This window comes from Syngnathoides biaculeatus, chromosome 2 (genome assembly GCF_019802595.1).
Source record: "Syngnathoides biaculeatus isolate LvHL_M chromosome 2, ASM1980259v1, whole genome shotgun sequence".
NCBI classification, from domain to species: domain Eukaryota; kingdom Metazoa; phylum Chordata; class Actinopteri; order Syngnathiformes; family Syngnathidae; genus Syngnathoides; species Syngnathoides biaculeatus.
In genome coordinates this window covers 38,145,917-38,267,812 of record NC_084641.1, presented here as the reverse complement: position 1 = coordinate 38,267,812, position 121,896 = coordinate 38,145,917, and the positions used below count along the sequence as shown (strand labels likewise).

The following is a 121,896-nucleotide window of genomic DNA, read 5'->3' as shown; positions in this document are numbered from 1 at the left end:
CTCTATGTGCCCTGTGATTGGCTTGCAACCAGTTCAGGGTGTACCCTGCCTCCTGCCCATTGACAGCTGGGATAGGCTCCATCACTCCCCGTGACCCTTGTGAGGATAAGCGGCAAAGAAAATGAATGAATGGATGGATGGATGCTTTAAAAAGATTTAGACCAAGTCATCTATTTTTGATTTCACTTTGATTGAAGATGTCAACATAAGTCGTTCAAAACCACAATATCGAAAAGAGGAAAATAACACCAAAAGATGTCTTCATTCAGCAGACTTGACATGTTCAATTTATCTAGTCCTACCCCTTATTTTCTATCAATCTTGACTCATATCATGTTAATACTGAATAAATTGGTCAACAACAAATATATTGTCTCAGATTTTTTTTTCTGACTTTGGACAATTTTTATGTGCTGAATCCAAGTATCCTATTGGTTTTGCTTTTTTGTTTTTTTTTTTTTTGTTTCATTTACATGTACAGTTAGTTTTGATTTAAGGATTCAAATAAAAAGAGATTCATGGATTCAGGCCCTGGATAATGAGCAACAATGACGTAACATTCAATTTATAGGTACCTATATGAAACAATTTCTGTTATTCGGATTACACGGACCTGGGTGGCTCAACTTGTGAACCCAATTCACTGTCATTCATTATCCATCCATCTATTTTGTGAACCACTCATCCTCATAAGGGTTGCAAAAGAGGTAGAGCCTATCCCAGCTGTCATCGGGCAGGAGGCAGGGTACACCTTGCACTCGTTACCAGCCAATTGCAGGGCACATAGAGACAGGCAACAGTTGGATTCACAATCACACCTTGGGGCAATTTCGAGTCTCCAATCAATGCATGATTTTGGGATGTTGGAGAAACAAACAGTTTGATTAAATTAAAAAAAACTGAAACAAAAAAGAACGTATATAAATGTCCTTGGAAAAAAATCCCTACTGGGCTAGTAATAATGTTCCCTCGAGAAAGGTAATGTTCAATTTAAAAAGACAACTCAGTCCCTTTGAACAGCACAGCCAGAGATAATAAACACTTGAAAATAGCTGACGGCAAGCACAGCAAGTTATGGTGTCTCCTTGTCCACTCCTACATTGTATTCAATTATTATTCATTTCCACACCATCTTCATTTTTCATTTAGTCAGCAGAAGAACACACCACTGCTGAATCATTATTGCAATGGGCCCTACGCCACACACCTGAGGTTATTCTGCTGCCTGCATAGCCAGGCCTCCCTGAGTGCTTCATTTCAGCTGCTAGTTGGAAGCCATGGAATCATGTGCTCAGGCACCTCCAGAAGGGAGGAGGAGGAGGGGAGTAGCTGGCTGGCCCTGGCTGAATCGGTGTGTAAGGTAGACGGGGTAGAGGATACTTGGACATCTCAGAGTCGGAGGAGTATGGAGGTGGAGGGCCTGAGGGCAAAGAAAAAGTAAAGATAGCTTCAGATGAAATATTTTGTCAAACCATATTATTTATCACCTCAATAAGATGAATTTGCTTCTTCTTGTCGAGATGTAAAGATGCCATTCTGTTGCAATGTGCATTATTCAAAGGTCAAGTGTCATGAAACAGATGATTTTTAGTATGTTATTAATGAAAAACTGCAGCCGGTATGGACCCATCCGTTTTTTCACCACATAATATGATTTTGACGTATATGGCTTTTTGTAACTCCCACCATAAAAATCCTCTTGAATGATTTGTTTTGAGAAGAAGTAGGAAGTGACGTATGGAGCAGGAGCCCCCTCCACTGGACTCTGTTTGTTTCTATTAGTTTTACCTGCGGGAACGTAGCTCATTGTTCCTTCGTGTTTGCCAAAATGCTTGGTTGTTGCATTGCTGGATATTGCTTGAACACTCGGGAGGATGGATTTACCCTTCAAAAGATTCCAAGAGACCTGGTTCGTCGTGAAAAATGAATTGCACAGGTGCAAAGGACGAGAGCTTCATGGGTCCCAAACAATAGGTAGGTGTGGATACAGCGGACGACGGCGGCTATGAACAAAGCTGCGGGCAATGGTGCACTCAGCCGCGTGCGACGACAACACCATAAAGCGGCCCTGCTCGGCGCCGTGATAAGCCACCTTGGCGGCGAAAATGACCTTGGCCTTACCGACAAGGCTCGGGGTGGCTCGTCGCGCGCCGGGCCGCAATGGCTCATCTCTGCCACGGAAGTGGATCGGATGGGGAGGCAGTTTGGCTGTGATCGCATATCATCTGAATATGGCTTGAAACAATAGGGTAATATTGCTCCGGTAACTTCACTCGGTTGTATGATGTTCTCTTCTTCGAAAAGAGCTTCCGTGTCAGAATGGGTGTGTTCGTCTCCCATAGTAGGGTCCACAGTGTGTTTTCAATGGGGAATGTCCGGGGTGATGTCACGGACAGGAGATGCAGCCAATATGGGGACCACTTGGATGTCAAATGACACTTCTGCATGGATGACGCGCTCTCCGCTCATATTTATTTTTTCGTATAGACATTGAAGTGAATAATGTTATATGTATTTTTCATTAGAATATCTATTTTACAATGTTTATAGGGATGACACTTGACCTTTAAAGCTGAACTAAACTCATTGTCCTGTTTTGATTACAACTACATTGACCATGTTCGAACGCAAGTGCTGAAAACATGCAGACTGAGAACAATTTAATCCTGAATTGTTAGGAAATAGTTTAACATGGCATGGTGGAGCAACTAGTTTGAGGGTTGGCTTCACACTTCTGAAGCCCAGGGTTTGAATCCCTGCCTATCTGCTTGGAGTTTGCATGTTCTCCCCATGCCTGCATAGGTTTTCTCCAGGAACTCCGGTTTCCTCCCACATCCCAAAAACAAACAGACTACATCTGAACTGGTCACCCTTGGTCACAGGCCACATATAGACATGGACAGCCATTTGCACTCACACTCACACCGTCACTGAGTGGGAACTGAACTCACACTCCCTGTACCAAAGTCAGGCAAGTGTACCTATAAAGTCTGCTGTACACCAGTGGCTGGCCACTTTCTCACTCATTAATTTTTCTCATTATTATTATTATCCATCCATCCATCCATCCATCCATCCATCCATCCATCATCCATCCATCCATCCATCCATCCATCCATCCATCCATCCATCCATCCATCCATCCATCCTCTTTCCTCACAGAAGTTATCTATCTATCTATCTATCTATCTATCTATATCTATCTATCTATCTATCTATCTATCTATCTATCTATCTATCTATCTATCTATCTATCTATCTATCTCTATCTATCTATCTATCTATCTATCTATCTATCTATCTATCTATCTGTCTGTCTGTCTGTCTGTCTGTCTGTCTATCTATCTATCTACTATCTATCTATCTATCTATCTATATCTATCTATCTATCTATCTATCTATCTATCTATCTATCTATCTATCTATTCTATCTATCTATCTATCTATCTATCTATCTATCTATCTATCTATCTATCTATCTATCATTCAGCCATTAGTATTAGTAAAGAATGCAATTGGCCATCAAACTATGCATACAACTCAAAATAAAGATGCCTTTTCCCTTAAGTGTAATGTGTCTTGTATTATTTGTGCTACAGTGTCTTGCCATCTGACACCGCGCACGTTACGTTGTAAGGCATTGGAAAATGGGACGGAATCAGCGACCCTAAACCAAACGCCGGTCCAGCAGAACAGCATTAGGCGTGTCCCCCCCACGTCGCTGAATGAGGAGGAGGGGGGAAAGAAATCACCCAAAGGTATTGGTCCGCGCTGCAGTACTGTGGCCTCCTATGGCGGACACTTCAGTTGCCGCAAAAATGCACTGTCGTGGTGATTTAAAAGGAGGGAAAAAATGTTCCCAGTGGTGCGGCTGCTGGTCATTATGCCATACTATTTTCCACTACCCCCAGCTTTGGGGTAATAATATCCTGAGACGTCTCTGCAGGAGGCCTTTAAACTGCTCCCTTCTCAGCCTGAAATACACCTCGAAGGATTCTCATTCATATTCCCTTTTTTAGCTGCTGCATCACCTCTTCTCCTCCTTAAAATAAGCAATGTAGGGATTTGCGAGTTTGGACCCTGCGCGTGTTCGATAATCGAGAAAGATATGACCAATGATTAGAAAAAGTTAACAGCAAATGGATTTATTACAAAGGAATGTGCAATACAGACGTCCGGGTCTTAGTCCAAGGTATCTGCTGCACACGGGACGTGTATCTTCTGGCAGGTTAGCCAAAGAAGAAGACAAGAGCTGCCCAGTAACACAAGACTTTTATATGTATGGGTCCATGGTAGAAGTGGCTGCCCCCCCCCCCAGTCTGTTCCTGGTTGGATGGTAACTTTCCGCTCCTTATCTGGTGTCATTTGTCTCCACGGCAACGCCTGGGAGAGGAGGATGCCACCAGTCGGTTTTCTGCATACAAAGATCAAGGACAGCAACCGGCTCCACAACACATCCTTGTTTGTTTAGCAAATGGACAACACTTTATCTGTTGGTTAAATGTATAAGTTCAGATTTAAGCAAATAATGAAAGCGCAATAAAAGCAAAATAGTCTTCAGCAAGTACAGACGTTTTCGCGACAATGACAAATACATCTTGCCGAATCGGGTCCTGCAACAGATAAAATTAGGTACTGTATTCTAAAAACTGCATGCACGAAAAATATCGAGTGTTTTTAATGAATGTAATTTCATCAGATTCTTCATAAGGAAAAATGGCTGACATCGAGGAGTGCTATCTCACAGGTTTAGTAAAAGCTTGTGCTCACTCAGCTCACTATATTTTTCATGTCAATTATTCGGTCATAAAATTTTGAACTACTGTGGCCAATTCAACGAATTTGATGAGCCTTCTCTGTCCTCTAGTGGTGAAACGGGAGAGCCGCATATACGGTGCACATCATCCCAGGAGGGTTGCCGACTGTATATTTATCCACTGAAATATCAAAGTAACTGAGAAGAAAGAGAGGGAATATAAGTTTGACAGCTCCAGCTCCAATTTGATGGCTTGCATCAGCAATACCTCAGAGTCATTTGTCTTTTTTTATTTTATTTTTTAAATAGAAAAGTTACCTTGCCAATCATTACATCTTTAGGCCAGTCCCAAGTTAAATGCAGAGGGTTGCGTGAGGAAGGGCAGCCGGCGTAAAAACTGTGCTAAACAAATATGAGCGTTCATCTAAAGAATCCCATACCGGATCGGTCGTGGCCCGGGTTAACAACGCCTCCCCCGACACTGCTAACCTGCAGGGCATCGGTGGAAATTCAACTACTGTGGGTCGAAGACAAAGAAAAGGAGGAATCCGGATCCATCGTCGGAAGAAAAAGAGGAATGCACAGAGCCTCCAACTGAGTTTAGGGACTTTGAATGTTGGGACTATGACAGGAAAAGCTCAGGAGTTGGTTGACATGATGATTAGGAGAAAGGTTGATATTCTGTGCTTCCAAGAGAGCAGGTGGAAAGGTAGTAAGGCTAGATGTTTAGGAGCAGGGTTTAAATTATTCTACCAACGGAGTAGATGGGAAGAGAAATGGAGTAGGGGTCATTTTAAAGGAAGAGCTGGCTAAGAATGTCTTGGAGGTGAAAAGAGTATCAGATCGAGGGATGAGACTAAAATTTGAAATTGAGGGTGTTATGTATAATGTGATTAGCGGCTATGCCCCACAGGTAGGATGTGACCTAGAGATGAAAGATAAATTCTGGAAGGAACTTGATGAAGTAGTTCTGAGCATCCGAGACAGCGAAAGAGTTGTGATTGGTGCAGATAGTAATGGATATATTGGTAAAGGAAACAGGGGCGATGAAGAAGTGATGGGTAAGTACGGCATCCAGGAAAGGAACTTTGAAGGGCAGATGGTGGTGGACTTTGCAAAAAGGATGGAGATGGCTGTAGTGAACACTTATTTCCAAAAGAGGGAGGAACATATAGTGACCTACAAGAGCGGCGGTAGAACCACGCAGGTAGATTATATTTTGTGCAGACGATGTAATCTGAAGGAGGTTACTGACTGTAAAGTAGTGGTAGGGGAGAGTGTAGCTCGACAGCATAGGATGGTAGTATGTAGGATGATTCTGGTGGTGGGTAGGAAGATTAAGAAGACAAAGGTAGAGCAGAGAACCATGTGGTGGAAGCTGAGAAAGGAAGAATGTTGTGCGGATTTACGGAAAGAGGTGAGACAGGCTCTCGATGGACAGCACAAGCTCCCGGAAGACTGGACTACGACAGCCAAGTTAATCAGAGACAGGCAGAAGAGTACTTGGTGTGTCTTTTGGTAGGAAAGGGGAGAAGGAGACTTGGTGGTGGAACCCCAAAATACAGGGAGTCATACAAGGAAAGAGATTAGTGAAGAAGAAGTGGGATACTAAGAGGACTGAGGAGAGGCGAAAGGAGTACATCGAGATGCGACGTAGGGCAAAGGTGGAGGTGGCAAAGGCTAAACAAGAGGCATATGAAGACATGTTCACCAGGTTGGACACGAAAGTAGAAAAGGATCTCTACAGGTTGGCCAGACAGAGGGATAGAGATGGGAAGGATGTGCACCAGGTAAGGGTGATTAAGGATAGAGATGGAAATATGTTGACTGGTGCCAGTAGTGTGCTAAATTGATGGAAAGAATACTTTGAGAAGTTGATGAATGAAGAAAATGAGAGAGAAGGAAGAGTTGAAGAGGCAAGTGTGAAGGACCAGGAAGTGGCAATGATTAGTAAGTGGGAAGTCAGAAAGGCACTACAAAGGATGAAAAATGGAAAGGCAGTTCGTCCTGATGACGACCTAGCGGGACAAGCCGAAAGGAAAAGAAGTAGAAGACATTGCCAATTGAGTTCTGTGTTAAAATATCCAGGCACTAATCATTGACAATAACTTGACTTTTTGTTTCATCATCGCAGGAGAAAAATGTCCATATCTTTCCGATAAGAGAAATCATGATGAAAATTGAAGTGTTCGAGAGCTCAAATAATTCACTATTAAATAAAGACAATAAAAAGTAATTTAAAGAAAAACATCCATCCATCCATTTTCTTCACCACTTATCCTCACAAGGGTCACAGGAGTGGAGTACTGGAGCCTATCTCAGCAGTCAACGGCAGGAGGCGGGGTACACCCTGAACTGGTTGCCAGCCAATCGCAGGGCACAAAGAGACAGACAACAGTCGCACTCGCAATCACACCTCGGAGCAACCTTGAGTGTCCAACTAATGTTGCATGTTTTTGGGATTGGAGAAAACCCTGGGAGACTGGGAGAACATGCAAACTCCACATAAGCAGGTCCGGGATTGAACCCGGGACGTCAGAACTGTGAAGCCAACACTTATATAGTTATATATATAGACACACACACACACACACACACACACACACACACACACACACACACACACACACACACACATATATATATATATATATATATATATTTCTTCAGTGCCACCATCTCTAATATATATATATATATATATCTGCTGTGTGTGTGTGTGTGTGTATGTGTGTGTGTGGTGGCGAAGGCTAAACAAGAGGCACGTGACGACATGTACTCCAGGTTGGATATGAAAGAAGGAGAAAAGGATCTCTACAGGTTGGCCAGACAGAGGGATAGAGATGGGAAGGATGTGCAGCAAGTAAAGGTGATTAATGATAGCGATGGAAATATGTTGACTGGTGTCAGTAGTGTCCTAAATAGATGGAAAGAATACTTCGATAAGATGATGAATCAAGAAAATGAGAGAGAAGGAAGAGTAGAAGAGGCAAGTGTGAAGGACCAGGAAGTGGCAATAATTAAAAAGGCACTACATAGAATGAAAAATAGAAAGGCAGATGGTCCTGAGGAGGTATGGAAGCAATTTGGAGAGGTGGCTGTGGAGATTTTGACCAACTTATACAATAGAATACTAGCAGGAGAGAAGATGCCTGAAGAATGGAGGAAAAGTGTGCTAGTTCCGATTTTTAAGAACAAAGGTGATGTTCAGAGCTGTGGGAACTATAGAGGGGAAAAAAACTGATGAGCCACACAATGAAGTTATGGGAAAGAGTAGTGGAGGCAAAACTGAAATAAGTATCTGCGAGCAACAGTATGGTTTCATGTCTAGAAAGAGCACCACAGATGCAATAGTTGCCTTGAGGATGTTAGTGGAAAAGTACAGAGAAGGTCAGAAGGAGCTACATTGTGTCTTTGTGGATTTAGAGAAAGCCTATGACAGAGTACCAAGAGAGGAACTGTGGTTCTGCATGCGTAAGTCCAGTGTGGTAGAGAAATAGTACAGGACATGTATGAGGGAAGCAGACGTGTGCCGTAGGTATGACAGGGGAATTTAAGGTGGAGGTGGGACTACATCAGGGATTAGCTCAGAGCCCCTTCCTGTTTGCTGTGGTAATGGATAGGCTCACAGATGAGTTTAGAGTGGAATCCCCCTAGACCATGATGTTAGCAGATGGTATTGTGATCTGTCGTGAAAACAGGGAGGAGTTGTTTGAGGTTCTTTTCCTATGTTGCATTGTTGAACCATTTTGCAGCATAATTAAAAATATCATATGGTCATTTAGGTCCATTTGTTCAAGCAGACACTCTTCCACGGTAGGAAAAATAAAAACCTGTAATCATCAAAAAGTGCTGAGCAAACTCCACCCTGTGGCGTCCTAGCGAATACCAGCTGTAGCAACACCTCTGAACACTGAACAGCATTTAACACTACAAACGAAACTAGTGTCTACATTTAAAAGAAAAAATGAAGTAAGCCATGTCTGAGGTCAGGACTAGAATTTTACAATAAACCATTCCAGGTGGCACAGTGGGAAACTGGTTAGAGTGTCTGCCTCACAGTTCTGAGAACTGGGCTTCAAATCCTGGTGTCGCTTGTGTGGAGTTTGCATGCTCTCCCCCATTTTCTCCGGGCCCACCGGTTTCCACCCACATCCCAAAAAAAAAAAAAACTTGTGGTAGATTAAATGAAGACTCTAAATTAACCTTAGGTCTTAACATGAGTGTGAGTGGTTGTTTATTTCCATCTGCCCTGTGATAGGCTGGCAACCAGTTCAGGGTGTATGCCAGCTCCTGCATGAAGATAGGTGGGATAGACCTGGCCACTCTCACAACCCTTGTGAGAGTAAGCTCAGAAGATGACTGGCTGGATGGATAAATCATTCATTCGTTATTCCATAAGGCCAAATAACTAAACCCTTGTTTCCTTTCAAACAAACTAGTTCCTACTTGTCTCCATACTGCATTCCCTGGTGCAATTCATTCACTCAGGTCTAAAGCATATTATACTGTAATGAAGAGGATTTCATTCACATTTTAGCATGTGTCTGTTGGTCACATTTAGGAGAAACATTTCATTTGAGAGAGACTGATGTTAGAAAGTGTGGTTCTTTATGTCATTTTTGTGTGTGCATCCTGAAAAATCATTAATGTTTCACACCTTCTTAAACCTGATCCGTGTGACCACTGAGAGCAGGGGTGTCAAACTCAAATTCACAGTGGGCCAAAATTTTAAACTGAACAAAGCCCCGGGACAAGGTTGTACAAATGAACCTTTAAATATGGAACCAAACAAGTGCGTAATACTTGTAATCGCGGCGGGCCAGCTCTCATATTAATTTGAAATTGCCTCGCGGGCCAAATATAATTACACCATGGGCCAAATTTGGCCCATCGGCCAGAGTTTGACACCTATGACTGAAAGGAAGCATGGCGCCGCAGGGTATCCAGACTGCTGGAAAATACACTGAAGAAAGAGTTGTGATGGAAGAACGGGCTTGACTATTGGTAACAACATTGTGGTTGCAAATTTTCCGTTTGTTCTTTTTAAAGTCCTGAATGACAGTTAATCACTCTTAACATATCCACCACTACAGGATAACTGGTCAGTAAAATCTTTTGGAAATAAGAATCAATTATTAGTTGACTTTGATTGGAAAGATGAAACAAATGCTCAAATATGCATTATCGTTATCGACCACAGCACAACAAGGCAAGAAACGATCGGTTATTGTAACAACTCAAAGCCTTCTTTTCATGCATCTCGAAAGTTACTATATTGTGATGATACCATGCTTTGAGTGCAATATATCATAGTATCGCCTCAGCAAGTTGAATTAAATATACTGTTGTACCCTGTATAAGAACTTCAATAGTGAAGCATACAGTGGAACTGAGATCATATATATCATTTGTAATCTGATTGGGGACTCACGTGAGTAATCCTGTGGAACAGTGTTCGTGTATGATGTGCTGAACGATGTATGTATGTATGATGGCGCCCCTGGCGCCATGTCCATTTTTCACACACATGCACACACACAGCAACAAGGCTGCTCCTGTGAAATCAGAAACATTACACAGAAATGAGAGTGCCCATGGAACAAAGAAGCAGTCACATGTGAGAAACAGCACAAAGTATTCTCAAACCAATGATTTAAGAGTGTTTCCATGGTGACCAACTGCATTATCTGGTATTGATCAGTACCGTGACGTGGATGTGAACGAGTGTCAGCAGGGTGATTTTGTGCCTTTGAATAGCATCGTCATAGTCAAAATTAGTCCATATGTTATTGTGGAAAAGCATGGTGAGAGTGAGAGTAATGATAAATACAAGCGACATCACGTATGTTTAGCTCAGCCAAGTCTTTCTGGTAAATTGAAAGACAGTTGGTGAGTGACTTAGCGGCTTTCACACGAATCTTAAGGTCACTTTTGCCTGAAACAAACAGTTGGGTTCCACATAAAAGGCAGATGGCGGGTTATAATAACTCACGGAAGGACGTTGCCCATGTAGGCGTAATAGGAGCAGAAGAAAGGTGGTCAGCCTTTGCAGCAACACTCAAGATACTGGGCTTTGCTGCCACCTGCAACACACTGTGCACAGTTCATAAAGGAGTCATGCATTTTAACAACCGAGCAACAGTAAATTTAGCATAAGAAATGATTGGCTTTGAAATCATTATACTGTACAGTATTTGTTTGCCATCATCAGTTTGCAAGAAGACAAATTGTCATTATTACAGTGTATGTTTTGAATTCTGGTCCAGTGTTGAAAGACCCAGCCATAACCCATCTTCAGTGCTGTGACTGAGGGAAAGAGGTTGTTCCCCAAAATCTCCCAATACATGGCCGCGGTCATCCTCTCCTTAATACACTGCAGTCATGCTGTCTCATGTGCAGAGAAACACCCCCAAAGCATGATACTACCACCCCCATGCTTCACAGTAGGGATGGTGTTCTTGGGATGGAACTCATCATTCATCTTCTTCCAAACACGGTATGTGGAATTATGAATAAAAAGTTCCATTTTGGTCTCATCTGACCACAAAACTTTCATGACTCCTCTGTATCATCCAAAGGGTCATTGGCAACTTGGTCTTGACATGTGCTGGTTTAAGCAGCGGAACCTTCTGTGCCATGCATGATTTCAAACCATGACGTCTTAGTGTATTACCAACAGTCACCTTAGAAACGGTGATCCCAGCTCTTTTCAGGTCATTGGTCCAAGTCCTGTCGTGTAGTCCTGGGTTGATTCCTCACCTTTCTAAGAATCATTGAGACCCCATGAAGTGACAACTTGCATGGGGCTCCACTCCGATTGAGATTGACCATCGTGTTTAGCTTCTTCCATTTTATAATGACTGTTCCAACAGTGGACCTTTTTTCACCAAACTGCTTGGCAAGTTCTCCGTAGCTCTTTCCAGCCATGTGGACTTGCACAATTTTGTCTCTGGTGTCTTTGGATAGCTCTTTGGTCTTGGCCATGTTACAAGTTTGAGTCCAACTGATTGTATGGGGTGGACAGGTGTCATTATGTAGCTAACCATCTCACACAGGTCTATCTGATTCAGGATCATACATGGAGTGGAGGTGGACTTTTAAAGGCGGACTAACAGGTCTTTGAAGGTCAGAATTCTTGCTGATAGACAGGTGTTCAAATACTTATTTGCAACTGTATCACACAAATAAATCGGTAAAAAAAATCATACATTGTGATTTCTGGATTTTTCTTTTTGGATTATCTCTCACAGTGGACATGCACTGAAATTTTCAAACACCTCAATGATTTCTAAGTAGGAGAACTTGCAATATAGTAGGGTGTTCAAATACTTATTTTCTTCACTGTATACATTTTGGAGATTCACGGTTTCTTGCCTTGTATCCCTGGTTCCCAGCATTTGAGTCCGCCACGCCTTGCCATGCCACTCATTACTTCTGTTCAGCCGGCGCCCAGCCTGCTGCCATCTCCTGCTCCCTTCCCAGTGGTCTTCTATCAGTTGCTGCCACCTGGTCCTGTTGTCTGTTTCCTACTTTGCCATTGGCTTTGTCATCACAGATGTCTGCCTGAATAGCCCCATAAAGACATTGATGCTTAGGGTGCTGGCTGACCTCCGGAACTGCCCAGCAAAGCACCTCACTTTGAGTGGCCTGGAAGGTCCACCAGACTGACCCTGATGGGTGGCTCTGTGCCCTCCTGCGGTTTCTCTTGTTGGTGTCTGGTGACTTTTGGTTTTGGAACGTCTGGAATCTGTTCCTTGGGGGTGGGGTGATGGGGGTGAGGGTACTGTGTTCTTTTCTGTACTGTGTAGACGCTTTCTGTTTTGGATGGGTTGGTTTTGTTTGTTTTCTTTATTCCATGTCTCAAGTGGTCATTTTGTTAGTTGTGTCCACCTGTTCACGTTGACCATGGAGCTCCTTCCAGCCACTCATGTACTGTCCAATTGTTTATTGTTGTCTCGTGTATTTAACTTGTTTTCTTTCAGTTCTTGTCTTTCCATTCTCCTTTTCATGGATTGCTCAGTGTCCACTGCTTGTTAATCTGAAGTCTCATTGCTTTTTTCTAAGTCATGTCCACATCTTGTCAAGGTTTTAGTTTTGGTTTATTCATGATATACTTTGTTTCTTTGACTGTTTTGGTTGCTACTTTTAGTTGTATTTGATAAAACATTTTCGAGATTCCTCCCTTGCTTCCCGACATTATTTCTGACCATGACAGTATCATTATTTTTTAAAAGATAAACTAATGAAAATGATTGTATCTTTAACTTAGTATTGGTTGCACAACCTTTTGAGGCAGTCAGTGCGATCAAGCAACTTTTGTAACACTTAAAGAATTGGGCACAGTTGAAAACTCATAACATGAAATAGCTTAATGTCATTTAATGTCCTATAGCTGTGATCTATTGTTACCAAAACCTCTGTGTACATCTCACATCATGTCCACTTCCTCTTCTGTAATCATCAAAATAACCTAATATTTCCTTAGAGGAAAACGGTTAATCTGCACAGCATCTGTAATATTGTAGTTATCATTTTGATATTTTCAAACATGAAATTGGGCATGAGGAGATGTACACGTAGGTTGTGGTGATGTTTCATCTCATCGTTCAGACATTAAACCACTGAGATTTTCTTTTTTTTTTTTGTAATGTCAAAGCATTTACATTGTCCCAAGATTTTTTCCAACTGATGAGTCTGCTCCTCATGGGGGATCTACTCCAGCTGTCTTTGGTTTGAAGGGTGGCTTCTCTAGACAGCATGATTCCCTTACCAAGCTGCTTTCATGTACCACATTAGCCCATTTCCCACTTGGAAAATCAAACTACTTCAAATGAAGCATAAAAAACATACTTTTTGCATGTGTATTTCTCTCAGAAATTATATAAATGGTGTGAACCTGGGCCCACGTCTGTTCGTGGACTGCACATGTTTGCAGACGTTGGTCTTTAACACTTTTACACTGTTAGCATACATGCCAGCAAGATTTTTAGTGTTCATGTAAGATACCAAATGATGGTGCTCATTAGGGAATGAGGAAGAATGGACCATTCTGACCTGTCAATCACTCGTACAATAATAGCTGATCAAATCGCCGGTATGTCTAAACCCCTGGCTTGACCCGCCCGTCTCGCCATATTGTCTCACAAGCAATGCTGGTTGTCAGTAGTGTACGCTTGGAAAAGTTAATGTTATGAAGAAAATGGTCCTCAGATCCACTTGGGAATGTACAATTCTGAAGAAAGATATCCTGCTTCGTTACAAGGGGCCCTGTTGATTCATTTTCCAAAGCCTAAAACAGAGTTGACAAAGTGTCTACGATGGATTAAGGCTCGTGGAAGACTGCACGTACAACTAAATGTGAACAATATCAACAAACACAAGGCTGTATGTTCGAAGGTAACTCTGAACTGGTGTCCAGCCAATCGCAGAGAATTTGGACCATTTTAAGTTAATGATTAATCAAGTTTCAAAATAGTTACCTATTAATTTGGTAATCGTTTAGTTGTCACTTAAGTCTTGCACTCCATTCGTATCCCATGTTTTGATGAAAACCTTCTTTGTGTGACTTGTAGGCTACCTTCCTGTTCTCCCTGGTCTGCTGGTCTCCATTGAGTTTGGGGAAAGGCCTGATCGCTCCAGGTTGGGCGACAGCACTCGGGTGGCTCCTCACCCTGTCCTCTGTGTCTCTGCTTCCAATTTGGGCCATCTATGCACTTGCCATTACGCCTGGCACCCTCACACAGGTTCAGAGTTGTCCCTCAGCTGCTTGTGTTCCTTCCTAGAGCCCAAATATTTAACTTGTGTATGTTCTTGTCATCCCATAGCGCTTTCACCATCTGTGCAACCCCACCTTAAACTCACCACAAGCCTTTCAACGCTATCCTGACAACTCGACCACATACCGCCTTGCACTTCCCCTCAGCGAGAAGCCGAAGGAAGTAATCGGCAACAGTATTGGCGCTCCATGATGCACCGATGCCATGTTGAAGTCATTCAAGCGGGTGTAGTCAGTTTGGATCTGAGACTCAAAAATCTTTGCCCACCCAGCAAATACAAATCCAGTCAGTTTGTGGCAGCATAATCATTATTATTATTATTTCTTAATTTTACATTTTGGGGGAATTTTTATTATTTTTTTAAAGGGTACCAATATAACCAATACTTTACATTGCGGTGGTGGTATTAACAAGACATACTGCTGTTCATTGATTACTTGACAATCGTGACTGTGCAACAACAAAACATTGAGTCTTTTGTATTTCCTGATAAAGGGCATTATAGCATATGTTAGCATATATCACTGGACTCTATTTTTCTCCCCTCTAAGTTGATAGCCAATCAGATAGCCGCATTGTCTTAACCCCTGGCTTGACCTGCCCCTCTCGCCATATTGTCCCACAAGCAATCCTGGTTGTCAGTAGTGTGCGCTTGGCAAACGTAATGTTACGAAGAAAATGGTCCTCAGATGCACTCGGGGACGTGCAAATCTGATGAAAGATATCCTGCTAGATTACAAGGGGCCTGGTTGATTCATTTTCCAAAGCCTAAAACACAGTTGACGAAGTTTCTACGATGGATTAAGGTTCGTGGAAGACTGCACGTACAACTAAATGTGAACAATATCAACAAACACAAGGCTGTATGTTTGAAGGTAAGTGAGGGAGAAGTGTCTTCACTCAGTTTGATTTAACTCTTATCAGTGCTTTATACATTGCAGGAGAACAACTTTCACTTTGGTAATGCATCACTGACCTGCTGAATGAAGTGTGTAATGTTTGATGCCGAAGAGTCGGGTTAGTAATATATAAATGCGCGATGTAATGCTAGAGAAATGTCTATTTGGCCATTTGTATCACATCAGACTTTTAAGACAGAGCGCTGGGTTCACTTAGTCAAATGAATACACCCACTCACTTATAAAGACTACAATGATATTACTCGTGATCTTTCCAAGTAAATAGTAGTCACTATTTTATCCTGTTGGATTTCAATATGAAGTTTGTGAGGCGTCAAACATTTTTGCATCGATTGCCAACGTTTCACTGTAACTCTGACATTGCGTCCTGCTCCATCCAAAGTCTTAATTCCGTGTACATATCCGTGCGGGAAATAGTTGAGACCTCTCTGCAGAACCCTCTTGGACAAGTCTGGCGCATTTGGCAAAAAACATACCGCAATGTTAGCGGGAATACGCGACAGAGAATCCACTTCAAACCTATTCTGTTCAGTCAATTTCAAATCTATTAGTAGAAGAATCTTACATTGTCCCAGACACTGCCTGTGTAGTCAGGTTATTACTGACAATGTTGTACACCCAGTGCCACATCAAAATGAAAATGATCACACCAGAGCAAACTGTCACGACCAGAAAACAGGGTTGGACCCAAATGCACGACTTGAGAGATCCAGAGGCAGTTTGGGAAACGTATTTATTCAGTCCAGTGTCGGGGAACAAGCAGGCAGTCAGTGGGAGCAGCAGTAACAAGGATGTCAGGCGTAGGGGGCAGGCCAATGGGCAGGCAGGGGTCGGTACACGGGAGATCAGGAACAGGATTACGAGAGTGCGGGAAGAAGGCATGAAGCAATGATCTAGCAAAGGCCAGACCATACGTGTGATTCTATATAACTGGGACGTAATTACTAGAGATGAGGCCCAGGTGTGCGCCTCCGCTGATTACGGCAGGTGCCGCATCGGGGACCGGTACGGCCAGGACATGGATAGAGCACCGATTCCCAGCCACTTCTTCCAACTCTTCCAGAGGGATCCCGAGGCGTTCCCAAGGAAGCCGACAGACATAATCTCTCCAGGGTGTCCTGGGTTGTTCCCGGGGTATCTTTCCGGTGTGACATGCCCGGAACACCTCACAAGGAAGGCGTTCAGGAGACATCCGAATCAGATGTCCCAGCCACCTCATCTGGCTTCCCTCAATGTGGGAGAGCAGTGGCTCGACACTAAGCCCCTCCTGGATGACCAAGTTTCTCACCCTATCTATAAGGGAGAGCCCGGACACCAACTCATTTCGACCGCTTGTATCCGGGATCTTGTTCTTTCGGTCACGACCCACAGCTCGGACCCGTCTTTCAATCTCCCGCTCCATTCTTCCCTTACTCGTGAACAAGACCCCAAGATACTATAACACCTCCAATTGGGGCAGGATCCCATCCCCGACCTGGAGAGGGAATGCCACCCTTTTCCGACTGAGGACCATGGTGTCAGATTAGGAGGTGCTGATTCCCACAGGGACCAAACATCTCATATCAGGGGGTTTGGTACCCCATATTCCCATAGAACCCCCCACAGGCCTCCCCGAGGGGCACGGTCGAACTCCTTCTCCAAGTCCACAAAACACATGTAGACTAGTTAGGCGATCTCCCATGCACCCTCGAGGATTCTGCCGAGGGTGTAGAGCTGATCCACTGTTCCGCGGCCAGAACAAAAACTACATTGCTCCTCCTGAATGCGAGATTTGACTTCCCGACAGACCCTCTTCTCCATTACCCCTGAAAAGACCTTACCAGGAGGCTGAGGAGTGTGATCCCCGATAGTTGGAAAACACCCTCCGGTCACCCTTCTTAAAAAGTGGGACTACCACCCCTGTCTGCCAATACAGAGGCACTGTGCCCAATGTCCATGCGATGTTGCAGAGGCGTGTCAACTTGGACAGCCCACAACATCCAGAGCCTTTAGGAACTCCAGGCAAATCTCACATCTTTGGGTTAGTTTGCAGTCTTTTCCTTATTGTTGAGTCATGAAGAGTTAACTTAAGATGTAACTGAGCCAAGGAGGCCTACAGTTCTTTAGATGTTATCCTGTGTTCCTCCACAGTGGTGGTTTCTGATTTCGGCCACATGGGCAGCCGTCAAGGGTGGCATCCTGAGAAGTGTGGCACTCAACATTTAGGGAAGTGTGCGCGAGCACCCTCCTTCCCCCTTGAAAATTGGCTGAAATCTAACATCCTTCACACAGGGTTCGATTTGGTCTTGGATCACCTCTGTTCCTCTGTGATCTCCTGGATGAGTTCTTGGTATGTCCTTGCGGTAGTATTTGTAGCCCAGCCATTCCTGGGAAGGTTTGCCAGCGTTCCATTTTTTCTCCATCTGTAGATACTAGCTCTTAAAGTGGTTTGCTGAATTCCTTCACCTTTGAGAATGGCTTTCTAACCATTTCCAGACTAATAGCTGTCAGCTACTTACTGAGTTACTGACAGATGACGTTACACTGGATTCCCCTTGGACCATGTTGTTTGCAGATGGTATTGTGATCTACAATGAAAGCAGGGAGCAGATGCAGGAGCAATTAGAAAGATGGAGACGTGCACTGGAAAGGAGAGGAATGAAGATTAGCCTAAGTAAAACAGAGTGTATGTACGTGAATGAGAGGGGCAGTGGGGGAAGAGTGAAGCTCCAGGGAGAAGAGATAGCAAGTGTGGATGACTTCAAATATTTGGGGTCAACAATACAGAGCACTGGAGAGTGTGGTAAGGAAGTGAAGAAATGGGTCCAAGCGGGGTGGAACAGTTGGCGGAAGGTTTCTGGTGTTCTATGTGACAGAAGAGTCTCGCTGGGATGAAGGGCAAAGTCTATAAAACAGTGGCGAGGCCAACCATGATGTACGGATTAGAGATGGTAGGTCTGAAGAAACAACATGAAGCAGAACTGGAGGTAGCAGAAATGAAGATGCTGAGGTTCTCGCTTGGTGTGAACAGGCTGGATACGATTAGAAAAGAGCTCATTGGAGGGACAGCCAAAGTTGGATGTTTTGGAGACAAGGTTAGAGAGAGTAGACTTCAATGGCTGAGGATGGAGCTGCCAGGCAAAAGAACGAGAGGAAGACCAAAGAAAAGGTTGATGGATGTGGTGAGGGAGGACATGAAGACTGTGGGTGTTAATGAGGAAGATGCGCGAGATAGACTTAAATGGAAAAAGATGACACCCCGTGGCGACCCCTAAACGGGACAAGCCGAAAGGAAAAGAAGAAGAAGAACCTGTCAGTTCCTTTGTTTCTTATCTGGCACTTTGTTGTCCCTTTTTGAGATCTTTTGGATGGCTTCTTTTTACTGGACAGTTTCTGTTCCGGTCATTTCTTGATTGAACAGGTCTGGAGGTAATCAAGCTTGGGTGCAGTCAATGAAAATAAACTCGTATTTCCCAAAAAATGAGCTTATCCATAGTTAATTCATGATTGAACAAGGGAGGTAAGTTGTTTTTCAAATTAGCTACGAATAGTCGCTTCAAATAGTTTCCCCCACCTTATAAAGAGAATCACAATTTAAAAACTGAATTTTATGTCCACTTTACTTATTTTTGTCTGATATTTATATTTTTGGATGATCTTAAACAATAATGTGGAGAAACTAAAAAAGTAAGAATTTGAGAATAGGACACACTTTTTCATGGCACTGCCATACATACAAATATACACCCATTTATGCTGTACATACTATAAAAAAACCCATTTATTTTGTTTTGTGAGTGTAAAGCAAATTTGTAATTCGAAATTTAAGATTAACAGACTGGCAAACCATGAGAAATTACAGGGAGCCATGAATAGAGGATTTGCACCAAGGCAGAAAGCTTTGTTTGATTGGGGTAATTATTATTTTTCTGTGTCTTCAAAGTTTTCATCTAACACCGAGCATGAAAGTTGTGTAATACCTCTATGTAATTGCCAGCAGGAAGGGTTCTTACTAGCTCCTCTTGGGTGGCCTTTGGAGGTCCTTGCTCTACAAGAAGCAACTCCTTTAACCCCCCAACTCTCACTAAATATGAACGAACGCACACGCACAAACACAGTTAAAATCCAGACGATACTTTTGACTTTTTCCAACAGATTGGCACAATAGCAGTTACCACGATAACTCATCAGTTAACTAAATTAAATCCACTAAACAGATTTTATCAAAATGGAAAACTCACCAGTGGAAAAATAAAGCAGAAATGAATTTCCATCTCACAGCCCAGGTCCTCCTGCAGGGTTTATCCATTTGTTTCCTTTTGCTGTTTCTCTCCCAATGTGAAATGAACACAACCCAAAAAAAATCTCATTTGCAACCAGTCGCAGTGGTCACATGGTTGGATCATGTGGCAGTATCATGAAAGCTGGTCAAAACAGAAGAGGTCCGTTTTGCTTCCCCAGAAACTTGAAGCCCCATGTTTGTTGTCCCCACGTGTGAGTGTCTCTCCCACACCTCTGACCGAGTCCCAAGTTTTTATCCTTCTTCTATCCACAAAGAGCGAGAGAAAGACCTAAATATGAGTGAGAGAAGAGTAGGATTGTAGAGAGAAGAGTAGAGATTGTAGAGAGTATTTTATTTAGAGAGTATTATTTTGTTTCAAATTATTTTATGGTTGTATTATTATATATATTCCACTTTATTCATTATTAGTATTATATTTATTGGAACAGTGGGGCAGCTGTAAAGTGTAGGCCTTACAGTACTGAGGTCCAGGGTTCAATCCCGCCCCGCCTGTGTGGAGTTCGCATCTTCTTCCGTGCCTGTATAGGTTTTCTCCAGGCATTCTGGTTTCCTCCCACGTCCCAAAAACATACGTTAAATTGGAGACTCTAAATTGCCCCTAGGTGTGATTATGAGTGCGACTGTTGTTTGTCTCTATGTGCTCTGTGATTGCCTGGCAACCAGTTCAGGGTGTACCCCGTTTCCTGCCCAAAGACACCTGGAATAGGCTCCAGCACTCACCGCTACCCTCGTGAGGATAAGCGGCTAAGAAAATGGGTGGCTGTAAAAACGAGGCTTATACATCAGTGGCAAATCAATGTTTTTCTTTGACAGCATCAAAGTCAGAAAAAGGGCAAAAATTACAAATATTATTTTTCAGTTTTGGGCAACAGTGCAAGGCTCACTTTTTGTTGTCATTAGTGGTCCAGAAAGCATGTCAGCAGGCGTGTAGCTAAATCTAATTTCCAAATTATGAACAACAAGACTCCAGAGTCAATAATTTTATTCATGAACCATGACGCCTCCCCATATATATATATATATATATATATATATATATATATATATATATATATATATATATATATATATATACGTTGCATAAATAGTCTATATAGTCTACTTCCTTCTGTGATGTCAATAACAAATAAAAATAATATTAAACCGGACACATGATTATATTTAACAGGCTGTACAAAAATAAATAATGTTTAGATATTTTGTACAAAAGAGGAAAAACTGCACAAACACAATGCCTTCCCAGAAGGCAGGAGAGACTTACTTATGAAGTAGTAGCAGGAGACAAGTCCCTCTATAGGTCTTCTCATACAAACACACACACATCCATGCTCACACACAAATTCTTAGGTTTTCAAGATATGGCTATAAATAAAGGCTTTCATAGAGACAAAATTAGTGTAACAATGTGCGGATGGTTAAAATAAAAACAAAAGTGAAGTGCTACTGGTTTGTGATAAATAAATGTTGGGTGATAGTTCAGAATAAATCTAAATCTAAATTTCCATACCTGATGGGGTTACTAAGTAGAATATGAGCTATTTTTCACACACACACACATACACACACACACACACCACACACACACACACACACACACACACACCGACATGTCCATGCCACAATAATTTCCACAACCATTAAAGTCCGTCCAGCCCAGCTTAGACAAACGATATATATGTCTCAAATCTATGCATACTATCACACACAAACATACCATTGGAATTGTAAACAGCATGAACGTCTATATGCTCGTTGATGTCCCATTGCTGGACTCCAAAGATAGGTGGCAGACTTTGTTCCTCCAAGTTTGTGACACAGAAAATGTGTTTGTGGAATGTACGGATGCAGTCACTGACATGAGGAATTAATCAGTTTGGGAAATACAGGTCAGATTGTCCAAGAAATCCTTAGCAGGCAGCCCGATAGCACAGCTCCAAGAGCGGTCGTGGTCGGTCTTTGGAGTCACAGCTATCGTGGGTAAGCGTGTGGCCATCATAGCCAATGCAGCGGAGCTGGCGTTTTCGGAAACCTCTGCCACAGGTCTTTGAGCAGACAGACCATTCTCCAAGAAGCCAGGTGGGGCAAGGCTGAGAGGCACAGGAACGTGAGGCCAAAGGTCGCAGCTCCTCTGGGCAATCTTTGGATGGAAGGCCTTGGGCATCCAGACACACCACTTCTCTCTGTTGCACACCACCTCCACAGCTGTGAGAGCAGGGACCCCACTCCATCAGTGTCCACTCAGCGCCGCCCAACTCTCGAATGGCATTGATGGAATGCCGACGCCCTCCGTTAGTGTTAACAGAAGCAGCATTTTTTGGTCGGGGAGCAAAGTAGGTGTACTTCACTCTGGGCCTTGGGGCTTCCCCCACAGACAATACCTGAATAGTGAGAGACTCAGGGAGGGGGGAAAAGCTGCGGAGCCGTTCAAGACTGGCAGAAGAACCACTGTACCGCAGCAGTGCCCCTCGCAGAGTGATGTCAGACTCCATGGTCATTAGCTTATAATCACCATTCAACAGGTAAGTACCATCCTGTTGACGCACTGCCAAGTAACTGTTGTCATGGCGGCCATTGCCAGGGGTCCGCTGTTTTACGTCAAGATGGGTGGCACCTGCAGGGATTGTCACCACGTCTTGGTAGCCAGGCCTGGATCAAAAACAACAATCAGTCAATTCAGCCAAATGATGAAACTAATGTTTTCTGAGCAGAAGTTTTCTATTAGTCGTATTTTGATCGTGTGATTCCTCAATAGGGGTGTGGCTAAGAGGAGCCTATCCTAGCTGCCATTCACACTCACGTTTACCGTTTTGCTCAATTTAGAGTTTTCATGAATCTAGCATACATGAGAAAATCCACAAAAGGATGTGAGTACAATTTGCAAACTCTACATGAAGATATGTGGATCAGAGATCTGGACCCTGACACTATTTGTTATCTACCTGTCTTTATTAATAGTAATATAAAATATTAATAAGAGACTAATAATAATAATAAAGTGTCCTGGTAATTCACCTGGCACGCTCCAATGAGCCCGATACTTTCTTGCAGGTAGACCCATCCCCTCCACACACACCACATTTATCGTCGCGCTGGTTGGAACCAATAACTCGATCACATCCTGCTTTGACACACTGGCCTTGAACACAAACTGAGGTGGAATCAGGGCTGCAAGGTGTTCCATCCGCCACCTGGTGGCAGCAGACAAAAAGACTGAAGTTAAAGTCCAGCCTAGAAAAAGTTCTTTCAGAAAGGTATGACAAGAGGTAAAAAGTACATCAGTGGCCAACGGTAAACTAAGGGCCGGAAGACAACACCCGGTCATTGAGCTTGAATGTCAGCACAAAGATGATCAAGAGTTGTCAAAAGATTCAAATATATTCTGCCATTGTCTCTGTGCTATCCAATTCTTACCTTCGATTTGAGGACAAAGAAGTATCCTGTTCCCTTGGCCCTGCACACAAGCTTGCACCGGTCTTTAGGTGAAACTCCAGCATATTTGGGCACCCATTCAACACCCTCGCCTGATCCAAGAGACAGTTGGGCTGACATGTCATTGTGAGCCAGACACTGTTCCTCCCTGAATGACAAGCCTGAAGAATAAAGAGTAGACTCAGAGGTCGCATTTGTTTGCCATATCCCCCCATAACTGCACAGAGATGTTTTTAATAATTTTCACTTGAGTGACTATTTCTCTGAAACATCAATGCTGACTTACCGTTGGTGTCAGGGCAGGCCTCCGTATTACAAGAGCGATACTGGATCCTCTTGCCCTCACAGTACTTGCCTCCATTCTTCGGCAAAGGGTTATCACATGAACGGAAGGAGTATTGCACCCCTCCCCCACATGTCCGAGAGCAGTCACCCCAGGGACCCCACACTCCCCAGGCTCCATTGACAGGAATCTAGAAATGTTACATCAAGAGAGGTTGGGTTTCAACCTGATGAGGCATAAAACTACAATATGTTCCCGCTGAGTGGTTAGATGGAGTAAAGGTTCTACCTGATTTTTGGAAGCTTGGCTCTTTGTGAGACACTGGCCGGCCAGACAGTAGCGATCGTGCCCACAGGGGGTTCCATCGGCCCATGGAGAGTTCTTGGTCTGGCACACCAAGAAACCACTGGATGTTGTCACAGTACACCACAGAGCCGCACAAGTGGTGCTCAAATCAGGGCAATGTTGGGAGTTGTCGCCGAAAGTAAGGCGACACTGATGGTCTGCATCATAGACTGTCCCGGGAAGAGGCTGAGGGAGCGGTTGCGGCTTGGACGGCTTATCAAGCAGACACTGACCATGGCCATTGTCAAGAAAGGTGGTTACCATGAGCGCAGAACAAGGGGACCACGGCTGCTGCTGGTCAAGATTGGACAGGGTTGAGGCCATCATATGGGAGCCCCAGTGGGGGCCGTTCACCCCAGAGCACAGTTGGGCATCATCATGTGGCATGTTGAAGACGTGACCTGCAGAACAGTACAACAAAACAACAGTTTGTAGTGCACACAATCGATCATTCTCACACTCCAGAACACAGCCTTTTTCTACTCACCTAGTTCATGTGCCACAGTGAATGCAGCTTGCAGTCCATCATCTTCAATGATTGAGCAGCTTTTGTCTGGGTTACACACGGTACCTACATCAGCCATTCCAAGGGTGTCACACGAGTGGGCACCACACAGGTCCTAAATGACAAGATGAATGAGTTAAAACTCTACTCTACAATTCTTTTGTATTTTTTCTCATTTTCCCCTTCCAACCTACCGTCCTGGTGAAGAGCATAGCTGTGTCATAGTGCTCAGGGTGGCGGTCACTGGGGGGGTTGTGCTGCCGCTGCCACTGGCAGAAGTTGCGGAGGGTCATGGCAGCATTGGACGACACTTGAGGGCCTTTCTCTTCCTCGTAGACCACAAGCAGCTTTACCACAGCCAGGCTGATGGAGTTGTGGATGCTGGGGTGGTGATACAGGCGGGATGCTACGGCCATAATGGTGAGGAGGTAAGCCTTGAGGCCCGCACCGTGAAACTCAGCCATGGACTGGTCAGCCACCATCATAATCTCCAGGTAGCGAGGAGTGGAGACAAAACGCCTGGTCCTATGATGGGCTGGGGGAAAATCAAAAATATATTACAGCCCAACCATCCAGCCATCCATTTTCTGTACCACTTATCCTCACTCGGGTTGTGGGTGTACTGAAACCTATCAAACATATCTTTGGCCGAGAGGTGGGGTACAACTGCACGCACCAGCCAACTGTAGTATATTAGAGCTCGTGTCACTGATTCCTCTTGTAATTTTTAGTGAAGTTGTTCCTAATTACACTTTTTGTTGTGTGAAGAGATCAAATACAGTGTGCAACTGTGAAAAGTAGCAGCGGCAGCTAAATGTTTCAGGCAATAAAAAGGTAATTCTCTCTTTGCAAATTTTGATTTTATGGAACATATTCTGTTGTTAATCAGGACAGTGTGGTGGTCTCAGTTAGCATGCCTGCACCATCGTCAAAACATTGTTCCAATCAGAGCCAGGGTCTTCCTGTGTGGAGTTTGTATGTTCTCTCTGTGTGTGAGTTGTTTTTTTTCCCCCGGGGACAGCACTCCAACTACCTCCTACATTCCCAAAAGATGCAAGTTGGCTTAATTAGACTCAAAATTGTAGGGAAAAGCAACTGATAGGATATTGAGTTTCCAAGAAAGATGTCTACATATCTGCGTGTGTGTGTGTGTGTGTGTGTGTGTGTCTGTGTGTGTGTGGAAGAGGTAGGACGCCTTGACTCAGAGTCGTGGTCCCTCCTCCTCCTACTTTATTTTTTTTTCCAAATGAACTGTTCTGCTGGGAAATCTGAGATAGTTTGTAGGGGGAATTTTCTTAGACCAGACTGCCAGTTTCGCACCTTTCAGCCCCGCCTAGTCCCTCTTAAACCATTGGCTACTCTGCCTCCTATTTCACCTCTGAAATGTAGGTCCCCTGCCACCTCTCCGCCTCTCACCCACCCACAGCCCGCCGCCTCCTGGCACACGTTGGCAGGTAGATACACATATCTTCAATAAAACCGTTGTTGGATTGGAAGATGCTTTAAAACCTTAGTTTCATACATTACGAGTGTTGTTTTTTTTTGCACATAACCCTGTATTAACCCATTCAAAACACACTACAGTATCAACGATTTGTATCGACCTGGGGATGCAATGAAAGCGGCGTATAAATAAAGTTAACAGTTGAGTTTCTCGTAATAAATTTAAAAGCATTAGTATACACAGTACGTGTCACATTGCATTATATAGGTATACCATATACGTGTGTCTATGTACGAATGCATATATAAATATGTGGGTGTCTGTTTGTGTAAAAACCTTACCTTTAGAGTCTGAATTGGCGGCTTCACGTTGGGGCACATGGTCCAGATTCGCTGGCGCCCTCGCCTCGTCCTCATCGACCCCACACTTGGAGATCCCCTGAGCGACTGCTGTTCGAGCTCTCCGGCGGATGAGGTGGGCCTCATTCTCCTCATCCTTCACCTGATCGCCCACGTTGAGTGGTTTGATGAAGTACTCTTGGCCGAGAAAGTAAAATCCACCGGTCAGCCCGTGGCACAGGTTCAGCGCAGCAGCGGAGTGCTCTTCTCCGTTCACCGTGCCGGAGAAGTAACAAGCGGAATCGTCCGCGCTCTTGGGACCTTGGTTCAGTTCGGATTCGGGACTTCCCACAATGTGGAAGACGAACCCCGGGGACAAGAAGGTCTGATCGGACTCCAAGTGCAAGATGATCTCGTTACCAAAAACGTCCAGCCTGTACACCCTCGTCTCCGACAGCTTCTGCTTTTCTTCAGGGAAGAGAGTCCGCCCCGGTTCGGTGTCACTCGCCAGTCGGGCCGTTGAGTCTAGTCTGACAGGCACTACGGTGCTCTCTTCCCACGCGCTATGGGTCAAGCCGGTGCACAGACCGGCCATAAAACCAATAGAAACACAGACAAACCACATCATACAACTGGTTCCAACCAGCAGATGCAAACGATGCAAAAGTTGACGTGGGCGAAAATTAAGCCCTATCACTTCAGACTCAAAACGTCCGCAAAACTCTAAAAAGGACGAAAGTCCCAAAAGTCACACTGACAAAAAAGTTTATTTGACTCAACGTAAATAACCACTGGAACTCAGCAGTAAATCCAACAGGCTTTTGGCCCTTTCTGCGCCTCCAAAACCGAACAAATGTGAGCGCCCGCTTTTGTCTTTAAGGTGCAGCGTTGCTTTTTGGTCCAAGTGAGCCTCCAGACGGATTTGCTGCACATTGACTGGCACGCAGCAGTGTTGGACTTTATATAGGCCCCGGCCCGGGGGTTCCTCCCCTTTTGAGGGCACTTTGATCTGAGAGGGGGCAAGTCCCGTGCGCAAGCAAAACGCTTCACTTTGTCATCATTCAATCAATCATTGTAAAATAAACAAATCACTAAAAAAAACAACTGTGATTCGGGGGCTGTGGCTCGGATTTTTTCGTTTGTTTTTACCCCCTGTACAAATTGTGAAACTCCGAGCATTTGGAACTTTTTTAAATTAAGATGGGTGCTTTCCGAATCCTTATATGTCGAGAAGAGAAGCAGCAACAGGTCAGGAAAGCAAATGGTAACCATAGTCGATGTTGAGCTGCAGCCAGGCGGCGACCGAGCTCCGCTTGTCGGGGAGGGGGAGCAGAGAGGGGCCGCTGAGGTCTTAAGGTGGAACGCTTCTGAAGCGAGGGAGCTCTTGCTTCGGAACCTACACATGTTTAGCCCCCGTCCGTCGACTTCTTACCCCGCCCGCCCAGACTCTTCCTCCTCTCCACGGCGCACGAACAAAGTACTCTGGGGTTTCACTTAATCTCATTTCTTATTTCAACATTACTCGCTTCAATCAGCTCCCACAGAAACTACTATTTCGGATATAAAAAAACAACCGTTGTGACCACAAATATCACTAACGTAACTAAAAGCAGTGCACAGTTTTTTCCCTCCTTTATAGTCAATATAGTCGTCATTGGAAAACTACATGTGGCATGCCGAATCAGAGTAGTTTTTAAAAAGTCCACCTTAAAAATACCGCCCTAAAAATGTGATTGCAGTTCAGCAATGTCCACTAGATGTCACAAAGCAACTAAGAAAAACCCAAAGTTTGCATCCTGCAATCAGCAGTTTAGCCAAAAGATGACGTTGTTGTAGTACTTGACACAGAAAACAGAACGGCAAGAAGTAATAATTTTGTCTTCAGTCACTCCAAAATGGGCCTTTTGGAAACAAAGCTTTTTTTTTGCAGCTTTGTAATGTAACAAAGTGCAAATACTTCATTACTGTATTGAAGCAGAATTTTATCATACAATATATTGCAAAAGTATTGGCTCACCTGCCTTAATCTGAAGGCTTCAATATGACATCAATCGACCTTTTACAGCTAGAACAGGATTAATGTAATTGAAAAGGTTTTCCACAGGTGCGTGAAGGGAATTTTTTGAACACCCATCCACAACTGTATTTGAGAGGTCACACAGTGATGTTGGATGAGAAGCCCTGGCTCTCACTCTGCACTATTTCATCCCAAAGGTGTTCTATTGGGTTGAAGTCATAATTCTGTGCATGGCAGTCAAGTTCATCCACACCAAACACTCTCATCCATTCATATCTCTATGGACCATGCAACTTGTCATGTTGGAACTGGAAGAAGCCATCCCCAAACTGTTCCCACAAAATTGGGAGCAATGAATTGTCTTTAAGCTTTTCGTATGCGGAATCCTTTAGAGTTCACTGGAACTCAGGAGACGAAATATTCGGCAATTCAATGCTCCCATCTTTGTTCTTCCCTTTCTTTCCTTGTCCATGGCTTTGCACAAGTCCACAAAAACGACTCCCATAAAGATATGGATAAGAGAGTTTAGTGTGGATGAACTTGACTGGCTTGCTCAGAGTCCAGATGTCACTTAAGTTCATGTGGGTTGAGGCAGGTGAGTCATAACTTTCCACAGTACTTTATACGGTATCTTTATTGAGACTCTAAATTACCCCTTGGTATGATTGTGAGTGCGACTGTTGTCTGTCTCCATGTGCTTTCCAATTGGCTGGCAACCAGTTCAGAGTGAACCCCGCCTCCTGCTCGATTCCATTGGCTGTGGCACTCCGACGACTCTCGTGAGGATAAGCAGCTCAGAAAATATATGGATATACTTTGTTTATACTTTCGCTTCAAGACATTTCCATAATAAAGTGTGCCTGTATGCTTTCACTCTGACGCCGTGTGATTGAATGAGGACCATTTCAGGGTCATCATCCAATCACCACCTACTTGCAACCCTTGTGAACACAAGCAAGCCAGAACATGGATGAAAAAATTTTACTCTGATAAAATTCTGTTGTCTTGGCTACTTGTTAATACTCAATAAAATCTGGATAAATTGTTTGTTGACACAATGTAATACTTGAACCACTGACCACAAAGCGGAAGAATGTTACTACCTGGACTGATTTAGCAGGGATACCATAGAGCAGCGGTTTTCCACTGGTGGATCATCCTAGGCCCATTTTAGACAGGTTGCTGGCAGCAAGGAAAAAATACTTGTACTCATATCCTGATTCTTGTTCCAAAATAGTTCGGAATAACTTTCCCCACCAGCCAACTTGCAGATCTTTACCTATTTTACAACACTGAAGTAAACTAAATAAATTAAAATGTATAAACATTTTATAATCCAACCACTGATTAAAAAAATAACTACAAACACAACTACATTTAATATCACACAATGACTTTTGATACTTTTGATAAGTACAGCATTGAATGAACAACATTCAATAAAATGACTAACTCCCACCAAATTTACCTTCTGATACTTGGGTACTGCTTTCAGGTAGGAATAAATCAGACTGTTTTGTTCTATGAAGGGCAACAGGTGGCTAAACAAGTGAATTGTACCTTGTCCCATCTGACAGAAGAACATTTGCAAGTCACTATATGTAGCGTGCATAAACATAATAATAAATAAACCAAGGTATGTTTGCAGTTCTACAAGTTGTTTCACATTAACTCCAAATTGGATGATTTGCCATTGGCACTCCTGATAATGTCTCACGGCGCAATGTTTAGGGCACCATGTTGCCACAATTACCATCCATCCATCCATCCATCCATCCATCCATCCATCATCCATCCATCCATCTTCCAAGCTGCTTATCCTAACTAGGGTTTCAGGGGTGCTGGAGCCGATCCCATTTGTTATTGGCTCATATAACTCATATAGTTGTTCAGTTTTACTGCCAATCGCAGGACACAAAAAGACAGACAACAGTCACACTCACAATCAAACCTAGGGACAAGTTAGAGTGTCCAATTAACATTACATGTTTTTTTGGATGTGGGAGGAATCTGGAGTGCCTAGAGAAAACCCACGCAGACACGGGGAGAACATGCAAACTCCACACAAGTGGGGCCGGGATTTGAACCCCGGTCATGAGAACTGTGAGACCAATGCTCTACAGCTACTCAACTGTTCCACAAAAAATATACTCACATCAAAAACTGAAAAATTACAAATACAACATTGTTGTTTGTTGTGTGCCTGTATATTCATCTTTGCCATTTACTTTTCAAGTCCATTTCCCGTCCCTATGCAAAATTTCAGTACAGTACATGAAGGGGATACTTGGATGTAGAGTACATGGGAAAGGTAAATGATATTCTTTGGGTAAAAACTCTGAATTTTGTTATACAGTGTTTTGTGAAGTGTTTGCATTGCAAAACAACAACAAAAATGACATACAACAAGGCAATTAAATATAGATATTTTATGTACATGACACGACTAGAAAAGAAACACTAGAGTCTTACACTGAGGATTCTGCATAGTTCTATGTTAAATAGTAATCTGATACAAAATTACTGCAATAAATAAACCTCATCTCGTTGCTTTGTTATTCACACATAGTAGTTGTACAAACAATAAATTACAAGCTCAGTGCTGTTTTTGCTGTTCAGCGAAAGGGCTTTCCTCAAAGGAACACGGTGTGTTTCAGTGAGGTGTACAAATGTGTATATGGCTCTGCAATTTGCTTTGAATACTAACACATACATTGAAATCATCTATTGTCCAAGAAGCTTTACATTGAGTTGTTAAATTGCAAAGTGTAAAGCAGGATACACACATACTGACTTTGAAAATCTTTTTTTTTTTTTTTTTTTTTTACAATTTTAATAATGCCAGATGACGTGATGACATGATGACGAAAAAGAAAAGATCACCATGTGTCTCTAGCTGCCCTCCTTGTGTGTGGTGTAATTGAGAAAACCACCACAGCACACCACACATAGAACCATATCACTCTTCTTTCAGAGAAATCCAACAATCAGCCTTGCACTGATTTTTATTAGCAGTGGCTTCAAATGCTCATATTCAGCCTAATTATTGGCATGTGTGTACCCTGCTTGAAGGGAGTGCACACCAATGGAAATTTCCCAGTGTCTTGTCTTTGTTTGCATTTTTCTGTCACTTTCAATGCATGTAAGCAGACACACATACACATGCACACACATAGACACTTCAAAAATGAAGCAGAATAAGTGATCCGTCTCTAATGTCCATGAGAGTGAATCTTAAGGACAGTCATGGATGCTCCCCCCGCCCCTCCCCAACAGCTGACTTTGAAAGAACGCTGTTCTGTTCTTTAGAATCTGCAGGGGATTAGCGCAATCAACGCTCGTGTCGTAAGGAAGAAAATTCTTCTGAGTTACTGCAGAACAAATGAACTCAGAGAACCTGAGCAAGTCTCGACTTTAATAAACTTTTGTACTACAGTATATTACTGTGCATAACAGACCATAAAGCACCATTTAAACACCGAATGTCTGGGGTTCCCCATCCATTGTTGGTCAGCATCTGCCCCAATCCCTTGATAGCTGGACAATCAAAGCAATGACATAAACTGGAGGGCGAATGACGTATCTCTCCCTTATTTAGGAAGATATACAGTATGACTCAAAACACACACACAAACTGAAGACAAAAAGACGAGCAACATTTGGATGCTGAAACAAAGTTGAGTCAGTAACATGCAACACAAATCCTTGACTACAAAACAAACACGTTGTTGCTTAACTTGTGCTCTGCAAATCTGATTCTGAGACATTCTTCAAGCAGAGTCTCTGTGAGACTTGGTCCAACATTCACAGTCCTGATTAAGGTTTAAGGTCTTAAATTCATTGGTGACTAGTCCAACACGCAGCACTTGATCATTTTATTGGTCAACTTTTGTCGTCCTACAAAACCTATTCCCCCTCCTCCTGTCATTTCAACACTTTCTAACAAGACAGTGTTTAAAAGCAGAGGGACGAGAATTCAGCAAACATCCCTTGGACAGTTTGCCGCCATGGTCCTTACACTGGACTGTCCTGCTCTGCCAACCAGTGTCACAAGTCCTGGAGCAGATCATCCATGCTCCTGTCACCCATTGAGGCCCGTGGAGTGGTGTAGACAGACTGATAGCTGTTGTTGGCACAGGAACCAGGATAGTGGGAGTGGGGGAAGATGTAGTCAAGCTACTACTGGTGGTTCTCATTGTGACAGTTGTAGTGCCCTGCAAATGGGCCAAATTCAAATTGGGAACAAGCTGCTGCTGCTGGGTCGGCCGGCGGGGTGCGAAGAAGCTGTAACGAACATCCAGTGGCTTTTTAGCATCTGTGGCAAGGATCTGGACTACCAAAGCTTCTTGGAGGGCCCCAGGGCCCATGCTGTGGAGCCACTCATCCCTTTGACTCCAGCCACTGTAGTTAAGCAGAGAGCCGTTGAGCGGGATGAGGCTCTCGGAGGTGGAGATCATGAATTTGCCATTGAGGAGGTAGTCCCCATTGGGTCTCCGGAGAGCAAGGTAGGCGGTGAAACGGGTCTGGTCTTTTGCCTTGTGCTGACGAACCTTTATGTGCGTGGAGCCTACAGGGATCTTCACTACATCTGTGTAGCCCTTACTGTTGGTCGTGGTGAAAGTAAAGATTTGGTTAGCCAAGCAGGATGTGGAAATAACAATACTAACGATAGTCTTAGTGGTGATATAAACATAACCAACAGATAACTGTTGCTTTTTCATGCCTCTTTGGAAAATGTATATGAAACATTAGTGGTCAGCCGGCAGATATGCTTCTTCTGTTGACTTGAATGACTTTATACTGTACTGTAGTCACAAATCTGCTCTATAAAAACATGTACACGGACAGCACACTGTCCTTCCAGAGCACACGTAACATCACCCAGTCTGCATACTTTCACTTACAAAACATCAATCGGCTTCGTTCAACCCCCACCCCTCGCATTGCTGCTGTCCTTGCTCATAGCCTCGTCACTTCCCACTTGGATTACTGCAACTCTCGTCTGTTTGCTCTCCCCCACAAGTCACTACAAAAACTACAGCCTCTCCAGAACTCTCCAGGAGCAACCCCCTCCCCCCATCTCCACTCACCTCCTCACTCCAGCCCTGCAACATCTCCAATGGATCCCTGTCCAATACCGAATTCCAGTATAAAATACTGATCTGCACCTTCAAGACCATAAATGACCTCGCTCAGGTATACCCTGGTATATCTTGCTGATCTCCTTGCAGGATGCCATACCCACCCGCTGTCTCAGATTTTTGTCCTCCCTCCATCTCAATGTCATTTTTGCCCCCCACCCCCACACCCACAGACGCATACATCTTAGCAACTTAGCAACTCCTTACTATCTGACCTCTGAAACATAGACCCATTACCCGTCTTCAAATCCAAACCCAAGGCACACATATTTTGGACTGTATATTCACATTGATGTTTCCCATAACATTTGTCATTGTAATTGACGTTTTGTTATTTATATCGTTTATAGTTAGTCGTTTTAGTTAGTTTAGTTTGAATAGTTTGATTTCTTTTGAATTGTATGGTGATTTTGAGAGGCTCAAAATTTATGAATAAATAAAGCAGATCTTTTTTTGTCCTGAGTTTGGCAACAGAGTTTCCTTTGTTTTTACCTTTTCTTGGTGAAGTTGCCGACAACCCGTATGCATCCTGTGCTGTCACCTCCGCATATACCACACTTGTCAAACTGAAGCTTGGAGCCTATGATGCCATCACAGCCTGTTCGCACACACTTCCCCTTCACGCACACCGAGCTGCTGTAAGGACGACATTCGGTCCCGTCTATTACCTGAAAACAAAGAGTTTATTTAACCTAAAAATGCTGTTTCACTGAAATGTTTTTTTTTTTGCCAATAGCTCACCCTGTGCGAGAATACCACATAGTAGCCAGTTCCTTTCGCTCTGCAGGTGAGTTTGCACACGTCTTTAGGAAGAATCCCAGCATATTTGGGCACCCACTCAACAAATGTTTTTACGCCTTTAGGATCTGTCTGTGGGCCGTTTCGTAACGCACATTGCTCCTGTCGGAAACTCTTATCTAGAGGGAACGGTGGAAAGAAACATTTTGTAATGTATTGTTTTTACGTACATCCCATTCGAATGCATGATTCTGTACTCACTCAATGGTGGGCATGGGGCAACATTGCAAGACCGGAAGATGACTCTCTTCCCAGTGCAGTAACGCCCATTGTTCCGTGGTGGGGGGTTGTTGCATAGCCGCTGGGCGAATTCGACTCCACCACCACACGTTCGAGTGCAAGACCCCCAAGACCCCCAGGAGCTCCAGCTGCCATGGTTTGATGACTGGAGCACAGTGGAGAAAGGGAAGGGTCAGTCACATCAAGATTTTATGCTTCCCAAGAAAGCAGAAAGTTTGAAATGCGGTCTCTGCCTACCGAGTAATGTCTCTTACGGGTTTTGTCCACACACTTCCCCTGCAGGCAGATTCGCCCCTTTCCGCAGGGTGTTCCTTCCACAGCTGGCAACTTCTTGGTCAGACACACCATCTGTCCCTGGCGAATAACTGCACACCACAGCCGGGCGCACACGTCCATACCAGGGCATACGGTGTATTCTGGCCCAAAAGCCAGCCGGCACTGGCGTACGGCATCATAGCTCTGCCCCGGGAGCTCTTCGGGACCCAATAGAGGTTGACGGGGGGTGTCGAGAAGACACTCGGCTGCAACAGGGACAGTGGCAAGTATAAGATGATGTTGGCGGTTCATTACTTTACTTTTCTTTTCACAATATCTTCACACTATATTTTATAGCCATGGTGAAGAAGGTTACATACAGTATGATCTTTGACTGTGCCGCAAATACATTCTTTGCTCAGTGATAGATACTGTGGAAGTACATGAAAGAAAATGCTTAAAAAACCTCACCATTGCCATCGTCAAAGAAGTCTGTGATGGTGGCCGACGTACAGCGGCTCCAAGGTTTGGATGCATCAATTGAGGTGAGGATGGAGGACATCAACCTCTTGTCGCTGTTCACGCCAAAACGCTCTTCACAGAATTTGGAGTCGTCATGGGACAAACCGAGCAAATGGCCTGAGGCAGCCGAGGGAAGGAATTGAAATGTTACGTACGGTCAATGTAGGTGAGAAATGATGCCGCAGGTTTGCACATGCAACAAGAATGAGAAAAGAAAACACAGGTAATCAACAACCACAGATGTGCTGACAGATGAGCCAGCCCAAACTTGTCTGTATCTCTGTTTGTCTTAACGAGTGTATCCATGCTTACCGATCTCGTGCGCCACTGTGAATGCAGCGTGAAGCCCATCATCCTCAATGACAGCACAGCTTCTTTCAGGTGAGCAGATAGTGCCAACGTCTGCCATTCCCAGAGTGTCACAGGAGTGATGGCCGCAGAGGTCCTGCACAGATGTAATCCAGTGATTTGAAAGCAATTCAAGGACTTGATATTTATTGTCCCTTTAATGTATCTTTTATCATCATTTGCCAAACCCACAGTAATTACATGACATTGGTTCTCACAACCATGCAGACGAGGCCTCAGGCTGTCTTGCTACTGTTTGCCGAATGCAGTTATCAATTGATCAACTCTCCCATTATGTCAGAGAGCAGATGGCACGTGTGAACACAAACATCTCTGCATGTGAAGAAAAAAAAAAGTGGGTCTTCCCGTGAAAAAAACAAACCATCACGGGAAGTTGTTGTGACGGGCCTGCTAGGCTCTACGGGAAGGCTGTTTACCTGTTCCGGGTGGACCAGTTAGGAACAAATTGCCTTGTGTTATGCTCTCACACGCCCATGAATGGGTGGGACCACTGCGGGCGCACACACGCACACACACAGACATGCACACGCACGCACACGCACACGCACACGCGTTCATCACCCCTGCTCATGCGAATAAATACAGTACAGGTGCTTACATGAAACAAACAGGATAAACTTGCACATTTCAGCAAGAAAGTGTGTTTTCCAGTTAACTGCTGAATACACACATGTCCAATGAGGGGAAACTTATACCCACTGAGTGCTTTCTCCAGTCTTTCTGTGCAGACAAGGACAATGTTTGTTTTGAATTGAACAGTGGGAGTGTATAGAAAGTTTGCTACACTCTTTCACCCCATAACCTTTGTATATTTCTTCACTGAAACCATCCAAGACGATGCTGTGAAAGCTTGTGTTTTTACAGCAAAGCATGACTCAAAAGAAGAAAAATAGAAACGTTGCTTGTTTTTACTCCCAATGTTATTTTGCCTTTCAAAACAGATCAGGGAGGGGGAGGGAGAAATGATGGTCATAAAAGAGAAGCAAATCAAAGGAAATTGACCATTGGAATGAGGATGGAGCCACGCCAGAAATTAAAGAGGAGAACTGGGGCGGGGGATAAAGTCACGGAGCTTTTGGCACAAATAACAGGCGAACAGGTGGAAGCGTGGATTCTTAAAATCAAGCGACAATCTGGGGGTTGTGTGCCAACATATGATACCATGACTGGTCTTAACCATGATTTGAGTTAAACAAGCAGCCAATCAGACACACCTTTAGAGTCTGAGCAACCTACTTTAGCTTACACTAAAACACTCCACATCTGATCTAATGACTACATCAACCCTAGAAAAAAAATCAATAGAGTGGAGACCCTGGCTAAAGCTGAATTTAAATCTTTTAGGTCCGCACACCAAATTACTTCTTATTTAAATGTATTGGAATTCATTGTGGCGAAGTAGGTTTCCTTTGCCATCAGTAACCATTAACCACTTCACTGAACTATTTACTATATATTAACGTGGGTGAGATGGTGCATGAATGGTTAGCACGTCTGCCTCACCGTTCTGAGGACTGGGGTTCAAATCCCAGCCTTGCCTGTGTGAAGTTTGCATGTTCTCTCCGTGCCAGTCTGGGTTTCCTCCTACATCTCAAAAACATGCATGCAGGTGTGAATTTCAGAATGGCTGTTTGTTTCTATGTGACCTGTGATTGGCTGGCAACAAGTTCAGGTCGTATCCCGCCTCATGCCCAAAGATAGCTGGGATATGCCTCCAGTATGTCTGCAACCCTTGTGAGACTTAGCGTCTTAGATAATGGATGGATGGATATAAGGATGAGCTTGGTTATGGAGACTATATGATCTTTTGAAAGAATAGTAGTGGGAAAAAAATCACTGATGCATCACCGTGAGCTGAGGGGGAGTCCTATGTGGTGTACCTGCTGTCCAAGGTCGAGACTTTGGGCTCCAGGGACTGTGTGCAGGTTGTCAACAGATGCCAGAAGAAGGATAATGTGTGAAATATCAAGAACAGCTAAAACAAATACAGCGAGAGCTGGGAAATGTACACCGTGGTGTAGACAAAAACTTATGAAGGTAGTGGGGTGAGGGTATGACAACTGGACAGAAAAGGGAGGGTTTGCGGCCGCACGTGTAAATTCCATGAAAAAGGTTAAATTACATAACTATCCAGTCAAAGTCAGCAGATCCATTTACAGATCGGTATGCGCCCTGGGCATCCCATAACACAGCCATTTGGCATTCACTGGCACGCCACGGTTGATCCCAATTACTGCACGTCCTAAATTTAGTGGTCTTTGAAGTCAAGACATTTTCATTGTGGTTGGAGCGTTGGCAACTGGGGTCACATTGACCTCAGTTGAGGGGTGGCATCACACAGCAGTGGTCTGTTACAACTTCTCAGCCACAATGGCCACAGTTGTTCTGCTCAGCAGGGTTTGCACTCACTGATGTGATCGTCATCTATCCAGTTTCATTCTAATTAGCGAGGCCAGGCAGTTGAAGCCTTTCCCAGCTGACCCACAACTGGTCACTGGATAATCACAGCGTACAAATAAACAGCCAGTTGCAAACATATTCACACAATTTAGACTGCTCAATGAGCCTAACGTCCATGTTTTTAAAATGCAGAGAATGTGCAAATTATCCTCAGGTAGGGCGGAGCTCAGATTAAACAGAAATCTTTGAACTGCGAGGCTGATGTATCAATGCCTAATGCACTCTCCTGATTCCTGATATGATATTATTGTATTTGTTCCACATGTGAACTCAGCCTCTATTTTTGACAAAGTCATTGAAAAAACTCAATTGAAAATATATGCTTTCACACTGCTGCCAAAATTGAAAGGACAATGAAATGGCCAGAGAGGGATTATGGAGAAATAGTTCAAATACTGCTGTCTCAGACGCGGAATTTGTTTGATCTCTTTTTTCACTCCCGATGCAGCTGCGTACAAGACAGCTGACCCAAATACAGTTCATTCCTGGCAGTGCTCTTTCAAGGGAAATTGTAACCTTGTGCTTGCGCATTCCTCTTCCACTCACTGCTTTCCTGCAGCGTTTAGATCTGCAGGTTTGCCCATCATGTTGATTGACAGGTTCAACTGACAGCAATTTTCATCCTCAGTCACAGCCAAGAATCCTGACGATTGGGCTTTTAGAGCCAACGAGGTCAGGGGTCAGCATTAAAGCGAACTGGTGGCAGCTTTTATGGGCTTATTAAGAGCGTGACCCAAAAATGGGGTCATGAAAGAGGAGCCATTACACTAATTTGTCTGAAAGACATGCAGACGATAATAACATAACATAACAGTTTCCTGAGTTTCAGAGGAGGAAAGGGTTCATATGCTTCTTTGGGTTTAGTAATAAAGAATGTGAAAAGGTTCTAGTGAAGTGTGTACACTATTAAATGTTTGGAAACGATTTTACATCCATACATGGGCCAGACTGACCAATGAGGTAAATCCAATGTTTTGGCATTGTAATCTATTTCGGAAGGATAAAAGAGCAAATCCTCAAGGTGTATTAGCGTCACATTGAAAAGAAAAAGAACATAATCATCTTACAAAACACACCATTTTGGAAAAAAAGTTGCATATTTTCCAGATGAAAGTGTAGAGAAAAATATAGATAAGAGATGCACAATCTTTTGTCCTTACATCGTCATTGCAATGCACGTAACATCCGCAATAGAGTAATTTAAGACACAGAGATTCAACTGTAAAGTTAAAAGTGACCAGAAGAGGAACGTGTTTGGACATGGCCAAAAGATTCAAAGAAATTAGCAGATTGTACTTCTGATTATGCACCTTAGAATGAATCTACAGAAGAATTTGTAATCCATCCATTTTCTGAGCCGATCTTATTCTCACAACGGTGGCGAGAGTGCTGGAGCCTAACGCAGCGATCTTCGGGCTGGAGGCGAGGAACACCCTGAACTGGATGCCACCCAATCGCAGGACACGTAGAGACAGACAACAATCAATCTCACCTAAGGGGCATTTTAGACTGTCCAATTAATGTTCCATGTTTTGTGAGAGAAAACCGGAGTCTCGGGAGAAAACCCTCGCAGGCACGGGGAAAACATGCAAACTCCACACAGGAGGGGCTGGGATTCAAGCGTTGGCCCTGAGAACTGTACATAAATGGGATTACAAGGAAAATTATTATTTGCATCAGAAAGCTTTTTTTTAAAACAATGTGCTGTGATAATATGGAATTGATTTTGTTTTGCAATATAAGAACAGAGATATGACTTTGTTAATGTAGTCAACCAGTGCTTCAATGAATGCAAATGTCCTTTCACCATAGTTCCTTTTGTACTGTTTTGTGTGCTTTTTTTTTTTTTTGCACATTAAGGACAAATGCCCTGTTTTTGTTTTAATTCTTCATTTTAAAAAGCACTATTGAAGCAATAGGTTTTCCTCATATTTTTGATCTTGTAGGGTGAAAGCAATGGGAAAACGAAATGGCATTTTTCTGAAGGTAATATTTGGACCGGTGACCTTAGTTCAACAATTTGAATAATTAACTTTGAACTGAACTACTTCAGTTTTGGAATGATGAACTGGACTTTGTAGTAGTTTTAAGTAGATTGTGTTAAAAATAAACTTTCCCAACACTGATCCTGTATAATTCACTTTGTAAAATGTATTGCGAAGAGTCACTGATGCTGTCGTGCTACACACTCCTCACTTACAGTATATGCGGGCAGTGTCGCATCACTTCCTGCTCAGTGATGGGTCTTGATATGTGCCCGCTGAATGACTGGAACACCAGTTGAATGTGCAGTCTGGCTTTTGGCCGATGTTAGCTGTGATAGGCTCCGGCGCTCCCATGACCCATGTGAGGATAAGCGACTTGGACAATGGAAGGATAGATGAACAGGTATTGCAGGTTTAAGGAAAAAAAATCTCAATATTTTTTTCCAATACTATAAGAAAAAACACACACATATATATTTATACATATGTATACAGTGTATATATATATATATATATATATATATATATATATATACACACACACACACACACACACACACACACACACACACACACACACACATATACCGCTTATCCTCACAAGGGTTGCGGGAGTGCTGGAGCCTATCCTAGCTGTCAATGGGCAGCAAGCAGGGTACACCCTGGACTGGTTGCCAGCCAATCACAGGGCACATGGAGACAGACAACAGTCACACTCACAATCACACCTAGGGGCAATTTCTATTCTCCATTAATGCATGTTTTTTGGGATGTGGGAGGAAACTGGATTGACAGCAGTTGATGACAGAAACATTGTGAGAGCTGTGAAGAAACAGCCAAAGACTACAGTCAGTGACATTACTGGCAATCTCCACAGGGCAGGGGTGAAGGTATCACAATCTATGGTTCGAAAAAGACTTTGAGAGAAGTTTACAGGCTGTACCATAAGATACATACCACTCATGATAAAAAAAGAATCAGAAGACCAGATTGGATTTAGCAAAGAAGTACAGGGATGAGCCCCAAAAGTTTTGGAACAAAGTTTTCTGAACTCAGGAGACCAAGATTAACCTCAACCAAAGTGATGTACTCCAATGTATGGGGAAAGAAAGTTTAAAGTTTTTGTTTTGTTGTCATTGCATATAAAAACAACAAAATTGCACAGGACCTAAAGGATCTGCTTAAGGTTCTCCAGAAACACACAAAAGCTCATCCTTGTAGTAATGTTATGACTTGAGGTTGCATGGCTGTTTCTGGAATGGAATGGAATGGCTTGGCTTGATGCAGTTTTTGCAATTAAGGGTTATGCCATTGTTATTCACTTTCATTCCTTCATCTTCAATTCTGCAGATGTTTTTTGTAAATGTCCATGTCAACCTGCCAACCCACATATCCTCACGAGGATTGTGGGATTGCTGGAGGCTAGCCCATATAACTTTGAGCAAAAGACGGACTACACCCTGATCTGGTTGCTAGTTAGTCGCAGACCACAAATCAACGCCATCATTAAGTGGGAATTGATCCCACACTGCCCACACCAAAGCCAAGAAAGTGTACCACTACACTATCAGTGACTTCATCTTTAATAATGTCTTTTCCAAAATTTTTGACACCTTAAAAATAGGAAGCTTCAAGAAAAGGTGCACTGTCCCAAGTTGTGTCACACATCTAGACATAAATACCATGAAATAAAAACTGGAATATGAACCTTTTATCATATTTGTCTTTTTGTCTTTTGATCTGAAACCCAAATGCCTGCAGTATACAAAAAAGCAAATAAATGAACAAAAAAAAAGGTTTTCACCAATTATATATATATATATATATATATATATATATATATATATATACATCCATTTTCTTAGCCGCTTATCCTCATGAGGGTCGCAGGATTACTGGAGTCTATCCCAGCTGTCAACAGGCAGGAGGCAGGGTAAACCCTGAACTGGTTGCCAGCTAATCGCAGGGCACATCGAGTCAAACAGCTGCACTCGCAATCACACTGAATGGGCAATTTAGAGTGTCCAATTAATTTTGCATGTTTTTGGGATGTGGGAAGAAACCAGAGTGCCCGGAAAAAACTATCGCAGGCATGGGGAGAACATGTAAGCCCCATACAGGCGAGGCCGGGATTGTTTGTTTCCTGTGTAAGGATGAGCAATGTCGAGGGAGCTTCTGGACAAGTTCTACTTTCCTATTTTCACAGGAAACAGTGAGAATGTTGGACAAGGTTTTGGCTCCCAAGGCAGTGGAATTCTAATGAACATGCCGTCGCTGGCTGACTGGACAACATCAGGGGGCTTAATACTTTATGGCATTTGGACTTGTATGATAAAATGAAGTTGTACGTTATTGCTATTGCAATTCGAGGGAACATTGGCTGATGTAGTCACCTCCTGTTGGAAGTTGAAACCCAAATCTGTGTTGCTCTTTCTGCAGAAGAATCAGTTCCACACAGATCATGATAATAATCTAATGATGATCAGCGATTCATTTAATTCAGAAAATGATAGCTTTAATATAAAAAATAAAATAAAATCTCAAAAACTTACGTTTTTCTCGAAAAAATACAATTCTATTGTTGTTCATTCTCATGGTATATTTTCATTTATTTTCAGAGTTGCTCTAATAATACTTATACAAAGGCCATCATGTTTGTTTTGAATTCTCATCTGGCTTGATTCTTTGCTCTTAACCCCAGAAGTTGCCTTTGAGGCATAATTTCATTTTTTTTTCATGCCACCTGAAGGCACCAGTCTTCTCTGAGAGCTTGCCCAAACAGGTGGAGTCTCAACGTTTGTAGGTGGTTGGCACGCAGGGACTGGGGACTCTGTGGCAATGAATGACATCACCAACCCAAGACGTGTACCGTTTGGATATCCAAAGTAATACACACTCACAGCTCCGGATGCTTGCTTCAAAAGCAGAAAATTTTGGCTGTGGTTCAGGCAGCAGGGAAGGAGGAAGGTTGAAATAAAACAGGGAGAAGCTGGGTGAAAGAAAGGCTAAATTAGTGTGGTCTCCGTACAGCCTGTTTGTTTTTCTGACTGCCTCGGCTGACATGCTGAAAAGTAACCAGGAAAAAAAAAGCAGACTGGAGAGATGGGAGGATAAAACAAGTCAGGGAGAGACTACCTTATTAAGTTGCAATGGATTTTTTTCAATATTTTTTTTTTTTATTGCATCCTGCGACTAATTTCAAAATTCCTGGGAAGAAGTGGCCTGCAAAATGCGAGCAAAGGACTCAGGTCCCAGCCTCTGAGGCTTGAAGGCTGTCAGGGGCCTGCGAGGGTGAGCTGGAGACAGAAGAGACTGCCTAGAAAAACAGCAGCCAGGGAAATGCAGTTTTTACGACTGGTTTCCAGATGCTCCACGTGTTAAGCGCAACAAATAAATTGAATAAATAAATATCCGACATAGCCAACAGTACAACTCGCCTTGGTCTCCGTGTCTGTGGCACTTAAATGAACTGTATGTCATCCCATTGCTTGCCATCCAAATCAAAACAAGCGACGGCGTCACTCGGTTGCCTTGGCATCGCACCTGGGCGCTAAACTGCCATGCGGAGAAGGAGGACAAGCGGCCCGGCGCCGCGGGAAAGGAAGGAAGGAAGTTTGTTTACCTGCCGAGTGAAGAGGATGGCGGCGTCGTGGTGGTGGTGGTGGTGGTCGTCTAGCGGATTTTGCTGGTTCTGCCACTTGCAAAAGCTCTTGAGAGTGGCCGCCGCGTTCTTGGACACTTCGAGCCCTTTGTCTTTATCGGTGACCACGGTTACTTTGACCACAGACAGCCGGATGGGGTTCTCGATGCTGGCGTGCCCGTACAGTTTGGACGCAATAGTGGCAACCGTGAGGAGATAGTGGTTTAAGTCCTTGCCGTACTTCTTAGTCATAGTCTCGTCCGCGACCAAAAGCAGCTCGACGTGTCTCGCGCGGGAGACCGACCTCTTGCGCCGCATGTGGTAGTCCGCAGCTGCACTTCCAAGGAAGCGGCTCCACCATCCCCGCCCGTGCGCGCCCGGGCCATTCACGTACAGCCTCCGTCTGTCCGGCCTCGTTGCCCCCCCGCGCCTTTTGCGCCGACTCTTCCCAGCCGCGTGCCTGCGCCCTCTGCGTCCGTCGCGCGTCCCACAGCTCTTGTGACCGTCGCGCGCAGCTTCAAAAACGAAGTTCTCACGCATAAACACGTGGAGGGCGTCTTCGGCGTCCTTGTCCTGCAGAGCGCGCGCGTCGTGCTCGTGTCCCTTGGCGCGGACGATGGGCGTAACGGTGTACCGCACGCCGTGCACTGCGAAGAAGCCTTCCAGACCTCCGCCGCAGAGGTTCAAGACGGCCAAGGACTCCGGGTTGGTGTTGACCGTCCCGCGGTAAATGCAGTCCCTCTGCAAAGACTCGGAGCTGCTACCCATCATAGCGGAGACGTACTTTGGGCTGAAGTGATGCGAGAGAACTGACTCATCGCGTTCCATGTCTAGCTGAAAGCGACTCCCATCCAAGTAGACGAGGTATCCAGCCCTCCCGCCTCCGTTGTAAATCCGGTCAACGGTCCGAACGACCCCATCCGTCCTCCTGGCTGCTGCGACCTGCGAACCGTTCGCAGGTGGGAGATAGAAACCCTGGAAAATGGAGACAGCGGCGGCACCGGGCTCCAATTCCAGCAGCACACAGAACAACAGAATACGGAACCAAAGCACGCCACCGGCCGCAGCACCAAAGAGCTTCGCCATGGTTCATTCCACGCAGTCCAGCATTTACACGCTATACTCCGTCTGAATCCCAAACCAACGAAGCCCGGACGAGCTGCGGAGGCAGCTTATTTGTTGGACCAAAAAGCGCATCCTTCCATGTCCTGTTAAAGAGCGGCGACAAAAGCATTGAGAGGAGCAAGGATGGCAGGGAAAAGCCGAGTGCAGACAAACTGTGTGCAGGCTGGGCTGAACTTGGAGAACAAAATCACAAAGTTAGCGCTTAATAGGACCCGGCGCGGAAAAGTCCTGCCCCCTTTACGCTCCATCACCACTCCTCTACTCCACCCCCTTCGCTCTCTTTTCTTCAAAACAGGCAAGGAAAAAAAAAACTCGCTCTGGTCGACTCGAAGTCCACAGCAGCCAAACAGACATCCTCCACATTACATGACAAATTGCTAAGCGATGAATACATGTTTGCACCATCTGTTTTAGGGTGGTAATCGCATCGCTAAACACAGAGCAAAAGAGACGCCTCTCAACACTTGAACTCAACTCAACAAAAATGTCCCTGATATTTTTAGCCTTATGCGGTTGGACAATTTGAATAATTCAGCTTCTTCTAAGTGGATTATGTGGTGAGTTTCAGAAAACTAGACAGAGATAGATAATTTATGGTTGTTCCAGGAATTTAAAAAAAAAAAAAAAGTTGTTGTTCCCGCGCCAGATGTTAGTGGCGCATGCCCAGGTCAGAGAGGAAAGAGAGACCAAAGCAGTCGGTGGTGACTAAACAGGTGTGTCTTGGTGTGTGACGGTGGATGAGGGAAATGGATGTGTTGTGCTCAAACAGCATTGACCACATTCTTCATGCCTCACCAAAACGGAGAGTGGTCTTTCTTAGGCATCTTAAAGGAGAAAGAATTCACCCCCCCCCCCAATTTAATGCAGTCAAAAAGTGAATTTCACGTTAGACGTCTCCTTTCAAGGATCTGTGGCACTGCTCATTTGCTGAGTCACCAATGGAAGTTTGCACCCTAAAGAGGGAGGCCCCCCTGGGCGCATCACAGCCTGGAGTGGCCATATTAGGTTACCAGTGTGTTGTCAAGTGATGAGAGCCCACGCAGGTCAGGTTCTCATAAGAAGACCCCGTGTCTGACTGAAAGGTGAAATGCCAGGGGAGTGGGCGTATGATGGAAGAATGTGAAGGAGAGCCAAACATGGAAATCTACACATTGCCACTGCAAGTCTTGTTGACAGAGAACAAAACCCCAAAGGATGCATTCTCATCCTCGACAAAAGTATGCATATTGGGCAAAGTCCTTGCACCAGGGGCTGGTGAACTGTGGGGAAAAGGGCACAAATGTCACAGGGCCCCTGCACATGTTGGGGAGCCCTCTCTGGTCACCCTCTTCCCGGTCAACAAATCAATTTCAAATGGGAACCTTAGTCTATGTATTATCCAGAAAAAAAGGATTGAATTTTCACTTGCACATGATTTAAATGTGCTATAGTGACTTCACTAACTTCACCTTATTTTCATCAAAAATAAATCATACAGTATCTGTTAGTTGAACACTTAATCATGTGCAACTAGTGTGTTCAAACTATGTAAACTCAAATGACTTTTTTTTTCTTCCAGTTTACCATTATTTTTAGGTTTTGATCTTGTGGTGTTATAGAAACAAACTAACCAAATGCACATAGATGTGTCTTCATAAGAAATATTACTATTAGATCGCGGAACGTTTTCCAGTACCAAGGTGAACTTCACGTCCAATTCATTGAGCTATTATGCAATACACCCCCCCCCCCAAGTCTCGTGGACTGCTGGCTGCTTGAACATCACACCAAACTGTCAAGTGTATTAGCCGCAGTAAAAGTCATATGTAAAGCCAAAGCAAATAAGGAATTTGTGTGATGGAGGATGTTTGATCATGTTGTTCTGATGTCAGGCAGACGGGTCACGCACTTTGGCTCGAATCCCCACAAGGTTCTCCTCCCCTCTTTGAACATCACACACTCACCCATTGGATGAATTTTAATCCCCATCATCTGAGAGTGATAGATGCCAAAGCAACCATATGGACATAAACTGCCAACATTACACTCCAACACACACGTTTACCCGCAAGCTGAAAACAGAACATCAACAAAACAACGACCGAGGGCCTCCACGTGGCACACCACGTGTATGCTACCAGCCCACCGCCTGCCGTGACTGGGAAAGGAGAGGATCCATTACAGATCATTGACAAACCGATCCGTTTATGTAAGCGTTGAGCTGTGTCTCTAAGTGGTGGTGTCAGAATCCCATCACCCAATCCAACTACTGTGGAATAATCTCTATCTTTCTCACTTCACCTCGAGCTATTACTACGGGTGATGTATATCAAATCAGGAACATACACTTGAAAAAAAAAAAACATGGGACACATGCTTTAGTTCACAATGTATAGCGTATGTATTGACTTACTGTATACAAATAATGAAGAGCTGCCTAAAAGGTTACTTGTTCTCTCTCACACACGCTTGATTTCAGTGTTGTAGTACTAAAAGTTCAGAATGGTTCAGGTATTAATACCCATTTTAACAGATTTACAATATTCTTTCACATTTTGACAGAGTCTCAAGTACTGTGATGTCATGGCAATTGAAAGATTCTATTCAGAGTAATTGTAATTTCTCTGTGCATATCGACTATAACAAAATAAAATAAAAGTATCAGGAACCTTTCTTTGTAGTACAGTCGTGTAAAAATGCCGTCAGCAAATCCATCAGACACACACAAACTTTCCTGTCATTGGAGTGGTACGTTATTTTACGATAGTGTTGCAGCAAGCATGCTCATTGCAGGATTCACAGCTTCATAATTTCTGTTTGGTTTGAAGAAACTACCCATACAACTTGCACACTTGAGTTAAAGTGATTAAAAAAGGTAAGTCTTGTGTAAAGCACTTGATACTTTGGCAAATAACGAGTTTGGCTGATGTAAAACCTACAGCAGAACCTGTTGCCATGTAAACAATTTGAAGCTGGAACAAAGTCCAAATAAAGCAGGTTACAAAAAGTTCTTGGATGTCTCTACATCTAGAAGGATGTTCTCACAGAGCTACTTACTTGGTATATCATGGGAGTCAAAATTTGAGGGCTTCCCCTTTAACATGAACAATGATGCATTTTTACTTCAAAGATGGGGTCAATCATGGTAGTCAGGTGACAATTGATGTATAACATCAGGCATTTGTTTGCAGTATAATGTTCTACTTCATAACCAAATTTAGAGAATTTACCCCAATGACAAGCTCTGTTGGAAGCAAAGAAAAAACAAAACAAAGATACTTTGTTTTTATGTCCCCAAATAAGAGACCTGCTTCTCAAAGGCTGAGCTCTTAGATAGTATAGCAACGGACCTTTCCAATGGCAACCTTAAGCTCCGCCCCCTTAGTCATGTCCCACAAGATTTCAAAATGGCGATTGAACATAAAATGTTTGAAGTTGATCATCTATTGCATATTCCAGATAATATTGCGGTGTTTTTTGCCAAATGCATCAGACTTGTCTAAGGGAGTTCTGCAGAGGTCTCGAATATTTCATGCAAGGATATGTACATGGAATTAAGATTTTGGACGGAGCAGGACGCAATGTCAGAGTTACAGCGAAATGTTGGCGATCGATGCAAAATTTTGAAGCCTCACAAACTTCATATTGAAATCCAACAGGATAAAATAGTGGAATCATACTGCTCATGTAAAGCAGGGTGAGTACTTTTTACTTGGAAAGATCAGGAGTAATATCATTCTAGTCTTTATAAGTGAATGGGTGTATTCATTTGACGTGGGTCATAATTGAACCCAGTCCTCTGTCTTAAAAGTCCGATGTGATACAAATAGGCAAATAGACATTTATCTTGCATGACATCGTGCATTTAGTATCACTAACCCGACTCTTCGGCATAAAACATTACACACTTCATTCAGCAGGTCAGTGATGCATTACCAAAGTGAAAGTTGTTCTCCTGCAATGTATAAAGCACTGTTAAGAGTTAAATCAAACTGAGTGAAGACACTTCTCCCTCACTTACCTTCAAACATACAGCCTTGCGTTTGTTGATATTGTTCACATTTAGTTGTACGTGCAGTCTTCCACGAACCTTAATCCATCGTAGAAACTTCGTCAACTGTGTTTTAGGCTTTGGAAAATGAATCAACCAGGCCCCTTGTAATCTAGCAGGATATCTTTCATCAGATTTGCACGTCCCCGAGTGCATCTGAGGACCATTTTCTTCGTAACATTACGTTTGCCAAGCGCACACTACTGACAACCAGGATTGCTTGTGGGACAATATGGCGAGAGGGGCAGGTCAAGCCAGGGGTTAAGACAATGCGGCTATCTGATTGGCTATCAACTTAGAGGGGAGAAAAATAGAGTCCAGTGATATATGCTAACATATGCTATAATGCCCTTTATCAGGAAATACAAAAGACTCAATGTTTTGTTGTTGCACAGTCACGATTGTCAAGTAATCAATGAACAGCAGTATGTCTTGTTAATACCACCACCGCAATGTAAAGTATTGGTTATATTGGTACCCTTTAAAAAAATAATAAAAATTCCCCCAAAATGTAAAATTAAGAAATAATAATAATAATGATTCTGCTGCCACAAACTGACTGGATTTGTATTTGCTGGGTGGGCAAAGATTTTTGAGTCTCAGATCCAAACTGACTCCACCCGCTTGAATGACTTCAACATGGCATCGGTGCATCATGGAGGGCCAATACTGTTGCCGATTACTTCCTTCGGCTTCTCGCTGAGGGGAAGTGCAAGGCGGTATGTGGTCGAGTTGTCAGGATAGCGTTGAAAGGCTTGTGGTGAGTTTAAGGTGGGGTTGCACAGATGGTGAAAGCGCTATGGGATGACAAGAACATACAGAAGTTAAATATTTGGGCTCTAGGAAGGAACACAAGCAGCTGAGGGACAACTCTGAACCTGTGTGAGGGTGCCAGGCGTAATGGCAAGTGCATAGATGGCCCAAATTGGAAGCAGAGACACAGAGGACAGGGTGAGGAGCCACCCGAGTGCTGTCGCCCAACCTGGAGTGATCAGGCCTTTCCCCAAACTCAATGGAGACCAGCAGACCAGGGAGAACAGGAAGGTAGCCTACAAGTCACACAAAGAAGGTTTTCATCAAAACATGGGATACAAATGTAGTGCAGGACTTAAGTGACAACTAAACGATTACCAAATTAATAAGTAACTATTTTGAAACTTGATTAATCATTAACTTAAAATGGTCCAAATCCTCTGCGATTGGCTGGACACCAGTTCAGAGTGTATTCCCCCCCGACTGAAGATAGCTGGGACGCTTGTGTCCAATCCTTGGAATTTAAGTCAATGTTCTCAGATTTCTGTGGTCCACCGTGAAAGCGGATGAATTATGTTAGTGTTTCAACAAAATAAGACATTTCAAAACGTCTACTTTTACTTTGCACAATAATGAGCAATAATTTTTGCCATTTTTCTTAAGAGGTTATGAACTAAGCCGGGCCTTGAATTAAAATGAATTTAATTTTAGCATTTTCTCTTCTGCCAACTTGAAAAAAAAAATTCCTTTTTTAGAGTAAAAGGATGGATCATTTTTAAAAATGTAATTGATTAATAAAAAAATAATAATCAGCAGCTTACCTAATTATTGAAATCATAAGTTGCAGACCAAGATACACTTACAGTGCACACAGCTGGCGTCAGGTATTTCCAGCACAGCTGGAAAAGAAGCAGGGTGTTGTGGCCTGTCATGTCCTTGATGTTTGAACTAAAGCGCTCAGCACCTTTGGGCAATAAATAAATAAAATAGATTTTTTTTTTAAATTAAAAAAATAAAATATATTGCAATATGTTTTACTGCTATGACATGAGGACAAAGGACAAAGTACCGTATTTTAACGACTATAAAGCTCACTTAAAACTCTTACATTTTCTCAACAATGGACAGAGCACCTTATAATGTGGAGCGGCTTGTATGTGAACTGATGTCCAGAATTTTTAACTGACTGGGAGCATTTCCTGTTGGTTGTGTTGTTCTGTTAGCTGTGGTGTAATAATTTTGGTTTGGTGTCACACCGTGGATGAGGATGGAGTGTTGACTGGTGACTTGCTTGCACTGGTCGTAGTGGGGAAAAAAGTAGCAGCTTGTTCTTCTGGTTACAAAAATAAAGGTACAAATGTACCTCACTGTTTTGTGAGTGCCACTATGCCTTCACCAAATAATTCTGTGTGCCTTATATATGTGTTAAGTACTGAAATTGAACCCGCAACAGAGGCAGCACCTTTAAATATGATTGGCTGCAAGGTTGCGAAAATACGGTATATAAAATTCCAAACGAGAACACTGAACTTTGGGTAGTGAGCCAACATAGGCACTGAGTGACATAGCTTCACAACCTTGTCATTTTTGTCACAGAGCCCCAAGTTTATGCTCAACTGACATTTTGTTATTGTTGTGGCTGTCACAGCAATAGTCATAAAAATTAGGAGCAAAACGCTTCGTGGAGTTTAGATTTCTGTGGAATTCCCCTTCAAAGTTCTTCTTTTCTGAACCCCAGCACATTCATCTACTCCTGAGAGCCATAAAAAAGCTGCAGAGTACCTTACTAACATTTAATCTCAAGATGTAAAGATAGTTCTGTTTGTATAGCATTTTTTAAACCTTAATTGATATGCCAGGGCATGTTCTTGCACAGTTTGTGTCCAAATGGTTGATTCCACCATGTCAGAATTGTTTTTAAAAAATGCCCTCATCCCTGGGCAGGTCTGGCTTAAATAGTGGTTCCCTGCGGCCACTAGACTTTGAGGCGAGGAGGGGGCCCAGGGGCTGATTGAGGGTCCAGAGGAGACAGACAAGGGCCTGGCTTTGAGCCAGTCTCCTTACAACAGAGGGTAAGCTGCGGCCATGCTCGGTCTACCGACTCTTGAGTGGAATGTCCACGGAAGGCAGGAAGTGGAAAGCTAGACCGTGAAAGTAATTTAATAACAAAGACTGTTTTTGTGTCATTTTGCTCCTGCTCTCTATTAGCTCTTATGTTTAATTTTCAACGATCCGAATACATGCAAGCAAAAATATGCAACTTGAATGCTTGGATGTGCGACAGTGTATGATTCATACCATAGATCCAGCCAATTGCAATAGACTGGAAGATGGATAGGAGCAGCAAGCTGGCTCCACTGCAGGAGAAATGATCATATATCTGGAACACATACAGACCACCCTGGATCGCCGGCAGGGAGACAAAGCGCCCCCACAGTTGATTACTAAGCATCATGAAATCCAAACTGGCAGCTTAGTTGAAGATGTTCACTAAAAGCTCATGTTACCGGCGTCACCATGATCAGCCCGATCAAGAAGCATACAACACAGATAAACAGCAGTAACAGCTCTCTGCGGTAGCCACGTCTGATCAGATGGGGGTACAAGTCGGTCACAGATGTCATCAGCGCCTCCAGACTTACAAACTGTACCACAGGGAGATTTCAGACTTTTTTTTAAGCATAAGATGCTATACAAAATATCATTGACAAGGAAGATTGTTAGGTACAGTATATGACAGGGACACTGTGTGTGCAGGGTCTGACATGAAGCTTTGGTAATTGGTGGCCTGACAAGACACGTTGTGGTAGCTTGGTCAAAAATGGCACTGACACTGTATATTCATGATATATGAGGTTTTCGTAATTATTTTGTATTTAGTGCCATTATACTGTATTATTTAAGACCCTTTAAGAAACTATTCGTAAAAAAAAAAACATTCATGGCAATGTTCACTAATTTCATTAAAATTGTACAAATTTAGAATGCTGAAAAATAATCTATCAATAAATCACTAAAATACTGATTTAGCAGTGACATTCCAACAATGCTTAATCTTGTGCCTTGATGTGTAGACTGTCACTGTTAGGGAGATGTGCATGTGTTTAGATGTACAGTATTATGATTTTGATTTACTTAGAATCTTTTTTTTTTGTATATTGTTAATAATATGTATGTGTGGCGGCACGGTGGATGTCAACTGGCTGCCGCATCTGCCACACAGTTCGGCCGTCGGTCCCGGCCTCCCTTGTGTAGAGTTTGCATTTTCTCCACGTTCCTGCATGGGTTTTCTCTTGGTGCGCCGGTTGCAAACTATGGGGAAGTTCTCCCACCAAACCATGGGTTCTCTGGGTGCTCCAGTTTTCTCCCATATCCCAGAAACATGCACTTTAGTTCAATTGAAAACTCTAAATTGTTCCTAGGTATTAATGTGAGTACAAACGGTTGTTTGTTTATATGTACCCTGCAATTGGTTCGCAACCAGCTCAGGGTACACCCCATCTCCTGCCCGAAGATTGCTGGGGTAGGCTCCAGCACACTAGCATACCAAAATTTTAGTTATTTACACCATAGAGATAAAGAACATCATTATATATGATATCTAGGATTTACACATGCTGGCTATAACGGCTCTCTGAGGGAAACTAACTTCAATGTGGCACAAGATAAGAACAAGCTTGATACCCCTGGCTATCGTTCTGCTGACCTTCACAGCTCTATTCACCTTCCACTGTCCCTGAAAAACATTTTCAATATTGGAGAAGGGCGTATTTCAAATCCCCCCCCATTGCACAGCGAAACTGTTCCAGTGACTAGCAACTTTAGCTTTGGCTATCGACATGAGGCTAACTCTGATTCTGGTTTGTCCAGTCAAATTATGCGCCGGTAGTGGTTTTTCCCAAGAGAACCCACAACATTCTGTCTCGAGACAGAGACAGAGACAGAGACCGAGACAGAGACCGAGACAGAGACCGAGACCAACTTGTGTGTCCAGCCCCAACATGATGATCATGAGGAAGAAGCAGGTAGCCCAGAGTTGGGGAAGAGGCATCATGGCAACAGCTCTGGGGAAGGCGATGAAAGCCAGGCCAGGTCCTGTTACGACATTAACCACAAAAATATATCTTGCCTAAAAGTTACTCTCAAGCCACAAAGAGCCACAGTTAATTCTCACATAGTGGCTGAAATCAGGTCCACTGACGTATGCTAACGCAATCTGCAATATCGAGACGTGACATATGATAACAGCTCCAACTCTGAAAATTGTAACTTTGGAACAAGTAGGCCTTTGTTCTTCACACATGGCAACATCAAACAAAAGGTATCTTACTCTCCACTGGTGTGATACACCGGAAAGGTAAATAAAAAAAATATTTGGTTAACATGTATTGGAGATGTTTTCACCTGATTGAGCCACAGTGGCGATATCCACTCCTCGCTCCTCCGCCATGAATCCTAGCACTGAGAAGATTGCAAAACCTGCCAAGAAACTGGTGCTACTGTTCAAGAGGCACAGAAGGTATGAATCTCTGTAAGCAGTCACACACACACACACAACACACACACACACACACCACACACACACACACACACACACACACACACACACACACACACAAGAAATGAAATAGTGTGGAAAACAAAATTAAAACAAAACAGCAGATACTGCATTTGGCAACAGTACGTAGTGAGTTGATGGCCAAGCATTGTAGGTTAACGATGAAAATAACCCAAAAGTTAAGTGCTTAGCTGTTTTTGGGCATGACTCAGTGGAGTGTGGGAATTTGGGTGGATGAGGCTTTTCTTTCAGGTGTGGCTATGTCCAAATGTGTTTTCTCGGGCCATTCCATTCATTCTTTCTAGAAGCAATCTGACCAACAGCTTCTCCCATTTCACAGAGTAGAGTCTTGAAATGGATAATTAATTTGTGTGGGTTTGTGTGTATGACTGTATGACAAAGTGTCTTACTTGTAACAGTCATTGTTGAATTTGTTGTAACTGCCGAGGGCTGTGAGGCTCCCCAAACAGATCCCATAAGAGAAAAAGATCTGGGTACCCGCATCCATCCATACCTATAAAGAGAGGAGACAGTGAAGAAAAGGTACATGCTTGAAAGCCTTGTGACCAATCTTGTAATAAAATATTGATTCTGAATTCTGTTGGTTGATGTTCTCTATAATACAAGAATTTGGACTTTGATGGGTTGGACATGCCCTGGTCCGAGAGAGTGAGTATATTGTTAGAAGGGTGCTGAGGATGGAGCTGCCAGCCAAAAGAGGGAGAGGAAGAACTAAGAAAAGGTTGATGGATGTTGTGATTGACGACATGAGGACAGTGGGTGTTAGAGAGGAAGATGCAAGACATAGGCTTAGATGGAAAAAGATGACACCTAACGGGACAAGCTGAAAGGAAGAGAAGAAGTAGTATCTACATCCTAGAACACAATGCGATAAGAAACCTTAAGTTCATGTTTTACAGACAAGTATGTCCTTCTGCACCTGCGGGTCTGCCAGGCGAGTGTGGTTGGGTTTGAGGTAGTATAAGATTCCCTGCGCTGCTCCAGGCAGGGTGACACCTCGCACCAGCAGCACAAAAAGCATCACATATGGAAAAGTGGCTGTGACATATACCACCTAAAAAGTACAAATTGCAAAGGAAAAAATAAGGATAACAATTAAAAGCAATGGAAAACTACAAAATGAAGTGTATAATGTCAGACAGGTCCACGGGAATCCCTTCTGCTATTAAATACTTTTTGGTGAAAGTGAAGGCTTTATATGTTCACCTTTCCTGTGGATTTAATGCCCTTCCACACGCAGAAGTAGCAGACGAGCCAGACAATAGCAAGACACAGGGCCAACTTCCAGCTAATTGGGCCAAGCTTGTCCAAGCTATTCGACAGGTGGAGCACTTCTCGCCTGGAGCACACAGACACACACACAGACACACACACAGACACACACACAGACACACAGACACACCACACACACACACACACACACCACACACACACACAACACACACACACACACACACACACACACACACACACACACAGAGTTTTTTACAAGCAAAACATTGAATTCTGAATAATGAATCGTTAATATGGATACACTCACTCCCAAAATTCCATAACAGGGGAGGTGGCGTTTCCAGGTAGGTTGCTCACATTGAATGTCTGGTTGTGATGCTCAAACATGAAACAAGCATCTACCAGGAAGCATACAAATTTACATCAGACTTCACACTGCAGCTTTCCACGTGTGGACAGGTGCACAAATTTTTATTCAATTCATTTTTTATTTATTTGCACTTTTTCAGATTAGAGTTATGTGGCGACTGTGGATTCTGTCAATGTGTGCACTTGACAGCAGCTAGTGCGATAACTGACCAGTGTTCCATGAGTTGTTACAGTGCGACCAGGGAAGTTCTGCCTGTAAACTAGAAGACAGGTAGAACAGAGCCCAGGCCAGTATGACAATGTAGTACACACATCCATGCAGGATCATCATCTGGCTAGCATAGCCTAGACCTGCAGACAGACAAGAAAAAGCACATCTTGTAATCATAATGAACGGTTGTGGACCACAAGTAAATACAGTACACGGATAAATGGGCACAAATTTGATTGCTCACGCAAACAGATGTGGAAGCTGATTTATTATTATTATTTACTAATTACTAAGTTGTACATAATCCTTCATGCAAAAGATATCCTGGTAATACAACTACAAAGACAACGAGGCTGCTACAAAATGCCCAACTGTTTACAAGCTACAAATCATATTCACTGACATGAACAGGCAGTTATCGTAAGCCTTGATGCAACTGGTATTCATTCAACAGGTATTTTTATTTTATCAAAATATCAGAGCGAGACAAGGTAGTACTAAACATTTCTCTCATATGAGAGCAGAGTTCATATGTTATAATTAACAAAACACACTTTATGAATGGAAAGAAATATTTATCTATCAGTTTCAAACTTAATTTTGTGCTTGGAGTGCTCTTCTGAAGTTTTCCATGGTGAAAACAGCGGAACCTATAAATAAATATATAAACCCCTCTTAAAAACGGCATTATCCATGTTTAAATGCTCAGTATCTATTACAGTGAGTGAAAATACAATTCAGCGTCCTTGTTTTGGGATTTTAGTTAATCAGGCCAATAGAGTTTTGTATAAAACTTTCAGGGTTCCATTTGCGCTTTTGTTTTAGGAACACTAGCATAAGTATAGCACAGATCTCCTCCAAGGCCAAATAAAAGTGTGATGACATTTCTGGAGTCTCAAACTAGTTTTTGTTTTTGCATCTGCTTGTTAGTTAGTAGGGTACTTGTTTTATGACGGATAAAGAACATGCGGATGGTGTCATGAATCCAGGAGGTGGCTAATCTAATTTTTGCTATAGATTGTAACTCAGTATTATACTCTCAACTGTGCCAATTTAACTTGGGCAGAGAAGAAAGCAAGCGCAATAACAAATGCTGTTGTTTGCTGAACTTAGATGTTCTATTTGATAATTATTTGTCAGTCAATTTAATTTGTCCTGTAAATAATAGGTGCAGTAAACACATACCTCCAAATATTGGGCACACGGATCTCCAGGCACTGACCCCGCCCAGGCTTGTATACTGGCCCAGTGAAGTCTCCAGGAGGAAGAGGGGGATACCACATAGCACCAGGAACAAAAGGTATGGTACAAAGAACACACCTGGACACACACATAAAATTTACTTTTTTATTATTCATGCTGTGATGTAGAAAGAAAAAACGTTATCAATGCAATAAAAAGATTAGAAAGTAAATGAGATGATGCGGCAAAATCAGTTGATATTGTCACTCCTGCATTGTGTTCTTTTATTTAGTTACCTCCTCCGTTTTTGTAGCACAAGTATGGGAATCTCCATACGTTGCCCAAGCCAATGATCTGGCCCGCCACGGCCAGAAGGAACTCAGCCTTGCTGGCCCACTGGCCCCTGGCATTAAGGTCAGCATTGTTGATTTTCACCTGGTCAAGGAATCTTCCATTATGGACATTGTTCATCAATGGCTCGCCTGGCATTGGCTGGGATGTCATCATTGGTTAAGTCAAATGTGCACAAAACCCTTTGAAAGATACCAAATAACTGAATAAGTGAAATAGAAAATGTTGTTGATTTGAGTTTTGTCTTTTTTTCTCCCATTCCACTTAGCGCTTAATATTTGTTTCTGAAGTACAGCGCATAGCCTCGTTCAGATCATAAGTGAGCTGGGGCCCTTTACCCAGCTCACATCTAGGCATGGTACACCCTGAACTGGACGCCACTTGTCACCCTAATGAGGAAAAGAGACATAGAAAATGGATGGCGACAGAAACGTTTTGCTTGCCAATTAAAAAAAAGATGCAACCAAACAGATTGGGAGACCTTTCATTATGCAAGACGATAATGCCCTCCAGAACGTTGCGCCTAAATAGCAAAAGATTCCATTGGGGAAAGAAGGAAGTTTTACAATGGGCAAGCATATGCACTTTCACGTTCATATACAGTCAACGTGCCAGCAAAAGTCAACGTACTGTGAGCTTGATCACTGTCTCCTGAGTCACATACTGGTAATGCAGTATCAGGAGCAACTGGGGATTAGGTATCTTGCACTAGGACACTTTGACATAGTCACAAGTGATGAGGATCAAATCCGCAACCTTTTGGTGGGGGAAACGTATGGAAGTAAATATGTGCCACTAGGATTTGAATTAAAAATGCCACTGAAAATTTTACATTGTATTTTTGAATACATATTTTGACTACATTTTAAAATTCACATCGTTATTTCAAAGTGATCACATTTTCAATAGCTGTATCTCAATTTAACTTTTCGATGTTAACCATTCGGCATATGAAAAAAAAAAAATAATAAACCTTTCAAAATTGAAACAATATTTTTCAGTCTCCTGAGATTCCACTGGCTAAAATTCCCAGTCTGAAATTCAACATCTGAATTCAGTGTAAAACAGGCAGGGTTACTTCAGGTCACAGACATAAGCAAAAGATGTCAGAACCCAACAGCCAGCCAATCCAGTTACGCTTTTATGAAGGTAAATATGTGCCACCTAGATTTGAATTTGAAATGCCACAGAAAACAGGATTTGAATTTGAAATGTAAAGTGATCACATTTTCAATGGTTGTATTTCAGTGTAACTTTTCAATGTTAAAAATTCAACTGGCTACAATTTGCTGTCTAAAATTCCCCATCTGTGTCACCAGGCAGGGTTACTTCAGGTCAGAACGCCAGCCAATCCAGTTACGCTTTCTTAGTATGTGACGTCACGTGACTAAGAAAGCATAACTGCGACTCCACCAGGAGACTGAAAATATTGCGTTTGAATTTTGAAAGGTTGATTTTTTTAATATGCCGAATTTGTTAACATTGAAAAGTTAAACTAAAGTACAGATATTGAAAATGTGATCACTTTGAAATATCATTATGAATTTTAAAACGTAGTCAAAATATGTCTAAAAAAATACAACATAAAATTTTCAGTGGCCTTTTTAATTCAAATCCTACTGGCACATATTTACTTCCATAGAAATGAACACTTTACCACTGCTACCATGCAAGTCAATCTCCAGACTTAAACACTTTTGAACATTACAGTTACCTACGATAGAAACCCCTCCAAAAAGAAACAATAACTGAAAGAGGCTGCAATATAGAAATGGAAAATCATGACAAAAGAACAACACAAAATTGTAAATGTTTGGTGATTTCAAAGGAGAGATGCAGTTACTGAAGCAAAGGATTTCAAACTACAGTGCCTTTTGAAAGTGTTCGGCCCCTTGAACTTTTAAACCTTTTGCCACATTTCAGGCTTCAAACACAAAGATATGAAATTAATTTTTTTTGTCAAGAATCAACAACAGTGGGATACGATCATGAGATGGAACAAAACTTATTGGATATTTTATACTTTTTTAACAAAAAAAAAAACCTGAAAAGTGGGGCGTTTTCTCTCTACAGCACAACTAATAAATTCAAGGCCCATAGGCAAAATCTGACCCACAGAATCAAATCAAGTGTTCTAACTTTATGTTTCTTGGAAAAATAAAAATAAAATAAAAAGTGACTCATTTTCACCTTTGGCTGTGAATTGCAAGCATCGTTACCTGTCCCCCTTTTAAGAGTAAATGAACAATGGTTAGCTACCAATTTGTTTGTGTGCTTATAAAATATAATATTGGCTATATGGTTTCAAAGTTCAGACAGCCCTCAGAGGGAAATCACAACTACGATGTGGCCCACGCCAAAAATCCATTTGAGACTCCTGGTTTCCAGCAATGACAAATTTGATTCAGCATAGGTTGGTAACTAGTGGCCCGTGAGCCATAACAGGCTCACTGCCAATTCTAACACGGATTTTAGTTTCCACTCTTCTTTGAATTTCCTACATTTGAAATCATCCTTTCTTTTAATTGCTTTGACTGTGAATTTTTGGTAGGTTGCTAGCTAATGAGCTTGAGCTAAAATCTCACACGTTATCCCAACATAAAGAAACAACAGCATCAAATGTCACCCGAGAATAGGCAGCATTAGTAATGGATAGCCAAAACATTAAAGTAGGCCAAGAGGTTATTTTAAAGTCGAATATATAAATTTGGCTAAGAGAAGCATTTATTGTTTAAAATACTGTAACCAGTTACTGTAGTTACCCATCAAGTCTTAAAAGAGTCTTAATAATTAAAGACAGCGACCTCTTTATTGTCATATGTTTATTCGCATCTGTTTCACGACACTGCAGGGAACTACAGCAGTGACACAATAACAACGGCCTGTAAGAAATTCATTTCTTCTAAATGAATATAGTCATTAAATTACATCTTTATACACAATATCCATCCATTTTCTGTGCCGGTTATCCTCACAAGGCTTTATAGACAATACAATCATAAAAATGAGGGAAAAAAATTGGAAAAGTGGGGATTTCCTGATTAAAATGGAATTTCAGCCTGCGACTGAACTGTCAGCAAAATAAATAATAATCATAAATTGACCCCGGGCCAAACCAAGTTGCTAACCACTGCCATACAAGACAGTAAATAAATTTTTTTTTTCCAAACACAGAAGCACAAGGTCTCCTGCTAGTTTACCTGTCCACCCTCCTTCAGCTCTTAAAAGGGTACACTCAGAATTACAAACACCATCCACCCACACAGTCTGGACCACGTAGAGCAGAGACATGCTGCTTGCGCTTTCTCTCGATAATAATGCTAAAAGTTAAAAAAAAAAAAATTGCTGCTGCTTTAATTAATTTCAGGATGAAACTGGATGAGATTTTCTCTTTTTAGAGTAAAAAAGGTCTGGTCTGAAGCCAAAGTAGAAAGTACAGGATGAGATGGTGTATAATGTTAAAATTCCACCTTGGCACAGACTAATCAAGGATGAAAGCACAGACAATACAGTGGACAAAAAGCTAATTCTGTATTTTAAATATAGGAGGCAACATAACATTAACCTTAAAACTGTTTGGGAGCATCATTCAGCTTTCAACATGCATTCCTAAAGATATTCTGGGATATAACACCGGTAATGTTTCAGTATATAACTATAATAAATAACAGATTGTGATTTACTTTGACTTGATCTAAGTTCTAACATTAGACTAGTCTGTCCATATATCTAAATGTGAATGGTTCTCCTGGGGTACCGTGTTATCTTGAAGTGGAAAATGTTTCCTCTTTCAATGCTTTAGGAAGAGATAGATCCTCTACTGCTAGATCATGATGAAATAAAATGATTTGATTATATGAATATTTAGTTTTGAAATTGAATGTCGATTGACCTCTTTAAAAATATCTGTCTCAGTGTAATGTCAATAAATTATGATAATGGTATGGTAACAACTACATACACGGGTAAAACAACTCAGGAAGTTATTTTAAGGTCTTCAGATTCCATCCTTAATCAAGCCCGCAACTTTATCTGCTGCACGGTGGAGCAACTGCTTGGAGTGGTTTTCTCCGGGCACTCCAGTTTCCTCCCAAATGCAGCCCTATGGGGGCACAAACCAGTGCAATCTGTAGGCCGGTCCCAAGCCCGGATAAATGCAGAGGGTTGCGTCAGGAAGGGCATCCGGCGTAAAAACTGTGCCAAACAAATATGAGGTTCATCTAAAGAATCTCATACCGGATCGGTCGTGGCCCGGGTTAACAACGCCCGCCCCCGGCACTGCTAACCTGCAGGGTGTCGGTGGAAATTCAGCTACTGTGGGTCGAAGACAAAGAAGAGGAGGAAACTGGATCCAGCGTCAGAAGAAAAAGAGGAATGCACAGAGCCTACAACTGAGTGTAGGGACTTTGAATGTTGGGACTATGACAGGAAAAGCTCAGGAGTTGGTTGACATGATGATTAGGAAAAAGGTTGATATTCTGTGCATCCAAGAGAGCAGGTGGAAAGGTAGTAAGGCTAGAAGTTTGGGAGCAGGGTTTAAATTATTCTACCACGGAGTAGATGGGAAGAGAAATGGAGTAGGGGTTATTTTAAAGGAAGAGCTGGCTAAGAATGTCTTGGAGGTGAAAAGAGTATCAGATCGAGTGATGAGACTAAAATTTGAAATTGAGGGTGTTATGTATAATGTGGTTAGCGGCTATGCACCACAGGTAGGATGTGACCTAGAGTTGAAAGAGAAATTCTGGAAGGAACTAGATGAAGTAGTTCTGAGCATCCCAGACAGTGAGAGAGTTGTGATTGGTGCAGATTGTAATGGACATATTGGTAAAGGAAACAGGAGCGATGAAGAAGTGATGGGTAAGTACGGCATCCAGGAAAGGAACTTTGAAGGGCAGATGGTGGTGGACTTTGTAAAAAGGATGGAGATGGCTGTAGTGAACACTTATTTCCAGAAGAGGGAGGAACATATAGTGACCTACAAGAGCGGAGGTAGAACCACGCAGGTAGATTATATTTTGTGCAGACGATGTAATCTGAAGGAGGTTACTGACTGTAAAGTAGTGATAGGGGAAAGTGTAGCTCGACAGCATAGGATGGTAGTATGTAGGAAGACTAAGAAGACAAAGGTAGAGCAGAGAACCATGTGGTGGAAGCTGAGAAAGGAAGAATGTTGTGCGGCCTTCCGGAAAGAGGTGAGACAGGCTCTCGATGGACAACCGAAGCTCCCGGAAGACTGGACGACGACAGCCAAGGTGATCAGAGAGACAGGCAGGAGAGTACTTGGTGTGTCATCTGGTAGGAAAGGGGAGAAGGAGACTTGGTGGTGGAACCCCAAAATACAGGGAGTCATACAAGGAAAGAGATTAGTGAAGAAGAAGTGGGATACTAAGAGGACTGAGGAGAGGCGAAAGGAGTACATCGAGATGCGACGTAGGGCAAAGGTAGAGGTGGCAAAGGCTAAACAAGAGGCATATGAAGACATGTACACCAGGTTTGACACGAAAGAAGGAGAAAAGGATCACTACAGGTTGGCCAGACAGAGGGATAGAGATGGGAAGGATGTGCAGAAGGTTAGGGTGATTAAGGATAGAGATGGAAATGTGTTGACTGGTGCCGGTAGTGTGCTAAATAGATGGAAAGAATACTTTGAGAAGTTGATGAATGAAGAAAATGAGAGAGAAGGAAGAGTTGAAGAGGCAAGTGTGAAGGACCAGGGAGTGGAAATGATTACTAAGGGGGAAGTCAGAAAGGCACTACAAAGGATGAAAAATGGAAAGGCAGTTGGTCCTGATGACATACCGGTAGAGGTATGGAAGCAATTTGGAGAGATGGCTGTGGAGTTTTTGACCAACTTATTCAACAGAATACTAGCGGGCGAAAAGATGCCTGAAGAATGGAGGAAAAGTGTTGTAGTTCCCATTTTTAAGAACAAAGGGGATGTTCAGGGCTGTGGGAACTATAGAGGAATAAAGTTGATGAGCCACACAATGAAGTTATGGGAAAGAGTAGTGGAGGCTAGACTCAGGACAGAAGTAAGTATCTGCGAGCAACAGTATGGTTTCATGCCTCAAAAGAGTACCACAGATGCATTATTTGCCTTGAGGATGCTCGTGGAAAAGTACAGAGAAGGTCAGAAGGAGCTACATTGTGTCTTTGTGGATCTAGAGAAGGTCTATGACAGAGTACCAAGAGAGGAACTGTGGTACTGCATGCGTAAGTCTGGTGTGGCAGAGAAGTATGTTAAAATAGTACAGGACATGTATGATGGCAGCAGAACAATGGTGAGGTGTGCCTTAGGTGTGACAGAGGAATTTAAGGTGGAGGTGGGACTGCATCAGGGATCAGCTCTGAGCCCCTTCCTGTTTGCAGTGGTAATGGATAGGCTGACAGATGAGGTTAGACTGGAATCCCCTTGGACCATGATGTTCGCAGATGATATTGTGATATGCAGTGAAAGCAGGGAGCATGCAGAGGAACAATTAGAAAGATGGAGACATGCACTGGAAAGGAGAGGAATGAAGATTAGCCGAAGTAAAACAGAATATCTGTGCGTGAATGAGAAAAGTGGAGGGGGAAGAGTGAGGCTACAGGGAGAAGAGATAGCAAGGGTGGAGGACTTCAAATACTTGGGGTCAACAGTACAGAGCAATGGAGAGTGTGGTCAGGAAGTGAAGAAACGGGTCCAAGCTGGCGAAAGGTGTCTGGTGTGTTATGTGACAGAAGAGTGTCTGCTAGGATGAAGGGCAAAGTTTACAAAACAGTGGTGAGGGCGGCCATGATGTACGGATTAGAGACGGTGGCACTGAAGAAACAACAGGAAGCTGAACTGGAGGTGGCAGAAATGAAGATGTTGAGGTTCTCGCTTGGAGTGACCAGGTTGGATAGGATTAGAAATGAGCTCATTAGAGGGACAGCCAAAACTGAATGTTTTGGAGACAAGATTCGAGAGAGCAGACTTCGATGGTTTGGACATGTTCAGAGGCGAGAGAGTGAGTATATTGGTAGAAGGATGCTGAGGATGGAGCTCCCAGGCAAATGAGCGAGAGGAAGACCAAAGAGAAGGTTTATGGATGTGGTGAGGGAAGACATGAGGGCAGTTGGGGTTGGAGAGGAAGATGCAGGAGATAGGCTAAGATGGCAAAAGATGACACGCTGTGGCGACCCCTAACGGGACAAGCCGAAAGGAAAAGAAGAAGAAGAAGAAGACTCCAGTTTCCTCCCATATCCCAAAAATATGCATTAATTGGAGACTCTAAATTCCCCCAAGGTGTGATTGCGAGTGCAACTGATGTCTGTCATGCAATTGGCTGGCAACCACATCAAGGTGTACCCCCGCCTGCTGCCCGATGATAACTGGAATAGGCTCCGGCACTCCTGTGCAGTTTGTGAGCAGGAGCGGCACGAAAAATGGATGGATTGTAGCGTGCAGTGACTGTAGCACAGCAAGCTCACCACACACACAGAACTGCGGCTGCGCTTTGCTTTTAAAAAGTAACACATCGAGACTGTTGTACTCGCCACCATCCCAAAACTCCACTTCGATCTCTGCCTCATGGCTCATTTGGTACTAGGTCTGGTGTGTGACATTAACGCCATGATGACATGGCCAAGAAATCATTATTTTAAGTCCTCAAGTGTCACCACTAGTAAACACAACGCCATCCCCTTGTCTTAGCAGGTAACTATTAAATAGCAAATTAAAAGAACACAAACCCGTGGCACACAGATCTTCATGGCTATTGATGCTTTTATGAAACCGTCGCTTTACCTGTCTTATCGAAGACGTCCTCCCCCAAGGGCACACCCCATTGGGCGTGTGTGCTTTATCTACATTGTGCAGCTGACACAAATATTTTCCGCTAATATAGTAGTAGAGTTCGGTAATGTAATATACAGTACAGTTGCACGTCTCTTAGTCTTAGCATTTAAACAGATTCAGTACGTGGTACAAAGGTAATGTTTCAGTTCGACGGCAACAATTCTATTCCTATTTTAAAAGGACCGTCTCTCGCTACTCACTTCTACAGTCCCTAACGGAGTACAGAATAACCGAGCAGCCCCCGCACACATGACAGGTGCACCATAACCGTAAAAAACAAACTCAAATATAATGTCAAGACAAAGTTGAGTCATTTGAAGCTATGTTTGATTATGAGCTTTTAGAAAGCTGCGGATATATGGTCATGGCTTTCGCTTACCTGGCCTGCGTGTAATGTATCATAGTAGTTGACACAACAAGTTCCCATGAGTCCTCGCAAGTAAATGGTTAACTCCAGTGACGCGCGTACACTGCCAAAAGAGGGAGGGGGAGGAGGAGAAGGACGAGAAGAAGAAGAAGAAGAAGCACCAGCAAAAGAAGAAGGAGAAGAAGAAAAAGAAGAAAAGGAAGAAGAAATAGAGCGAAAATCCACGTCTGAATGCCTGAAACGGTCACTCACTTCCAGTAAATAACTTGCCAACTGGTGTTTTGGTCGGCAGAAACTGTGAAATCTAATTCAAAATAACAGGTTAAAGAATTCTTTTAGAATGCGTTGTTTGATTTTTTTTTTTCAAATGATAATATCCATCCATCCATTTTTTTAGCCACTTCTCCACAGGAGCGTCGCGGGGAGTTCTGGAGCCTATCCCACAGGGTTCACACGCAGACCTAAAAGTCCCTAAAAACCCCTAATTTTTCGAAGGTGGATTTAGGGTCTCCTAAAAGTCCTTAAAATCCGCGAAAACCGGTCAAGCCCCTAAAAAGGCCTTAAATAAAAAAAAAAAAATAATCAAAGGAAGGACCTCTACCGCCAAAATTCTCCCTAAAAAGTAAATTTTATTAAAAAAAAAAAATAGCGATTCATCTGGCGTCCAAATCAGCCGGAAATTGTCAACGGAAGTCACCTTGTCGATATTCCATTGTTTGTTTCCGTGAGTAGGCATTTCACTTCGTCTTCGTTACGACGTAGCGTAGTTCTTTCATCGATCAAACTTGTATCACGGGGAAGTGCATCATTCAAGAAGCTTGGGTTGAAAGTAAGGAGTTTGGGAGCTGGGTTCGTCGAGATCCAAAACATCGGCACATTTTTTACTGCCATCTGTGCAAGCAGAGTTACCAGCTTGAAAAGATGGGCGTCAAAGTGCTGGAGTCGCACCGGAAAAACAGGAGACACGCTGATTTGGCGAAGACTCTCATCTTCCGTTGGTATGAATCTGTTTCTAAAATAAGATAGTGAAGCATCAACTTCAGGGAGTGGTACTAGCAGTGCATGCGTACTTGGGATCGCAAAAAAACGCTTATTTTCATAGCCGGTTTTAACCGAACAGCTGTAGCAAAAAAAACCGTACCATAATGGTGTTTACATAACTCACCCACGGGACCTCGAGTCGGGGTGCGGGGTTTTTGTTGTTGCTCTTCCGGAGTGACGAGTTCACTGAGTCCCCCCCGTTATGTGAGTAGTGTTTTGATGTCTGGCAATAAAACAAGTTTACTCCCATACTTTGGAGTGTTTCCTCGATGCCATGTTTGATGTTTCTTTGATTTAAGTGAATGTTCTTTTGAGTCTAACTTTACTCTAACAGCGAAACTTGAAAAAAGTGGAAATGATGTTGAAAAAATAGCGCAAATTGGAGTACCGGAACCGGAAGAAATGATTGGAAATTTTAACCGATTTCGAAAGTCCGATTACGGTTTCGGTTTTAAAAAACGAAAACCGGTTATAACCGGTTATTTGTAACCGGTTGCGATCCCTAATGCGCACCTACAGTTGTCCAGCCATCAACTTCAACCAGCCAGAGGTCAGGCTTTATGAACGTAGTTCAATACACGAAGACGGACTCGTTAAAGGCAGGGATCGTGTGGACTTTAAAAGTGATCTGCAGCCATTACAGTTGCAAATCTTGTGAAAATAATTTGAAAGTGTTTGCAGTCATGTTCCCAGACAGTGACATTGTTAAAAACTACCACTGGGGGAAAGGAAGACTTCGTACCTGGATACATTTGGCATCGCTGCCCACTTTTCATCTCTACTGCCTCAAAGCCAAAAAAGCCAGAATAGAGACTGACATATCAACGCTTATTGAGAAGGCTGACAGGCTGTGTGAGGAGGAAGAAGAAAAGAGGAATCTGAGGTTTATCACCGAGGCCAATGCATTCAGAGGCAGAGCAAGGGACAAGAGAGCCACTTTGGCACCTCTGCAGCAACAAATAGAGGAGGCACTGGGTATGCTCAAGGAGCTAGAGTAGGGGTGCTGAAACAGACATCAGTAGAAGACATTTGTGTATATAGTTGCAATTGTAGTTAGAATCTGCTTTCCTGTATACTGTTATGTGAAGACGTTGACAATGGTCATATCAATGAGAACTACCACAAGGGGCGACAGGTGATCACTGTTGCAGGTACTGAGATACTGGAACATTTGATGAACCAAGAACGGTTGATGACACCATTGGGTGAGTCTTTTTTTCCTTATTCTTGATTTCCCACGATGGCCCTAAATTTTTCGTGTCGGCCCTAAATTTTTTCCGTGTCAGCCCTAAATGTTTCGTGTCAGCCCCTAAGAATGCCCCTAAAAAGCCCTTACCTTTTTTTGGTCAAACTGAGTATGAACCCTGTCCCAGCATCCAACGGGCAGGAGGTGGGGTACACCCTGAACTGGTTGCCAGCCAATCACAGGTCACATCGAGACAAACAGCCTCACTCACAATCACACCGAGGGGACGTTTAGAGTGCCCAATTAACATTGCATGATTTTGGGATATGGGAGGAAACCGGAGTGCCTAGCGAAAACCTACGCAGCCACAGGGAGAAAATGCAAACCCCACACATGCGGGTCCGCGATTGAACCCAAGACCTCAGAACTGTGAGGCAAACGCTTTAAAGCTGTGGCACTGTGCCACCATTATTATTATTCTAAAATACAAATGCTTTAATAATTGCATTATAGACAGTGTCACGAATGAGACTCGAGGGCGGACCCAAATGCACGACTCGGGTAACAGGCAAGCAGTAAGGAGAGAGTCTTTATATGTTCCAGAGTCGGTAACCGGGGAGTCAGTCCACACAAGCAGCAGGATCAGTAGCGACAGGCTTACAGGGTAGGTCGGGAGACAGGCGTTGGTCAGTAAACGGGAGGCTGCAGTCAGGAATTCGGAAGTGCGGGAACAAGGCATGCGAGGCGACGATCTGGCGAAGACCAGTCGTCCCCTTGGTCCTTTAAAGTGTGGGTGACATCCCTATAAACATTCTGAAATAGATATTGTAATGAAAAATACATATAACAGTTTTCTCTTCAATGTCTATACGAAAAAAAAGTGAGCAGAGAGCGCGTCATCCATGCACAAAGTTGTGCAATTGAGTGTCTGTCGACATCCAAGTGGTCGCCATATTAATTATCTGTCCTTGACGTCATCATCACTTCGTCCGTTGAAAATGCCCAGTGCCTGCTACTATGGAAGCCGAACAACAGAGATATTCGGATTTTTACAACGCCCCTTCTGACACGGAAGCTCTTTTCGAAAAGGACAACACCACACAACCGAGTGAAGTTACTGGAGCAATATTACACTATTGTTTCGAGCCCACAGAGCAATATTACACTATTGTTTCGAGCCATATTCAGAGAATATGCCATCACGGCCAAACCGCATCCCGTCCGATCCACTTCCGCGGCGATGAGCCATCGCAGCCGGCCGGTGTGCCTTATGACAGAGCCGATCGGTGCTGCTTTAGTCACAGTCGAGCCGGCTGAGTAACGCATTCTTGGCTGGGTTCTTCAGAGCTGCCCCTGTCGCAAAGCCCAATGCGCAGCCTTCGCGGAAGATGTGACCGCTGAACGCGGCGCCTCAGCCGGTGTTGCTGAGTTTCGGCCGCTGTACTGTATAAGGAGGGGGTGGAGCCGAGCTATGTTGCAGGCTGAGTGAGACATTTTTGGCTGGGCGACGCGCACATCGACACATTTCATACGCGGATCTTTTGTTCCGTTATGAGAGAGACCGATTACATGGTCCGCCCCAAACTATTATTTTTTTTAGTAGCTGTATGCGCACATAAACACATTTCATACGCGGATATTTTGGTATATTATGAGAGAGACCGATTACGTGGTCCACCCCAAACAACTTTTTTTTTAGTAGCTGTATACACACCTACCTGTTATTTGGAACCCACGAAGCTCTCGTGCTTTGCACCCGTGCAATCCATTTTTCACAACGAACAGGGTCTCTTCCAAACTTATGAAGGGAAATTTCATTCTCCCGAGTGTTCAAGCAATGTCCAGCAATGCAATGAGCTGGAATTTTGGCTAATATGAAGGAACAACGAGCTACCTTCGCGGAGGTAAAACTAATGGAAACAAACGAGTCCACGAGGGGGTGCCACTGTCCTTTACGTCACTTCCTGCTTCTTCTCGACAACAAATTCCTGAGAGGATTTTCATGGCGGAGTTACAAAAAACTGTATACGTCAAAATCATGTTTTGTGGTGAAAAAACACATGGGACCATATTGGCTGTGGGTTTTTCATTAATAATATCCCAAAAATCATCCGTTTGACGACACTTGAGCTTTAAGTACCAGGGTTAATCAGCGGAGATGAGGCGCAGGTGTGCGCCTCCGAATCATCGTCGGTCTGCTGGGACACGGAAAGGCACGGAGGCTTGGTGGAACTCGCACTTCTCCATATCCACGTACAGCTGATGCTGCAGCAGCTGCTGAAGCACCTCTCTGACGTGTTGATGTGGGTGGTCAAGTCTGAGGAGAAAATCAAGATGTCGTCGAGGTATGCAAAAACGTTTCTATTCAGTTTTTCCCGGAGCACATCATTAATAAAGCTCTGGAAAACAGCAGGTGGGTTCGTCAACCCAAACGGCATCACCAAGTATTTGTAATGACCCGTGGGGGTATTGAATGCCGTATTCTATTCATCCCCCTCCCGGATCCGTACCAGATGGTACGCACTTCGTAGGTCCAGCTTGTTGAAGATCCGGGCCCCTTGAAGGAGTTCGAACGCCGTCACTATCGGGGGAAGAGGGTACCTATTTTTTACGGTGTTGTCGTTCAGTCCTCTGTAGTCGATGCAGTGCCGTCGCGAAGTGTCCTTCTTTTTCACGAAGAAGAACCCTGCACCGGCTGGTGAGGAAAACGGGCGAATGAGCCCTGCCGCCAGCGACTCTTCAATGTATTTCTTCATGGCCTGGTGCTTCGGTCCTGTCAAAGAAAACAACCTTCCCCGATGGGGTGAGGTGCCGGGCAGGAGCTCAATGGCGCAATCATACTGGCGGTGCGGCGGCAGGGATCTAGTTTTTGTTTCCGAAAACACCTCCTTGAGGTTCAGATAACAGGGGGGGCACCGTGGTTAACGCCGGTGCGGTACCCGGCTCTTCAATTTCTACAGGCGCAACTTAAATCCTCTCCTCCTCATGAGCAACGAAACACCCCTTGCAACAATCTTCGCCCAACGCCCTGATTTGGCCCGTGGTCCAGTCGAAATGCGGGTTGTGCTCCTTGGGCCACGGAATACCCAGGATGATATCGCTGCTCTGAGAGTTGAAGACGTAGAAGCTAATTTGTTCCGTGTGGCCGTCCGGAAATCCCATACCTCAGGTTTGCGTGCAGAGCGTCACCTGACAGGGGAATTTCCCATTCGCTGCGTAAGCGTTGCGGAACTGCTGGGTCAGATAGGTAACCGTGCCCAACGCCTCGACCCCGCGGGGGTTGATCAAATTTGCATCGGAGCCTGAGTCGATGAACGCTGTTACGGTACACGAACGGCCTGTCGTGCATAGGGTGAATTGGAGAAGCACCCGACTCGACTCCGCCACGGTATATCGCACACTCACCAGGGTAGTGATCCTGAGGCCGGGACGCTTAGGTTTGACTGGGCAATGGGCTATTAAGTGGCCCAAGCGGCCGCAGTAAAAGCAGTGTACTTCCCGTCGACGCCGCAGGCGCTCCTCTGCCGGTCCGTCGAGACCCTCCACCTGCATAGGCTCCGTCGCGGGAGCGAGTGTCAGTGGCAGGGAAGCGGGCGGTCGGACGCCCCCGTCTCTCCTCCGACCAGCGCGTCCATTTGTCCTTGGATGGCAAGTCTTTGGTCGACTTTGAGCGCCAGCGCGATGAGTGCATCCAACGAGGTAGGAAGATAAACGGTGACGAGGAGACTGCGGATCTGCGGGGAGAGCCCCTGGAAGAAGGCGTTGAGGAGGGCGTCCTTGTTCTATCGGCTCTCAGCTGCGTTCCGGCGCAGCGTACTAGAAGACCTGCATCATGGCGCAGACGAAGGCCGTCCAAGAGCGACACGGCTCCGAGTTGCGACTCCACTCCGCCGAGGCCCACGCCTCCGCTCTTCCCATCATGTGGAAGATGACGAAGGCGATCGGGAGCGGTCCGTCGGGAAGGCGGACGACTCTAGCTCGAGGTGGAGGTCACACTGAGCGAGGAAGGATCTGATGTTCCCTGAGTTGCCAGAGAAATGTTCGGGTCGGGAGAGAGGTGTTATGCCAGTACGCAGAATCTCCGCAGTGGGCGGGGCGGACAGAGTGAGCTGGACCGGTGTAGCAGCTGGGACGGCTGCCGTCGGCGTAGTAGCAGCGGTAGCCTGAGAGGCTAGCCACGGCTCCAGCCGGGCATAGATCTCAAGGAGGCTCTGATTAGTCACCTGGAGGGCAGCCTCCTGCTCAGCCAGGTGTCTGCCCTGGACTTGTAACGAGTGGCGGATGGCTTTGGAGTCGGCTGGGTCCATGTTATGGCCAGATCGTTCTGTCACGAATGAGACTCGAGGGCGAACCCAAATGCACGACTCGGGTGACAGGCAAGCAGTAAGGAGAAAGTCTTTACGTAGTCCAGAGTCAGTAACTGGGGAGTCAGTCCACACAAGCAGCAGGATCAGTAGCGACAGGCTTACAGGGTAGGTCGCAAAACAGGCGTTGGTCGGTACACGGGATGCTGGAGTCAGGAATTCGGAAGTGCGTGAACGAGGCATGCCTGGCGACGATCTGGTGAAGACCAGTCGTCCCCTGGTTCCTATAAGTACCAGGGTTAATCAGCGGAGATGAGACGCAGGTGTGCGCCTCCTAATCATCGCTGGTCTGCTGGGACACGCCCAGCCGGGGCTGGAACGGCAGGACCATGACAGACACAGAGGGAATGATATATATGTGTACATAAATATATTTATTACATTTATTTTAAATATGTGCTTGTTTTCATGTGTTTGACTGACTCAAATTTAACTGTGAGGTGGAGGAACGGCTGTTAGTGAAAGTTATCCCTGCAAGAACGTCAGGACTTGCTGTTAAAATCACTCATGTATACACTGTGTAGTACGCTGTCCCTCTGGAAAACAATTCCCTCATTCTCCTAATGCTAATAATCGTGCCTTAGGGGAACACAAATGAACAAATCACTCTAGCTTCTCAGTACACCTGTTCAGTGGACGAATCACTCAGTTCACTGAAGCCCCTCCCCTGAACAAATCACTATTGAATGAAAAAATTAATTAATTAATAATGCCATTTATTGTCATCCTATGTAACTGCACATTGAAATTCCTGTGTCAGTACATACATAAAAGCAAAAGAATTAAAAACAAGTATAAACATAAATAAAAATCCATGTGTAAAATGGAGTGGATAAAAGTATTGCTCAGCTCAGAAATCAGCATCCCTATTACAAGCGCAAGTAGAGGAAAGATGAAAGTTGAGGGTATTGATAGCTTTTGGAAAAAGAAGAAAAAATGTTCTTTCGTCTGTTGGTCTTTATTTTTGTGCATCAGTACCACCTACCAGATGGGAGGAGTTCAGTTGATAAAGGGGGAGGGGGGTGGGTGTGTCCTTACTAATTTTCTGAGGTCTGGCGAGGCACTGAGAGGAATAAATGTCTGTCACTAAGGGTTAGAGGGCAGCCAACAATCTTCTGTGTTGCTTTGATTGTCCTCTCTAACCTTGCTCTGTATGCCTCATTGGAGCTCCCGTAGCAAATGGAGACAGTACGTCAACAGGCTCTCCATAGATGAGCAGTTGAAGGCTAGCTGCAACTTTGTGTTCAGGTTGTCCTGAGGACTCATAGGAAGTGGAGACGCTGTTGAACCTTCTTGATGACTGCTGAGATGTTGTGTATGTCCAGGAGAGGTCCTCAGAAATCAGGACTCCCAGGAACCTGAATGTGTGGACTCTCGTCCACACTGATCTCCTTTGTTTTTATAGTGTTCTGTGCCAGATTGTTGTCCGTGCACTAGGTTGTGAGCTTCTGGACCTCCACTCTGTAGGGTGCTTCGTCTCCTGAGATCAGACTGACCACCTTTATAGTGAAGTGGTGCATAGGCACAAACAACAGTCTGGACTCATCCCACTACCCAAAGGTGGAGGATGGCCACCCTCTCATCCACCGGGGTGTACCCCAATGTACTGAGGCACCCAGCTGTGGGGCAATAAGTACACCCACACCTGCTCGGTGCCTCTCACCGTGGGAAACTCCAGAGTGGAACAGAGTCAAACCTGCCTCCACCACAGCGCAAGTGGTGTGAAGAGGCGAGTCTGAATATATCTAATCGGAACTTTTCAACCTCACACACCAGCTCAGGCTCCTTCCCTGCCAGAGAGGTGACGTTCCATGTCCTTAGAGCCAGTTTCTGTAGCTGGGGATCGGATCACATTGCCCCCGACCCCTATGGCGCCTCTCACATGTGGTGAGCCCATGGGAAGGGAAACCATGTTACCCTTTTGGGCAGTTTCCGGCCGAACCCCATGGGTACAGACCCGGCCACCAAGTGCTCGTCTACGAGCCCTGCTTCCAGGCCTGGCTCCAGAGGGGGCCCCGGTGACCTGCGTCCGGACAAGGGATACCTGATTCCATTTGTGTATATCATCATGGGGGTCTTTTGGCCATGCTTTGTCTCATTCCATACCTAGAACCTGTTTGCCATGGGTGACCCGACAGGCACGTGAAGCCCTAGACATTTTACTTCCTAAGGATCATCGTTACACACAAACAAAAATTGCTCATTTATTGTTGTTTAATTTTCAACTAAATTTGTATTTATTATTACTTTTGGGCGGTACAGTTGAGCAACTGGTTAGAGCGTTGGCCTCACAGTTCTGAGGACCGGTGTTCAAATCTCAGCCCCGCCTGTGTGGAGTTTACATGTTCTCCCCGTCCCTTCGTGGGTTTTTTTCGTACACTCCACTTTCCTCCCACAGCCCCAATAACACAGGCATTAATTTAAGACTCTAAATTGTCCGTTGGTGTAGTTGTGAGTGGGACTGTTGCCTGTCTCCATGTGCCCTGCGATTGACTTCAGAGTGTACCCCACCTCCTGCCTGATGAAAGCTGGGATAGGCTGCAGCACTCCCATGACCCTTGTGAGGATAAGCAGCTAAGAAAATGGATGGATGGATCTTACTCTTATCAGATTCAAGTTATTTCTGTAACCTCTGTGGGGATCGCTTTCCTTAACAAAGGGCTCCCAACAATTTAGTCCATCTTTGTATATACAAAAATACATAGTGTCTATCAGTATTTTGGTCTTTACCCTACCCTAAAATCTTAAATAAGAACGTTGGGCTATCATTTTGTGACCTCAAATTGTAGCCCACTTCGGTTCTGCATCAAGGGCACAATCCAAAAATCCAACAATTGCTGAATTGCTGAAAAATAAGAAATCCTGTGCCATGACCTTATAAAGGCCCCTCATGCTCGAAAAACCTTCCATTCATCCTTCTTTTGAACCTCTTATCATCACTAAGTTTGAAGGTGTGTTGGCATCTATCTCAGCTGACTCTGGGTACAGGAAGAAGTACAGGTGGGGTACAGCCTGACCTGGTCGCCAGCCATTTGGAGAGCACACAGAAAAAGAACGATTTGCACTCACGTCCACACTTGCGGACTAAAAAGCATCTTCAATTAACTGACAATGACTGTGGGGAAAAAATGGGACGACGAGGACAAATTTGAACCTCGGGGCATCAGAACTGTGAGACAGGTGTGCTCACCAAAACCTTTAATTTTTGCTGGATTGAAACAATTCTGCAAGGAAGAGAGGACCAAGACATTGCAACAGAGATGTGAGACACATTGTCAGATATAGAAAAATTGACTTCACTTGTTGCTGCTGACCAGTTTTATAAGGATTAGGGGGGCATTACTTTTTTTGACACAGGGCAAGGTAGCTTTGAGTAATATTTTCCTTCAATATAATTACAGTTTAAAAAGTATTTCATGTTTACTTCCATTAAAACATTTCATGCACCCAGATTTTTGGGCATTCACAATGGGCATTGGTATTTTAGTTCCTGAATAAAATTTGCTTTTATTCATAAACTTTTTTACTCAACCAGTTCAGGGTCTAGCCAGGCTCCTGCCTGATGACAGCTAGGATTGGATCCCGCACTCCTCCTCCCCTTGTGAGGATAAGTATTTCAGAAAATGGATGGATGGATGCATTTTTACTTGTGTTCTCTTTAAAGATATTAAAATGGTCTTGATGGCCTGAAATGTTTGCGTGACATATATGCAATCTAAAACAAAAATCACAAAGGTGGCAACTAGCATAACACTGTATTTAGTATCTATAAAATTACAATTACTGTATATTAAAAATTAGTATGTACTGCAGCTTGTACATCATGAAATGGATACAACACACTAAAACCCAACTTCATAATCTTTCCACTAAAGTATATACAAACACAGTTATGATACACATGAAAAGTGTTTCTTTTACTTTTTAAATATTATCTTTATCAGTGATGACCAGTTATCTCATCTGCCTCACAGTTCTGATGACGCGTGGGTTTTCTGCAGGAGCTTTGGTTTCCACATAATAAAAGCATGCATGATGGGTTAATTGCCGACTCTAAATTGTCTGTGGATATGAATGTGATTATGAATGGTTGTTGGATTATATGTGCACTGAAATTGGCTGGCAACCAGTTTAGAGTGCACCCCCCTCTCGCCTGACAATGACCAGGATAGGGTCCCACACATCTGCAACCATGGCGAGGATAAGTAGTTTGGGTTCCATCTTTGTTTGACAAATAAAACTAAAGATATTTGCACATTAATTTTTACGTACACTAAAAACGTCACACATTGGAGTAAATCACACCTCATTCAGTGTCTCCTGGGGAACTAGCACGAGGCATAATGGGGCGAGCATGTAGTTGGGTACTGGCACATCTGTGTCGTTTTCTGGTCTCGTCGCCACCTCCAACCCCTCTCTACCCCACCGGTTCACCAGTTTTCATGCATCATATGCCCATCTTTATTTGTGTGTGTGTGTTTTGGGGTCAGTGTCAGGGTGCGGAGGACACTTGGCCATGTGGTGCATCACTGCTCTCTGGCCCACCATAACTTTTCCCTGCAGATTTTAATGCTCTACATACATTCACACATCTTTTGGGGAGTTGGTTGGCCTAGGTAGGGGTGATCATTGACCATCTTGCCTCACCTCTACCAGTCTCCCCAATTTTAATGCATTACATCCCATGACCCTTAATCACAGAATATGGAAAATAGTTGCCAGGGTGGATGATGGGTATTCAGATTTCTCTTGGCTTGAATCCTAGGGCCTGTTCCTCAACAACCTTTGCCTGGCGGGCTGCAGTGATGGCCACAAATTGTTACTATTATTTGTGCTTGAAATTCTGAATCGTGAATTAAAATTTAAAAATACCTGTAATGTCATTTACTACAATAAATTAAAACACAAATATTTTATGTAGGTGTTATGAACTGAGTCTGAAGTTTGCTGCCAACAAGTCATGTAGCCCTTCATACGATCGGTGCTCACGAAGTAGCCCTCAGCCTCAAAAAAGTTGTTGAGCCCTGCTCTATGCACTTATACTATCAACTTGCAGGTTTTTGGAACCTAAAAATAGTCTCACTGCGCCACTCATCAGTAAGCAAAGCAAAGCAAATGTATTTGTATAGTCCATTTCATACACAATGTGCTTTGCATCAAGGATTTGAATACAAAGGGATAAAACATTTCCAATGGGGGAAAAAAAACAATAAAAATTACAAAAAAAGTACTACATTAAAATAAAAAAGAACAATTAAAACCAGCGTTCAGTGCAATAAATATCATTAAAATTGGAAATACTCTAAAAAGCATGCGAAAAAATAAAACTTTTCAACCTGGATTTAAAAACATTCACACTTTGGGCTGATGTCACCTTTCATCATCATCTTCTTCTTCTTCTTCTTCTTTTATTATCAGCATGTCACGTTAGGGGTCAACACAGCGTGTCATCTTTTTTCATCTAAGCCTATTTCGTACATCGTCTCTCTCTAATACCCACTGTCGTCATGTCCTCCCTCACAACATCCATCAACATTTTCTTTGTTATTTCTCTCGCTCTTTTGGCTGGCAGCCCCATCCTCAGCACCCTTCTACCAATATATTCACTCTCTCACCTCTGGACATGTCCAAACCATCTTTGTCTGTTCTCTCAAACCTTGTCTCCAAAACATCTACCTTTGGCTGTCCTTGTAATGAGCTCATTTCTAATCCTATCCAACTTGCTCACTCTTAGAGAGAACCTTAACATCTTCATTTCTGCTACCTCAAGTTCTGCTTCCTATTGCCTCTTCGGTGCTACCATCTCTAATCCATACATAATGGCTGGCTTCACCACTGTTTTATAAACTTTGAAGGGCAGACACTAGACTAGAGACTTCTGCCACACATAACACACCAGACACCTTCCCTCAACTGTTCCAACCTGGTTGGACCTGTTTCTTCAGTTCCTTACCACACTCACCATTGCTCAGAATTGTTGATCCCAAATATTTGAAGTCATGCACCCCCGCTAGCTCCTCTCCCTGGAACCACACTCTTCCTCTTCCACCCCTGTCATTCATTCACATTTTTTCTGTTTTACTTCAGCTAATCTAAGATTTATTTAGTGTTTCTGTCTATAAAACTACTACTACTACTACTTCGCGCTTCACATATTGCGGCTTCAATGCATTGCAGTTTTTTTTTCACCCCGACCCACCAAGATAAATAAATAAATAAAGATAAATAAATAAATAATGCCCGCTCGACATACAGTATTGTATGACAGGAAGACACATTGATACAAGGCGAGTGATTGGGCCCCAGCGCGACATCGACCAATGACAGCATGTGTGGATTTAGCTCATAACTGATTGGCTGCGCCTCATCAAAGCCCCACTCAACAACTTCCATTCCACCCTCTCCCTTTTCCTTCCAAGCCACCATTTTCTATGCCATTGACTGTGTGTATGATAATCTCTCCATTTCACAATGCTGCCAAAGGCCTGTGCTGATGTTAAAGCTTCCTCCAATGCATCCAAGCAGAAGAGGAAGATGATGCGTAAAACTTTTAGTTATGACCAAAGATGCCAGAACTGTTGCTCTTATGGCGTGAATGAATCAGCGGGGGGTGCGCTTCATAAAGAAAGATGTGGTAAACATCCATAAAACCGCTTCAATAACTTTTAATGAGCAAGCAAAATGTGTGGTGGCTCCGCGAAAGGAGAGGATTGTTTGAAATGAGCGCTGCGTTTGCTTTGTGGACAGTGGATTGCAGAAAAACTGCCCGGTGATGATGATGAAGAGGAAGAGGAAGATGATGACGATCAGCACAAAAATTGCCCCTCGGTATGATTGTGAGTGCGACTGTTGTCTGTCTCTACCTGCCCTGTGATTGGCTGGCAACAAGTTCACGGTGTACCCTGCCTCCTGCCCATTGATTTCTGGGATAGGCTCCAGCACTCCCTCAACCCTTGTGAGGATAAGTGGCTCACAAAATGGATGGATGGATGGACGGACGGACCCCAGCTGGTAGGTACCCATTGCGGCTCCCAGGCAGCTATGCCAGGCTCCCGTTTTGGCTCCCCCTGCAGCTGCGCCCTTCTCCGGCAGCGCTTGACCAGCGGTTTTTACTTCATGGATCCATGTCATCTTCCTGGGGAAGTCGTATTATACCCCATCAACGTGGCTTCCCGCTACAGTATTGTACTAATGTATGCAGGGTTTTTTTTCTTTTTTTTTTTGGTTCATTGGTCCATGTCATCGCACCGGGATGGCGCATTAGTACACAGCAATCCGGAAATCCACGATGCACTGAATCCGCAATAGGTGATACTCGAAGTAGAGAAGGATTACTGTATAAAGACTTTAGAAATTGAGTTATCTGCTCTGACCTCTTTGTTCTGGTCAGAACCCAAGCTCCAGCATTCTGAATGAGCTGTCGCTGTTTAATGCTCTTTTTGGGGAGTCCAGTCAGAAGACCATGACAACAATCAGGTCTACTTGAGATAAATACCTAGATGACCTTCTCCTGGTCTGCTTGACACATCCAACCCTTCAATCCGGATGTGTTCTTTAGATGGCAAAAGGCAGTTACAGTAAATTATTTTATATGACTGTTGAAAATCAGGTCGGAATCTATCAGAACACCAAGGTTTCTGACTTGGTCTTTGTTTTTTAAATATACCGAGTTCACATATTTACTAACAGCAATTCCCTTCCTTCATTGCCAAATACAGTTATATCAGTTTTGTTGTGGTTTGTCCATCCATTCATTTTCTTAGCTGCTTGACCTCACAAGCGTTGCGGGGACTGATGCACCCTATCCCAGCTGTCAACGGCCAGGATGCAGAGTACACTCTGAATTGGTTGCCAGCCAATCGTAGGGCACATGGAGACAGACAACAGTCGCACTCACAATTACACCGGGGCAATTTAGAGTGTCCAATTAATGTTGCATGTTTTTGTGATGTGGGAGGAAACCCGAGTGCCCAGAGAAAACCCACACAGGCACGGGGTGAACATGCAAACTCCACACAAGGAGGGCTGGGATTCGAACACCGTCCTTAGAACTGCGAGGCCAACGCTCTAACCAGTTGCTCCCCTGGAGAAACCCACGCATCCACAGGGAGAACATGCAAACTCCACACAGGTGGGTCCGGGATTGAACCCGGGTCCTCAAAACTATGAGGCCAACGCTTTCCAGCTGAGTCACTGTGCCGCCCTGTTGTGGTTTAGTTGAGGAAAAATTTTGCTTTTTCAGTTTTTTTTTCTCCTCTTGACAGTGGCACAAAACCATAATTGAAATGTCGACATCTGCAGAAACTGCTAAATTTACAGTCATGAGTCCCATGTGACTAACCAGATTAATCCATATTTTCGCTATATTCTTTACTGCTACTTGGCAAACAAGTTACCAGAAGGTGCAGTAGCTTCTGAGAAAACCAAAAAGACCCAAAATTCATGATAGACACGCTCTTAAGACTGTGCAATTGAGCAATTTGTCGAAAGGGTTATGTTAAAAAAAATGGTATTTTGCCGGTGAGTTTGCAAACTTAAAACTATTTTGTACAAGATTGTTTTTATTTTCTAGGATTTACAAATCATTTGAATCAGTAAACTAATATTTAATTGTTTTTTTTTTAATATAACTTCTTCACATCAGTGGGGCATGGAATCAACCAACTTGTGGCACCTTTCAGCTGTTATTCCACTCAAAGATTCCATTTACTGTATATTTCTTGGCATTGCTTCAGAAAATTTTGACCCAAGGGTAGCATAGGAGTCCAAGAACTGATCCTTCAAGGACCCCATAGGTCTTTCCATTTGTTGGGATTGAGCCCTTCCAATGATTATAAAATACATTCTTTCATCCAGGTAGGACTTGAACCAGAATACTATGATACTATGATCCACCATATGAAAAGCTCCACTGAGATCCAACAAGAACATAACTGACAGCTGTCCTGAGTCAGTATTCAACCTTATTTCTGATTGTATCACTTTGATACAATCAGATTCTTTACTCTGATGAGTTCACGAATTTCCATTGCGAGATGAGCCCACCTGCTTAGATGATCTTATTACACTAACAATAAAGATTGACAACTGTCTGAGACAGAGGGAAAGACAAAGAGAGAACTGATCTCGCAATATAGCACTCTCTGCCGGTATAATCCCTCCAACAAGCCTGCGGAAGCCCCTATAAACAACCCGTCTCCCTGTGCTGGACTGAAGGAGGCTCTGCAACTTTGTAAGTCCCATCTTGATCTTCTTGAGTGTCAGCGCTGTTTTAGTCACCGGGTTGAGATATACTGTGGAGATCCAAGACATTTCATTGCCCCCTGTCACCAGACGACAAAAGACCGGACATCCCATGAAACAAGAGTGCCGTGGTGAGCCAGGCCAGTTCTACCCCCAGCTCTCCCTCTCTCATCACCATTCTTTCCTATATCCTTGGACCTAACCACAACATGCCGAATACCGGCTCCCCAACTCCAGCGCTGACGACTGTGCTATTCATGAAGGCTTGGCAAGTCAACTCTTGCTATTTCTCGAACCCCTCCATCTTCCCAAGAAGTTTTGGATGGGTGCCTCATATCCTCGGTGACTCACCAGATAATCACCAAATACTCCGATCACCCTCCTCATCTCTGGGAGCCACTGTAAAACTCTCCATTCATCACGCCCCTTCCCAGGCCCCATTAGTCCTGGGACCGCCCTGGTTAAAAAAGCACAAGCCCATGATTGATGGGACCCACCTGTCAGTAAGTGATTAGAGCCATTTTTAATCTCTCACTGTCTTTGCTCAGCAGTCCTAACCTCCAGTGAGCCTCAACCACCAAAATCACAACACAGTGTCTCCCTGATGCTAGAAGATTACCACTTTCACTCCTCCCTGGTCTCTTTCCCTTTACAGCTCTTATGACTGCTCCATTGACCTCCTCCCTGTAGCCCCTCTCAAGTTGTACGACTTTTTGAAAAATACTTCTGGTGTTTTTGCACTTCTGTCACTACTTTTGCCTGCGTTTATCTTCCCATCAATAGCAAGGGACATCAAATTGGCAGATTCCACATACAACCCCTCCTTCCTCCTTTCCAGAAGAAGGTGGGCTTCCTGGAAAGATGGGAACCCGACATACATTGATGCGATTGGCGTTCCCCGTGGCGTACCAGATGAGTATGAGCTGGTGGACCAAATTGCTGCGGAGTGGGAATCTATCTTTGTGTGGTTACACCTAATAAAAATGTAGATCAAATCAACTACATCCACTATAATGTGCAGAAAATGGGAAATTATACTCAATCAGGCTTTGTTCCCATAAAAAAAACAATTGGCTACTAGGTCACTCATGGTGTTCCAGAACCACATTGCGGTCGACATGCTCCTGGCCGAGAAGGGTGGCGTCTGGACAATGTTAGGTGACCTGTGCTCTTCGTTCGTTCTGAACAATACAGCCCCTGATGGTCACTCACAAGGGCCATTGAAAGCCTGCGGACTTTGAATCTCAAGATGAGGGAGCATTTCGGAGTAAAGACCTCTGCCTGGTCTGAGTGGTGAGACTTAACATTTGGTAAATATAAGGACTAGGTTTTTTCTTTCTTTCTTTCTTTCTTTCTTTCTTTCTTTCTTTCTTTCTTTCTTTCTTTCTTTCTTTCTTTCTTTCTTTCTTCTTTCTTTCTTTCTTTCTTTCTTTTCTTGCTTTTCTATAGCTGTATTTGGAGCTATTCTTACATTATGTGCATTTAGATACAAAGAAATAAAACAATGAAAACAGAGAAAAAAAAACAACATTGAAAAAAACAAAGTAAAAGTACAATTAAAACAGTGTATAGTGCAGGAAGTATAATTGAAAAGCGGAAATACTTTTAAAAGAATGAGAAAAAAATAGTATTTCACCTGGATTTAAAAACATCCCACTTGGGGCTGACAGCACATCTGTTGGCAATTTATTCCATTTGTGTGTAGCATCATAGCTAAATGCTACTTCACCATGTTTACTTTGGGCTCTGCGCTCCACTATTTGACATGAGTTTGTCGATCTCAGAGCCCTACTGGGTTTTCATTAGCATTTCTTTCATGTATTGAGGACATAAACTGTTTAGTGATTTATCGACCGGTCGCAGACCTTTAAAATCTATTCTGAAATTGACTGCAAGCCAGTCTAAAGACTTTAGAATTGGAGTTATATGATCTGACCACTTTGTTTTGGTCACAACCCGCACTCAGCATTCTGAACAAACTGCAGGTGTTTAATGCTCTTTTTCAGGAGTCCAGTCAGAAGACCATTACAATAGTCAAGTCTACCTGAGATAAAAGCATGGATGAGCTTCTCATCTCATCATGGTGTGTTTGACATATGCTAGCCTTCCCCTGTTGATGATACATGTGGACATATATAAATGTATGAGGCGGCACGGTGGCTCAGCTGGAACTATGTGTGATTGTGAGAGTGCCTGTTTGTCTCGATGTGCCCTGCGATTGGTTGGCAACCAGTTCAGGGTGTACCATGCCTCCTGCTCCTTGACAGCTGGGATAGGCTTCAGCACTCCCCTTGACCCTTGTGAGGCTAAGTGGCTAAGAAAATGGATGGATAAATGTATGAAGAGTGGGGTCAACTCAATTTGCAGTGTATATGCATTGTCATTGCTTCTGTTGTGAATCCGTACTGTATGAATTTAATTAGCGTGATTCGACTCTGCTCTTTAATAAAAAGATATACAGTACAGTCTTAGTGATATTCAATTACATGACTAAGCTACAAAACATGATGAGTTGAATAAATTTTTGCTGTCTTGTGGATTCCAACAGCAGCTAAAATAAATATTTCATAGACGAACGTTTTTCTCACTCAATATATTTCTAAACGTGCTATTGCTCTGAAAATTTCACCAGATATTCAGAACAACACAAGTAATCCATAGATAAAATGAAAGTACAACAAATAAGATCAGAAATGACGTTGTGCAAGACTGCAAAATGACACATGGGGAAAAGAATACACTACAACTGTTATTTATTTAATACTTTGCACAAAAGCCATTGTTTACATTGACAGGTAGAAGACATTTCCTGTGTGACAAAAGTAGTTGCATGCATTTCTTTGGTAGGATTTTGACTCAATCCTCCACACACGTAGTCTTCCAATCTTGAAGATTCCATGAGCTTCTTTCATGCACTTTGAGTTTCAGTTTTTTTGATAGAATTTCAATTGGATTTAAGTCAAGTGAGTAGCTAATTTTTATTATTATTATTTGTTTTTGGGATGTGGGAGGAAACCGGAGTGCTCGGAGAAAACCCACGCAGGCACGGCAAGAACATGCCAACTCCACAGAGGCGGGGCCGGGATTGAACCTGAGTAATCAGAACAGTGAGGCCAACGCTTTACAGCTGCACCATCGTGCTGCCTTGAGAGTTCATTATACGTAAAATATTCTCGTTTAAATTTTTACATTATATGACATTATTTTCAAAATATCATTCATCTAAGCAAGTCACATTCAACTTCTACATGTAGGACTGAAACATATGATATACATTTGCACTGACAAGGGGCTGGATTTCTGTTTGATTATTGATGGGTTCTAGGTGTTGTCTTGGCTTTCCATGCATTTTGCATCTCTGTTTCATTTTTTACACACATTGTAGTTTCTTTCTTTGGATGCATGTGGTGTTCCCAAAATCTAGCAAGATTTGCAGGTCAATAGTACCTGTGGAAGTATATTTAGTGAGAAAAATGGTGACAAGTTTAATATTTAATCCAGTCGCTGTATACTTGATATCTGTCAGATAAAGCAGTGTGAACCAACCTTCTTCGCACCGTGAACCATTTTGTAGTAGGCATTTTTCTCACAGACTGGATATATATATTTACAGGGTGTCCCAAAAAATGTATACACATTGACATTTTTAGCCAGCTCTTCCTTTAAAATAACATCTACTCCATTTCTCTTCCCATCTACTCCATGGTAAAATAATTTGAACCCTGACCCTGAACTTCTAGCCTTACTACCTTTTCACCTCCTCTCTTGGATGCACAATATATCAACCTTTCTTCTAATCAACATGTCAACCAACTCCTGAGCTTTTCCAGTCCTAGTCCCAACATTCAAAGTCCCAACACTCAGTTGTAGGCTCTGTGCATTCTTCTTCTTCTTCTGTCGACAAATCCTCTTTCCTCCTCTTCTTTGTCTTTGACCCAAAGTACCTAAATTTCTACCAACTCTTTGCAGGTTAATGTTGCCAGGGGGCGGGCGTAGTTAACCTGGGCCACGACTGATGCGGTATGGGGTCTTTAGATGACCGCTCATACAGTATTTGTTTTGCAAAGTTTCAAGACAGATGCCCTTACTGAGGCAACCCTCTGCATTTATTCGGGCTTGGTACCGGCCTCCAGATTGGCTTTTGCTCCTAAAGGGGTGTATTTGAATGAATCCAAGAATACACTGACACAAACTAGATCTATAGACCCTCACTTTTTTTTTTAATTTTATCTGGATATGCTTTCTGAATTGTAATAATATACAAAAGATTTGGTTAGGGCTTTGACACCATCATTATACCAAGAAACTTTGTCAAGGTGGCACATCATGACTGAGGGACAACCGTAGAAGGTGTAAATTTCAAATGAGCCATTGAGACAATGAGATTTGCACTTCGGGTCAATTTTATTTTGCATGTTTAAGATATTTAATTCCAAGAATATTGTGGTAACACGAGTTTGAAAATGATACAGGCATTAAAACCCTTTGTGAGGGGGTGTCAGTTTTGTTAAGAGATTTTGGTCACTATACCCCACGATAAATACACTGTGGCAGGACTCTATGAAACAGGTGTGTATCGTTACTCAAGTTTGCGTTTGTAGCTATGCTACAAAGAAAAGATTTGATTGACAAGAACACTAAAAAAAAAAGTCAGAGCAAACTACGACAGAAACTGTTAGTGGGCAGTGGCCATAAAAATAAACTACAGTAGTAAATTAATTTGCAGTGACATGATCAACTATAAGACCAATTCCATTTCAGTTTATAACTGATGCACAACTTCATGTATAATGATCAGAAAGTCACATAACTTTTCATTTGATGATTACCTCCTTTGGGGGTAAAAATATAAGGATGGACAAAATCATTGGGCAGTGTCTGTGGATTAGAAGAAGAGTGCAGGCTTTTCGACCTTGTAAAAATGTATGATAGTTATATTAACTAGAACAGCAGTACACAGAGTTCCACAGTTTGCATTAACTCGCTTTCTTACAGTGTTCTTTATTTGCTGATACTGACAGCCCCAATCGTTTTGTAGTTTTAGCATCATCCTGGCGGATTGAATGTGAACAAAGGCAATTTGAGAGTGAATCTCGATTGCAGTGGCCTCATATATTTTATAATTCCATGATAGTTTTCAGTGTTGATGACATAATGTTTGGCGTGTTTGATTGAAACTTTCCTTGTCATTTACTCAGAGCTTTGATGGGATATTTCAGGAACCTTAAAAGAGATTTTGTACATGTCTATGGCTTCTGTCACAAGGATGTTTCAGGGGTAAAGTAATTAAAAGAAAGACAACACTGGTACTGAAAAGAATGAAGAATCATAATAATAAAACTCTAAGTGAGAAACATCATGAACAAAGAAATATCAGAGACATACACGGCACCACGGACAATGAGACACAACCTTGATAGGAGAAAGATTGAACAGAAACCAAGAACTGGTGTAAATACAAGTACGTAGATGGACAAAATGACAAAGTATACCCTAACAAGAACTAGATAGAGAAAGCTGATAAATTGATATAAGGAGAGCAGAACTGGAGAGGTTTTGGAGAGAAGCATGTGGACAAGTAATTAATTAATAGAAAACAAAACAATAGACAAAATGGGGTAATGGCCTTGTGCATGAGAATTTTGAAGCAGAAGAAAAGACAAAGATAAAAACCTCAGTTATACCATCAGAAGACTCTACGAGTGGGTAATGTTAATTACAGTGAAGAAAATAAGTATTTGAACACCCCACTATATTGCATGTTCTCTCACTGAGAAATCATGGAGGGGTCTGAAATTTTCATTGTAGATGCATGTCCATTGTGAGAGAGATAATCTAAAAAGAAGAATCCAGAAATCACAATGTATGATTTTTTTTAACGATTTATTTGTGTGATATAGCTGCAAATAAGTATTTGAACACCTGTCTATCAGCTAGAATTCTGACCCTCAAAGACCTGCTAGTCCACCTTTAAAAGTCTACCTCGACTCCATGTGTTATCCTGAATCAGATGCACCTGTGTGAGGTCCTTAGCTGCATCAGGACACCTGTCGACCCCATACAATCAGTAAGACTCAAACTTGTCACTTGGCCAAGACCAAAGAGCTGTCCAAAGACACCAAAGACAAAATTGTACAACTCCACACGGCTGGAAAGGGGTACAGAGAAATTGCCAAGCTGCTCGGTGAAAAAAAGTCCACTGCCCCATGCAAGATATTACCTAGTGGGGTCTGTACTGTTGACATATTTTAAACATTTTTGTACCCCCCCCTCTCCCCAAAAACACATCTCATCTTAAAAGGTAAAAAACTATGTACACCGCCAGCTAGCTAACACAAAATAGGCATTCAAGAACAGAGTAGTAGTCACCAATGTTGAATGAGTGTTCCCAAACAAGCAAATGTTCTTTCTCATCCTTATATAGGTAATTCTTGAAACATTTCAGACTTCCGTGTCACAAAAGTCACAAAGAGTTCCCATCACACTGAACCAAAAGCATTAGAGGAAACCATGTCACATCATAAGGACTTAAAGGAAACAGTGTCACAAAGACTCGCATATTAACAACTAAAAAGCATAAAAGGAAAATAAAGAGAACACAGAAGAAAAATAAACACACACATAACAGGGAGAAGAGATAGCGAGGGTGAATGACTTCAAATACTTGGGATCAACAATCCAGAGCAATGGTGAGTGTGGTAAGGAAGTGAAGAAATAGATTGAAGCAGCAAACACATCTTCACAAGGCAGACTGTTTTTCTTGAAAGACAAGGGGTTAAGTTATTGGCTGAAAACATTTTTTTCTGTGTATGTCTTTCACCGGCCACTAAAGAAAATTTAAAAACTTTTACACACCTCAAAGATGAAAACAAACAAACAAACCAAACAATTGTACGAACAAGACGAGGTGCAAACAGACTCATTTGGGTCATTCAAACAATCGCCAGCACATTCAATCTCTCACACCTCTCCCTGCCACATTGGAGTCAAGCCCAACAAAAAATTACTCTCTACTAACCTAAATGCAATGTTAGGACTCACTGATGAGGTGAAGACGTTGGATTAGACATGTTGGATTCAAGCCCACACCATGCCAAGATCTTCCTCTCATCCCATCCCTATCATTATAAATGCAGTCTTTTTCAGAATGACTTAGATCCTTATAGAGAAGGAGGATTTTTTAACCCTGCAATTACAAAGGACAGGAACCTCATCAAAGAAATATGGCACACACAAAAAAAGAACTACTCCTAGTGATGTTAAAATGTGAATCTATCAAACCACTGTCTCCAGTTATCTCTGTTAGACTAATTCTTTTTAATATCACATCATTACAACCCATGAGCTGAACTTTTTGTTATTAAATGAAAGATGCTTAACAGAAAGGAGCTGTTATAGCATTTTAAATACAGCAACAGGAGCAAATTCTAACTTTATGAACAGGGTCCTTACAGGGCTACTCAGACGGACGTCCGTGAGGAAGGTTCCAATAGCCAAGCAGGATTCAGGCTACATCAACAGATGGCAGGTGCGGGTCAGGCACCACAGAAGCAGGAGCAAGAGCCGGCTGCGGGTCAGGCACCGTCGAGACAGGAACGAGAGGCGGCTGCTGCGAGCACTGCAGGGCCAAGCATACCAGAAGAAGCTTGGTTGCTTGCTGCTGCCCGAGTGCATCGCCACGAGTTTGATGCCACGACCCGGGTGTTGCTGCTGAAGTAAGAGTGAGGGTCTGGCTTCTGGTTGGGAGCCAATGAAATTAGAGTGAAAGGCATCGGCTGTAAGTCCCATACCGCTGCTGGAGGTAATGGCGGCGCCCGCGGTTCGAGCGTCCCCAAAGCATGAGTAGGAGACAGCCCCTGTTTGAACGCCACCGCTGGAGAGCATGAGAGAAGATTGGTTGCCATGGACGGGCCAGGCACTGACAAAACAACAGTGCGATGGGCCAGGCATCGCTGGAAGAAAAACAAGAGGCGGACGCCGCGGGCCCTGCGCCAACAAGATAGGAGCACGGAGTGGTGGCTGCGCATTGGCCAATCTCCTCTTCAGTGCCAGATCGAAACACTCCTGAATCCGTCTACAAAAGTGTCGTTCTTTGACAGAAGGTGGCAAAAGGAGTCAGCAAGAAACTCTTGGACGGCCTTATTCTACAGGCAAAAGTCCGCTGGGTCCAAGTCTGGCTACTTCGTTCTGTCACGAGCAAGCGGCATGGGGTAGGACCCAAATGCATGACTCTGAGGCAAGGACATGGTTTTCGATGGTGGTGTAATTCCATGCAGAGGCCATACAAAGGTAAGCAGCCCAAAAAGGAGGATGCACAAAAACACGTAGCAGAAGACAAGATCCAAAAACATAAAAACGAGGTCGGATCACTCCAAGGCAAAAACAAGACTTGACTAAGCTTGGCTGTGGTGGCAGAGGAACGCTGGGAAATTCTAAAGAGGCTAATCATTCACAAGAAGCTCAGAAACTAACACTAGACTCACACAACAAATTGGCAACCAGTGACACCACACACAAAGTTTAAATACATGACACAATTGGTACCAATTAGGCACAGGTGAGGAGCTGCTGCCAGAAGGTTGGTGTCAGTGGCTGGCGACTTTCCTAAAGCACTTAAAGAGGCTGCTGTTAACCCTCTTCTAAAAAAACAGAGCACTGGACGCTTCCATGTTAGGAAGCCATAGACCCTTTTGAATTTCCCTTTCATAGCCAAGATTGTTGAGAGTTATTTTTAAACAACTCAGCAATTTCTTGAATTTAAATTTGAATTTGAATTTAAAATGTCAGTTTTCCGAACTCATCACAGTACAGGATATAATATAATAAATGGACCAAAATAAATGGACCGAGAAACCAAACAATCACGAAAGAATTAAAGAAGGTGCCCTGGAGGGGCATTTAACAGAGTTAAATGAGTTTCATAAGGGTCACAAGAGAAGATTTGGAATAGAAATCGTTGGAGTTGAACCATGAAGAAAGAGTGAAGGGATGATAGCGAAGGTTTCACATTTTGAGTTGGCTGTTGATAGGGTGGCAGTGGGGGGACTCTACTGGCTTGGTGATTCAGGTGCTATTCCACAAATGTACAAGAATTTAAAAATTGATGTGTTCATGCAGCAACACTCTTTGTACAGGCAGTCCTCTGTTACGAACAAGGTTATGAATGGCCCACAATGAATTAGTTTGCGCATCTGTGTTATGATACATTATCATAGGGCACAGGGCAGCACTCTCAACTTCTGCCTTAAATTTTCCATTTCATTCTCCTTTTTCCTTTAATTGTATTTTATTTATGCCATAAATGTGTTTTTTAAATACAAATATTTACTTTAATTATGGCTTGACCAAACCACAGAGAATGTAGATTAGGATAGACAAACTTGTCTTATTCTGAGTTAGATACAAATTTGGGTAACTTAAAAACTCCTGGGTTATGAAATACGTAGCGTACAGGACAATTTTGATAGGAGGAGAGTGTGGTGTAAGACTCAAGTGGAGCACACTGAACTACGAAAAAACATGGAAACGACTTTGCTAATTATTTTGAAGTCAAAGGCCAAATAGAGAACAGTCAACATTATAAAAAGCACAGTGATCTATGGAATGGGCTATTTGAAATGTAAGTATAGTTCAGTTTATAGAGTCAGATAGAGAGAGGCAATAGAAGATAAGAGTCAAAAATATATACGCAGTATCCCAGAATGGTGCATTAACACCTGCAGTGTAAATCCACTCTTAGAGTCTCGTTGGGTGTTCTGTCCGTTGCTTCCTGACTCCATTCCCATGAACAAAAAGTTGAGTGTTTTTTTTTTCACCTCCTGGGCGAGACCTTTCAGTCCAAGACAGTCTCCATCTGCACGGCATGTATCCAGCTGCATGCATCACCTAACAAGCCAAGTGAACACTCTATGGTTAACACTACTAGTGGATGCCTTCAGTCCTCATGCATGAACGGATCACTCATCAACCTTGTTAAGAAATGACGAGAAGCTCAGTTTTGTTTAAAACCAGTGAGGGATTTGCTCTCTTTGGCCAGCCCGTGTTGTTGTTACAGATGAAAAATATGTGTGTGTATGTGTGCGGGAATGCGTGCACACATGTGTGCACCTGTGTGTGCTTGACCTTAGTGTGTGTTTGTGCTCACAAAATAGCATACTGTGGGGCTATGTGCCTGATAGGGGTAGGTTTTGTTTGGTACAAATGTACTTCAAAATATGGGTAAAAACATATGCTTTTAGTAGTGTAAGGACAAGTAAAGTGGGGTACACACTACACGCATATCTATTTTTTACATCTTAACTGATTTTTAAATATTTGCAACCTGTATTTGCTTTTACTACTTCTTAAATCATGTGGGGTAATAGCTAACTCAATTTATGCAATAACTAAATAGAAGTTCCAAACTCTCGTCCTTGTCATTTTATTGTGTGAATAACTTGGGGGACTCATGATACACACTCCTCTATTTGTGTTCAGCAACAGCACCAGACTCAGATCAGTTCCTACGATGGCTAATTGGTTTCATGTCACTCGAGTGGGCAGATTGGCCGACCCCAGTGTTGACTATAAAGATAAGGATTCACCATCATAAATATTGAAGATGTTTTACCTTGTCTCTGAGATCTCAAGCCCAGAAAATCATGGAGGGTTAGAGTCATTGGTGTCAGGATGGCCTTCCATCCATAAAACATATTCCAAAATTTATATGGCAAATCTTGGAAATGTAGATTGAAACTATGATGTTGCCTTTAAGGAACCCACAGACATATCTCCCTCACTCTGTGGAGCAGCAAGGGCTACACCATCATGATAAGGTGTGGCCAAAGAAGATTAAAATGTGATTTTGAACAGTGAGCACACAGGCCATGACTGGGAGAAGTGGTAGTACACATAGAAGGGCAAGGAACTGAGTGATGGATATGAACTATCTACAGTTAGACAAGCAGAGAAGGATGAAAAAGAGCAGAAATAACGCTATCAAAGCAAATGCAGCCCTATGGTTGCCACGAGCCAGTGCAGACTGTCAGGGGGTTCCTAGCCCGAGAGAAAGATGGTTGCCTCAGCAAAGTCATTTGGCTTAAAACTTTGCCAGATAAATATGAGCCTTCATCCAAAGAATTTAATAGCGGATAGGGCAAAGACCAGGTTAACAATGTCTGCCACTGCACTTAAGGGTGTCTGTGGAAATTCGGCTACTGTAGGTCGAAGATGAAGGACAGGTGGAAAGTGGGTACTGTGGCAGAAAGAGAAGAGCACAGGACTGAGAAATGAATTTTGGAATGGGATCTTGTGACTATTATTGGAAAAGCTCAGGAGTTGGTTGACATGATGATTAGGAGTAAGGTTGATTTATTGTGTGTCCAGGGAAGCCCATGCAAATAGGGTTAGCCTAGAGATTTAGAAGCAGGGATAAATTGTTTTACCGTGGTGTAGATGGGAAGGGAAATGGAGTAGGGGTTTATTTTAAAAGAAGAGCTAAGGATGTCTTAGAAGTGAAAAGAGCATCAGATCGAGTGATCAGGCTGAAACTTGAAATTGAGTGAGTTCTGGATATTGTAATTACCACCTATGCCTGACAGGTAGGATGTGACCTAGAGGTGAAAGAGAAATTCTGGAAGGAAGTGGAAGAAGTTATTCTGAGCATACCAGACAGTGAGAGAGTATTGTTTGGTGCAGATTGTAAACAACATCTTGGTAAAGGAACTGGGGTGATGAAGAAAATTTGGAGGGACAGATGGTCTTCGACTTTGTAAAAAGGATGTACATGGCTGTAGTGAACATATTTTTTCCAGATGAGACAAGAACATACAGTGACCTACAAGAGGATAGGTAGAAGCACACAGATGGCGTACATTTTGTGATTTAATTTGAAGGCGTTTAGTGACTATAAATGAAGTGGAGAGTGTGGCTTCACACCAAAGGATGGTGGTGTGTAAAAGGACTCTGATGGTGGGGAGGGAGATTAAGAAGACAGAGGAGATAATCATGTGGTGGAAGGGGAGAAAAGTGAGCGTTAGTGGTGTACGGCTTTGCAGAAAGAAGTGAGACGCTCTCGGTGGACTGGAGGAGCTTCTAGAAGTCTGGACCACCAATTTCTGGCACAAAAGGGGAGAAGGAGAATTGCTGGTGGAGTCTCAAAATACAGTAAATCATACAAGAAAATAGGTTAGCTAAGCAGAAATGTGACACTGAGAGGGCCAAGGAAAGGCGAAAAGAATACATGGAGATGCGAGGTAGGGAAAACATAGAGGTGGCGAAGGCTGAACAAGATGTATAAGATGACATGTAAGTGTGGTCAGACACTAAAGAAGGAGAAAAAGATTTATACAGACAGGAATAGAGATGGGAAGGATGCACAGCAGATTAAGGTAATTAAGGATGAAGATGGAAATGTGTTGACTGGTGCCAGTAGTGTGCTGGATTGATGGAAAGAATACTTTGAGCAGTTGAAAATGAGAGAGAAGGAATAGTAGAAGATGCGAATGGGAGAAGGGGGGGGGGGGCTAGAATTGACAATGATGGGAATCTAGAAAGGCAGTTTGTCCTGATGACATTTCTGTGGAGGTATTGAAGGATATAGTTTTACCAGCTTGTTGAAAAGATTTCTAGCAGGTAAGAATATGCCTGAGAAATGTAGGAAAAGGGTGCATGTGCCTGTTTTTTTCAAGAACAAAGGGTGAGATATGGGACATATAATGGAATAAAGCTGATGAGCCACACAATGACGATATGGGGCTTGTGAGCAACAATATGGGTTCATGCCTAGAAAGTAGACAACACAAGCACAATTTGCCTTGAGGATGTTGATGGAAATGTACAGAGAAAGTCAAAAGGATCTACAATGTGTCTTTGTGCATCGAGAGAAAACCCATGACAGAGTAATGAGAGATGAATTTTGGTACTGCAAGTAGAAGTCTGGATTGGCCGAAAAGTGTGTTAGAATAATACACGACATGTATAAGGGCAGGTGTGACAGAGGAGTTTTAGGTGTAGGTATGACTGGATTACAAATCATCCAAGAGCCCCTTCCTGTTTGTAGTGGTGATGGATAGGCTGACAGATGAGGTTAGACTGGAATCTCCTTGTACCATGATGTTCACAGATGACATCTGATCTGCAGTGAAAGTAGAGACCAGGTGGAGGAACAAACAGAAAGATGGAGGCATGCACTGGAAAGGAGCTGAATGAAGATTAGCCAAAGTAAAACTTAATATATGTGAGTGAATGAGAGAAGTCAAGGGAAGAGTGTTGCTCCAGGGAGAAGAGATAGCAAGGGTGGACGACTTGAAGTATTTTTGGCCATCGGTCCAGACCAATGGTGAGTGTGTAACAAAGTAAAGAAACGAGTCCAAGCAGGTTGGAATGGGTACAGGAAGGTGTCAAGTGTATTGTGTGATAGAGGAGGATATATATATATATATATATATATATATATATATATATATATATATATATATATATATTTAAAGCCCAAGTGTCATCCCTATAAGCATTCTAAAATAGATATTGTCATGAAAAATACATATAACATTATTCACTTCAATGTCCATATGAAAAAATAAATGTGAGTGGAGAGCTACAGAAGTGTCATTCTACGATATCCAAGTGGTCACCATATTGGCAGCATTCTCTGTAAGTGACGTCACCCGGACTTTCGCCAATGAAAACACGCGGTGCACCCTAAATAACTAACTTCTGACACGGAAGCGCTTTTCGAAAAGGACAACACCACACAACCGAGTGAAGTTACCGGGGCAATGTTACACCGTATAACACTATTGTTTCGAGCACTCAGGGCAATATTAGACTATTGTTTGAGCCATATTCAGATGATATGCGATCATGGCCAAACCGCATTCCCGTCCGATCCACTTCCGCGGCGGAGGTGAGCCATCGAGAGTCATTGCAGCGGGCCGGTGTGGCTTATGATGGAGCCAAGCTGTACTGCTTTAGGGGGGTGTTCATAGACGCCACAGTACTATGAACAACACAGTCAGCCGGGTAAATTGTGCACATTTGTCATTAGGTCAATGTGGTATCATGTTTTCCATGTTGTATTCACCGCCCCAGACACACAGAATTACACACACACACATATGCATACACATACCCAATTCATTCTTTTTTTGTAAAAAAAAATAACATTTGAAGCTTGATAATGAAAGGGCAATGGGTAAATAAATGTGCACACTAAGATACAAAGGCAAGGATCATTTCCTTGCTCTTTTCCTGCCAGTTGGCACCAGTGGGAGTTGACACACCCTCATGGCCGCAGAAGTAAAAACACTGGCTACTGATACATGCAGTGAGTGCAATGCTTGCTTTGGCCAGGCTGTCTGAGAGGAAGACCCATTGTGGAGGAACACAGGGGAACAATCACGGAAGTCCGAAAGGGTGTGGAGCAAAAGAAACAACGTTTAAAAGAGGTTCACCTTTATGCTACGGTCGAGCAAGTCCCTCAATGCTCACAGATGCAAAGACAATTAACATACACTCAGTGTACACCAAGAGTAGTTTCCTTCTCCAACATATTCACACATACACATACAAAAATATTTTTGGGCAAAAATGCTTCTCGAGTTTCATATTCATATTCATGTTTTCCCGCTGCAATTTTGTTAGTTGTTGGAAAAAAATAATAGTTTGGGGCAGACCATGTAATCCGTCTCTCATAACGTAACAAAAGATCTGTGTACATATGACAGGGGTGCTAAATATGTCGATGTGCGCGTCGGACACCTGCCGTGTTGGCTCGCTGGCGAAGGCTACTCTGTTGGGCTCACGGATGGCGGCGGCTATGAACAACGCTGCCAGCAATGGCGCACTCAGCCACACGCTACGACAATGCATGGATGACGCGCTCTCCGCTCATATTTATTTTTTCGTGTAGACATTGAAATGAATAACGTTACATGAATTTTTCATTTCACTTTTCATCTATTTTAGAATGTTTATAGGAATGACACTTGACCTTTAAGATGTTGTTGGAGGACGCTTTTTTCCTCCGCGTGTTTGTTTAATTTCGGACAGTGAGAATGTTGGTTATCCAAATAAAGGCTGGAGATGATGAACAGTATCTTTGAAGAATTTATTTACAGAATATTCTGGGCACTTATGAGATACAGACAATGGCTGTAGAGAACAGATCAGAAGTGTGAAGATACAGCGAAAGTACACATCCTTTATCTTGTCAGAAGGGTGGACTATGGGTGGTATCAAACATGTGGCGTGAGATCGGGGCTTTCCACTTAGACAAAGGGTTTCTGACTCAACCGGTTCTAGCTGGCAATGGATTATTACAAAGTGTCCAGTATGCAGTTCATCAAGGTTAGCCCATGTGCAGAGATGTGATCAAGAACACATCTGGCTACAGCTGAGGACGTGAGGAAATTATGTAGTCATGACTAAATATGGGCATAAGACATACTTCAATGTGTTCTCTATTTTGGACAAAATTTCAGACTTTCAAAGTGCACCTTATTGTGGCAAAAATATGGTAAGATATCTTTCATGGGTATTTTAATACCGCATCCATTATTCGCGGGCTTTTGCTATTCACGAGGGTGGGGGTGTTAAGGAAGGTAACCCCCACGAATAATGAGGCAACACTGTATTGGTGTCAGAAGTGGGATTGCAGGATGGCAACCACAGTTGAGGACATTGAATGATTCATCTCACGCTTACAGATGGAGGAAGGCAATTCTACAGATCAAGCAGAAGGAAAGAGGCTAGCCCTCCCTGATGGGGCGAGTGAACTCCGTCCTCAAAAATGACAAGCAGAGGCAAACAACCACTAGGGGCACATTGAAGCAACATCCCGCCCCAAGAGTACAGCATGGCGAGCAGCATACAGGCTCCAACTGAATCCATGGAGAGGCTGAGTCTGAGAGGGATGGCCAAGCTGCCATGCTACAATGGGGAAGGACCATCAGAGGTTCATGCCCCAAAGGCAACAAGGAGGGATGCAGATGGCCTACCTAGGGATGTTTTCATTGTGAAGAATCTGGGGAGGTTGCACGCCACTGCACAGTCCCGTCGTCAATGAGTCCAGGCTCCAAGCCATTAAGACTAGAGAGGGGTGCCACAGAGAAAGAACTGCCACCCATCTACTCCTCCCACGCAGATTCAGATGGACTATACTTTCAATGTAATGTCAATGGAAGACCTTGGTGGACATGGGGTCCATGATCTACCTCATCTGCCCTAGAACCCTGCCGGGCATCATGGGCTCATGAACTCGATGATTGAGACGCAGCAAGCTTCGCATTACAACCGTCACCAGAACAAGAGCCAAAATGAAAAGCACAAAGACTGTCACTGTGATCATGGCTGAGAAGCAGGTGGACCACAAGCTCTGGTAGGCTCAAATCCAGGAACCCTGCATCAAAAGGCTCTATTTGCTATCAAAATAGGACTCAGTGGTGGACGTATCTGAAGCCACGCTGGAACTGGGATCTGTGGTGGTTCCCCTGCTCACAGCTGGTGAAAAAAAATTGCAACCCACACCTATGCCTCAGTCGCCGGAAGGGTGTGCTGCCTCAATGATGATGCCAGATCCACAGCCACCAGACAAGCCATTGTGGAGCTGTACCAATGGAGCTGTGAAGAATTGGACCAGGAGCAAAGTCTCCAGTTGCAAGAATTGCTACACTGCTTAGCTTACGACCTCACCATGAAAGGCAAAGATTGTATGCACACCAGTCTAGTTTAGCATTAGATTGACATTGGAAATGTGGCCCCCATTGCCTCTGCCCTCTGTGTCTTCCCTTTTTCAAGTGTGCCAATTCAGAGAACCAAATCCAAGAGATGCTGGAAGCAGGAGTAATCAAACCATGATCCAGTCCTTGGGTAGTGCCAGTGGTCCTAGTCAAGAAAAATGATACCACATAGCAGTTCTGTGTTCTCAGTGGCTCAATGAGGTCAAATGCAAGGACTCTTATCCTTCACTCCACTTATCGATGATGTCCTCAAACTACATTGACAGGTCTCTTTGGTTCAGTTCCCCAGTCTCCGGATTAAGTATTGGCTGGTTGAGCTGGCCCCTGAGGCGCGACCAAAGACTCCCTGGGTCATGGATTACGGCGGTTCAGAATGATGCAGTTTGGGCTATAAAATGCCCCAACCACCTTTGAACACTTTATCAAGTCCTCATTTGCATTGCACGCAGCGGATGTGTTGTCTACCTGGATGATATCTTGGTCCATGCGGCAAAATTCTCAATTACGCAGGACCACCTGCAGGATGTTTTCAGCACCATACAACATGCTGGGCTTTGTCTTCACACCAAGAAGTGGCCCTTGTTCAGGCGAGAGACTGTATTCTTGGGGCATGAGATCAAGACAGCAGGGGTGGCCACCATCCCAAGCAAAAACAGCAGCCATGAAAGACTGGCTTGTGCCAGACAACACCAGTGAGCTGTACAGCATCTTGGGCCTGGCTCCTACGACTGTCAATTCATCAGGGACTCTGCCACTGAAGTATGTCTTATGCCCATATTTAGTCATGACTACATAATTTCCTCATGTTCTCTGTAACACTACTAGGTGGGTGCACCCATGGAGCAAATGGCCATTGACATCCTGGGCCCCTTTCCAATCAAAGATCTGAGGAACCACTATGTCCTGGTGGCAATGGACTATTTCACTAAGTGGCCTAAAGCTTGTGGTATGCCTAACATCACAGCTGAGCACTTGGTGAATGAGATGTTCTGCCAGTTGGTTGCTCCAGAAGAATTGCGCAGTGACCAAAGTGAGGCCAAAGTCTTTGGAGAGGTCTGCAAGAGACTCGGGATCAGGAAGACTTCGGACTTCGGTAAGTGCAAGACAGTGCCTAACAGACCGTCAGTTAAGCCGTCTGACATCACAACAGTACGACATGTGCTTCAGAGGGTATGTCTTTGAAGTGGATGCACAACTTTGGATCAACAGCCTAGAGCGGCGGAAGGGCTTGCCTCCCAAGCTCATGAGCCACTTAATGGGACCATGCACCATCCTAGAGAAACTGTATGATGTGATGTATTGAGTGTGGGTGTTAAAACTGAACCAGGCGATTGTCCTCCACCAAGACCGGCTTGCAGCGTAGAGAGCACGGGCATCACCAGAGAGGGAGGTCTTGCTAGAGGAAGAGACAGAGGGACATTAATCCCCTCCAACACTAGCTGTGGGGCCACCGGAGCACATTCAGGGACACAGCTGATCCTCTTCTTATTTGCTAGACTAAATACAGGTATTTGATGCTACGGTTGCTTAGGACAGCTAACCGGCTAGGTTGGGGCTGTGTGGCGTCACTGGGAGGGTGGAGGCACTCCCAACATTCTTTGCTGGACTAAAGATGTGACATCATAACCGAGAATGCAATGTAGAATAAGGACTTCCCTACATCAGTCATTGTAAGAGCTAAGATTGTTCTTCTGCTTGTTAAATAAAAGTGCAAATGTTCCTCACTGGCTTGTGAGTGCGACAATAGTTTCTTGAGTGTTGCTGTAGAGACCCGAGGCAGGAGTGTTGTAGAATAGTGGTTTCATTAATAAAAACTTGTTTAATAACATAGTTCTTGATGTCTGGTGTACTCGCTGATACAGAATATGATGCTGGAAAGGAAATTCGTTTTAGTTAACACCAATTCCTGTTTGTCAATCAGGTGGCTTCTTGTGACCTTGGATTTCCCTACACATAAATTTTGTTTAAATATTGAACACGTTTATTATTTGAGATTGTCGGCTCTGACCTGTTTGGAACACTATTTTCAGGACAAATTGACTCTCAACAAACCTCAGATTACAGGATAATCTTATTGGATAATTTTATATAATAGTCTGCCATTTGTCATCCATGGTTGGGAATAGACAAAATCAGGACAAAACAGCCTGATTATATTCACATGTGGCCTAATTGACTAGCCTTCCGTTTCACGTCACAATCAGAATTAGTAGCTCGCCTGAACTGAAACATTCACAAAAGGTTTTTGTATTTGCGGTGGCCCAGCCAGCTATACCCCAAATGGTTTACATTTTTTAATCAAGTTTCCTAAAAAAATAAATTAATAACAAATAAATAAAATTAATGCACCACATCATGGAATTCATGTATTTGTACAGAAATGCTAGACTGTATGGGTGCCTGGTTGAGTATTCACTTTTTCAAAGGGACAAACTGGAAAACAAACATTCATCTGTAATTTGTGGAAGGTATTTTCATGCAGATAGTATGTGTCTGCTATACTCTCTCTCTCTCTCTCTCTCTGTCTCTCTCTCTCTCTCTCTCATTCTCTCTCATTCTCTCTCTTCTCTCTTTCTCTCTCTTTCTCTCCCTCTCTCTCTCTCTCTCTCTCTCTCTTCTCAAAGTCATTCAAACCAATCGTAAATTAAACAGTATCAGTCATCATAAGAAACATGGTGGGCTAGGCTAATTTGCAAATTATGGCTGTATGATAAGCTTTAGGTTACATCTAATCTGACCAAAATGAAACCTATAATTTATAGTATATTTATCTCCTGGATTAATTAACCAGACTCTGAATGATCATGTTATGCACTTTACATACCTGATTAAAGGAATTAAGGAAAAAATATGAACTGAAGAAGAAAGAGAGGTGTAATCAGGCATGGAAATTCAAGACAACACCTAAAAATATATCAATAATCAGACAGCAATTCAGCCCCATGTTAGTGCAAATGAATATCACTTGGTTTTGTTCAAATTGATGGCCTACAAAAAGGTCTTATATTCAAAGGTGTGAGTCAAGACACATGTCATGATGGCAAAGAGCAGAGAGCTATCTGGAGACCACTCCAAAATTACTGTTTCCAAACGTAATGATGGTAGATTTTGAATGTTCGAGTGAGCGTGGTTAGGGTCATAATATGTAAGTGCAAAGCCAATTATACCATCCTTACATTTTTGCCACAATCAGGTGTTTCTTACTGGATTTGTGACAGAGTAGTGAAAAGAAAAATCGGAAGCGTTGTCTGAGAGCCAAGGACCACCTGTGATCTTCAAAAAGACCTGGAATTTTCAGGTAGTGTTGTCACAAGGAAAAAAGTGAGCAAGGCACTCACCCGCCATGGCCTGAACGCACACTTACCGTATAATACTCCAATGCTGAAAAAAAACCCATCAAGTTTCCCTCTACATTTTCCTACCTAAAGATACACCAAGTACTTTCCTGTCTGTTTTTCTAATTGCCTTGGCTGTTGTTGACCAGTCTCTGCAGAAAATACTTCACACCGTTCCAAAGTACAAGCCAAACACAGGAGTACATAGTGGTATACCTCTCTTCGTCATGGGCAGAACACAAGGTTGGACCTAAAGTGCACGACACTGGAGACAAGGTACAGCTTAAGCAGGTGGTTTATTCAGTCTGGGGTCGGCACAAAGACAAGTAGTCCAGGAAGGCAACAGTAGCAGAATCGTGAGGCCATAAGGCAGGGTCTAGAATACGAGGAGTCATTTATGTGATCAAGGAACTGCAAGAACGTGATGGCGAAGTACAATGATCTGGCAAAGGTCAATTTGATAGGACACTCCAGTTTCCTCCCACGTCCCAAAGACATGCATTAATTGGAGACTAAATTGCCCTTAGGTATGATTGTGACTGTGACCATTCAGTGTGAACTGTGATAGGCTCCAGCACTCCCACGATGCATGTGAGGATAAGAAAAAGGATGGATGTTCAATTTCTATGGTCTAAAAATGTTTTTCATTCAAATGTTTACTACTTTATTAGCATGGATCAATGATAGTGATTGTGGTTTCTGTCTTACATACTACAAAATTTGTAAATTGAGTTCCATTGGTGTGCTGGGAACAGACGTCCATTGTAAAAGTAGTAAAAGTTCATAAAGCTAGGTCATGCTTTGTCTTAAAGGAGCATAATCTGGTGTCAATCAACACAGGGGTAATAATAATAATTAAAACATCCGCCTGTTTCAGATGTGATACTTTCACAAATAATTTTCACTTGTGAAAACTAATAATACATCCATTTGATGAAGTATCTCATAGCTGTTTGGCCCCCAATGACCCCCCCCCCACCTCCCAAATGATTCAATATAAGAGTCCGACACTGCACCACACCCAAGAATGCTCCAAATGATAATCAGCTGGTTCTCCTCTTGTCTCTTGGACTATATTTGTCTGAAGGAGTTGGTCTTGAACTGTGCTCTGTGCCTGCCAGAAAACATTCTGCTTTCATTATGTATATGCCTCTGCTTTGTTTCATTCATTTATCTTTTCTCCCCAAAGTCCACAGGGTTGTCATTCATTTTGTATGTTTTTCATTGGCACAAATGTGCCGACAGAGCACTGTAAACTACCTCATTTAGTGCCTTAAATGAAGTTGCCATGGTGTCATCATTTATTAGTATGTGATAAACTGTGACCATTTGCTCAAAGGACATGACCGTGAGCGTGGTCATGAGATTTGAGCTGGAAGGACCAATGATAAACAGAATTTCCCTTTTTCATTACCCAGCTCCCGATATAAACTGAGATCTAAGCCCAAACAAATCGCACACCTCTCAGAACTGCATTAACTGTTTTGATAGATATAGGAATAGGGTGACATCAAGGTCTCTGGAGCCTTTGATACACCAACCAGTAAAGTCGTTTTCACCACAGGGAATCTGACAAGGAGTTTGGCATGATAAAGTCCATGAAGGTTTTTAATGGGTTGCTTTGGGAGACTTTAGTGTCAGATACAAACTGTGAAAATAACATCTGGAGTCATCACTAGCAATCACAAACCCCCATAAAAGAGGTTTATACAAAAAATAGGTTTGGTTGGTTATGTCTAAGAACGCGATATAAAACTAGAAATAGTAGAAAGCCACCTCAATAGTTGAAGTTCCCATCCTTCCATCCATTCATCCATTTTCTGAGCCACTTGATATCCTCACTAGGGCACGTCCTGAACTGGGTGCCAGCCAATCACAGGGCACATAGAGACAGACAACAGTCGCATTCACAATCACACCTAGGTGCAACTTAGAGTCTCCAATTAATGCACGTTTTGGGGATGCTGGAGGAAACCGGAGTGCCCCGAGAAAAACCCACGCAGACACAAGGAGAACATGCAAAATCCACACAGGCGGAGCGCGGATTTGAAACCCGGTCCTCAGAAGTGTGAGGCCACGCTCTACAGCTGCGCCACTGCCGCCAATACCAAGCTAAAATATTAATATAGCCCATCAAAATTTAGGGAGTGTCAAAGGATTACATTTGTGTTTTGCTTTCTCTTAACACCTTTGTGGAGTGTTTATTCATTTATTTGTATATGTTTGCAAAATTCATTTAAAAAGAAGGACCTGCCTCAACAAAGGATGTGACATGAAGAGGCTCAACATCAAAAGATTAGAAATTTCTGTTACTCCCAATGGCTTTTGGGGTGTGTCTGTGTCTCAGTAACAATTAATTCTACATTGTAGAAACCTTAAATACTTCAATCTAAATTTTAAAAACACTACAAGTGTTTACATTAAAGGGCCACTGTCATGAAATGCATGATTTTTAGTATGTTGTTAATGGAAAAACGGCAGCCGACATGGACCCATACATTTTTTCACCACAAAAAAATTATTTTTACGTATACAGCTTTTTGGAACTCCCGCCATGAAAATCCTCTCGAGGGATTTGTTTTTGAGAAGAAGCAGGAAGTGACTTGAAGGACAGACCCGCCCTCTAGTTGACTCGTTTGTTTCCACTAGTTTTGCCTCCAGATTGGTAGCTCATTATTCCTTCATGTTAGCCAAAATGCCGGCTCATTGCATTGGTGCACATTGCTTGAACACTCGTGAGGATGGATTTACCCTCATAAGTTTGCAAGAGACCTGGTTCGTCGTGAAAAATGGATTGCTTGGGTACAGAGGACAAGATCTTCATGGGTTCCAAATGACAGGTAGGTGTGTATACAGCTACTATAAAAATAATAATTTGGGGCGAACCACGTAATCGGTCTCTCATAACGTAACAAAAGATTCGCGTACGAAATGTGTCGATGTGCGCGTCAGACGGCGTCGGGCTGCTGCGTCGCTTCACCAGCGAAGGCTGCATTTGGGCTCGCGGACGGTGGCGGCTCTGAAGAACGCTGCCACAATGCCTCACTCAGTTGCGTGCGACGACAACACAGTAAAGCGCCCCGGCTCGACGGTGTTGTTAATCGCGTACTGCGGTGGCTATGGACAACCCCCTAAAGTAGCACGGCTCGGCTCCATTATAAGCCACCACGACGCCGAAAATGAGCCACACCGGTTGAGACGCCGCGTTCGCTGGTCAAGGCTTTGGTGAAGGCTGTGCGTCGGGCTTGCGGACGGCGGCGGCTCTGAAGAATGCAGCCAACAATGCCTCACTCAGCTGCGTGCGACGACAACGCAGTAAAACGCCCCGGCTCGACGATGATGTTCATTGCGTACTGCGGCGGCAATGAACATACCCCTAAAGCAGCACGGCTTGGCTCCGTGATAAGCCACCTCAGCGCCGAAAATGAGCCACACCAGCCGGCTGCGATGAGCCGCGATGGCTCATCTCCGCCGCGGATGTGGCTTGGACGGGAGGCGGTTTGGCTGTGATCGCATATCATCTGAATATGGCTCAAAACAATTGTGTAATATTGCCCCGGTAACTTCACTTGGTTGTGTGATGTTCTCTTTTTCGAAAAGAGCTTCCGTGTCAGAAGGGGCGTGTTCGTCTCCCATAGTAGGGTCCACCGCGTGTTTTCATTGGCGAATGTCCGGGTGACGTCACGGTTAGGATGCAGCCAATATACCACTTGGATGTCATAGAATGACACTTTTCCAACTTTGCGCATGGATGAGGCACTCCTCCGCTCACATTTATTTTTTCATATTTACATTGAAGTGAATAATGTTACATGTATTTTTCATTACATTATTTTAGAATGTTTATAGGGATGACACTTGACCTTTAAACAATCACTTCTACCACTTCTAAGAAAATCAATGCCCCATCATTGGTGCACCATATGGCATTGTTAGAAGAGACCTGCAGACCTACATGTGATCCCTAGCGATTATTTGGTGCCCACAGGCATTATGCTGGTGACTCCTGCAATAAATTCGCCATAGGTGCTGGCGAGTCTTGACCCCTATCTTGCCCAAATTCAGCTCGGATAGGCTCCAGCTCACCACGACCCCTAAAGAGGGTAAGAACTGTAAGGTAGAAAATCGATAGGTGTTTTTTTTTTTTTTAAGAAGAAGGAGTGTGACCACATCAACAGCATTCTCCTCCTCTTCAATAATTACATTTTATTATTCGTGTTTTCATGTTACTTCCCAAGATGAACCTTTGCTTTGCCTTTAAAGACTTCTATACCAATGCAAGATTACTCAAGAGTTCCTGGAATCCTCTTGCACCTTTGCTCATTAAATGCAGAGTAAAAGTTTTGTATTCTTACTATAGAGCTTTTGTGGGATTTGTGAATTTTTGATGCAGTTCATGTGATTGAAATGACCCCCACCCCCATTGGATCCATTCTTTACCATAGGTTTCTCTGCAATTAAACATGTGGAAATTATCTTAAAACTGGCATCACAAGGCTGCTGGATGTGATTGAATAACCCTCCAGCTAATTATAGCAAAAGCACATCTTTTCTTTTTCTTTTCGCTTTAACCGGAATAGTGTTGAGTTTGTTTGAAACTATGATAGTGGTTTTAACACCCGTCCTCTACTGAGTTGGGTGGAAGGCTGTCTGAACAGGAGGGGGTCCAGATCTGCCTGTGAGTGCAAATAAACATAAGCTTCTAGCTCAGTCTGGTTTCAAGACCAGATGACCTGAAAAATCAGTTCCAAATGCTGAAACGGCAATTTTTAGCAGCTTGAAGATTGGGACAGGCAGAGAGGTTTCCTTTGGTTCTGAACGATTGGGAAGATGGTTGAGGAAAGTTGTTCCTTTGAATGTGGCGCATGTGTTTGTACATTTTGTCCCAGATTACTTTAGTGTGTGGTAATCTCAGCATTGCATGCCAAATTAATTCCTTCCAAACATTACATCAGGGTTTGCTTAAGCGCGGCTGCAGTTCATTGCATGTCGTCATCTCGAACGCAACCATAACGAGTGCCCGTTTCACCTCACTTCAAATATAAACTCTCAACTTCACAGTTCAATACTCAGTAGACCTCAGAGATCTTTAAAATGCTCTTTTGTGATGTGAAATACCCATTATTTGTTACCTTTCTTCCTGTCTTGTGGCAATGATTCGGAAAGCTTCGTGTCTTGGTGGTCTTGCATTGCCGGATGGTCTCATCCAGACGTCAGAAGACTTAAAAATAGTGTTAGATTATTTTCCTTCTGAAAAAGCTCTTACAATTTCACCTCACAGCCAGAATAACAAAAATCTTGAATGTTAGATAACATTTCCTCTGCAGCATATCTTTGTCTTCTTGCCCTCTTTCCTATCTCCGCTTCTCCTCCTGCACCCTGGACCAACAGTGATACCATCCGGAGGCTGCACTTTGTTTTTTCTCACCTGCCTTTAATGGGTTTTGATACCCCACAGCTGTCCTGGCTGTGATTCCGTTTTGCGAACGCTCTTTACAGTCGAGGTGGACTGTAGAATTTATTTACAGTATTTTGCCTTTCTTTTTCAATACAGGATGGTTTGGGGGCGGCAGGGTAAAGTGATTGGTTAGAGATCTGAGGATGAGGGATCAAATACCAGCCCCTGTGTGGAATTTGATTGTTCTTGCCATGCCTGTGTGAGTATTCTATGGGCACTCCTCCCACAGCCCAAAAATGTGCATTAATTGGAGACTCTAAATTGCCTCTAGGTGTGATTGTGAGTGCAAATGCTTTTTGTTTCTATGTGCCCTGCAATTGGCTGGCAAGCAATTCAGGGTTTATCCCACCTCCTGCCCGAAGATAGCTGCACCATAGAGCTCCACCATTCTCACGACACTTGTGAGGTTAAATGGCTCAGAAAATGTAAGGATGATTTGGATGGATTAACTTGATACCCACGGATGAGCTGCTCCTCTCTATCAATCAGGGGTGAGTCTTGGATCAGAGCTTTAAGATCAAGATTCATTTAAAGCATGCTTCAAACAATCAGACCCCAAAATGGGTTAGAAACACCTAGGGGGTGGTGGTGACGTGGTGTGTCTGTGGAGGGGAGGGTCTGTGGAGACACATTTTACCTGTCAAACGTGTGTCTATCCCAATATTAAAAGGTATGGAAGGCGAATCTGAAATCCATTATGAAAGAAACATTTAAATTTTTTGATAATCGGCAAAAAATTATCGCACATTGCTGGACTCACCAGAAAAAGACAGAAACAAAGTGGAAAACCCAGAGAAGGAACGTGACGTCAGACCTCGTGACAACATGGCGAGCATTGGAATACATTGTAAAAACGACAATTAATTTTTTGATATTTCGAGCGATGAACACTATTCTGAAGGATCCCGCGAAGACAGTGAATAATACGAGCTTTATAAAGACATTAAAGGTTATCAATTTTAGCCAGTTAGACAGCACACACGTTCAAAATAGCTCTTGATGAAGGTGGCGAACCAGCTAGGAGGACATCCACGTTTTGGAAACACCCACGTTTTGGAAAAACAGGACTGGTAAGTATTTGTGAAGTTGTTGTTTTGTTTATTTAACCATAAATTGATAAATAGTAATGGCTTTGATATCCTGAATGTATATAAGAAGTTTTAAGTTTAGTTTTGAAATTATGCTAAGGCCGTGTATTTTGTGAATGGATAGGTTTCTAATTACGCCATCTTGTGTGTCAAAGAAGTCAGAGAACACAGGTGATAGGTGAAGTGTAAAGTTTATTTTTAATGTTCATTTATCCAATTGGTCTAAGGGACTATCATTGGAAACCTATCCATTGGTATGCGACAACTGTGACAACTATTTTGCATGTACAAGGCTCGTTTATTATTGCACCAAAACACACAGAAGCTGACAATGTAGTTCACAGTCTAAGTTGGTATACTTTTAGAAATAAGGATTTTAATGAACAAAATCCGTTTAAAATGTTGCCACGTTAATTTGAGAGCAATAGCTGGTGATATCTTTCTTCACCATAAATATAATTTCACGTGGTAAATGGTGCCATAAACCCCATTTTATTCACAATCTTCCAAAGATGTCATGAGCAAAACTGCAAAACTGAATTACTGAATTATACTGAAAGCTGTAAACCGGTATCTTGTGGTTGTTTTTGGGCACTAAATGCTTAAAATACAAATGTAAATGGGGTGGATGTTATGACCCATCGCAACGGGAGTAGGACCCAAATGCAAGGCTTGGAAGATGCAAGGTAGTTTGGGGAGAAACGTTTATTATTCCGTGGTCGGGGATCGGGCAGGCAGTCAGGTGCAGCAGCGGTAATTGGGCCGTCGGGCGAAGAGAGCAGGTGAGCGGGCAGGCAGGAGTCGGTACATGGGAGAAAGCAGGCAGAAGTCTCAAAGGAGTCAGGCTTACGGGGTCGGTCGGAGAACAGGCGAAGGTCTGTACACACGGGTTGTCGATCAGGGATACGGGAGTACTCGAACGGGGCATGAAGCTCAACGATCTGCCGCGGACCAGTCGTCATCGGGGTCATATAAATACACAGAATAATCAGCGCAACCGCGTGGGCACCCGCACAGCCCGGGCTGGAGCGGCAGGATAATGACAGTAGATGGTTCTGTTTACTGGACTGTTATGGGTCTTTGAGCTGTAGAAGTTTGTGAATGTGAACAGATTTTTATCTATTATTTTTTTGTTATATCCACAGGTGTGCATGTAAATGCTGCATACCTATGCAAACACCGCACGGATGCACGGATAGAACATGCAAACTCCACACAGGTGGGGCCGGGATTGAACCTGGGTCCTCATAATTGTGAGGCCAATGCTTTATAGCTGCACCTCCGTGCCGCACCATTTACATTAAGATTTATCAAAATAAAGAATTATTTATATAAGTATTGTTCCTGCTAAAAGCAGACTTTTTACAATCAATGCTTGTTCAAACAAAGTCCCATTCTGGGAAATTTTCACATTTTCTTATTTTGAGGTCAATCCAACATACTGCTTATAGGCAGGTTTGGATATGGTGTTGGGGAATGGTTCGCAGAAATAACAGCGTGCTACTTCCATCCTGCTTTGTGTCAAAGATTTGTGACACCTTTCTTAATCCAGAGGGCCAAGAGTAGACAGGATTTAAATGGTCTACATCCAGATTTTTTTTCTTTGTGTAAATAATAATGTATATGAAGTAAACATACACCACAGAAGTAGATTCATAGCATTTTTATTTAATTGTATGCTTATATTTTGTATAAATATGTTACATAACAATTCCACAAAATTAATATTTGGTCTTTCAATAAGAGTACTTTGAGAACACCTGAGGTTGAAATCCATGTTGCAGTATTTTCTCTGCTGTCGAAAAGATATGTGTTCCATTTTGATGTATAGGCAGTTCATCAGTCTGGCAACTTTTGGAATGGACCAAAGATGGAGATTCAGCATCTGCTGGTTCAATGTCAACCACTTGTGCAGAAGATGCTTCCAGCAACATCTGTAATTAATACAGAAAAATAAGGTTCAAAGTTTATAAAATAAGAAAAAAAAATGTGTAGATAAAGCACAGGTTAATTTCAATCTCTTTCATGGTGCACAGATTAATTTTTATAAATTGCAAACAGGTCTCCTATTCTGTGAGTGACTACGATGTAATACTCCTTGTTTTAATACGATGCAGTATTCTATTTAAATTAAAAACCCCGCACACATTAAATAAAATGTTTGTATAAATCCATCCATTTTCTTAGCCACTTGTCCTTACAAGGGTCACGGAAGTGCTGGAGCCTATCCCATCTGTCAATGGGCAAGAGGCAGGCTACACCCGGAACTGTACTGTACTGAACTCACAATCATACCTAGAGACAATTTAGAGTGTCCAATTGTCCAATTGTCATGCTCCTGGCATCCTCCCCAGGCTGGGTGTGGTCATCAAATTAGTCGACACACACCTGCACCCTATTTCGGCTGATTACACCCAGTACTTCTAGGACACGGGGGACAACTAGTCCTCCGCCAGATCGTTGATTCCCATGCCTCGTTCCCGCAATCCCGTATACCTGACCTCCCGTGTACCGACCCTCGCCTGTTCCCTGACCATCCTAGTAAGCCTGCCTCTTCTGATATTGCTGCTTTTCCTGACTGACTCGCTGATCATGGACCAAATAAAGGGTTTCTGTACACTACCTGCTTGCCTCTGAAGTCGTGCATTTGGGTCCGCCCTCGAGCCTCGTTCGTGACAGAATGATCTGGCCACAACATGGACCCAGCCGACTCCGAAGTCATCCGCGGATTGTTACAGTTCCAGAGCAGACGCCTGGCTGAGCAGGAGTCTGCTCTCCAGGTAACAAATCAACGTTTCCATGAGATCTGTGCCCGACTGGATCCGTGGCTAGCATCCCAAGCTAGCGCGGCTGCTACGCTAAGGTGCCCGGATCTTCACCTAACTGGAGTTGCGCAGCGCATATCACCTGGTGCAGATCCGGGAAGGCGACGAATGGAAGACGGCTTTCAACACTCCCACGGGGCATTACGATTATCTGATGATGCCCTAAGGACTGACCAATGCCCCGGCCGTCTTCCAAAACTTTATTAATGACGTGCTTCGGGAGTTCCTGAACAAAAACGTATTTGTATACCTTGACGACATTCTCATCTTCTCAGCAGATTTGACCTCCCATATCCGACAGGTCAGAGAGGTGCTCCAGCGTCTCTTGCAGCACCAACTGTTCGTGAAATGGGAAAAGTGCGAGTTCCACCGAGCATCCGTGTCCTTTCTGGGCTTCATCCTGGCAGAAGGGGAGATACGGATGGATCCCGGGAAGATCAACGTGGTGCTTCGGTGGCCCACCCCGCCAGCAGAAGGGACGTGCAGAGGTTCATTGGCTTCGCAAATTTCTACAGAAAGTTCATTCGGGACTTCAGCACTGTGGCCGCCCCTCTGCACGCTCTCACCTCTCCGCACAACGTTTTCGAATGGTCCCGGAGCTGCCAGGAGGCCTTCAATAAACTTAAGGCAAGTTTCACCACCGCACCCATCCTCATTATCCCCGGATCCGGATCGTCAGTTCATGGTGGAGGTGGACGCGTCGGACTCGGGAATTGGAGCCATCTTGTCGCAGCGGAGTCCCAAAGACGGAAGGATCCACCCGTGTGCGTTCCTGTCTAGGAAGCTAACCCCGGCAGAGAGAAACTACGACGTGGGGGATCGCGAACTGCTGGCGGTCAAGACGGCTATGGAGGAATGACAGCACTGGCTGGAGGGTTCACAAGTACCGTTCGTGGTCCTCACCGACCACAAAAATCTAGAGTACCTGAGGACCGCGAAGCGGTTGAACGCCCGCCAGGCCAGGTGGGCTCTCTTCTTCACCCGCTTCCGCTTCACTCTGTCCTTCCGCTCAGGTTCCAAGAACAGCAAGCCGGACGCCCTCTCACGGATCCACGAGAAGGAGCGCACGGAGTCAGTAGCAGCTCCTATCCTGCCAGAGGCGTGCTTTGTGTCCGGCTTCACCTGGGCGGTCGAGTCACGGGTGAAGGAGGCCCTGGGAGAGACGCCGCCGCCCACAGATTGTCAGTCTGATCGCCTGTTCGTCGTTCCATCATTTCGGGGAGATGTCGTCAACTGGGCCCATTCGAACAAGACGGTCTGCCACCCAGGTATGGCAAAAACTCGTTATGTGGTCCAACAGAGATTCTGGTGGCCCAACCTCAGCAAAGACGTGAAGGAATTCTGCACCCTCATCGGCGCTTTGGCTAGTCTAACTTCGGGCCATCATCCGGAGTCTAACGGCCAAACTGAGAGGGTGTATCAGGAATTAGAGACAGGACTTTGATGCTTAGATTCTAGGGACCTGTGCACGTGGAGCCAGCACCTCAAATGGGTTGAGTACGCCCACAACTCCCTACCCTCCCCCTCAACAGGTATGGCTCCACTCCACGTTGTGCACGGCTATCCTCCCTCTCTGTTTCCCTCCTTGGCCACAGACTCTGCGATGCCGTCGGCTCTGGCAGTGGTACGGCGCTGCAAACGGACCTGGGAGGCAGCCCGGAGGACGCTGCTATACATGGGCAACATCTACAAGTCCACACCGGACCGCAAGAGGAGAGCCGCACCACTTGTAACATGGCCAAGACCAAAGAGCTGTCCAAAGACACCAGAGACAAAATTGTCTCCACACGGCTGGAAAGGGCTACGAAGAAATTGCCAAGCAGCTTGGTGAAAAAAGGTCCACTGTTGGAGCAATCATTAGAAAATGGAAGAAGCTAAACATGGGGGTCAATCTCAATCGGAGTGGAGCCCCATGAAAGATATCACCTCGTGGGGTCTCATTGATCCTTAGAAAGGTGAGGAATCAGCCCAGGACTACACGACAGGACTTGGTCAATGACCTGAAAAGAGCTGGGACCACCGTTTCCAAGGTGACTGTTGGTAATACACTAAGACGTCATGGTTTGAAATCATGCATGGCACGGAAGGTTCCCCTGATTAAACCAGCACATGTCAAAGCCAGTCTTAAGTTTGCCACTGACCATTTGGATGATACGTAGGAGTCATGGGAGAAGGGTTTGTGGTAAGATGAGATCAAAATTTAACTTTTTGGTCATAATTCCACGACCAGGTTTGGAGGAAGACAAATGATGAGTTCCATCCCAAGAGCAACATCGCTACTCTGAAGCATGGGGGTGGTAGCATCATTTTTCTGCACATGGGACAGGACGACTGCACTGTATTAAAGAGACGATGACTGTGGCATGTATTGTGAAATTTTGGGGAACAACCTCTTTCCCTCAGTCAGAGCATTGGAGGTGGGTCGTGGCTGGGTCTTTCAACATGACAATGACCCGAAGCACGCAGCCATAAAAACCAAGGAGTGGCTCCGTAAGAAGCATATCAAGGTTCTGGCGTGGCCTAGCCAGTCTCCAGACCTAAACCCAATTGAAAATCTTTGGCGGAGCTGAAACACCATATTTCTCAGCGACAGCCCAGAAACCTGTCTGATCTAGAGAAGATCTTTGTGGAGGAGTGGGCTAAAATCCCTGCTGCAGTGTGTGCAAACCTGGTGAATAACTACAGCAAACGTTTGACCTCTGTAATTGCAAACAAAGGCTACTGTGCCAAATATTAGCTTTCTCATGTGTTTAAATACTTATTTGCAGCTGGATCACACAAATACATGGTTAAAAAATCATACATTGTGATTTCTGGATTTTTCTTTTTAGAATATCTCTCTCAGAGTGGAGATGCACCAACGATGAAAATGTTAGACCCCTCCATGATTTCTAAGTGGGAGAACTTGCAATATAGCAGGGTGTTGAAGTACTCATTTTCTTCACTGTAAATGTATTGGTATGGAGTGATAGAAATTAATAAATTTTCCATAAATCCTGTTTTAAACAATGTAAGCATATGTACGAGATCATTACTCTCTGCAATATATTGCTCTGTGGTTAGGGATGAGTCGTGTTTGTGCTCAGAAGGAGAGATGGGAAGGTTCAAACCATTTTTAAGACAGGGGGTTTACACTATTGTTGTTGGTGAAATATCATATTTCAACCAAACAGTTTTTTTTACACTTTTCCATCTGGTTAAGGATACACGATATATATTATTTTTTTTGGCTGCTTTTATTTACTTTAGGGTTTCTGCAGCAACCCCCAAAATGCGCTTGACATACCACTGGAGTCAACCCCTAACAACACTTGTTTGTGGTGTTAGATGGAGTTCCCCATATGGATTTCATAATGATGACTGGTAGGTCAACAGTTAATCTGGCTTTCGTGGTTTGAGCTCAGCAAGGCTCTGACACCATTGTTTCTAGAAGTAGCATTCTTTGCATTTTTGAAAGGCAAAAATAATAAAATTTGAATGACCTCTGAATGAGTTGAGTGAAATGTGTAGTGAACTGCAGGCACTTATTGTTGTGTGAGAGCATGCAGCAGGACATCTATTGGATTTATTTGGCTGATCAAATAAGTGTTCGTCCTGTTGCTGTATTTGAGTTGAATGGGTAATGACCTCAAGGCCAAAGGTCAACTTCTATGAGAGTGAAGTCTGTCTGAGTACAGTAGAGTTCGGGTTAGCGAGTACACTCAACACAAGCCCTCGAGCATATGCCATCTGTGACCTGGCCAAACATGCTCTGAGATTGTATCTGTGCTTGTCATCCAAAGATTGATGCCAGGAAGTTGCCAGCCTTTTGCTCCCTGTGTCACTCACTCATCCGAAAGGAAGTGTTCTGGTGCACTTTGACACACTGACACACAGCCAGGAAACCCACCAAACTGTCAGTATAGCCGGCACACACACTGGTCCCGGACTAATCACAGAGAGAGTGGACAGCAAGCTTTTGGAGATGTAGGTCAATGCTCCAGGCCAGAGGCCTTGCCTACGAGCATAGCACCATAACTACCAGAACAGCCTCAACATTTTATGAAGCACATTAAAGGACCAGTTGACCCTGTTGTGGTACATTCACACCAGACACATGGAATGTCAATGAATATGCGCAAATGTGTGCCAGGCAACGCGACGACATGTTTGATGCGAAGTGTGTGGGGTGAACATGCAACTTACAATTTGTCAATTCATGTGTGTTGTGTCATTCTACATTACGGTGTTGTAAATAATGGAGGATGTTTGTGGGCACCCCCATTTTTTGTACTTTTCCTACCAATATTGCTACAAGAGGTCGTGAGTTCATTTCTCACTGGGGCCTCCACTCCCCAACAGGGGTTGCGTCAGGAAGGGCATCCAGCGTACAAACTGTGCCAAACAAATACGAGCGTTCATCTGAGCTGACACTCTGTGGCGACCCCTAACGGGACAAGCCAAAAGAAAGTAGGTACTGCTGCTATACTAAAAATGAACAGGCCTGGAAAATGGTGAGCAAAGAAGTTTGCATATCTGTTTAGTATATTTATGTAACCTGTCAGCCTTGGGGAGGCTTAAAGTGTGGGTGACATCCCTATAAACATTCTGAAATAAATATTGTAATGAAAAATACATATAACAGTTTTCACTTCAATGTCTATACGAAAAAAAAAAAGTGAGCGGAGAGCGCGTCATCCATGCACAAAGTTGCGCAATTGAGTGTTCCTTGACATCCAAGTGGTCGCCATATTAGCGTCATCTGTCCTTGACGTCATCGTCGCTCCCGCCGTTGAAAACGCGCAGTGCCTGCTACTATGGAAGCCGAACAACAGAGATATTCAGATTTTTCCAACGCCCCTTCTGACACGGAAGCTCTTTTCGAAAAGGACAACACCACACAACCGAGTGAAGTTACCGGCGCAACATTACACTATTGTTTCGAGCCCTCAGGGCAATATTACACCATTGTTTCGAGCCATATTCAGATGATATCTGATCACGGCCAAACCACATCCCGTCCGATCCACTCCCACGGCGGAGATGAGCCATCGCGGCTCATTGCAGCCGGTCGGTGTGGCTTATGACAGAGCCGAGGGGTGCTGCTTTAGTCACAGTCGAGCTGGCTGAGTAACGCATTCTCGGCTGGGTTCTTCAGAGCCGCCGCCGTCGCAAAGCCCGACGTGCAGCCTTCGCGGAAGATGTGACCGCCGAATGCGGCGCCTCAGCCGGTGTGGCTGAGTTTCGGCCCGCCGTGCTATATAAGGAGGGGGTGGAGCCGAGCTATGTTGCAGGCTGAGTGAGACATTTTTGGCTGGGTGACGTGCACATCGACAAATTTCATACGCAGATCTTTTGTTACATTATGAGAGACACCGATTATGTTGTCCGCCCCAAACTACCATTTTTTTCAGTAGCTGTATACACACCTACCTGTTATTTGGAACCCACGAAGCTCTCGTTCTTTGCACCCGTGCAATCCATTTGTCACAACGAACAGGGTGTCTTTCAAACTTATGAAGGGTAATTCAATTCTCCCGAGTGTTTAAGCAATGTTCAGCAATGCAATGAGCCGGCATTTTGGCTAACACGAAGGAACAACAAAGCTACCTTCGCGGAGGTAAAACTAATGGAAACAAAAGAGTCCACGAGGGGGCGCCACTGTCCTTTATGTCACTTCCTGCTTCTTCTCGACAACAAATTCCTGAGAGGATTTTCATGGCGGGAGTTACAAAAAGCTGTATACATCAAAATCATGTTTTGTGGTAAAAAAAACACATGGGACCATATTGGCTGTGGATTTTTCATTAATAATATACCAAAAATCATCTGTTTGACGACACTTGAGCTTTAAATTATAATGGGACAGGGTCATTTACGACTGGGGTCTATGTTACAGCCATGTAAAACCCACACAGGCACGGGGAGAACATACAAACTCCACACAGGTGGGGCCGGAATTAAACCCTGGACCTCAGAACTGTGAGGACAATGCTTTACAGCTGCGCCACCATGCTGCCTCATGGCTTATTAAAAGAATCAAATTACAACGGCAATTTCCATTAGTTTACTTTTCATATAACTTATTTGGCCCACTTAAAATGAAAAAGACAAAACTCATTGAGATTTGTAGTATATGTGAGAGTCTGGCTTTGGCATAGGTTGGTGAGGAAATATATATGACTAACATTTTGTGTACTGTAATGTCTGTTCTCACATCTACTATCAGGGTATCACAGGGTGCATTTTTAACCTTAGACATAGTCTAATTCTGCACTATATCATTGATTGAATTCACAAATTCAAAGGCACTGCCAGCTTTCTGGTATACCTACATACTTTGTCATGTGATCGTGAATTTGTTGATCTGACAACATTGATGCATTCATTTTAATGGCAAGTAAAATATTGTCAATGAGAACTTTAACTTGCTCAGGGTCAGATTTTTTTTTTGTGTGACAGCTCGTTCTTTTCCCCCTGGTCATTTGCGCTCTCCCGCAATAATGTACCAATCTCTTTTCCCATCTTGAGTCTTTGTAAAATTCCAACAGCATTCAAATGACTTTTCTGCTGAATGTGTTGCCTGAGGCAGTCCAGTTTCCATTTAGTCCATATTTTTACATCGGAAAACTCACTCACAACTTTAGCTTCGCTGCATGTTTTGCAGAGCAGACATTTCACACTGGAAAAAGAAAATATCTCATCCAGTTTTACCGCTTTTTCTTCTATTTGCACATACTCCGACAGACATTCCATCGTGAAAGAACTGCAGTTCTTTTTTACATTTATTTTTTCGTATAGACATTGAAGTGAATAATGTTGTACGTATTTTTCATTACAATATCTATTTTCGGATGTTTATAGGAATGGCACTTGACCTTTAACCTCTCTCCGTGAAATTCTTTCCCATTCTTGCTTGATGTACAGCGTTAGATGTTAAACAGTCCTGGGTCTCTGTTGTTGTGTTTTATACGCTTCATACTGTATCACCCATTTTCAATGGGAGAGAGGTCTAGAGTGCAGGCAGGCCGACCGAGTACCTCCACTCTTTTACCCCAAAGCCACACTGTTGTAACATGCAGAATGTAGTTTGGCATTGTCTTGTTGAAATAAACAGGGGCGTCCATGAAGAAGATGTTGCTTGGATGGCAGCATGTTTCTTCAAAACCTGTATGTACCTTTTAGCATTAATGGTGCCTACACAGATATGTAAGTTATCCATACCATTAACACCATATATGCTGGCTTTTCAACTTTGCGTCCATATCAGTCTAGATGGTTCTTTTCTTCTATGATTTGGAAGGCACAACGTCCACAATTTGTAAAAACAACTTGAAATGCAGAGTCATCGGACTACAGAACACTCTTCGACTTTGCATCAGGTCATTTTAGATGAGCTCACGGTCATAGTGGAGTTTAAGTTGCAGCCCCAAAACCGAAAAATTTAATCTGGCAGAACTCCTGGTCGTGGGTGGAAACCAGAGTGGATTCATGGGGTAGCGTTGTAACGTCTCCCTCAGATTACTGCCAAACACTGACACTGATTGCGTCAGCATCTAAGACTTAAATAGGGGCTTTAGCTGACTGTAGATTATAAACTGTGATTGGCTGGTTTTGGCTGTCATGGTAGACTGTGATACTTTATGGTTGTGTTTTGGTATATAAAAATTATGCTGTTGATTTAGAATAGAAAGAGATGATGTCAAGTAAACTAATCGTGTGCGGCCAAACACGATTTGAAATGGACCATTGAAAAAAAAAAAAAAAGATGATTGCCGACTCACACCCAAGCTAAGGAATGTAGGTTAGAGCCTAAGCAAGCGTGTACATTTGTCTTCCTCAGAAACAAACACTTAGTAGAGGGTGGCTGATGGGGACACTTTGATAGTCCAAACCCATCAGTCACAGGGCAAAAAACTAGAATTTAAAAAAAAATTATCTTCACAAACAAATATTCGCAATGTGCTGTTTTTTTCATGCAAACACATTTACAGATCAATACTTCATACTAATGTACATAAAAACTAACTATGAACTGTCCATGAAGTCTTTTTTTTTATTTGTTTAATCTTATCTAGGTAAGGTATTTGCAATGCCAACTTGGCGGCAGACAGATGGGTAAAAAAAAAAAAAAAGCATAATAGCAATACATTTACAAATATACAATTTGAAATGCAACACTGTGGACCAGCTGTAGAGTACTGGCCTCACAGTTCTGAGGACTGGGTCCGTGTGGAGTTTGCATGTTCTCCCCATGCCTGTGTGGGTTTTCTCCAGGAACTCCAGTTTCCTCCCACATCCCAAAAATGTGCATTAATTAAAGACTCTAAATTGCTCCTAGGTGTGATTGTGTGATTGGGTGTGAATGGTTATTCCTTTCTATGTGCCCTCCAATTGGCTGGCAACCAGTTTAGGTTCTACCCCGCCTCCTGCCGAAGATATCTAATAGGCTCCAGCACTCCCGTGACCTTTGTGAGGATAAATGGCTCTGAAAATGGATGCATGGATACAATTTGATATACAAACCCAAGTCCAATGAAGTTGGGATGCTGTGTTTAACATAAATAAAATCAGATTAGAATGATTTGCAAACCACATCAGACCGACATTGAACTGAATACACTACTAACACAATTTATTTAAAGGGGAAATCCAGTGCTTTACATGAACAGAGTGTCCAATAGGTCATGTAATATGTACCCTATTTTGACAATGTGATGTTAAATCCTCTCTCATTTAATAGTGTTTAGAGACGATTTTAATTGACAATTACAAATTTTCAGGGGCGCTGCCATTTTCATGAGTCACATGACCTATGTGCCGCAACAAAAGCTTGATTACATGGGACCATTTATGCCAAGGAATGAATTCTCAGATTTATCCTCATCCGATGAAGAAATAGCAGTATCGGTTGATTGGGAAGATGTAGGAATACTTCCATACAGATTTGAACCTGTGGGTGTAAATGTTGAATATTCGGATGGTTCTTCGGGCGGAATGAGGCAGAGTCTGACTACCTGGAGGCCTACGCGTAGGACATTAGTGCGTAAACGAAGGCCACCAGGGCTCCGGGCCGGCAGCCATGGATTGTTCTTCAGATGGGAATGATGCCCCGGACCCCGAAGCTAGGCTAAAGGCCTCTGCTACCATTGAAGCTTGGTTAAACGCTTCCGCTGCTGCCGAAGCTCGGCTACAGGCCTACCCGGACATCGAAGCTCGGCTCGCAGCCCGCCGCCTCAGATCGCTCGTCAGACTCCCCGTCATTCCTGTCCGAAGAACCATCTTCATCTTCCCTGAATTGCTCAGTCATTCACGAACAAAAATGGAGCCTCACCTCTTGCGTGAGAAAAAAATTGAACAGTTTAAGCAAAACGTTCCTCAACATATAATTTAAAGGGATTTAGTGAGCTCATCCACTACGGACCATACCATTGGGAAAAAAATGCCCCTAAAAAGCTTCAACAATACGTTTAAAAGGAAAGGTAATGTATGGCAGTGGGAGAAGAAATTATGATGATGCTCTCAAACTGTTTTAAGGTTAATGTTATATTCCCTCCTATATTTAAAATACATAATTAGCTTTTTGTGCACTGTATTGTCTGTGCTTTCATCCTGGATCAGGCTATGCCAAGGAGGAATTTTAAAATTACACACCATCTCATCCTCCACTTTCTACGTTGGCTTCAGACTAGACCTTTCCCACTCGGAAAAGAGAAAATCTCATCCAGTTTAACCACTTTTTCTTTGATTATTCACATACTCCGACAGTCATTGCATCTGAAAACAACAGATTTTTTAATTTTCTCCATTAATATCGAAAGTAAACATAAGCGCCATGTCTAGTTTGTCTTTGCTCTACGTGTTGCAAACTAAAGCAGCGGTGGTGGACGCTGTCATTATAAAACACATTGATGGGCTGTGTAAGTACTGTAACATTTGTAATTATGAGTGTATGTCTTTAAGAGTGGGGGGGGTAAACTAAGGTAAACTAGGAAAAAGAGAGTGTGGCGGAGCAGCGGTTGTTGTTAGAGAAAGTTTCCGTGTGCTGCCTAAAAGAAACCAGTGGCTTCCTGTTTTCATTTTTTAGAGTACATATGACAATTGTGCCATTGGATGTAACAACCAGTCATCCCTCACTCATTGAATCACATTGCAAAATGCCACAAACTCAAATCTGTATGTTATACTTTCAATTTGCATTGTATATTTTTTTGCGCGCAACATAGAATATCTGCGAAGAGAGTGCATCAGCAGTGGACAATTGCGCATGCGCGCAGTTTAGAGGGACCATTGGCTGAGGTTTTTTTTTTTTTTTTTGGCACGCCCTCTCGCGATCGACCAAGTCTGCCTCGCGATCGACCATTGAGCGATGCATTGAGTACCCCTGGTGTAAACGGTCATTGCAACATAAAAAATACCATAATTTCTATAATATAATAATCCGCAAATTTTTCCCAAAATATTTTCAAAAAGTTAATAAGAGTGCATTATATTTAGGTATGGATTTAAAAAAGTAAAATCACATTGTGTAGTCGTATATAGGTACGCCGTGGTAAAAAAAAAAGGTATACATGTACATTTCGATGTGATATTCGATGTCTTATATTAGACATTTATATATATTGTGGTAATGTGTGCCCCAAACCTAAACTCTATGACCTCCTCAGGGAGCTTGCATTTTACGATTGTTAGCGTAGCATCCTTGTTGTTACTGCACCAAAGATCAGAAACGACTGCCGATGAGTTTGTTTTAACCATAACTAAGAAAAAAAATGTCGACTCCAACAGCTACTTGTGCAGCTGTGTCATGTGTCATCACTCATGCCGATGATGCCGCCAACCCGGAAGTCACACCACAGTACGAAACAACAACAGCTCGCATCAATGGCCTCAGGTGGGTATCAAAACAACGTGAGCTCTCTCTACGTAATACGAGCATCATGGGGACATTAAAACAATGGGAGCGTGCACACAATTGAAATGATAGCTTTTTTTCCCCCGTTTCTGCATAGTTTGAGCTCACGTTGTTTTGATAGCCACCTGACAACATACTGAAAGATGCTACAGATTGGAGCCGAATGGAGGGGAGAGGTTGCGCTGTGCAACCCAAACTCTTGGGATTAAAAAAAAAT

At 43.4% G+C, this 121,896-nt stretch overlaps 4 protein-coding genes across 8 annotated transcripts; all 4 read right to left on the bottom strand.

Annotated features, from left to right (window-relative positions):
- Window positions 1-792: 792 nt before the first annotated feature.
- cyyr1 (cysteine/tyrosine-rich 1) lies at window positions 793-19,840 on the bottom strand. Its single transcript, XM_061811129.1, is given in 6 exon segments — window positions 793-1,420; window positions 10,191-10,314; window positions 10,752-10,852; window positions 19,415-19,518; window positions 19,676-19,708; window positions 19,828-19,840. Coding segments are annotated over 6 exon segments (504 nt in total). The 3' UTR covers window positions 793-1,291.
- Window positions 19,841-20,818: 978 nt separating this feature from the next.
- adamts1 (ADAM metallopeptidase with thrombospondin type 1 motif, 1) lies at window positions 20,819-26,996 on the bottom strand. Of its 2 annotated transcripts, XM_061803303.1 has the most exons (9): window positions 26,085-26,996; window positions 24,494-24,834; window positions 24,282-24,414; window positions 24,056-24,195; window positions 23,738-23,836; window positions 23,453-23,639; window positions 23,149-23,327; window positions 22,750-22,925; window positions 20,819-22,383 (listed from the first exon to the last, which is right to left on the bottom strand). In XM_061803303.1, the coding sequence occupies exons 1-9, from the start codon at window positions 26,707-26,709 to the stop codon at window positions 21,645-21,647; spliced, it is 2,619 nt and encodes an 872-aa protein (XP_061659287.1). In that variant the 5' UTR covers window positions 26,710-26,996; the 3' UTR covers window positions 20,819-21,644. The 2 variants fall into 2 exon arrangements, with proteins under 2 accessions (XP_061659287.1, XP_061659278.1); XM_061803294.1 differs by having other exon boundaries at window positions 23,738-24,195.
- A 3,090-nt stretch (window positions 26,997-30,086) lies between these two features.
- On the bottom strand, window positions 30,087-44,899 carry LOC133491733 (A disintegrin and metalloproteinase with thrombospondin motifs 5). Its single transcript, XM_061803282.1, has 8 exons — window positions 43,491-44,899; window positions 35,367-35,499; window positions 35,004-35,171; window positions 34,515-34,798; window positions 34,239-34,422; window positions 33,981-34,156; window positions 33,732-33,907; window positions 30,087-32,700 (listed from the first exon to the last, which is right to left on the bottom strand). The coding sequence occupies exons 1-8, from the start codon at window positions 44,592-44,594 to the stop codon at window positions 32,028-32,030; spliced, it is 2,898 nt and encodes a 965-aa protein (XP_061659266.1). The 5' UTR covers window positions 44,595-44,899; the 3' UTR covers window positions 30,087-32,027.
- A 2,041-nt stretch (window positions 44,900-46,940) lies between these two features.
- On the bottom strand, window positions 46,941-65,878 carry LOC133491719 (sodium- and chloride-dependent GABA transporter 2-like). 4 transcript variants are annotated; one of them, XR_009792468.1, is made up of 16 exons: window positions 65,540-65,874; window positions 57,287-57,523; window positions 56,994-57,128; window positions 55,808-55,948; window positions 55,536-55,626; window positions 55,202-55,334; window positions 54,915-55,049; window positions 54,385-54,488; window positions 53,821-53,945; window positions 53,399-53,511; window positions 51,924-52,061; window positions 51,715-51,817; window positions 50,280-50,380; window positions 49,542-49,712; window positions 48,634-49,460; window positions 46,976-48,567 (listed from the first exon to the last, which is right to left on the bottom strand). XR_009792468.1 is itself a non-coding variant. In XM_061803260.1 (15 exons), the coding sequence occupies exons 2-15, from the start codon at window positions 57,495-57,497 to the stop codon at window positions 49,317-49,319; spliced, it is 1,845 nt and encodes a 614-aa protein (XP_061659244.1). In that variant the 5' UTR covers window positions 57,498-57,523; window positions 65,110-65,486; the 3' UTR covers window positions 46,975-49,316. The 4 variants fall into 4 exon arrangements, 3 of the variants coding, with proteins under 3 accessions (XP_061659253.1, XP_061659244.1, XP_061659230.1); XM_061803260.1 differs by lacking the exon at window positions 65,540-65,874 and adding an exon at window positions 65,110-65,486 and having other exon boundaries at window positions 46,975-49,460; XM_061803246.1 differs by having other exon boundaries at window positions 46,976-49,460.
- Between the last annotated feature and the right edge of the window lie 56,018 nt (window positions 65,879-121,896).

Bases quoted from the DNA above. Each gene is read 5' to 3' on its own strand.
- LOC133491719 (XM_061803246.1), bottom strand. From the start codon at position 57,497: ATGATGACATCCCAGCCAATGCCAGGCGAGCCATTGATGAACAATGTC. The intron at 55,949-56,993 runs GTATGTGTTTAC...GTCTGTCTGCAG, and splicing joins CGTGTGCCCAATATTTGGAG to GTCTAGGCTATGCTAGCCAG. The intron at 50,381-51,714 runs GTATGAATCATA...TATTGCCCAAAG, and splicing joins TGCAATTGGCTGGATCTATG to GTGCTGAGCGCTTTAGTTCA.
- adamts1 (XM_061803294.1), bottom strand. From the start codon at position 26,709: ATGATGTGGTTTGTCTGTGTTTCTATTGGTTTTATGGCCGGTCTGTGC. The intron at 24,415-24,493 runs GTAGGTTGGAAG...CTTGTCATTTAG, and splicing joins CTATGCTCTTCACCAGGACG to GACCTGTGTGGTGCCCACTC. The intron at 24,196-24,281 runs GTGAGTAGAAAA...ACTGTTCTGCAG, and splicing joins CACTGTGGCACATGAACTAG to GTCACGTCTTCAACATGCCA.
- LOC133491733 (XM_061803282.1), bottom strand. From the start codon at position 44,594: ATGGCGAAGCTCTTTGGTGCTGCGGCCGGTGGCGTGCTTTGGTTCCGT. The intron at 34,423-34,514 runs GTAGGCAGAGAC...ACTGTGCTCCAG, and splicing joins CCCGTAAGAGACATTACTCG to TCATCAAACCATGGCAGCTG. The intron at 32,701-33,731 runs GTAAAAACAAAG...CACGACCAACAG, and splicing joins GGCAACTTCACCAAGAAAAG to TAAGGGCTACACAGATGTAG.